Genomic DNA, 144179 nt, shown 5'->3' on the forward strand with positions numbered 1-144179 from the left:
TATTTACAGTAACAGATAAAGTTGTAATATTTCTGCATTTTGTGTAAATGGCAATTCACTCTCTGCAAGTTGGTTTGGCTAATTTGCACTCTTCATGAAAGTCGGGTTTTTGAGGCTGAAGATAATGGTTTTTATCAATTCAGCAATTGACATTATTTTCTCTGAAAGGCATGTCGGTACCCCTATGAATGTTCATGATCATAGTGAATGTACGGACATGTTTTTTTTATACTTCATTTCTATTTTTCAGAAAAACCTACGGATTCTACATCGACACCAGTACTTGTGCAGAAGAATCTATTTATATTTTAACTTATTTGATATTTATTTGTCGATTAAAGAATATACTAAGAAAATAATTCTTGACTTTTTTCTTGCATCATATAAACAGTCTTCAGTCACAGTCACCCGCCCGTGGGAAACAAATACAAAATCAATCTTGCTGCATGGATGATGTATTATCTAGTAGCAATAATCACTGTAATTCGAAAAGGACATCAGAAACAGATACTATATAATACATAAAGACCTCTACAAGTTAATATCGTACTGTAAATTCCGATATGACAGAGTGATTGTACCAAAGTTTATTCGTGATTATTTATTGGCAAAAAACACTTGTTTTGTACACAAAGTGATACAATACTATTACAACACCGATGATCTTATTAATTGTTTGGTCACTTATTTTCAGTGATCCATTCATATTATTTCCATTTTTCTTTTTACGTCCAATGGAATATGTTAAGGCAGATAGTCGAGACTGATTTATCTCTGGCGTTTTGAATTGTTAGTGTTCAACAGAAATAGTTATTTGACTACCATTTCAGTAGGTTCCTCTGCCTCTCTGCGAACATTTGATGTGACCCAGTGCGTGTGTATACATCTTCCTGCAACCTTTTGAGCGAACACGCAGTGTTATTACACATGTAGTACCAACTTTCATCGGTATACCGGTGGCAGGTGTCCGTCGGATCAAACATATGTCACAATGAGATCAATTCCATATACAGACACTTACAAATATGGAAATTCGGGATATTATGAAAAAAAGGAGGTGCTCATTTCTTGTCTCGGTGCATATGTCACAGTGAATGCAGACTGTAATTCCTCATTATTACATGTTTGAAGAGATGTTGAAACCCAAGCGATCCCACATGTGGACAATACATCGATGACACAGTTTATATGGTCCCCTCTTCAGATAATGTAACCCCACTAGATGTCAAATCGAATAGTCATAGATCTGAATGTATGCTTAGAAAGACTAATAGCTTATTTAAATACGCAATTATATAAACTGTATCAAGCGCATGAAAGTAAATAATGTAATACTATACATATTATAATTATCATCATGATTATTAATGGCACTTTAAATGACTTGTGAAAAGTGTATCACTGAGTTATTATTAAATGTCAACTGTATTGAATATAGGAAGAAAGTCAATCGAGACCCGCCTTGTAGACTTCAATCACTTTGATGAAACTCACAAGCTGATAAGGCGAGGGTGATCAAACATGGTTTTGACAATTGTATGTACATGTATGATTTCTTTATGGGATCATATTGGCCTCATGCTGGAACAATTACAGTATTTAAGAAATAAAACTATTATATACTCTTAAAAAACCCACGCAAAGCCAGATTTGTGTGATGTAGGAAAATACATTTATACGATCGCGAGGAACCGTACAAGGTATTGAGCCAAAATGTTGTTGAGAGAACACTTGGTGAATGTAGTCATCTCAGTTATCGGTACATAGCAAAAGTCCAGAGTGAAGGTCAGCAGCCATCGATAACGCGTATGCACCCCGTTGAAATCGATAGCGGCCTGACATCTCCTGCCAATGGAAGAGATGAGTATGCGAATCACATCCTGGGTAATGGTAGCCCACTCGGCCTGCAACGCAAAAGCCAACTGCTGCAACGTATTGTTGATGTCCGCGTGGCCGTCTATCCAATTCATCCCACAGCTGCTCTTTCAGGTTCAAATCCGGTGATTTGTTGTATGCGGTCGAGCGTTGTCGACCAGGAAAACACATTTGCCTTTAACTGCAAATGGGAGGGCGTGTGGTAGGAGAATTTCGTTGATCCGTAAGATTGCCCTGGATATGGACCAAACCTGTCCTCTCACGATGCGAGATATCCGCCCACATCATAACGCTACCCCCATCAAATCTGTCCACTTCCTGTACGCAGTTTCCGGCGTAACGTTCTCCCGTCTCACGTCTGTAGACCCGTGCTCTTCCATCCCCTCGACGGAGGAGAAATCTTGATTCGTCGCTGAACCAGACTTCTCTCCATCGCAGTTGAGGCCATACCCTGTGTTGACGACACCAATGCAGTCGCTGTTGAGGATGTTGTCGACTCAATGTGACGCGTCGGAAGGAGAACAGGAGACGTTGCTTGTATACCTGCTGCTCTTAAACGGTTTCGTACGGTTTGGTCGGAGTTTCTGCACAGTTCGTGTATTTGGGATGCGGTCGAGGTATCTCTGGTCATCCTTTCACGTAGGTGGCGCAGTTGAATGTAGCGATCTTGCGCGGTGGTGGTTACTCTTGGTCGTCCCGACCTTGGCCTATCACGTGTTGACCCATGCTGTTGAAACCGATCCCATAGCCTTGTGATGGTTCTGGGTGCTACATTAATTGAAAACCCTGGCTACAGCTGATCGGGATTCCCCTGCCTGCAATCGGCCAATGACGTTGTTTCTTTACACTTCTGTTTAACTTGGCATGTTGTTGAACTGTCACTGTTCGAATTATGCAGATGCCAGGCAATCACAAACCCTGCACTTTAATACCGTTCATTGTGCAGCTGCACGTGCAGTGCGTGCAGCCCCATGGCCCTTTTGTTAATGCACTGGGTGCGTTTTTCTGAATCGTACGTGTTTACAGACTAATGGTTTGCATGTCCTTGCTGGGATCATTTTGATCCGGGAAAATTATCACTGACACCATCAATACATTAAACCTCTTCATTTTGCACCTCTTGGTCCGCTAATTTTCCTTTTATGGCAAAATATATCCGTTTTGCGTTTCTTGTTTTGAAGAGTACATATCGATAAGTATACACCCATGCAGATACACAGCTTTAATCAGAGACAACATCAGTTTTCAATTCCATTCAGAAAGACTAATAATTTTAGAAGTTGTTCCAGGCTTGTAGGGGGATGAGGGGATAGTCGATTATTGTTTTTGCCTGAAATGGACAGACTTATCACAAGGAGACCCTGACGTTATCAGCAAAGCGTGAGTCACTGTTCCTTTCCACATGACATCATTTTGCCTAACGATGGAACGTTGACATATAACTTCACAAGTAATTTGCATATTACCATAAACACACAAGGTGTCTGAATCTATCGGTATGGCTTTGTCAGTTTGCGTGGTTGAGCGAGTGCCTCAAGATTCAGCTGATGTTAATTGAGTCGGTAGGGGTTCGTGTGCATATATTTGAAAGAAAGCGATTTAGATGAGCAACCGAGCTATAGATTGCAGATGAAAACTTGGTGAAGCAGTCCTTATCCTACAAATGTTTAGGCAAACATAAAACTTCCTTGTATGTCTATACCCATTGAACTCCAAAACTGACGTTTACGTCAGATCTCGGAAGTATTGCAAATGATCATGATAATGCCCTGAAAAGTAACGTCACCCTTCTACTAAATCCATTACAGACACCAAGACTACTGTCAATTCAATTATCAAAGTATATTATGTTCCTATTCCCAAAGAAAATATTTAAAGCTTCGCCTGTAAACCGTCCACTTGACGAATATGTTGCATCAGTAAGCTTTGCATGAGGACGTTTAAATGTATTCCGTCGATATGAGATGGAAAGTGATGCATTTGGCATCATATTATTCATATAAAAATGGTCGGAGGTGTTTACCCAAAAGTGGGGAGGGTTATATCATTATAATGCATTACGTATCTGTATTACATGTACATGATGCTTCAAGGTCGCAAATAGGATTTGTGTGTCCAGGGATCATTACCGATGGTTTCCTTATTAGTTCATAGACTAGTATGGAATTTAATCAATAACTTTCACGGGATATACACAACCGTGTCACCATTTGGGTTTTGCATTCCTATAGCATGAACCCATGTGATAGGAAGCAATTGCATCGATATATGCACCATAAGACAGTGTTTCATAAACACATGCTCATGATATAGATGGAATCGTACAATGGACAATGGACTTTTCACAGCTATTTACTTATGATTATCGAAAGGGTTTTAATTGATTTTATTTACTAGTCAGTGAGGATATATGCACACAAACACACATCTTATAATGAAACTTGGTAATGATTATGATACATAGGAATTTAAAACTCTGCGATTGATCATATCCGTGTACATAAAAACGTACTTTGTAAGTTTGATACAGTTTAATGCGTATAAAGGTACACGCTAAAGCACCTAATTTTTGTTGTACTTATGGAAATGAACCATGAACAATAATTTATAGAAAGAGCACAACAATTGCAGGCAGAAAATGAATTTGAAAAGTTCATTTGAAATACTCTACCTGATACTTTATGAGGCCCTGGTGTATCACCATTTAATACGACATGTATAGAATTCAATAGATCTGCAAAGGAATGATTACGTGCTTCGAATCATTCACAGTGTAATACATAAGAATATTACCTTTTTTGTACTCGTTTGATCAAGGTTGCAGCATTAAGTGCCTCAGCAAAGCGTGCAAAACGTTTTATGGTAGAAATGAGGGGAATAATTCCTAATTAGACACATCAGTGACAAAAATACGATGTCAGATGAATTTTTTTATTTTCATTTGTTCTTTATCAATATGTTCCCGCGTTCCTTCAGATAAAAACCGACTTGCTTTTGAATGCGTTTGTAACGGGTGTCGCGGGTGGGGCAGGATATGTTCACCTTTACGCGAACACGCGGTATCATGACTATTTGATAGCGATTCATAGAAACATGCTCGTACAATTGACTCTGCTTTAAGCAGAGATTTCTTATGAATATGGAAAGGGTTTTGTCGCTTTTATTTATTTACGTTAATGTGTTGACATGTCTTGAATGCTATACCTTCATAAGTAAGCAATATCTGACGACTCATACAACTTCATCCCATGATACTAAACTTCAAAATGCATGTCTGTGATTTCGTGGTCAAGTTTTTCCCAGATTTGTGCACATGGTATTAACATGTGTAACTGTCTTCGTATCAAAATATTCAATTACATGTGTCTAAATCACTGCCATGGACACACTGGACAGAGACATTCAACAGAAATGCGATCCTGAGATGTCAGACAATGCTGGTTTTGGGTTCGAATCCCTAATTCTTCCGATAATTTGACATCAGTGTGCATTGTTGATTTAGTGATTCGGGGTATCATAGGTCTGTGTACCGAGTTGAGTGTCAGTGTCCGTTTGTCAAATTCAAGATTGGCTCCCCAGTTTGTCAGTACATGTGATCCTGGGTTTCATCAAAGTGGTAAAAGTATGCAACCTGGGCTTATACACAGGCTGCATACTCATCACATCCACTCACCCTCTGACTTACGTCAAGGGGAGACACGTGAGAATGTTTCGAGTTGATTTTGTTGTCAGTTAAAAAACATTATCATAGCACTTGTGTTTTTATTAGCACGAAGGCCTACTAATTTTGTTTGGCACATTCTATTTAACAATTAACTTCTTTATCTAGTAGCCTTTAATGCATTGCCTTCATTTCGTCAAATTTGTCCTCGTAATGGTAATGGCGGTAATTCAATTTTGTGGTGTACAATTGTATCAAACTGCTAAATTAAAGTATATTAAAATAAAGAGGAAAGATTGTTTAGGTTAAGGATGTTGCACAATGCAATGAATTTTATTATTATTTGCCCTCGGCTAATATAAGATAAACGTTGACCATGTCAACTTATAATTACCCCATATTACTGCATATCCAGTCAGGGAAGAAGCAATTCTGACAAAGGTTCATTTCCTAGTATCGTTGTTTTCCTCTGTTTCCTTCGATAAGAACACAAATGTGCGAAGTATAAACGGGAGTCAGGTTAGATGTTTTTACATGTTCACGCACATTTACGTAAACAAACACCAAATAATTCCACAATTTACAAATCAAACTTACTTACAATTTACACTCAACCGTGAAAGTGACTGATGTGCTGACACATTATGCTCTAAGCAATGAGCATGTAACTTGTTGATCCCTGATTTACAATATTTCGCCTTTGGCGATTGCATAACGCCGCCCTTCATTGTTATAATATGTCTTGATCCACACTGGACGTGTGTCAGATTATGTTTACAAGCTTAAGTATGATGTATAGATGTGGTCATTACGTATATGTACTAGTATATAAAGGTTAACACATTGTTGGAGAAACATCATCATCACTTCGGTCCTACACTGAACATCCCGTGCAGCAAAGTCGAAAACGCCGTTACAAGTAAGTTTTCTCTTTTTGAAATGGCAATATATAAGTCAGGTGTGTATCAGTCGCCAAATTGATTAATATTACATTCCTATGATTGCTTTTAATCTTGTATTATACACATGCTTCGTACAAATATAAATAGCTTTATAAAAGCTAGCGGGTAAAGTCGATATACATTTAGAAGGTATACGTTTACACAACCGTGTATCCGATGGTCCAGATTTAATTACATAATTACGTGACACCCCAAACATCTTATCAGTCTGTTGCATACGTTGTAAGGATCACAATTATGTCATATTAACTGTGTTATTTTAGCGCATCACTATTTAGCCATGAAAAGATCACTTAAACAAATGGGAATCCCTTGTGTCTTAAATCTAAGTTCAAAAGTTAATAATTGTGACACGTTTTAAGCATGGGTCTGTTCAGTTATAATAATATAGTCTAGATATGGCAGTCATTGCCTTCTACGTTGTATTGAAGCACAAGAACCCAAACATATTAAATATCTAATACTTCATGGCTGCCTTCGCAAGAACAATTCAATTGCCTTTTGTGTCTTAAGTACAGTAAAGTTTATTCCTTTAGTTATTTCAAGAGAAGTTAGTTCCAAATAAAAAGGTTAAAGTCCTCTTTCTGCTATAGCAGCGTCTCCTCATATATGAAGATAGATATGTGATGAGGGTACTGTGTCTGTCCGTGATAGATATTTTGGCGTTATCCAGTTCCTCGTTGACTTTTGTCCAATATATACTGACAGGATGAATAAAGGAACAGATGTAAAGAATATTTGGGATGTTCGTTTGGCAAGATGATCGGAAGCTAATTGGCAATGTAATAACCTATCAGCCACTGTGTCTCAAATATTTTGTCAGTAAATATTCATGTTGAAAGTGGCCAATAGTGTTAATAGTTTGCCCTCATCAATATGTGAAACTAATTGATTTGGAGAATCTTTCTTCTACTTACATGTATTTATATCGGCAAACATCTGGTGATACAATACATAATAGTGCATATACTCATTCTTGGCTTCATTTTACTTCAGCCTCTTCCACAATGCAACTGAAACACGTCTTCCTCCTCCTTGTCGTCGCTGTTGCTGCCGCTAGTGCATATAGAACGGTCGGTTCCAGTAACAGATATCCATATGGTCGCTATGGTTATGGCTATGAGATTGAGTTCCCTGACTTCCCCGATTTCGAGTACCCCCTGTACATGCTGGGACGAGGTGGTCGACGTGGAGGACGTGGAGGACGCAGGTCACAAAACACTTACAACACATTCGCCAGACTCGCTACACTGGATGCTTTAGACTTAATCTAAGGTAAATCAGATATCCCTCGTGTTGATGTCATGTTATGTTGGGATCCCGTGCTAAGATCCCGAGTACATCCTACTTGTGGTGCACACTGATTAAAGTTGGAATCGATGAAGACAGAATTTACCTATTTGTTATAACGTTGATACTCCATCAATGCTACGTTTCGGCACGGTGCTAGATTCAGGCAACACCGAAACGTTGCATTTAAAGAATAATGACATTGTAATATGTAAGCGAGCTCTGTATTCATTAATACTAACTTCTAAAATACCACTTCCAGATAACGTTGGGATGGGAAGTGTGGCATTGTAAATTATATACCATCATACACGTACCTTGATTGCTTAAATCGAATAAGTATATTGCCTCATCCAGAATCGACTATTTACAGTAACAGTTTTTTGTACATGGTTATCTACTCTCTGCCTTGTTTAACGTTGCATTGATCAATTTGCACTATTCATGCAAGGTTAAATAATGCCAGATCGTTATTAAGGCTGACACACAACATCCATCATGTTTATGTTTTGTGGCCCGTGCTATTAGAGATCCCGAGTAAATCCTACTTGTGGTGCACGCTGACTAAAGTTGGGATCGATGAAGACCTATTGGTTGTAATTAAGGCCTATATTCCATCAATGATGACGTTTGGATGGGAGGTGTGGCATTGTTAATGATATACCATCGTATGCGTACCTTGACTGCCAAAGTCGTTGTTCATACCACCAATAACTGTATTGCCTCATCCAGAATCGACTATTTACAGTGACAGATAAAGTTTTGTGTAAATGGCAGTTCACTCTCGGCCTTGTTTAAAGTTGCATTGGATAATGTACACTCTTCATGGAAGCTTAAATAATGCCAAGTCATTATGTAGGCTGATGACAGTAGCTTTTATCAATTCAGCAATTTACATTATTTTCTCAGAAACGCATTAATACCCCAATAAATGTTCATGATCATAGTGAATGTACAGACATGGATTTTAACAACTTTATTTCTACTTTTTAGAGAAAACTACTGACTCTACATCGGCACCGATACTTGGAAGGAATCTATAATTTATATTTTAACTTATTTGATATTTATTTGTCGATTAAAGAATATTCTAAGAAATTAAATCTTGACTTTTTATCGCATCATTTAAACAGTATTCAGTGAGAAACAAAATCAATCTTTCTGCATGGATTGTGTTTTATCTTGTATCAATTTTCACTGTTATTCGAAAAAAACATATCCTATCCTTTAGAAACAGATAGTTACTATATAATACATATAGACCCATAAAAAGTTAATCTCGTACTATATATTTCCATAATGCATGACTGCAACATTAATTTTCTGGCGACAGACATTTGGTTTTGTACACCAAGTGATACAATCATACAAAAACACAGAAACCGATGATCATATAAAATGTTTGGTCAATAATTTTCAGCGATCCATTCATATTATTTCAATCACTTCTTTGCCTTTCACGTCCAATGGATTCTGTTAAGTCAGATAACCGAGACTGATTATTCTCTGGCGCTAGCGTTTTGAATTGTTAGTGGAATAGTAATTTGACTACCCTTTCAGTGGCTTCCTCTGCTTCTTTGCAACATTGGATGTGACCCAGTGCATGTGTATGCGTGCGACTATCTGAGCGAACACGCAGTGTTATACATGTAGTACCAACTTTCATCGGTATACCGGTGGCAGGTGTCCGTCGGATCAAATACATGTCACAATGAGATCAATTCCATATGCAGACATTTGCAAATATAGGAGATCAGGATATTATGAAAACAATGAAGGTGCTCATTTCTTGTCTTGGTGCATATCTCACAGTGAATTGTAATTCCTCATTAATTATTACATGTTTGAAGGGATGTTAAAACCCAACTCTTAATGCAACTCTATATTATAATCGACCCTACATGTGAACAATGTATCGATGACACAAAATTATAGTCCCTTCTTCAGATAATGTAACATCAATAGATTTTGAATTGAGTGGTGATAGATCTAAATGTATGCTAAGGAAACCTAATTGCTAATTTAATACACAATAATATAAACTATTAAGCGCATAAAGTACATAATTAAATCATAATTATTACTCTTGATCAGGTTGAATTAAGACAAGTGGAGCTCCCAGTTACATTGTGCCAATGCAGATTTACATGTACAATTGATATTGATGCAATAGAGAATGTTGCAACTGAAGAAGAAACGGATACAAACAGATGTATGTACACTAACAGTAACACTTGTGTCCGCTGTACGTATGTACAAACGTCAAACAGAGCTGAACATGCAGACATACATATATATGTAAAGCCGACTGGCATTCCCCACCAAGTTCGTGTAAAGTTTGCACATTCTGACGAGGCCTGGAGGCCAAATTGGTGCAGTGGAAAAAGAGTAGTGGCGGTTGCGGATTAACGTGTTTCGGACAAGTGAGGGCGAGTTTAGATAGTTCAATGGGGCCGCCAAGGAAACACTATACATAATAAATAAATCACATTAAAGAAAAGAATCGCCTGCACGGTGGAGTTTATAGAGAGCATCTGTCCGGAGAACGGACGATCGATGTTTCGATACCCTTGCCAACAGAAGTTAGAAGATGGTACGCCTTGTTTCCCTGAGTGACAAGGACTGGTCAGCTCTGAGTCAGTATACTGTGTCTGAGTGGGGTAAAAATGTTAAACTGCGTTACGGTATCCCAGTGGGTTCGCAGTTAAACCAGTATACGTCAGGACTAGTACCAGCAGCCACTTACCCACGTGCACGTATGCATGCACGTCGCTTTACAAGCGAAATAATCTTGAACGCAACAGGTTCATTCACGATGCTCACTTGAATACACAGGTAAGCTTAACAGTATTGAACATTGGAAGAAAGTCAATCAAGACGTTCATGTACATGTAGACTTCAGTCACTTTGGTGAATCTCACTAGCTGATAAGTGATCAAACATGGTATTGACCATTCTAGGTATGATTACTGTATGGGATCATGCTGGGCAGTATGCCGGAACAATTACAGTATGTATTTAATAATATATCTATAAGATACACTCATGTAGATACACGCATTTAATCAGAGGGAACAACAGTTTTCAATTTCCATTTATAAAGGATCATATTTACAGTTGTTCCAGTCTTGTAAGGAGATGAAGGGATAGTCGATTTTCACAAAAAGACACTTACGTTATCAGCATGTACTTTGAAAATGACATCATTTTGCCTAACGATTTGCCGTTATCATTCATGTTGACATATAACGTCACTGTTAATTCTCTGTCTGTTTGCGTGGTTGAGCGAGAAGCTCACGATTCAGATTATGTTATATGAGTCGGTGAAGGCTCGTGCATATATTTTGAAGAAACGATTTAGATGAGGAGACAAGCGACAGATTGGAGATGAAGACATAATGAAGCAGTCGTTATCCTTAAAACGTATAACTTCCTTGTTTGTCTATTCCAATTAAACCCCCAAAATTGACGTTTACGTCAGATCTCGGAAATATTGCAAATGGTCGGGATATTGCCCTGAAAAATAGCGTTACCATTATACTAAATCCATTGGAGTGACCAAGACTACTGTCAATTCAGTGGTCCAAGTATGTCTCTAGTCACAAAGAAGAAACGTGTCACCATTTGGGTTTTGCATTTCCAAACCATGAACCTATGTGCATCGACGCAACATGTATGTTTCGACAACAATCCTTCTGAAGCTGTAACATTGAAATTATGCTGGACATAACATTTCCGGATATAAATGTCAGAACATTAACAATCACCACCACACCTGCAGGGAAATTAACAACAACAAAGACAGCAGGAGCAGCAGCAGCAGCAGCAACAAAAACCACAACAGTGTTAGCATTAAGAAATACTTTCAAATAAAGGAAGTCACGGATGGCCTAGACGACTTATAGATCTGTTTGTCGACTAGAATAGTTGTCTTAATGTAAATTGACGTACATCTTGTGTTCTGATTTGTTTGCTGCTCTATTGATACAATGTAAAATACCCAATTATGCGACTTATGTTTTTTACGTTTAAATATGAATACAGCTTAACTAAATAATATATATACTACTCAAAAGAAGTTAAGGAACAAACGATTCTTTCATATTACTATAGTTAATCTGTCATAATCTGAGATATTAACTATAGTAATATGAAAGAATCGGGTGTTCCTTTACTTCTTTTGAGTAGTATACATAACTACACGTACATGTAAAGCCATGACACGTACATACCTTTTTGTTAAACTCGTAGAAATAACTAGCTAAATTGAGGGGCATGCGCAAAAAAACGTATACCGAGATTATTTTTTATGAAATTTAAAATTGAAAGGACTCCTGTTCACTCAATCCTGCAACAGTTTGTAAAGAGTAATCTGTACGTGACTGGGTAATTTTATGCAACAAATAAATAAGTTCATTGAAGACTGGGGTGAGAAATGATCAGCAGTTGTGTATTATGCGAAAAAACACCTATAAGTTTATAATGTTTTAAATCAAGTGATATTTTAGAAACTCCATTTAGAAGTATACTTTGTGTGCTGACTGGGCGCCATTACATTTTTGATATTATATAATATGATCTAATTATTCTTTGGATGTAATATCACTAAATTAAGATATTTTCATTCGTCAATCAAACATATATGATACAATCAGTTTATAATGTGGTCATTTCTGAAAACCGGAATACTGATTTCACGCATCTGCTGTCTGCAGATCAAATTATCCAACACATACTCAACCATTTAACTTTCTAAATCATCTGATCACTGACTAGCATGTAGTAATTGCAACCCCAATGTATATGACAACATGAGTGACAGGTTGTAAATCATGCATAAAACTAACCCTGGTTTATGGTCCATAGAGTCGACATACACACAACTAAACATGATTTAATCATAATGACATGATTTCTATGATGTATTATAATGAATATTGTGTATATATACACCACTCATTGCTTTACTTTCTATACAGTTGTTCCAGTCTTGTTCCTGACTATAGCCACACGTGCAGGTATGCTACTTATATCTTGTTTTATGTTAATTTTCATTTCACAATTGTATTTGCATACCATTGTCTGCATCGCAACCTTAGTCAAAATATATATCAACGAGTGTTTAGAGAAAACATGCAGCTTTATTGAAGTTTGGTGCAATAGTCAATGTCCACGGTACAGGTTGTGCAGACTATGTTATATATTATGTAATGATGTGATAATAACTGAACGCGTCTATACCTATTGCAGTAATCACCAAACCAAGTCATGCAGCTGAAAAACGTCTTCCTCCTCCTTGTCGTCACTGTCGCCGTCACAAATGCCTTTAGAAGGCCCAGCTTCAACAACATCTATGCCCTGTATGCATACAGCGACATGGACACCCCGGACTTCCCCGACTTCTACAACCCCTTGTACAGCTACATGATGGGAAGACTCGGCAGTCGTGCTGGTCAGAGAACAAACAACAATCTCAGGAATCTGTTCAGGATGAAAGCTCTCGACCTTATCTGAGGTAACTATAACAATGTACCCTCCCAAATGTTCTGCTTGTAACTATATCAAGCATGTTTAGAAATTATATTGTCTTGAGTAGACGGTCGACGTTGTTCAACTGATCTCATGAATAGCATTCTGACAAGGTATTCATATTAATATTGATGTTGGTACTGATTCTGAATGACAGAAGCAGCAATTCTTGACACTATTCTTTCATAATTTTTCAGATACCGTTCTACTGTAATGTGAAGACATCAACTGAGAGGTGCCAATGAAGTTCGGTTTGGAAAAAAGAAATAAAACTACTTTAGTATCTCTATATATATGTTTGATTTATCTCTTTTTGGAATGATGGGAACAATGTTTGATGACAATTATTGACTATCCAAGCTGTGATATAGCGGGAATATTGCAAGGAGGGAAAGACTATAGTGACTCACTCATATTACATGTACATGTATATCTTAATAAAACAATGGGTCCTGCCCAATATCAACGGCCGGTATTGAAGTATTTTTGAAACTGTAGTAGCTTGATGGACCTGTGGCCCTCTCATCAGTTTGTGGTCGTCATGCCCGTAACGCATGACTATATATTTGAACATCTGTCACAATCAAATTTCCTTCTCTTCTCAAACTTGAAGAATTAAATGTCTGACAAGCATTATGCAATGGGGGTGAGTGAGTGAGTTGGGTTTAACACCGCTTTTAATAGTATTCAAGTTATATCATGGCGTGTCAGATTAATTTTGGAGGAAAGCCCGAAGTGAATCAGGTCTCAGACGTTTACCACTTCGGTGAAACCCACGAGCACGGGTATGGTGCTGACAAACCTAAAACCATAATCGGGGCGAACCGGGGTTCGAACCCACAATCATAGGTTTCTGGCAATCCCAAGGGACGCAGCTCTGCTCAGCGAACCGCGGCGCCTCAGACGACTGGGCCACCCGTGCCCCCTTTATTCAATTGGAGGACACCATCAAATTGAAACCTGGAACACCAGTTAAATTCAGGCACTCCAGGATTCTTGGCAGAAGTGTGTAGAGCTTGGAGGGGATTATGTTGAAAAGTAATTGACCCGTCGTAATATGACCCAATGGATTGCTTCTTCGTTCATTATAAATCCACGATATGGTTTACATAAATGTAGTGGATTCATTATCTTCTACTACTTGTGTATAGCTACTGTAACGCAGTCAATGGCAGCGTGCTCCGAAGGGATGAAAAGCAATTACGGAAGAAATGGGATTGTGTGCTGTGGAAATCTTTCACTGCGTCTGAATACTTCCTTGATGAGTGTCTTTTTTCTCAATCTCAAATTTGAAAATCATCACGTGTGGCTGGATGAAATGATCACCACTTCAACACGCGAGTACTTAAACAAGTGTTTAAAAGTTGTGTCTTACGATTTGCGGGGTGTTTTTTAAGAGTGTTTGGTGCCGAAAATTTTCAGTTGATGTAATTGGATGTTTTGTTTGTTTGTTTGTTTTTTGTTGTTTAACACCTCACGCGGCAATATTCCAGCTACTTTAGTATGTCTTTGGATGTCAGCGTCCATGATGTTTTTAACCGAAGCAGTCTTGTCAATCCACCTGGTTGAACCGACGACATATGAATGAATGAATTAATTAATGTTCTTTATTTCCTCCAAACATCATAATAAGGTTGACACAACACATGACATGAATATACATAAACAATGAATTATTAGATTATACAGATAAGTTGGATTGAATTATTTACATTGCTGATATTCTTTCACAGGTACCGTATAGATTTTAGGTTCCATGAACTAATTTCTTTTGACACATTGCTTATGAAATGGGCCCATTGTCCAAGGTCCATATCATCTGAGACGTGTGATACCACCTATCATGTCTTCTGAACAGTCTTCAAGTCTTTATACCGGTCTAGCATTATTGACTCGAACAACTTTTCGTACATTACTTTTCTCTGTCGAAATAGTCTTTCACAGTTCAACAGTTGATGTTTCAACTATATCGTCATACTCGTCATTACATGAAAGACATAGTTCATGCATTATAGGGAGTATACCACGCTAAGAGTATACATTGGTCTACTGTATAGGTTAGACATACTCCACTGCAATGTGGCACCAATTTATTGTGGATGCAGTAGAATCGATTCAGATCTAGTTTTCTTTGATATTTGTTCAGACCATCTCAGCTTCTCTTTATCATCAATTGCTTTGATGACAAGTTATCCGAGTTATTATCCCAGTCAATGGATCATCGTATCGTATCGTATAAGTGCGTGGATCGATGCTCATGATGTCAATCACTGGACAGTCTGGTCCAGATTCGATTATCTACAGACCACAGTCATATAGCTGGAATATTGCTGAGTGCGGCGTTAAACAACAAATAAACAAACAATGGATCAGCTCCCTGGGGACTATACAGAGGCTGGACAACTTCCAACGTGAATTATATCCTGATCCTGATCATTCGGACTTACGCTCTCGTACCACGTGGCTTTTAGCATATAATTCTTCAGAGACAACAAACTTGTTTTTTCAAATGTTGATTTTATTCGTAAATTTGTAGTTAAATCTAAAACCCTTCAAATTCCGCATATGTCTGCCATTTACATGTCTTATGTCACTCGTTGTATTCTGCAAAGAAACAAATAAAACCGATATATTTATATCACCACTTGTTCTTAGTTTTCTGTAGGAAGACATTCGATGCATCTTTTCGTAATATCTACATATGACATTGATCTTATTTGTATAAATGTCTGAGACACCATTGGCCGATGCCTGCTGAAAAGTTACACGAACGATGTGTATTACTACAGATGATCGCAAGTATTAATTCATATTCTAAGATGCAAAGACACAGAGCAAGCAATTGAAAAGGTAGTCAAATATCTTTTGCCAATGAAAAGCTACAGAACCTGTCACTACACAATCGATTTCAGGTTCTGTATTTCTGAAGGCAGAAACAAATGTTACGCCCGACAATTAATACATTTTTCGTCAGACTACACACATCACATTGTGTACGCGCGCGCGCGCGTGTGTATGTGTGTGTGTGTGTAAAAGAGTGTAAATAGGAAACAACTGACTAGTTTTCACCTGCCTCAGATGAGGTCATAAGCCTCAAGTCTGGCAAGATTCCTCAAACTGTTGTAGCGATTTGTGTTTTGTCTGCTCTGTCTGCCTTGTCGACGACCGCTCGTCATCAGATATCTGTACATGTAGCTATCAAATTCGGGGAAGTCGGGAAGCTCAATGTCGTAGCCGTAGCGACCGTAACGCCCTTGGTTCCTCAGAGAGTTGTACTGACCCCTGTAGGCGGCTGTCATGGCCACAGTGGCGACCAGAAGTAGACAAACAATCTTCAATTGCATGGTTGTACTTGAAACGGCTGAAATAATAAACGTTAGTCACAAGTACTAGAATGTTGTCAGTCGTCATTACATATTACAAGAATACTTGCATATGTAAACTCTCACACATATTAACATGAACAAATATGTCTATTATCAATTGTATTGATAAACGTCGACAGCATGATTGTGGTCTGTTCTTTACAATCAGAACATGATTTACTGCCATAACATGTGCATGCATGACCATAGGAAACTGAAGCATACCTGTGTGTGGAAAGACTGATTCAAATATTCTGGGTCAATGGAGGAGAGTGTCCAGTTAAACTTTTGTCTTGTTTTATATACACTGCAAGTATTGCTCACTGAGCATTAAAGCATATATATGGCATATTTATCACTTCTGAACCGTCACTCCAATAATGACATCATATTGTGATCACCGATGCAACACCTGGTTTTCTTCAGGCGACAATAAACCACAACATTTTGTATGGTAATTGGCATATGTAAGGATCATGTTTGAACATTTAGTAAATTATTGGGAAAATCGTCAGGTGACATGCGAAACGGGTTTGACATATCACTCAGGTAAGCCAGGACAGTGCATCATGATGGAGGTAGTCTGGTAATGTTTGTACTATCTTGTTAATATTGTAAATTATTATCTGTTACTCGGCTGTCCGCCTCCTTGGTGTAGTGGACAGAGAGTCTGCCCGAGGAGCGGAAGATCGGTTGTTCGATCCCCTGATCAAACCGTAAAAGACGGTTCTTCGTTCGGCATTGAGGAGATAAAACAATGACATGTCGGCTCGGAGTCAGTTAATTGTGTCTGAGTGGGTTATTAAAGTTAAACTAAGGCATGTGGGTTAGCACAATGGGTTGGCACTTTAAACCTGAATAAATCCGGAATAGCACAAGCAGCAAAACACACACACACACACACACACACACACACACACACACACACACACACACACACACACACACACACACACACACACACACACGCACGCGCACACACACGCACGCGCACACACACACACACACACGCACACACACGCACATGCACGTCGCTATGTAAGCGTGAGCGCTGTATTAAATTTCAACCCAACCTCACCTCATGACTGATTGTGTGCCGTAAAAGGCGACAATGCTTGTCGTAAGAGGCGACTGACGGGATCGAGTGGTTAGGCTCACTGACTTGGTTAATGCATGTCCCAATTGCGTGGAACGATGCTCATGATGTAAATCACTGGATTGTCTGGTCCAGATTCGATTATTTACAGACCGCCGTCATATAGCTGGAGTGCGGCGTTCAACAAAAAAAACCTGATTGTGTGTCATTATACTCCGATTACTGGGTCATTGCTAGTGCTTTTTGCGGTCATTGGTTTCCTGGTCCAGACTTAACTGCAGGCAGATGTGATTTAGCTGGAATATTGCTGGCTGTGACACAACGCAAAGTTGACTCACTCATTCACCTACGCTTATCATTCGTTTAAATTCAACGTTTATATATTGTCACCGACCAGTTGCTGAATAATTCTAAACACATACAAGTGGGAGATAGGAAGTAGGAGGCTTAACATACTTTAACAATGTCCAACGTGTCTGTGTTTATTCAGTATAGTTATCCGTCGAAATAGTATAGTTATTAAATATATATAATGATTTTCGATGATCAAATAAATACGATTACCCCTCGTATCTTTTGATATGAAATATATCAGTACTTTTTTGTTTAACTCTTTTTGATAAATATCAGATAAAGGTTGGAGTGTTATTACTTATTTGACAAGAGCTGAGTGGGAATCTGTTTGTACTTGAGTACATGTTTGAGGGTGACTTGCAAACTGAAAATACGGTGTTATTGAAAACCATGCTTTTAAAATGAAGTATATTTGTTTGTGTATTATTAATAGAGTTGTACATCTATATGTATCATGTTAATGTCACTGGCCTGAGATCACAGAACAAAGAACGCATTAATGTGTCAGGGCTTTCTACTCTTAAATTCAACAGTACTACTCAGGACCTATATATAGCAGTTAAGGCTAATTTTATCCATCTTCATCAGTGATCACTTATTTGTATATTGTTTTTGTGAACTTGGAAAGAAACACTCTACTTTAAGATCAGTAAATTATTTATTCTTTTTTTAAATAGCTAAAGTGATAAAACAAAACTTAGGTGCACTTTACCAGCCATACAGTCATGTTTTAGGATAGGATAGGATAGGATAAGTTTTATTCCATACTGAAAGGCCTCAGGCCAATAGTACAATTCTGTTTTCGGGAGTGGTTACAGATCCGTTTAACAGGTCATATTCTAATTAACATAGCATGATAAATGAACATTGATACAATTTTTGTAGAGTGAGATGTACATAACAAGGCAGATCAATATATTTTCTTCTAAGGTGGTCGTATTTTGGACAAACTAACAGAAAATGAAACTCATCTTCAATCACATTTAAATCACATTGCTCACATATTCTCAATTCTCTGTCTATGTTTCTATGCCTGCCTACTTCGATCCTAAGTCTATGAGAGCTGCATCTAAATTGTGCTAAACTTATTCTAAACCTTTTCAAGTTGATGTCAAACAAATAGTATTCTCGGGAAATTGTTGTCTTGAAAAGCTTGTAATAATTGCATGTTTCTGAACTTAAAACATTCGATGTCCATTTTTGTAAGTATATATCCTTAAGTCTTTGGCGTAAAGATACTAAAAATGAATCTGGATTGTTTGGTACACATTGATTATGCCAAACATACCCATAACCGCAATCATTTAATAACTACTTTACATCATATACCCAATTGCGGATTCCATGTTTTTCATACAATAACATCATATTGTAACATTTTCTAGGTAATCTATCAATAGGCATTTTCAGAATCTTGAACCAATACTTGAGAATTCTAATATGTTGAAATATGTAAAGTGGTACACGTCCACATTCACCATATACCATAACACTCGATGTAGAGTTTTTTACGCCAAGGAATCGTTTACAAGCATATAGATGGACCAGTGCAATAGTTCTGTATTCAGGATGTCCCCAGACCTCTGCTCCATATAAAAGAATTGGAGTAATTTTTGTATCAAATATTTTAAAATCATGTTTTGTGAATTTGTATCCCTTAATTAATTGCGTCATTGTGAATCATACCCACCAGCCTTGCACTGAATCATTGAAGTCAATCGTAAATATTCAACCCTTAGACACTAAAATGTGCGAAAAGCAGGTGTTAGGAAAGAAACAAGTATACTTATTTCACTGTGTGGACAACATCGTAAAACATGCATGTTGAAGAAGTAAATGTTCCAGACAACTTCTAGGGAAAGGAACCATGTTTCAGGTACACAATTTAAGAATTAAAAACAAAACAACATTTGATGAATATGTACGTAATTACCACTCATGACATCGAAACCAATGATGTATGTACCTGATATAAAATCAAATTTATATGTTCACTGACGTTTCCGCTATTTCCGGTTATTTATTTGGTTTGGTCTACATATAATTACAATAGTGTAAACATTTTGAACTGAACATAACATATATTGGATAACACACTTGCGTTTACTGTCATCTAATATAAGGGTAACGCTATTTTTCAGGGTATTATCATTTGCAGAAGCCCGAGATTTAGTACAATTCATCATATTGTGAACCGCTGTCTCCTATCAAGCACAACACGTCAATATAATTTGTGAATCATTTTCTCTTATCTACATGTAGTGCAATGCATCATATTGTGAATCACTTTCTCTTATAAAGCACAACACATCAATATTGTGGATATAAATTGTCAATGCAAGAGAATAACCAGCCCAGATTTTCTGCCGAAACAGATTCCACTTGGCGTAAAGGACAAATATCTGTGGAAATTATATGAATGGACCACTGAAAATCAGTCATGACACCAGGTGTTCACGAAAAGGGTAAGCATGCCCTTCTTTCTAGTGCATACATCATATATACTGTGAATAATTCCGTCCTGACTTTTATAGTCAGTTAACTCCCTTGCATGGAGAAGGTGTTCACTGGTTCCTCGCGTATGATGCTCATATGCACATGACCTTTTACAAAACCCTTATAAATCAAATATGAGGAAAACAACATCATTAATCTTTTCTGACGCTAAACCCCCAAGCTTATGGTGTACATCTAAATTGGTGTAGGCGCCTTTTGTATTGTCTGTGTACCCATCGTCAAGAACTGCTATGAATCACTACGGGTTTGCGTTGTGAAATTCCTTATTTTCACCCATGGGTAATTTTAATTCAACACTTACACTTGGGCGACGTTCCAGACTTCCAAGACTTGAGTGAGTGAGTGAGGTGGGTTTGAAAGCCGCTTTGAACAGTAGTCAAGTTTTCTTTCAAGTTTGTTTTCACCTTTGTGTGGGAGGAAAGCGCGAAGTGATGCAGATCGCAAACGCTTACCACTACGGTCACTGGTATTATGTTGTCAAACCTAGAAATATAATCGGGGCGATCCGGGATTGGAACCCATATTCTTAGATTTCTGGCCTTCCAAGGGACGCAACTTTGCACAGCGAAATGTTTGGCCTCAGACTACTAGGCTACCCGTGCCCCTAAATGATATTGGATATGTCTGCATGCACGAATAACTTGACAGCAGACTAACTCCTGGAATGGAACGAAATGAACCTTTCCTTGACGCACACCTGTAAAGGTGTCATTTCACTGGTTCATACGTGCAAATTAGGACGCTGCTTCCAATTTCAATGGGACGTGTATTCTGTTTGACGAAAACTCCATTAACTATGTTTCACAGAAAACAAAATCAAACATTGTGGTTATTTGTCTTTATTTCAAGGATACCGATAATTTTACCAAACAATCCAACTGGACCTTCACGCAGGTCATCCTTCGTTCGGGTTATCTGCCTGAAAATAACAATCATATGTTTATCAGTTCGTTACCATGTTCTGGTAACTTGATTACTTGTGAGTGCGTGAGTGACTGGTTTTTCAGTTTTCATTTATTAACAGTATTCCACTTATATCACGGTGTGTCAGCTTAAGGAAAGCCCTCAAGTGATGCAGGTCTCAGACGTTTACCACTCTGGTGAAACCCACGAGAACGGGTATATATGGTGCTGACAAACCTAGATATATACGCGTGACGAACCGGGATTCAAACCCACAATCAGATGATCAAATGTGATTACATAAGTTGATGAAGTGTTTAGAAAATTACCGTGAAGAAATTTTGTATACATGCTTGTTCCGTGTAACAATCTGTCAAATTCAACATTTCATGGGCATCTTATTTTGTAGTATTTTACCTCAGATAAGGTCGAGAGCTTTCATCCTGAACAGATTCCTGAGATTGTTGTTTGTTCTCTGACCAGCACGACTGCCGAGTCTTCCCATCATGTAGCTGTACATGGGGTTGTAGAAGTCGGGGAAGTCCGGGGTGTCCATGTCGCTGTATGCATACAGGGCATAGATGGTGTTGAAGCTGGGCCTCCTAAAGGCGCTTGTGACGGCGACAGTGACGACAAGGAGGAGCAAGACGTTTTTCAGCTGCATGATTTGCTTTGGTGATTGCTGAAATAGAACGGTATGCACATTTTCAGTTATTATCACATCATTTCAAATTAATATACCATAGTCTGCACAACTGTACAATGAGTATTGATTATTGCACCAAAGCTCCTTTTAAGCTCCATGTTTTCTCTAGACACTCGATGATATATATTTTGATTAAGGTCGCGATGCCGAAAATCGTATGCAAATGCAATTGTGACATGAAAGTTTACATAAACCAAGTTATAAGTAGCATACCTGTACTTGTGGCTGTGGTCAGGAACACACTTGGTCCAACTGTATAGAAAGTAAAGAAATATATACGGTATATATACACACTAATCAGTATAATACATCATAGTCGCCGTGCAATTAGGGTCTTAAATCACGTTTTGTTGTGTGTATTTCGACTCTGTGAACCATAAACTTAGGTTACTATTATGCATGATTTACAACCTGTCACTCATGTTGTCACATACATTGGGGTTGCAATTACTACATGTTAGTTAGGTGATCAGATGATTTAGAAAGTTGAGATTGAGTATGTGTTGGATAAGTTTATCTACAGATAGCAGATGCATGAAATCAGTATTCCGGTGTTCAGAAATGACCATATTGCAAACTGAGGAGCAACAGAAACTATACCTCACAGTTGATTTTATCAAATATGGTTTAAAATAGAAAATATCTTAATTTATCGATTTTATATCCAAAGATATTTATACCTTATTATATAATATCACAAATGCAACATAATTTGATTTAAATTTTTCTAAAAGTATAGTTTTTTTTCGCATAGTACACAACTGCTGGTGTCATGTGGTTTCAAAATAATTTCTTACCCCAGTCTTCAATGAACCAGTGTGCTTTTTACACACAATTACCCAGCCACGAACAGATTACTCTTAACAATTTGTTGCAAGAATGAGTGAGCAGCATCTCTTTCAGGTTTCAATTACATAAAAAACAAAGCCGGTATAGCTTCTTTTGTGCATGCCCCTCAGTTTAGCTACTAGAGGTATTTCAACGAGTTTAACAAAATGGTATGTACATTTGACGGCAGTACATGTAAGTATAGTCTTTGGAAGGCATTGAGAAGTGATACACATAAGGCAGAGAATTTATGGATGTTCACTTCTTTAATATGAGAAACACAACATTTCGGAGTATATGCTTACTCCTTCATCATTCACCTGATGAAGGAGTAAGTACATACTCCGAAACGTAAAGTTATGTATATATTATGTAAGTTGAGCAATACTCATATTTAAATGTGAAAAAACATTAATGACGAAATCATAGGGTATTTTTTATGATAGTATCAATAGATCGGCAAACAAATTTACGTCAATTTACATTAAGACAAATATTCTAGAGGCACAGCAGATCTATTAGTCATCTAGGGTGATACGAGACTTCCTTTTTTAAGTGTATTTCTTAATGTACACACTGTTATACGATATGTATGTACGACATGACCCCTGGACACACAAATCTATGAACGTGAAGTATCATGTGACCCAGATACGTAATCTTTTAAAATGATATTCCCCTCTCTTCTTTCGTGTAAAAACATCCGACCATTTTTATATCAATTCGGTGATGCCCAATGCACCACTTCCTATCTTATACCGACAGATACATTCAAACGTCCCCAAGCAAAGCTTACTGATGCAACATATTCTTCAAGAGTTCACAGGCGTAGCTTTATATCTTCTCTGTGACTAGGACTTGAATGGGCGATCTTTTTGTTCCAAAGAGCCATAACTCTCCTTTTGAAATGATATAAGTGACGGTCCAAACTGTCGCTTCCGGTCTGGTTCTCGGATCAATGCGCGCTGCGACAACTACTGACATGTAGAGACGGAGCCAAGCTAAGGGTTTATCCTGTTGCACTTTCGTTTAAAAACGATCGTTTACAACTGAATATTTTTAACTAGCACATATTTTGTAGTGATTGTTAGTTTATAATATCAACATTTGTTGAGTCTTCAACTACAAGACGAATTGTCACTTTGGAATATAGCAGGAAAAACGTCATGAAAAATGGTATATTGCCACGGTATTTTCTACGTCAGAAAACAGCGAGGCATTCTGTCAGTCTGGGCTAACATATTGCATCGGTGAAATAATGCAAACTCATTTCATTTATCAGCCTTTGTGTTATTTCCCACAACAATTCAAGCATTCAAATCTCAACAAATACTACCACGGACTTCAATTTAATGAAATTAGTGATACGCCAACATTTGCAGCACACAGACATCTTTGACAGGCCTTTACCAATGATCTATATAGTAAGTATACATCCGTGCCTTTACAAATATTTTAAGAATAAATAACGTTCAAAATTATAAAACAACTGATTTTTAACGTTTCTTTTTATATCAAAATTAAAGTTGCATCTGAATATTTAAATTTATATTATTTTTTTTAGAAATAGGCCAAATGAACATCTACCATGCATCTATTAAGCACTCAGTTACTCAGTTGCAATATACATACTAGTCATCATACTTTGAAATAAGAGATTTACCCATATTATTCTGACCCTCATAACATGTGTCCCACCATTAAGTGCTCTAAGTCATCACAGGTGTTAATTCATTGATCCATCATTTCTTACAGAATTCTGATACTCATGCTCTTAAAATACTAGTTAATTACAGAGATGTGTCCCAACAAACAACAAATCATACTGACTACCCCACAAAATGTGTATGATGCATAAATATAAATCATAGTTTTATCTTCTTGTTTTAGTAACATAACATTTATTTTAATGTTGACAAATTATTTCCCATACAAACCCAAACACTATCCTGCTGTATCTAAGTATCCTGATTTTCATTCAACAGTACTTCAAGACACCTGCAGTATAAAGTATATTTTATAGATATTATTATCATAGGGCAAATATGAATTTTATATGAAAATATGAATATTAAAGTTTATCATCAATATCTTCTGATGGTTAAATAAATGCAAATTGAACCCCACAGTCAATCCATGTAGATAAATGGATATATTTATGTTATTTGTTTTTGCATATAACAGAATATACTTACATATGTTACAGTGAGTGTCTATAATCAGGCCCAATGTTTTTTACTGAAAATGTCTGTCAATATACATATTGACTGATTCACTCAGGTAAGGTATATTTTTTATTAAATTTTAATTCATTTATTATTCCCTGAAAAATAGGACCGGATTTTAGACAGCCTGCCTGAAATGACTAAAACTGCATAATTTAATCTCCTCAATTTAAATTGGATCTATTTTGATCGTATCAAGATCAAAGTAACTTATGTAAGAAATAAAACATGTTTTCACAATGAATTGATTGATTCTCCAAACCTGAAAGAATACCCAGAGTCCTTTTTTTATGTTACTTATCTTTATTTATCAGCATAATATTCAGTTCAGAAACAGATGACAGCTAAAAAGTCATGCATGTGTAATCAAATACTAGTACACATGCACAAGTGTGCCAAGATATTAAATAAACTTAAATATCTTTTAGTGTGAAGAGAAAAAAGAAAAGCATTAATAATTTGTTTATGTTGGAATTTGAAACATCAGTTTAGAACAAGGAAACATAAACAGCAAGGCCTAATGAGGTTAAGAATCAGCTTTATCTGTGTCACAATCATATGATTATTGTCATTGCAAACTGGATGTAGACACTGCCTTGTTAATACACAATGAGCATTATAGAGATTGGCAATTAGTATGAATATATTGTTTTATTTTATAAAAATTGTAGCTGGCACAAATACTCTTGTATATGTATTTTAACTAATATATAGGGTCCTCTGTGTCTGAAATTTTTTTTTTACTTTGATAAATTAAAAAAAGGACTAAATAATATATATCTTGCATTGATCATATTGAAATATAATCATGGTAGTATTTGGCAACAAACAGCTACCATAATCATATACATAAAATCCTTGTATACAACATGTACCAATTAACCCTTAAATATCAAAACAGATTTCAGTGATTTCCATTTCTTTTATTTTGAACATTGAATCATGATATCTAGTTGATGACGTAATTTTACAGTGCCTATTACTCTTACAATTTCTTGAGAACATTTCTCATTGAAATACTTGGGCCTACATGTGTTGTTGTCAATATTCACAACATTGCTCAAGGCTACGGGCAACGTTGCATGTGAGCTTCATATTTCGCGTGCCGTGTCGCCTCACCGTTGTACATACTGAAATGCATGCATATGATGTAGCCTGCTCGGCGATGCTACAACATAGATATAGGAACGTATACAAAATCTACTTAATTTTCATATTCATACATCAAGGGCAACACTTTCAGTACCGATTGCAAAACGTCAACAAAGCGACCTGGGATTGAACGATCAGCTGATCTCACCGCATCGCTTCGAACGCCTATCTTGTGAATAACTATACAATATAATCAGTCGTGGTCATCCCTGATGTATAATTAATTCAAGGAACATTTATTTCCGGACATGGCAATAGATAAATCATTGTTTAGGCGAAAAAATATGCTCTCCACACACAAGCGTGACCGTTGCCGACAGAGGTGAAGCTTATACTAGTAAACTGTCTATAGCCGTCATAGTAACATGTAGTGCTCGTATCGCGCACACCACATGCGCCGTCAGTTTAAGGGTGGACCGTCCGGGTCAGCGCACCTAGCGGGTCAGTGAAGGGAAGATAAATTGAAAAAGATCGCCCATTGACAGTAGTCTTGGTCTCTCTAATAGATTTAGCACAAGGTAAGGCTATTTTTAAGGTCATTTTCACGATCATTTGCAAAACTTCCGATATATGTATTTATTATATATTATTAAATACTGTAATTGTCCCTGCATACTGTCCAACATGGTCCGATAAAAATATCATACCTAGAAAAGTATATAACATGTTTGATCACAGCTCTTGAGTTTCACCAGGGGTTTTAAGTCTACATGTACAACGTGCATCTCGTTTGACTTTAATGCCTCCCTTTGTTCAATACTGTTGACATTTTATAATAAATCAGAGCTACACTTCTGACAACTATAAACGCGCATTTAAAGGGTCACTAGGCTCGGTTAATTGGCAATCCTAACAAAATTTATTCGCTCCCTGCAAATAACAGTTGCTTGATCTGCTAGTTCAATTGTTTGGATGTACGAGGGGTGTTCATTAAAGATTTCCCCTGACCCACTTCCGATGGACCTAGTGGAATGAAACTTGGCATAGGTATTAGTCTTTCTCCACATAGGAACCACCAAGAGTTACACACTTCTCCCATCGTTTTATGCAACTATTGAGACCTCGCTTGTAAAAGCCCTCATTGTCACAACACGGAGTAATAACACAACCCAAATATGGATTAAGAATATATTTACTAAAATAAAATTAAGAACTATGTTGGTAATGATGTATCCAACGCACTCACACCCATTCAGATACCTTCCACTATAACCCTTCACACACTGCACACTCTTCTCATCCCCACACACACTTCACATACTTCACACACTTCACACACACCCTGTGTCCCTCTAACATACACTTTCCAAATAGTTAAGGTTAACCCTACTTACACATACACTAAGTTTGTACTAATAATCTATCTCTAAATCTCTACTTATACATCAATATACCATCGCATCAATGACAGAACATCAATACATCAATACATCAATATCAGAACACATTAATACATCTCAACATCAACACCTCAATACCTTATTATAACATCTTAAGGCATTAATTCTTCCAACACTTCAAATACATGCATGTCAACAATTAATAATCTCTCATTATGTACACAATATGTACAAAGTCATTCGTCACGCCTCCTTCTACATCATTGCATTATGCATTGAACATTGTGTCGAGCCACACTCAGGTCTCCTTCTCAGGTCTCCTCTAAAGATCCTTGTGTACTTGGCCATCTGTCGCCCTGGGGTCAGGCTTCATAAAATGAAGGTCTCTGCCTCCTCATACTCCATACAGGTGCCCCTCTGGGTCCCCGGACACTATAAACAAACGTTTACACTTAAGTTTATACACAAGTGACCATTCACCTTACACCGAGTATTACATACTCGGAATGGTACACACATAGTTATTCACCATACAAATGAACGTGAGAGCATGCTCAGAATAACTGTACACGGTTATTCAACATACATCAAGCCTGTACAATACTCAGAATAACTAAGAAAAGCATAGAGTTATTCAACATACATTGAGTAAGTACAACTTAGAATAACCAATGTTTCATCCTGTGTCATAAATCTGTCAAAAAAGTTTGCCTGCTTTTTTGGCACATGTCCAAAAGATCCTTTGAGCAATTGACTCGTTCCTGCTTTTGGAAAGGTGTGAGCAACCTGGGATTCCATCGTGCAGACGCCTTTTGCGTGTTCAAATTGTCATTGATGATTTTTTCCACAGACCCTACACTGATCTTGACATCTTGTGCTAACTGGCGAACAGTTATACGTCAGTCTGCCAAAATGGCGGTCTCCACTTGATGGATAGTGTCCTCATCAATGGCTGCATGGGGGCGACCAGGAATGGCAGCTGTTTCCATGACCGACCACACTTGAACTGGCGATGCCAGTGTTTAACAACGTCATATGATGGAGCATCTTCCCCATAAGTTGCTTTCATTCCATCGAAAGTTTCTTTTGGTGTGCGACCTTTCAAATATAAAAACCTAATCACTGCTCGGTATTCTACTGGTTCCATTGTCACACCCTACTCGATCATAACACCTGTAAAAGTGGTAAGATTAATAGTTCGGTGCTGCAAATTCAGACATAACCCATAGATACATGTATCATTACACATGTGCAATTTCAACCAAATATGATAGAGCGGTTTAGGGGAAATCTTTAATGAACACCCCTCGTATTACACAGAATCATTGTCTGTGTTCACACGATCAAACAATGCATGGCAACACTAGTTACACAGAGACATTGTCTGTGTTTCATACAATCAGGCAATGCATGATAACACTAGTTACACAGAAACACTGTCTGTGTTTCACACAATCAGGCAATGCATGATAACACTAGTTACACAGAAACACTGTCTGTGTTTCACACAATCAAGCAATGCATGTTAACCATAGTTACACAGATACATTGTCTGTGTTTCACACGATCAAGCAATGCATGATAACACTAGTTACACATAGACACTGTCTTTGTTTCACACAATCAAGCAATGCATGGTAACACTAGTTACACAGAAACACTGTCCGTGTTTCACACAATCAAGCAATGTATGGTAACTCTAGTTACACGGAGACATTGTCCGTTTTCACACAATCAAGCAATGCATGATAACACTAGTTACACAGAGACATTATCTGTGTTTCATACAATCAGGCAATGCATGATAACACTAGTTACACACTAACACTGTCCGTGTTTCACCAATCAAGCAATGCATGATAACCCTAGTTACACAATACCACTGTCCGTGTTTCACACACTCAAGCAATGCATGATAACTCTAGTTCCACGGAGACATTGTCCGTTTTCACACAACCAAGCAATGCATGGTAACACTAGTTACACAGAGACATTGTCTGTGTTTCACACTATCACGCAATGCATGATAACCCTAATTACCAATTACAAGCATGCAACGTTGAGCCAGTGTTCAGTTTCGAACCAGTGTCGCGGGGCTTTCATACACATATTACCGACGTTTACAATGTCGAGTTCAAAGCACGCTACCCAAGGCATAACTAGGTATTCAAGTGAGCATCGTGAAATAAACGCGTTGCGTTCAAGAGTATTTAACTTGTAAAGCGACGCGTGCACGTGGATAGGTGGCTGCTGGTACTAGTCCTGACGTATACTGGTTTAAGTGCGAACACTGGGATACCGTAACCCAATTTAATACCCCACACATTATACTGACTCAGAGCTGACCGGTCCTTGTTTTATGTCTTAATGCCGAGCGTCAGGCAGGGAAACAACAAGTGTCACCTGCTGACGTCTATTAGAATGACCCAGCTATGGTTTTGAACAATCGATCATCCCCTCTTTGGGCAGCTGCTCTCTATGAATTACACCGTGTAGGTGAATCCAAGATCAATTGCATGGATATCAATTGTAAAATGATATATATGGTACATTGTAACTAGGAGCCAAACCTATCTTTATTCCACCTGAACAAGAGTATTAATAATGATGAAAGATATAATATCATTATACCTTCATTCAATTTAATTTAGTTTATATTATTTCGTATTGAATATCTATGACCATTCAGTTTGAGATCTTATATATCGGGGTTACATAATCTGAAAAGGGGACCATATTTTTTGTGTCATCGATGCATTGTCCATATGTGGGATCGCTGTCATGGAGTTACATGCAGTGTTTGGTTTTAACATCCCTTCAAACATGTAATAATGAGGAATTACAGTCTGCATTCACTGTGAGATATGAACCTAGACAATAAATAACACCTCCCTGTATTTTTGTCATAATATCCCGAACTCCCATATTGGCAAATGTCTACATATGGAATGAAACTCATTGTTTATACCACATACACCTGTCACCGATATACCGATGAATGTTGGTACTACACCTATAACACTGCGTGTTCGCTCAGATGGTCGCAGGCATACACATACACTAGGTCCTATCAAATTTTAGATATTAAATTTTAAAAATATTATTTACTATTACTGGTGAACACAAATTCAAAAAGCCAGCGCCAGAGAATATAATCAATCTCGATTATCTGCCGATTTTGCATTTTGTTTCTCATTGAAAACTGCTTGATATTAAGCAATAAAAAAGTCAATAATTATTTTCTTTGAATATTCTTTAATGGACAAATAAATATCAAATAAGTTAAATTATAAATAGATTCTTCTGCACGAGTACTGGTGCCGGTGTAGAGTCCGTAGTTTTTTCTGAAAAGTAAAAATTGAGTGTAAAAATACATGTCCGTACATTCACTACGATCATGAAAACATAATGTTAATTGATGGAGTGATAAAAGCCATTTTCGTCAGCCTTAATAACGATCTGGCATTATTTAACCTTGCATGAATAGTGCAAATTGATCAATGCAACGTTAAACAAGGCAGAGAGTAGATAACCATGTACAAAAAACTGTTACTGTAAATAGTCGATTCTGGATGAGGCAATATACTTATTCGATTTAAGCAATCAAGGTACGTGTATGATGGTATATAATTTACAATGCCACACTTCCCATCCCAACGTTATCTGGAAGTGGTATTTTAGAAGTTAGTATTAATGAATACAGAGCTCGCTTACATATTACAATGTCATTATTCTTTAAATGCAACGTTTCGGTGTTGGTGTTGTTGCCTGAATCTAGCACCGTGCCGAAACGTAGCATTGATGGAGTATCAACGTTATAACAAATAGGTAAATTCTGTCTTCATCGATTCCAACTTTAATCAGTGTGCACCACAAGTAGGATGTACTCGGGATCTTAGCACGGGATCCCAACATAACATGACATCAACACGAGGGATATCTGATTTACCTTAGATTAAGTCTAAAGCATCCAGTGTAGCGAGTCTGGCGAATGTGTTGTAAGTGTAAGATTTCAATATTATTTTTTACTGACAAAATAACTGAGACTGGGTGACTTGAGTGGCTGATAGGTCATTACATTGCCAATTAGCTTCCACTCATCTTGCCAAAGGAACATCCCAAATATATATTTTACATTTGTTACCATATTTCGTCCTGTCAAAATATAGAGAAGAGAGAGAGAAGAGAGAATAATGTTTATTATAGTGTCACATGTTATATACACTGGCCATATATTGGCCAAAAGTCAACGATTAAGTGGAGAACGCCAAAATAGCTGTCACGGACAGACACAGTACCCTCTTTGCATATGTATCCTCATATATGAGGTGATGCTGCAAGGTGGCTATGTTACATTGGTTATAGCAGAATGAGGACTTGAACGTTTTCATTGGGAACTTTTTTCTCTTGAAATAATTAAAGGAATAACTTTACCTATTTGTATATACTTAAGACGCGATGGTTAACTGAATTGTTCTTGCGATGGCCGACACGTAGTATTGTATATTCAGTTTGGCTTAAATAGAAGGCAATGACTGCCATGTCCAGAACATATTATTATAACTGGACAGGCCCGTGCTCAAAACGTGTCACCATTATTAACTTTTGAACTTAGATTTAACACACAGGGAATACCCATTTGTTGAAGTAATTTTTTCGTGGCTAAATTGTGATGCGCACAAATAACATAGTTAATATGACATAATCGCGATCCTTAAAACGTATACCACATACTGATAAGATGTCTTGGGTTAATTCTGTGATTAAATCTGGACTATGAGACAGACGGTTGTCACCTTCTAATCTTATACCGACTTTACCCGACTTATACAGACTTTAATAATATTTTTTTCAATGCTATTCATATTTGTACGAAGCATGTGTATAATACAATATTAAAGCAATCATAGAAATGTAATGTTAATCAATTTTGCGACTGATACACATCTGACTTAGAGTGTATGATACCATTCTCCAAAAAGAGAAAACTTACTTTTAACGGCGTATTCGGCTTTGCTGCACGGGATGTTCAGTGTAGGACCGAAGTGATGATGATGTTTCTCCAACAATGTGTTAACCTTTATATACTAGTACATATGACCACATCTATACATCATACTATACATCATACATCATACTTATAAACATATTCTGACACACGTCCAGTGTGGATCACGACACATTACAACAACGAAGGGCGGCGTTATGCAATCGCCTAAGGCGAACTATTGTAAATCAGGGATAAACAAGTAACATGCTCACTGATTCGCGCATAACGTGTAAATATATCAGTCATTTTCACGGTCACTTTTATATGTTGAGTGGTCACTGTAAGTGTAAGTTTGGACCTTCACTGTTGGCATGAAGCATGTTTTTAGTGTCCTGTCTGAAGTGAAAGCCACGTCTGTGTTGGCTGTCTTGGTGAGCAGCCTGCTGACCTGGGCCCACTTGCACAAAGCGATCTTAGCACTAAGATGATCGCAACTCCCATACTTTAACATAGGCTTACAATAGTCTTAGCGCTAAGATCGCTTTGTGCAAGTGGGCCCTGGTGACTGGAAGGGCCTGACGAGGATGAGGAGGAGGATGGGTAATGGGGTTGGTTTGGACTTGGTTGGAAACGGGATCTTTTTTGCTGTTTTTCTTGAGTTTTCTCCACCAGTGTGGAAAGTGTTTCAGATGCTGAATTTCTTTGCTGAGACTGTGCGGATTACAGTTGGTTATGGCTCGTCGAGTGAGGGTGGCAATTAAAGCTTGTTTGATTTGATACCAGGTGTTCGCATGAAGGTTAGCATATCCTGCCCCAGCGGTGGCACCCATCACAAACACATGCAAAACAAGTCAATTGTTCACCTGAAGAAAGACGTGAACATATTGATAGGGAGCAAATCAAAATAGGAAATTGCATCTGACATCATATTTTATTTTCAATAATTCATTTGCAGATCATTTGAATTCTATACATGTCGTGTTTAATCGTGATACATAAAGTATCAGGTAGACTATGTCTTAATGAACATTTCAAATTCATTTTCTGCCAACACTTTTTATGCTCGTTTCACAAGTTATTGTTTCAAATAGTGAGTGAGTATGGTTTTACGCCGCTTCCAGACATATCACGGCTGTGGACATCAGAAATGGGCTTCACATATTGTACCTTTTTGGATAATCGGAAGCGGGCCTTCGGTGTGACAAGCAAATGCTTTAACCACTAAGCTACCCTACCGCCCCCATAAATAAAGGTAACCAAGTACGAATGAATAGTATGTATTTATAGTATTATCACTTTATAATGTCTACCCTGACCAAGTCAATGTATAATAATTTATGTGGTGGGTAAGATTGCAACAAAAGAGTACGTGTAATTAATTATATTATGTTTTTGAATGAAACCGAGTGTAGTGGGCAATTGGTTTCAACTTTTCATTCTCTCATCGAAGAGGTCAGCCAGACATTTAAAAAATCAATCAACAACATAATACATGTACATGTCAATGTCACGTGAGTGGATTCACTTCGTGGGAGCACATCTTGGCTAAACAAAACCATAAACCCGCTACTGTCGACAATGGTGGGCCGATCATAATGAGTGTTTCTGACATCATATATAAGCGATTCCACAACATATTGTCACTAAACCTTTTCTCATTTCGTATTAATTATTCATTTAACATTGCCCATATTTCAGATACCTAGAGACCGCCTCCGTGGTCTAGTGGTAGAGCGCCCGCCCGGAGAGCGGAAAGTCCGGGGTTCGGTCCACGGCCGGGTCATACCAAAAGACGTTATAAAGATGGTACTTGTTGTTACCCTGTCTGGCGCTCGGCATTAAGGGGCTAAATCAAGGACTGGTCGGCTCGGGGTCAGTATACTGTGTCTGAGTGGGGCGTTCATGTAAAACTGCGGCATGGTATCTCAGTGGGCTAGCACTAATAATCGGCATCAGTCCCGACTAGTACAAGCAGCCACACACACACACGTGCATGCACGTCGCTATACAAGTGCAATAATCTTCGACGTGACGTTAAACCCTATTTCACCTCACCTCTTGTGACAATCTGATAGCCTGACAATGTAGCTTGCAATGTGCTTGATTGGCAGAATACGCTCACCTTTTAGCGAACACCTGGTATTATCATTATTCGATAGTGTTTGATTTAAACACATGCTTGTAGTCGAAATCGTTCAAAGGAATCTGCGCTAAGCAGGGATTTCTTCATGAAATTGATTTGGTTGTACAGAGTCTGATACACTGTGATCACGAAAGTACTTCAAACAAGAAGACAGCAACATGCTATTTCAAATATAACCAAGCCAAAATCGTCAGCAATATGCTTACAAAACTCAAATGACATTTATAAGTATTTGCTTAACCAGCCTGACTGTGCCTGGATAACCCAAACCCTCTTTGCGCGTGAGTGAGTATGGTTTCACGCCTCTTTTAGTAAGATTCCAGCAATATCACAGCGGGGGACTCCACAAATGGGCTTCACACATTTTACACGTGTGGGAAATCGTGACGAGAGAACGCTTTAGCCATTACACAAGGCTAACCCACTGCCCCGTCACGTTATGTGTAAATATACCACGGCATCCAGTGTGTAGATTAATACAAACGCAAATAGGAAAGATTAAACGTTTATTTTCGCCATTTGTCATTCAATTTCATTTTGGTTTGTAGCAAAAATCCATCAAGAGTACAGGAAAATGGTTTATCTGAAAACAAATGAACATAGACTGTTAATTATTATTCTAATCTCCAACACTGTTTTGTAAAATGTCATATATGACACAACTGTATATTTTATCAACTTATTCAGTGAGTTACTCCATATTGATCATACATTTGTATACATGTAGGTAAATCCTCATGATGACCAGGCGATTAAATTGAATCATCCGGTCAGATTAAGTGAGCCGTGCCCCGGCGTGCCCATTCTAACCGCATGTACGCACATGTACATGTATGTCTTAGGCAAATACCAATGGGGACCAGAATTGTCCCCAGCACCACATTGATGGTCGTCACAGGCGACTCAATTGAATCAGCTGGACAGATTCCGTAAGCCGCCCTAGCGTGCCAGTTCTAACCGCGTGTATCCACATGTACATGTATGTCTTAGGCAAATACCCATGGGGACCAGAGTTAGAATTGTCCCCAGCACCATATTGATGGTCGTCACAGGCGATTCAGTTGAAACAACTGGTCGGATTCAATGAGATGTGCACTTGCGTGGATAATTGTTTATGCTTTCTGTCACTGGTTTGCGGGACCCAGATTCGATTATTTACTGACCACAGCAGTAAAACTTGAATTTGCTTGAAGTGAATTGCGGCGCAAAGCAGCAGTTGCTTGCTGAATTACCCACTTCTATATTTGTACAAGTTACCAGAAAACATCACTTAACGAATCCATGGTGGGAAGTGACTTACCTGAATCCAAAGTCGAAGAAGGGCTCAATGTCGAATAATCCGTACATGATTCTGTTGTAGGGGTTGAAAGGGTTCAACAATTGATTGAAGAAGCCACCATTGTTTGAATTCTGCCTTGGCGTGAACATGTTGAAGAAACTGTAGGGGTTGGAAGAGTTGGTACCAATGGGGCTATTTGGCGATGGGAACGCCGTAATGACAGCAACGTTGACGAGGAGGACAATCAGCATAATTTGGGAAATCATGGTGACGATATTGACTGAAAAAGATGAAATTCCAATTGCTTAATTATATTACAGAAATAGTTATTTAAAGAAATATATTCGTAATGTGTTACCGTAAACCGTTTTTAATCTGAAGACAAATATGAGCTCATAACTATATTTTGTTTGGAACAGGTTATTATGCAGAAGCATTATATTTAAACTATACACTGTAGTTCATTTAACTCTTGTGTATACCTTTCAATAAAAAAAATATTGAGCCATATGCATATATATACAGTTTTTACTTCTGCATGTAAAAACCTATGGCATCAAAAACATCGTTTGTACTTACTGTTGAGATACCTCAAAGGTTAGCTGCTTTAGTCTGGAAAATGATTATGTTTTGAACAAACTGAATATCGAGGAGCTTATATACCTGTACCTAAGCCATAAACAAATACATATGAAAAAAGCGTGAACATAATAATTCTTTGTGCAGGATTGAAACTGACAAAAGAACAATGGCAGTTAAAGAGACCATTGTCGGGTAATATGTTGGCTCCTTGACGATACAATAAAAAAATACATTTTGCTCGTGCATGCATTCATATAGAACAAGAGACATTATACGGACAACGGCCTTTTATGTATTTCCTGTCTATCACGAATTCGTGTTGTAGTAAGTGATATCATTGAGGCCCATGACAGCTACATCCTGAGGCCGTCCAGGGTAAGTATACCTTCATGGTCAGCAGTTCAAGGTCTCTACATTTGTACGTGGATGAAAGGCATGTATGAAAGTCAACGTTCATTCCCCAATGTCCTATGCAACACTTACTTCCCGGTCCTTGAACTTTCAAAGTGTGGTCATAATGTGAAAATGTCCATTGTTTTGCTTGTTTTTGGAGACTAATTTGATTGACCTGATAAATAAATATAGTTACATACACTCTGTATTTCTTTTCATTTCTTGTTGTGATTGAATTCTCATCAACGAAAATGTCAAGCAACAGGTAATAATTGGATCTATCTGGAAGCTCAATGTTGGCAACAGGAAAGAGGCCAATCCCTGTGACTGGCGCAGTTATATTACTTAACTATTAATAACAATTTATATTTATAGGTGACATTTTCAGATGCAATGTTCACAAGTGATCATGATCCTTATAGATCTTTCAATAAAGTGGTAAAAGTTCTAGGTAAGACTTATATCTTAATTTAGGCAGGCCACCCAACCCTATTCAGCGATATCAGTGTGTCTCTTTTTGACGCAAAAAATGAGACAAGAAATATTTACAACACACACTTACTGCACATGTCTCCTGAACATGGTAATTAGTTGCATGATAGTAGCTTGGTAAAGGGAACCTCAGCTCAGCTATTCCGTAATGTTTGCCACCTATATGTTGTGTATGCGGCTCAAAACTGCATGTATATGTAATAATGTATTTTAAGTGATTATTCGTCGAAGCGTAATTGCAACCTGCTGAGGGGCGGTGGGACAGCCTAGAGCTTTAATTGATCGTTCGTCACGACAAAGGCATGGATTCGATTCCTCACATGGGTAAAATATGTGAAGATGATTTGGTGTCTCCCGACTTCTTATTGCTGTATTATTGCTGAAAGTGGCGTATAATCCAACTCATTCCCTCACTCGCCGTTGACAATTGTCGGAAAGAAATACACTGTGACACAGTTTTCAAACTTAACAAATATGAATATCACGAAGATCATCGGATCTGATGAAAGTTTTGACACCAACACAGTATTGTAACACTACCGCACTACAGTATGTCCTATTTTAGAGTTTATGCAAAATACGTAACAAGACTGTAGCCAGACGGGGTATATTTTGTCTGTTGAATAATGAGACAGTCAGAAGTTTGAAGGGTTGACATTGTAGGTGCGAAAAATGTGAATAACTGCTTAAGTCAACTGAATAAGTCGACCCTGCCTTCATTAATTAAGCAACTCGTTTCTGGTGCCCCCTGCCGTGATATTGCTGGAATATTGATAAAAGCGGCGTTAAACAATACTCACTCACTCACTCCAGCATGTTATTGTCGAGGAATGTTTTTGTGCAGATGAAGTAAAAGACAACTATAGCTATGCATATAACGAAGCACATACACCTTGGAAAACGTACGTGAAATTTTTGATTATAGACAACAGAGTTTTACAATTCCTTCTTGTAAATCTACATGCCGCCTAATGTATTCCCAGTGCAGATGGATGCTGATTCCATTAGGGCAAAGACGTACTGATTGGTGACGTTCATCTAGAATAATAAAAACGGAACAACCGTATGAAAAATAAAGTCAATGCAATCACTTTGATAATACTTATAAAAGCAATAGGGAATAAAGGAAGCCACGTTTCACGGCGTCCTTGCGCCACAACGACAAAAATCCCAAATTGAGTTAACCCAATTTATTTTGCCATTTTGGCTGGAACATTGTGAGGACCTCACATTCTTAAGATTTTAATCATAGATTGGTATAGTTCACAAATTAGCGGAAATAATGAAGCTATGATGGAAGGACGGTTTTTGATATATACCAGCTGCTGTAGAACTCGATGGGGTGATCAATGTCTAGAGCGTTGTACAAGAATGTAGTGTAGGGGTTGAAAGGGTTGTAGTGGTTCAAGAAACCTCTCCTGTATGACCTCTGTTGTGAATTGTCATAGTCATTCACACACGAGCTCATTTTTGTAATCAACAAGGCACTATCATATAGGGTTAAGTATTCTTCAAAGGGACGCGAGCCTGAGGTATTTGTTATACATGCAATACGTAATTAAAAGTGAACACAAATTCTACAGTTCATTGTGTATTTTAACTACAACGTTTAATTTATTACATTATCTCTACAGAAATCTGAATATTTATTAAGTTGAATCGTTTGTCTCTCTTGTAAAAGAACGTCAAAAGAAACATATTTTTGAGTATGTGTAATTTCCAAAATGGTTTAATTTGTTACATAACTGTGCAGGTCATGTTGGTGGTAAGTAGCACACAAGAGAAACAGAGGTAACGTGTTAATTCATATGTGGATGCCTTTTATACCACCCATATATATTTACATAGATGTCTTAAACACCAAAAGTACAGCCCCTGGAATATAGCTCGACATAAAGGGAAAGTCCTTTTTCATGCCTAAATAAATAAATGTTATCAAGAAGGAAGTCCAATATAACGTATAACTGTTTTCTCAGTAAACGTCAGATGCTATTTGGTTTTATTCATGAAAAATTGTTCTGAACCTGTGAAGAACGAGGTGTAACTATACCTAGCATGGTAACCAAGTTTTGTGACAAATGTCACATGAGTCAAGGAATGAAGTCTTTTCACAGGTTTGTCATGTAGGGAAGTTGGAATAACAGCAGGATAAACAAATAGGGGATACGATGACATACATTTAATCAGGTTAACCACACCTTCTCTAGGTGGGCTTTCTGTTACCGTGGGGCATGTAAAACTTATCCACGGTGGAAGATTCCAATTTGGCATAGGTTCGAGGTAATTAATGCTTGTCGTACGAACGGACAGCGAGGATCGGGTAGTAAGCATCCGTAACGTTGTGGGACGCTGCTCACATGATCTGCCACTGGTTTGTCCGGCACAGACTAGTATAACATCCACTACCGGCCCCCTATCATAAAGCTGGAATGTTAAATATGGCGTAAACGTGAAACAACCCCCCCAAGAAATCTATCCGGCACAGGAATCCCTATGTTAAAGCCCCGAATACTGAAAGTTTATAATGTATTGATTGGGACTTGACCTGATCTGACATTAATAATACACTATTCATTATCTACGGTCTATCACAATAACATAGTATACATATCATAGCATGATTATAGACATAGCTTACATTAGTGAAATGTAAAAGCAGTTACATTGTATCTGAGGCGGGTATATGTTGTCCTCTCACCATAAACACACAGAGTTGCACAACCATCTAAATATGGCTTGTTTCAAAGAGCGTCATACGACTCTTGCTCAGAAGTTAATTGAACAATGTTACGCACACCCAAGCCCTTAGTAAAGCTTTCAAAAGATTTTAAGGTGGACATATGGAGGACACTTTGACACACCAGTGACAAAAATGATGTCCGATGCAATTCCCTATTTTGACTTATACCATATGTTCCCATGCTTTTTTCAGGTGAACCATTGACTTGCCTTTGCATGTGTTCGTGACGATTGCCACCGATGTGGCAGGATACGCTCACCTTTTCGCGAACACCTGGTATCATTACTGTTAATAGTGATTCATAAACACATGCTGCTGATATAGTCGGAATTGTACAATCGACTCTGCTTTATGCAGAGACTTCTTTTGGATATGGAAAGGGTTTTGTCGCTTTATTAATTGAACTAGTCCACACTAGATCAGATTGTGATTAGGTATGATAAAGGAGGCACATACACATATGTCATACCCTACTTAGCTACGCCAATCTCACGATATGAATAATGGCTTTTCAACGCATTGAGTAATGAGCAAATCAATGACCCATGATTGCAAAATGCACAGTAATTGGTAAATGACCTAATCGTAACGATGATACGCTTTGTGCTCCAAGAACACTAGTAGGTGACACATTTATGATGAATTGACATGTTTCATGTATTCACATTGCACATCAACATTGTGTGTATATAAAACCCCTATTTCCTTTCAAAAGGGAACTCGACCATTGCACAAGCACCTTGGCTTTAAAAGGTAATGTAACAATAAAAACAGAGATGCATATTTGTTAAAAAATATTGACCGTCTAGGCTATTATAAAATAGTGTGTAATAAATGCACATAATATTGGAATTATTGTGGTTTTGAAACAAGAAATACGTTAAACCTTGCATTTGTAACAGAAACATTAATTTATCTGTCAACAAAAACGAGGTTCTATTACAGTACTAACGAGAAGATATCTCCTTAAGACACATAAGTATTTCTTTTCCAGCAGACTGCCATTTACCATGCATATGAAGTTCGCCTTCCTCCTTCTTGTCGTCGCTGTTGCCGTCTCTAGCGGGTACAGATCGCCCAACTACTGGAGGAACTTTGCTCAGTATAACTATATGAGTGACATGGACACTCCTGACTACATGGACGACGACTACAACTCCATGTACATGTATGGAAGAGGATGGGGCTACCGCAATACTGGGCGTGGCAACAACAACTTTTTCGGGAGATACAACAGATATTAGACTTTTAATAACCAGTTCTGAGGTGAGAAGAGAAGACATTCTTTCTGATGTCTCATCAATTATATCATTTCCTATACACAAACACTTTTATCCTGATCATGCTGTCCAAATATTGTAAATGTTTGATATCAAAGATACAGGTACCGATAAAGAATAAATAACGAGTTTGTGTATACATAGACAATCTCACAGTATAAACGTTATTGAAAACTATACTTTTTTATTTAGATAATTTTGATAAATAAATAATGTATCAAAAATTTAAAAACCACAATTTGAAGTTTAATTGACATAAGGGTGGATGAATAATCTTCTACCCATTGAAATGTGTACGCTCATGTATATTTACAAAAGTCTGTTTTATTTTTTTCAGATGGTTTCCAGGTAAACTAGGTTCTGCTTGATATACACACTGTATTACATCAGAGAAACTGAATAAACATCGAATTGAAGGGACAATGTTTCATGTTTTAGTTTGCCATTGCAATACCAGACGAACGTTTTTCTATAACGTGGATAATTGCTGATGCACATTCATGCCAATCTCTTAACATTAAAAGTTCCATGAATTACATTTCACACACATACGCATGGATGCCATCTTTCCTCTTGGACACTACGGATCCTGTAAGACTAAACTCTACCACGTGTAAAAGTTTGTCATCTGAGTTGTCGGTATGATACTAATCCTTACTATTTGAAGGCACTTGTGTTTTTGCACGCGAATGTCAATGTTTAATTAATGTCTAGGGAACACTGTTAGGGATTTTCTCGTGTTCTCTGTTCTGTGTTCTCTCGCGATCTCGACTTGTAACAACTGTAGTGTGGAACAAGAGTGTTTTAGTCGCTGTCCGCGGACATACGTAATACGATAACTCCCAATTACGCCTATGCACATGGTTCTTTCTTGATCTTCTTTTTCCACATTTACTTATTGCGAGACCACGAGAATGGCCTTTACTGTATTCCATAGATGACAAATAATCAGCAAGGTCACAGATTGTTACCACCTGATCTCTATTTTTGTCTTTGCGCGACAAGAATGGGAAATTGTGGTCCCTGCCTCGGGGTGATATCACCAATGTTTAAAAAATACGTGAAGGTTGATACCAGCACACACAAAACCGTGGATTTTGTTCAACATGTATTTACACATAAAATACATTAAAAACAATATCAGCAAGGCCACGGAAATGGGCAAATGGGACCTATTCTGACTCAGGGTGAGATCACCAATGTTAAAAAAATAATTGAACGATAATCCTAGCACAAAAAAAGCATGGATTGTTTTCAACATGTATTTCCATATAAAATACATTTGACTTTACATGTGAAGTTAATGAGTATTTGCGTTAAAACCATCATTTCATTCAGAGAATATGTGAAACAGTTAATTATATTATAATTATAACCTAAAATAATTTTTTTTATTTTTTTATGTTTAAGTGATGTAAACGGTTCATAACAACCACATGATTACTAGACCACAACAAAATGGTTTCCAAAGGTATCGGCGTAAACAACACTGTACCTTACTTCTTCCAGTTCTAGAACAATAATGTTCTCGTGATGAAGGGCCGGTCGTGGCTGTCCACTGCATATGACGATTACTACTTTTGTGGTATATTTGTATGAATACTTGCTAGCTGCTGTAAATATCGAATGGGTGATCAATGTCTAGAGTGTTGTACAAATCAGGACAAAGAGAGATATATTGTTGTGCTCGGCAAATGTACCACCAAATCCCTGTTTCAAAGGCTAAACATAATCCTAAATACAATCAAGGAAGGTCTTTCTTTATATTCACAGGACATATTTGAGACAAGAGGAGTTAATACAATGTGGGCTCTCAAAATCTCAAAGGATTCGCTTGACTATTTACAGTCTCAGAAAAGAACCAAGTTCCATTCTGTCAAAACTTGTTCTCTCCTTCATAGCATTTATTCACGTGATGAAGAAGTAAGACTTAGTATATGCTCCGAAAAGTTGTGTTCCTCAAAATAAAGAGGTTGACATTTCAAGACTTCTGGAATATTGCTCGACATGAAGGGAAAGTTGACTACTGGAAAGTTTAAATCATCCCTCTTGTCATACAGTCTGGTGGTCATGGAGAGTGTTCTGTCACTCTGAATCTTTATCCATAGGTCTAAATATGAAACAGATGCTTGGACACGTATGGTGAAAATTAATCTAACTTTTAGAAACACGTACATAACTAAAGATATATTCGTGACGATACGCGATATTGTATATCTCATACCTCCACGGTGGTAATCGGGTGCTCACAGTTCTGATATAATCCAGAATCAACCATAATGTAACACGTGACTCGATATCGACCAATCAGCTGATTTGCCTTTACTGTATACAATACCATATCGATTCGTCTTAACATTGGAAATAATAACCTGAATCAATGATAACATGCAAATGCGTTTTGAATAAATAATCAACAATGCATTTGTTGAAAGGGACGCCTTGATAGAAACCTTAAATGACACACCATTAACATATCTAGGTCTACTGAATAAATTCCCATCACATTCTGACCGAACGGATCACAGCTAAATATTATAAGGATTGATTTACGCCACCAAAATTTATGTCGTGAGAGGTCAACAAGACAGTTTCTGTATTAACTTCAAGTTGTCTGAATGAACTTAAAATTAACGGGATCCATGTTAGTATTGTAGTAGTTATTTATCAATGAATGAAGGTATATAGTCAGGAAGTATCGTCTTGATGGTGCAGGGAAGCACTTCCTTGCTTATGCATGTTGAGTGATTTTTACAGTCTCTAAGGTACAATTCTATCAATAGCATTCATTGTATTGTTTAACATAGCATCCATTGTATAATTGTTTCCCTTCCCATCTGGGGGAGGTTTTCTGATATTACTTATGCTAGGTGAGGAATCTTTGTCTCAGTTTCTATATATTCGGGTTTCAAATCTCTCCTTATTTCATGTAAATATGTAACCCGTGCTCTACTCTCAGGATACTTATAAACTGTTTCATCCAATAAATTTAAGAACATACATGTTTCGAATTATCAATATGAATATCGTACCGCGGAAACGTCAGTTAACATATTTATGTGATTTTAAATAGTACATGTATTAATGGTTTGCATGCACTGAGTGGTAATTACGTACATATTCATCAAATTGAAACGTGTTTTTTGTTATGAAATCGTGTACCTGAAATATGTTTCCTTTCCCTGGAACATTTGGAAAATTTACTTTATAAACATGTATGTTTTAAAATGCTGTCCACATAGTGAAAGTTTGATGTGTTACTGTTGAATATCTATAATTGACTTCAATGAGTCAACGTCAGGCTGGTGGGTGGTGGTGATTCACAATGACACACTTAGCCCGGGACTTCACAATAAAAGGTGTTAGTTTAGTCATTTAGAGATACAAATTCACAAAACATGATTGTATGGAATGAATGTCTTTCTTGTCAGTCTTGTCAATGATGTCTATTGATATGGTACTGTGAACCTTTTAGAATTTTGAAAGTGTTTTATCCTTAAACAAACTTTTCTCAAATTAAGTTTTGAAATCCACAAATTTGAAGAGAGGATAATATACTGAACTGTAAGCAGGGTGTTTATTATAAAGTCCACAAAAACAACGTACAAATTATTACTCACTGATGAAGATTAACAAAATTGTTTTCATTGTATGCTTTTCGATTCTACTGTCATAAATTCTTAACTACAGGAGTGGTTTGTAATTGCCAAAGAACCTTACAAAACAAGAAATTCTAAATTAGCTTTAACTCCTACATGTGAGCCCGAAAAAGCCCCGATCAACAGACAGTGAATTTAAGAGTAGAAAACCTTAACACGCGAATGATTAATGTGTTCTATGTTCTATGATCTCATGCAAATGCATAAACATGATACCTATACATGTACAACTCTATTGATAATACACGAAAAGTAATACTCCATTTTAAAATCATGGTTTTAAATAACACTGTATTTACATTTTGCAAGTCAACCTTAAACATGTATTCAAGAAAAACAGAATCCCACTCAGCTCCTGTCAATTTTGTTAAAAAAATCGACTTAAACAAAAAGTACTGATATTATTATGTCATATCAAAAGGTTCGCTCGTCACGCCGAAGACCCGGGTTCGATTCCCGACATGGGTACAATGTGTGAAGCCCATTTCTGGTGTCCCCCGCCGTGATATTGCTGGAATATTGCTAAATGCGGCGTAAAATCTCACTCACTCACTCACTGTTCAGCAAAGCTCGTCAGTGACATTATAGAAGCGTATAACTTATACGAAAGATAAGCGTGGGTGAATGAGTAAGGCAATGTTGCTAGATGTCGCAGCCAGCAATATTCCCGCTAAATCATATCTGCCTGCACGGTCCTGACTTCATGAAGTGATATGTCAAACCCGTTTCACATGTCATCTGGCGATTTACCATTAATTACTACATGTTCAAACATAATCATTACATTTGTCAAGTACCTATCGGAATTGTGGCGGTAATTGTCGCCTGAAGAACATCACGCGTTGCATGGGTGATCACAATATGATGTCATTATTAGAGTGACAGTTCAGAAGTGATGCAAATACGCCATATGTGAATTATTGCTCATTGAGTATTACTGGCACTGCATATGTATATAAGGTCAGGCTCAAGCTTTATAGGACACACTCATCCATTTACCTCGAAGATTCAAATCAGCCTTTGAATAAAGGTATGCATCATATTCCATTGTTCATGCTGCACATGCGGTCATGTGCATTCATTTAACTGAATGGCAGTAACTGATGTTGTGATTGTAAAGAAGAGATCATATGCTGTTAATTTATGTTTTGTGTTCTTTGTAATACAAATTGATAAAAGACATATATTTTCATGTCACTAACTGTGAGAGTTTACATATGCAGTAATATTGTAAAATGTAATTGCGACTGGAAACATACTACTACCTAACACTGACGTTTATTATTTCAGTATTTCAAACCAAACAATGTTACTAAGTTTATTGTGGTAACGGCTATCTACAGTTACCCCTATCGGATAATGGGTTGTATTTCATTTGGTTATAACAATAACTAATTTTTTAATGTGAAGTTTACAAGATATACGACTTGGACGCGAGGTCGGTCACATGACGTTCTTCACGTGACTGTATTATTGAAAAGGCGTAAACACTGACTACTTCCACATTCCTGGGGAAAACCCTTGGAATTCCCTGGTACGAATTCATACAGAAGCGTGGTTGAAAGCCCATTTAAGGTTACCCTCGCTACAACCCATCCCAGAGAGAAAAAACACGAAAAAAAATCCAAACGGTCGCAGTGACAATTTACAGAAATCTATGAATTTACCTTAGTATCTACTTGACACATCTTCACAATCACCTTTCAATGATCGGCCAATTGATCAGTGATGCCAAAGGCTTGAAATAGCAACAGGTTAATTAACAATTTCGAAAATATCTCCCGTCACGTTTATCGTGTCGGCCATTTTGACGTATTGTACTTGATGTAAATGTATTACGACGCTCTGTCATTGTAATTGACTTACTGAGGTAATTCTGTAAAAGATTTTCTCATCTAATGAGGATATTGTTTGGAATATATTTCTTGTAAACATACTAAAACATATGTTCCTCGCTTTGGGGGGAACTATTTTATTTCGGGGTGGCCCATTAAATCTAGTAGTAAGTCAAGGCACCATGCGTGATCTGTTATTTTATGTGTTTATATTACGATTTGGGGCGTTAATAAAATACACTGACGCAAGTATATTCTATTCAAATCAATTGGATAATTGAATATGCTTTCTTTTACATATAACATAACATCACTGCACAAAATATGAACAGTTGCAGTAACACACTACGGTAATCGCATTAAACATCATTTTCAACTGTACAGTATTTCAGTATTTCAGTTATATCATGGTGTATCAGACTGATGTGGGATAAAAATCCGAAGTGGTTCAGGTCATCCAATGGGTGTTCGGGAAAAGGTGAGCGTATCCTGCCACACAAGTGGCACCCGTCACAAACACATGCAAGGACAAGTCAATTGTTCACCTGAACAAAGCACGGAAACACACAATAATGCCCGTCCTCAGTTTTACCGAGCATGTAAATTATTTTGTCCGTCAAAAACATGGACGAGTATAAACAATATGTTCATTCACGTAATACATGTCATACATTTGACAAAGTGTATTGACTCGGAGCATTATTGTTAATCACAGCGTATGCAGTTGAACTCATCACCCATCCCATTATTGAATACCCTTTTTGAAGATCTATGAAATCAGAAGCTGCAACACTCTATCTTTTAACTGGCATGTCAGACTTCTATTTCATTACTCAGTTTTATTTGCACGGATTACTATGGAAGGGACATTGTCTCGTTGTCGCATTGTCGCATTGACGCCTTCACAAAAACAAGCAAAACGTGTCAAAATTAACAAAAGCGCGACAATTGGCCATTTGTCGCATTGTCGCGTGTTCGCATTGTCGCTCTTTGATAATCCTTTTCTTTATTTTACAAAAGGGCGACGATGCCGTAACGCGACATTTTCAAGGTCAAAATATGTCTCGTTGTCGCAGTGTCGCCCCATCACAAATGTGTATAAAAGGCGTAAAGTTCAGTTATTGTTACAGTTAGGAAGTTCAACCTGATAAATGTACGTCTTGAAATGAAAACACAAGTCCGTCCGCGAGTCCATAACGTTTTATTGTGAGCTCTTCCCTGAAAGTGCTTAGTGTTCAACTCCCAGTTCCAAACACGTAGTACCTCCCCAATAATCCACATACCTCCAGTGCAGTGGTCTTCCGGAAGATCTTACTCTTGACCGTATTAGACAACTGACGAGTGCACGCCTGACCTGTGACCTCGTTGCAACCCTCGTGATGTGTTTGCCGAAGGGAGAGGTGTAGGAAATGTGTGCTCCAGCCCAGCGCAGGGCTCGCGACACACTGTATACTGATGTATACAGTATATTGCAGTTGATATACTGTATACTGCATGTGATACTTATTTGCAGAAATGTTACAACTTTCAAGATTCAAGATTCAATTGGCATATATTTCATATACAACAGACCGCCGTCATATATCACTGGAATACTGCTGAGAGCGGCGTTAAAACAAATTGTTTTCATAATGGAGCGCTGCAGTCATTTAAAATAGAACCGTATACATATGTACATGTAATACCAACTCACTCTGTTTGTTTCGAATATTCAGCAGAAAATATATTATTAACCAGGTCTTTGGGAAAAGATATCAGATTTTTATAAGCAGCCACATAGGGATGATAAAGGACCACTCGCTGATTAGGTTCTTGTTTACTTAAGAGCAGAGTTGGCCATGTTAGATGATATAACCAAAATCCAGGCGCTCCGGCGGGGGGCAAGCTGGTCTTGTTAGTGTATGGTATGAGCTGTGACGTTGACCCAAGAGAATAATGTAAAACATGAGACCATCTCAAGTCTATAATGATTGGGAAAGTCTAGATTTCGACAGCTCTAGCCTGAAATTAAGAATTGTTCTATACTCCATTTTAATTGTATAATTTTCATTTTGTAGACATGGATGGACCAACAAGAAAAGAAATTGATGGAATATTAATATCACATGTTACCACTGATCCAGTTAAATTCATCACACAATAATAAATTAGTATTTGACATTACGCATATATTGCGTCATATGGAGCCGAGGTATGGGGCTGCAGCCTTCTAAGACCCTCACATGAAATGTATCATAACTGGTCAAAACAACTATGTAATGAGATCACTATCAAAATAGCAAAACAGATTCTAGGAGTACCAAAAAAGTCGAGTAATATTGGATGCCTCAGTGAATTAGGAATGTACCCTCTTACTTTACAAATATATATGTCCATGTTTAGATATTACCAGCGCCTGAGAGGCTTGGAAGGTGACAGGCTCTTATTCGATGCATACCAGGAGGATATTCTCTTGGCCTCACAAAAAATATCCTGGACATCCTCGATCAAATATATGATGGCACACCTACTTCCCAAATCCAACAGTGAAAATGCCCCTTGCTCAAAATTCTATGAAGCTCTTCAAACAAAATTTAGAAATATATTTCTCATTGAAAGTGACCAAGTAAACACTGATAACTCCCACAAACTTAGGCATCTAGGACTTATTAAAGATAAATTTGAACTTAAGAAGTATGTTTCAGCTGTAAAATGTAAAGATCATAGATTAGCTTTAACCAAATTAAGACTCAGTTGCCATAATCTGGAGATTGAAAGAGGCCGATACACTAACACGCCTGTCGACCAGAGAATATGTAAATTATGTAAGCTAAATAAGATAGAAGATGAGAAAAACTTCCTTTTGTACTGTCCAAATTATCAGAACGAAAGGCAGATACTTCTTCGAACACTAGACCTCCAAACGTGCAAAAATGATAATAAAATCCTAGCAAATATCCTGAACCCCTGTCCTGAAAGTGCAAAATATGTTTCACAAACTATCTCCGACATGTTTATTAAAAGAACCTCTCTTATAGACAACATCAAGATATGACCTTATGACTATTATTATGTCTTATCTGTACAGTATCAGCATCATTAAAGTACACGCTGCCAACCACCTCATGATATATATATATATAAATGTTTATACACTATGAATGAAATAATATGTAATATTTATATATATAATGTACATTATGTATATATACCTCTCATGTTGATAGTTATATTTATTCCATATGTAGTTAGTTTGTACCCTGCCCTACGAGGGTGTTCCGTACAATAAAAAATTCTTGATTCTTGATTCTTGATTCTTGATTACGGCATTTGATTATTAGGGCATGATCATGTACATATTCACTGTAGTAATGTACACACCAGTCAACTTGATTATATTTTTTATCAAAGTGTAGCGCGGCATCAACGATTACTTTATGATATCCTCACTTGTCATCGATGTATTGACATCGAACAATGGACGGCAATTCGAAATTCTTATGGATAGCTTCAATAGGGACAGCGCCGGTGTCAGTACAATTTTCCTAGTTAAAATAAGTATCTACAAAATATAATCTGAAGCAGACAAGAACAAATATTTTTTTGTTAATGCTTACTTTCATGGATAGAATTAAGGCAATCTAGGCTTGCCAAATCGTTCTAGACTTGAGCTGGATTCCTTTTAAATTTATTCTGTATGGTCTGGGAGACGAACGGGCGTCAGTATCGCATGGAGAACTGGGACAGCCTTAATCAGTGTAATCGGATATGTTGTGGATTTTCGGTTTGGGGCTGTTTGCTGAATATATAGAATTGCGAGTTATGTATACTCTGTATTCTTTCGTCATGGTAGCATATATATTTTCTATGTTGCTTTTTGAATTATCCACAAATAATGAGAACTACTATGTAAACCTCTCTCTGGAGATATGAAATAATACTACTGAAGGGCATATCTGAAAAATGGGACTTCTCGACAAATATTTCTTTCTTAAATACTACCCGTTACAGGCATTCCGATCATTATATCATACTTTGTACAGTTTAAAAGTCAAATAATGGCAAATTGTGTATCTTTCTACATTTTGAATTAATTATATTTTCTGAAATAAAACCTTAGCATCAGATAGTGATATACACGAATATGATCTATACTATTATAAATGAATCAACAATTTCGTATTATGAATTAGATAAACAGAAATATGATAGTAAAACAAATTATTTTAATCTATTCTTGTGAGTAGGTAACAAGAGATCTAGGCAACGCACTAACGTAGCCATTTATGAAAAATGAAATATTAAAAGTTTAGGGGTTTGAACATGCACATTGAATGACAGGGAAGAAAGCAACGCAATAATTAAATTATGAATCAAATTATTCTATAAATATAACAGAATATTTAGAAAATATAAGTTTAATTTCTCATTGTTGGAAGGTGTTTAATAATTATATAGATTTTGTTTGATTGTTTGTTGTTTAACGCCGCACTCAGCAATATACCAGCTATATGACGGTGGTTCGTAAATAATCCAGTCTGGACCAAACAATTTAGTCATTATCATCAAGAGCACCGATCTACGCATTTGGGATACGATGACATGCATCAACCAAGTCAGCGAGCCAAGTCGCCTTCGTAGAAGCATAGGTTGTTGAATGCCTATTCTAACCCGGATCTTCACGGGTATTTTTTTAAATAATAAGGTACAATGAAATTCTGTATATGTCCATAATAAGTGTGTATAAGTAGATGGATAATATGTCCATACACGCCAAGTAAATGGTATATGCATTAATTTAAATGCAAATGATTCAATGATGAGTTCTTTCACAAGTCCATATTTCAAGGCATGTATTTGATATTCATAATAACTCCACAAAAGCTACACAATGGCAACAAAACGGTACCAGCATCACAGATACCAATAATACATGAGATACATATAATTACTTTAAAGTTAAAACATGTATCTAAATAGAAAATTAGAAGGATACACTTCCGACATTTTTCGTATTTTGTTTTCGTTTGGAGAGAGAAGTTGTGATTGGTATCTGATGGGTGCAAACAGGTGTTCCCTTCCGCCCAGGCCTTGCGGCAATGCTATAGCCCAAAATGAAACAAGCCTTGTTCAACAGGTTCAGACTCAAATTTCTATCCAACTTGGGCTCCTTTTAAATTTAAATATAATTTCTCGTGTCGATATGTGTCAGAAGAAATGAAATATTACAGCACTGGTGAATAGGTTATATGCGCATGTCAGCGTCGATCCTATAATATCCTTTTATGCAAAATACATATATACTGATGAATTAAGGTAGTAATACTACGCAAATATATGTCCAGATGCATACATCAGTACCATCTCGTGATCTTAATTCGTGCTTTGAGCCCTTTTTCTACCGGAGATTCTGGGGTGTTACATCACACCAGAAAGTCAGGTCCAAATTCAAGTCATAATTTCATGGTCCGTCTTGTATGTTGGAAACCAATATCGCAATATGGCTAAATATTGCTGAACGTGGTATTAACCCGATTACTCACATAATTATTCCATTTTCTACAGTCATCTACGAACACTATCTTTAAGGAGGTATATCTGTATCATCCAAATGTCCATACATATATGTCCACATTTATATGTATAAAGCAAGTCGTTAAAACAAGTTAAAAGATAAATGTTAAGCATTTCCTCTGTATGGATTTATATAATGTAATATCGTTTTAATGTAATGCTGATGCAGTAAACGTACCACAGACCTAATGCTAGAATAACATATAATTTCTGAAATGAACATATTTTACAGAAAAAAACAGTTGTTTAAACAATACTTATAAAATATAAGAACAAGGAGCCAAGAGCCAAATATTGGGCTGTGTTGGACATATTTGTTTCGGGGTCTTATGACAGACAAACCTGATGCCTTTAAGTAATACTATAAAGATAAGTAAGTATAGATGTTGTACATATTCAAATATGTTCGTGATTAACCCAACCTTGAAAAATATTGAAAGATGAGTGGTAACTATTTATGCCATTATTTCAAATTAGAATGAGAGCACATCAGGAAAGCATGGTACTTTAATATACGTATCTTGTTAACCCAATATTCTTTTTAAAGTAAGAGCAGCATGTATATCGAGAGTATAGGTTTGGTGCGTGACTTATCACACAGTACTTTCAGAAAGTGTGCATATTCTGTTTATCGGCAATAAATAACATAAGACGATTCATACGGTAAATACGATTTACTTCAGAACTAGTATAGATTATTTAAGGTTAGGGGGAAATGTATTTAATTAACAGAACTTTGGCCGAGTTTGAAGGATTTGGGTCCTGGCTTGGGCTTTGTGTTGGACGTGTAGACGGCATTTCCAGGTTTGACGTATCAATGACAAAAATGATGTCAGATGCAATTCTCTGCCTTTTCGGGTGAACAATTGGCTTGCCTTGCATGTGTTTGTGGCGGGTGCCACTAGTGGATCGGAATGAGCTCGCGTTTTTGCGAGCATCCAATGTCATCATTTATTATGATGAATCATGAAACGTGCTCCTGATGTTGTCGCAATGGTGCAGTTGGCGCTACTTTTGGCAAGGGTTTCTCATGAAAATGGAAATGCTTATGTCGCTTTTGTTGACCGATAAACATGAAAAGATATAATGTTAGTGTATATGGTCATGTAATTAAGAAACAAACGACGAGTGGGAGTTGTTTATTGTACGATAAACAACGACCGAGACTCGTTTATTTCTATATGAGATATCAACATTACGTACAGCCTCTTTTAGGGTGTTAAATTAGGAAAAAATACACGCTTTACAATATTTACCCGTACTTAAATAATGATGATTCCTTGAATAGAATCCGACAGCGGCCATGTTAGATAAATCCATTTTAGGATTTGAGTTTGGTCCCGCAATAATGGCAATACTATCAAAGTAATCATCATTATTTATGTTACATATCCTCAAGTGAAGTAGTCCTCCACACTATACATTCAGTGAAGAAGCCCATGAACATATGAACTATGTAACATACATTCATGGAAATTAGATGAACAGTTGAAGTTAGCAAATGATATTATTCGGTCGAACGTCTATCAGCCATCTATTCTATTCATGAAGAACATTTCACGTGGGACCAACAGAGGGAATTATGACTATCGACTTGCTAATTATTTTTTATATTCATGCCAGCTCAAACGATCTATTGGCTTGATTTATTGTTATGGTATCCACAAAATAAGTAGGATCCGATTTTTTCCGTTTTTGTTGAAATAAAACTGAATAATATTTGCTGTTTACATATCAAAGTTTGCCAAATTGTTACAAAATATTTTCCCACAGCAAGGCTACGTATCCCCAACATATTGTGCTAGGCACAGTATCACTGGACTGAGGGAGGGCGGTATTCCTCCTTGTGGGTCACCTGCTTGGCAATATGGGACGGGAAAACTGCAGGGGGTGAGGGCAGTTAAGTTGATGGTACAGACAGATAAGAGAGATAATTTTACAAATGTGAAACCTCAGTCCACAAAGGAAGAGGCGAAAGCTGAAACTTGGTGAGGTTTACAGAACAAAGGCAGTTATTTCTAGTTTCTTACTGACTCTCGAAGATACATTTAATAAAACAATTAATGCGTGTGCGTGCGTGCGTGCGTGCGTGCGTGCGTGCGTGCGTGCGTGCGTGCGTGCGTGTGTGTGTGTGTGTGTGTGTGTGTGTGTGTGTGTGTGTGAGGTAGAAGAAGAATTGTACACCATAAAAATGGCTACTTATGTAGTTTGGGTAGATATGTTGAATGCCCGGCCAGTATGACCTTTGAGTCACTACAGTTTCAGTCATTCAAATGCGTAAATCAGTATTTGAGTAAAAGAAAACACTATAAGTGAGTGAAACAAAAGACCTCAGTACAGGCACAACCAGTCCCCCAACCCCAAGTCAATACTCATACCTGCCACATCCTCAACCACTTAACTTACTCACACAATCATCTGACAACATGTTCGCCAACCCTCGTTTCACAACGCATGCACGCATGCACGCATGCACGCACGCACGCACACACACACACACACACACACACACACACACACACACACACACACACACACACACACACACACACACACACACACACACACACACACACACACACACACACACACACACACAAACACACACACACACACACACACACAAACACACACACACAAACACACATACATCACATTCTTCTTTCCCCACCATTATGTCTACGTCAGCCATCATGGATCCATGCGTATGCTTTTATACATAATCCATCCTCCCACCATTCCCCAACATCCATCGAACTATAACTATATCCGCCCTCATGTATCGGTATTCGTGCTTTCATACATACATACACCCTCCTACCATTCCCCTACATCCATCGCAGTATAACTATGACTATAACCGCCTTCGTGCATCCGCACTTATGTTCACATTGCATTGCATATGTATCGAATTACACGTTTAAAATATCGTAAATATTTACAACATGTACATTATTATATATCAGCAAACAGAGATTATTATAACGCAATAGATTTCATCCGTCAAAACATCACAGAAAGAGGGGCAGCCTGGAATTTTACAATGGCATCTGAATGCACTAAGACGTTCAACTGGTCAGGAGGTGAGAGTTGCGGAAGATTACGATAAACTTTAGTTACAGATCTCCATTACGAATATCTAAAGTATGAATAAAGATCACAGCTTGCTATGACGTGTACTTCATGCCTGCAGAATTAGCAATGTCCTTAGCTCTAAATTGTATGTCTAAATGCTTATGTAGACAAAGACCCAAATGTATATAGGCATGACCATATTATATTCTACGCACATATCACCACATTTAAAAACAAAGCTAGATTGAGTATTTGAAGGGCATTAAGAACTGATACACACAAGGAAAAATATTTATGGATGTCAACGGAGGAACACTGCGTTTCGGAATATATACTTTCTCCTTCATCAGGTGCATATTATTAAATGCTATGAGGCAGAGAACATATATTTGTACCTGTAAGAACAATAAAAGTAAAAAGATAGCAAAGAAGGGAACGCAACAAGGGAAGCCAACAGATAACTGGCATGGCGCTGATTACCCCGCCTCCCGTTTGCCCATTGTCCATTTCCCATTACCAATCATTCATAAGTTAAGTTTTGGCTTTAATTTGTCCATTGATAATCAACCATCAACGTCTATTATCTCCACCCTAAAAATATGTAGTTTACTGAGAAAGTGGTATCCAAATATAATGTGTGTTACTGTTGACCACTTTCTTAAAGGCATTGTTGGTTCAAAGCTTTCGGTCATAGAAGCCGTGCCATTTTTCTCTTGTCAGAGGAGTACACAAAGTATACGTCATCTGGACTAACATTTTTAGTTCGGTGGCTGGGTTAGATCGCCAACTTTGTGTTCTGGCGATTGGGTGCCTCACTCACAGTGTGGGTTCAAATCCCGGACGGGACTCAAACCAAGAAAGTATGAGAATCTGTACTTTACTCAGAAAGTGTTATCCCAATTATAACATTTGTTGTCAAGAAAACACAATAAATGTATATTCGGCTTTGGATGGGTAATGATATCACAGACATATACGGATATTGATGATGACTTGGAGGAGCTTCGTAACGCACGTCTTCTCAATTCAGGGATTGGTAAATCCAAATATGTGTGTGCGCGTGCGTGCTTGCGTGCGTGCGTGCGTGCGTAAATGTGGGCCTGTTGGATGTTACATAAAACATTCATCTTGAGCGGGATGGTAGTTCGAGTTGGATTAGCATGTTAACTATATGATCTTCTTTAGGCAGAGAATGCCGCGCATGAATGTATTTTGTTATTGTTGAACATGTAATATATTTTTAAAGAAATAAAACAGTGACATAATAACTACAACTTTATGTGAGCGCGAGTAGCCTTTTTGGAATGAGATGAATAAGTCTTATAAAGTTGTAAGCTTCTTCACAACCGTGTAACTATGAATTGACTTTATTGGGTAATCAAAAAAGAGATAGGACCTAAAATAGCCAAATTTCATACGATTTCACTTGTCCACCATCTTGGATGCAAGGCGAAAACATTTCAGCGCGTTTGAAGCCACTGAGAATACCCCCTGCAGAGTTGGACGAACATTCTGCGGTGGCGCGGCTGAGTTGAACAGAGGCTATCAGCAGTATTTCCTGTCCAGGTTATTTAGGTCAGTTGTTTGTGTGTGTGTGTGTGTGTGTGTGTGTGTGTGTGTGTGTGTGTGTGTGTGTGTGTGCGTGTGCGTGCGTGTGCGTGTGTGTGTGTGCGTGCGTATTTGCGTGCGTGCGTGCGTGCGTGCGTGTTGGGGGTGGGGGCGGGGGTGAGATTGGGGGGATAGATGATAGATTTAGCAACAAGTAAGGTCATCTTGAGTGGGAGGGTATTCGCAGATGGATTAGCATATGAACTATGATTCTCTTTAGGCAGAAAATGAGGATCCACGGTGTTCTACCTGGTAGAAGTGTGTTATCAAACCTCACAGCATTGGTTTTTTGACTGACTGTAGCGTCAAAACAAACTCATTCATTTACTTGAACTGAATGTTCATCTTAATTGTTATGGATAGTCACGGAGCCATGATCCAGAGAACAGGGTGTCATTAGATAGAAATAAACTAGGTAATAATAGGATTACCAGAAAAACGGGGTTTTACACACAAGCCAATAAACTTCGCTCATTAACACCAGGGTAAGTCAGTACAAGATTGAAAACTGCCCCATAATTATGTATGACATGCTTGTTGGGTATTGCTAAATATATATGTGAAAACAAAGTTATTAAAATGAAGAGCAAAACTGATGAAACTTAACAATAAACGTGTATACGTGTTATATCGTCACTGCAAAAATAATGATTGTTTGTCTTTAGTATTAACATTCAAATACGTTATACCTTTATTAGCGATATTGTCTTTGTTCCACCGGTGAGTCAGCGTTAGCCGTACTATCTCGTAGTATAATTGAATTTCTGAAGACATCACGATACAGTTTTTACGATGCATCACGTCTGCACTAGCGCTTGATAACAGCCTTGTGTTTGGGTGTTTCAGTGGTTTAAATCGCTGCTCTTGATATTGTTGATTAAACTTTGATACTATGAACAATAGAATGTTATGTGAGAGGTTGACTTTAGAACGGTAACATACTAATAGTATATAGGATGACATAAACAGAACAAGTTCGTCCAGATTAGTGTATAGGCAACATTTAATAATTAAAATAATTACATTCAACAACTCCCCTTTTAAGTCCATTTTCCTGACTTATAAGTAAATGCAAGAACAATCGGCCGGAATACAATGTATAGTTCTTGTCCACTTCCATATGACTATATAGCATACAATAAGCTGTCGGGTCCCGTTTAGATCGGTTTGGGTGGCAGCCTAGATAGCCATAGAATAGTTTCATCTTGGAATCTCCCATATCACTGGGGATCCTCTTCAATTTAAATGGAGTTACTCATTACGATTCCGAACATTCACGTGACTGTGTTTATGAACCATTGTCAAATAGTGGTGACATTAAATCTAGGAAACAATACGCGAAATCGCACATGCACAGAACGGAAAATTTGGTCAAGGCATTAAGTAATCCGCATGCGCAGAACGATTGATTTCAGTACTTCCGCTAAGCGCTTCGAGTGCAGCGTCAAACGCGCGCCTGTAATCTAACACGCGGGGACTGACCAATGAAATCTGAGAAGTAGCTATAGAAATACCGGTAGACGCTGTTGCTTGATTGACAATGTCAATCAAGAAAGGGAGGAGCTTAACGCTATCGTTCTCTCCCATTAAATTCCGATGTCAAATAACGATGTTATTTGGACGGATAAACGATGGTTTGAAAACGTCCAAATAACGTCGTTTTTCCGTCCAATGACCATATACGGGAAAAAACGACGTTTTCGTATTTGCAGTGTTAATTTAGTTTATATTATTTCGTATTGAATATCTATGACCATTCAGTTTGAGATCTTATATATCGGGGTTACATAATCTGAAAAGGGGACCATATTTTTTGTGTCATCGATGCATTGTCCATATGTGGGATCGCTGTCATGATGTTACATGCAGTGTTTGGTTTTAACATCCCTTCAAACATGTAATAATGAGGAATTACAGTCTGCATTCACTGTGAGATATGAACCTAGACAATAAATAACACCTCCCTGTATTTTTGTCATAATATCCCGAACTCCCATATTGGCAAATGTCTACATATGGAATGAAACTCATTGTTTATACCACATACACCTGTCACCGATATACCGATGAATGTTGGTACTACACCTATAACACTGCGTGTTCGCTCAGATGGTCGCAGGCATACACATACACTAGGTCCTATCAAATTTTAGATATTAAATTTTAAAAATATTATTTACTATTACTGGTGAACACAAATTCAAAAAGCCAGCGCCAGAGAATATAATCAATCTCGATTATCTGCCGATTTTGCATTTTGTTTCTCATTGAAAACTGCTTGATATTAAGCAATAAAAAAGTCAATAATTATTTTCTTTGAATATTCTTTAATGGACAAATAAATATCAAATAAGTTAAATTATAAATAGATTCTTCTGCACGAGTACTGGTGCCGGTGTAGAGTCCGTAGTTTTTTCTGAAAAGTAAAAATTGAGTGTAAAAATACATGTCCGTACATTCACTACGATCATGAAAACATAATGTTAATTGATGGAGTGATAAAAGCCATTTTCGTCAGCCTTAATAACGATCTGGCATTATTTAACCTTGCATGAATAGTGCAAATTGATCAATGCAACGTTAAACAAGGCAGAGAGTAGATAACCATGTACAAAAAACTGTTACTGTAAATAGTCGATTCTGGATGAGGCAATATACTTATTCGATTTAAGCAATCAAGGTACATGTATGATGGTATATAATTTACAATGCCACACTTCCCATCCCAACGTTATCTGGAAGTGGTATTTTAGAAGTTAGTATTAATGAATACAGAGCTCGCTTACATATTACAATGTCATTATTCTTTAAATGCAACGTTTCGGTGTTGGTGTTGTTGCCTGAATCTAGCACCGTGCCGAAACGTAGCATTGATGGAGTATCAACGTTATAACAAATAGGTAAATTCTGTCTTCATCGATTCCAACTTTAATCAGTGTGCACCACAAGTAGGATGTACTCGGGATCTTAGCACGGGATCCCAACATAACATGACATCAACACGAGGGATATCTGATTTACCTTAGATTAAGTCTAAAGCATCCAGTGTAGCGAGTCTGGCGAATGTGTTGTAAGTGTTTTGTGACCTGCGTCCTCCACGTCCTCCACGTCGACCACCTCGTCCCAGCATGTACAGGGGGAACTCGAAGTCGGGGAAGTCGGGGAAGTCAGGGAACTCAATCTCATAGCCATAACCATAGCGACCATATGGATATCTGTTCCTAGAACCAACCGTTCTATATGCACTAGCGGCAGCAACAGCGACGACAAGGAGAAGGAAGACGTGTTTCAGTTGCATTGTGGAAGAGGCTGAAGTAAAATAAAGCCAAGAATGAGTATATGCACTATTATGTATTGTGAGACCAGATGGTTGCCGATATCAATACATGCAAGAAGAAAAAAAGATTCTCAGAATTAATGTGTTTCATATTTTGATATGGGAAAACTATTCACACTATTGGGCGATTTCAATATTACTTTTTACTGACAAAATAACTGAGACTGGGTGACTTGAGTGGCTGATAGGTCATTACATTGCCAATTAGCTTCCACTCATCTTGCCAAAGGAACATCCCAAATATATATTTTACATTTGTTACCATATTTCGTCCTGTCAAAATATAGAGAAGAGAGAGAGAAGAGAGAATAATGTTTATTATAGTGTCACATGTTATATACACTGGCCATATATTGGCCAAAAGTCAACGATTAAGTGGAGAACGCCAAAATAGCTGTCACGGACAGACACAGTACCCTCTTTGCATATGTATCCTCATATATGAGGTGATGCTGCAAGGTGGCTATGTTACATTGGTTATAGCAGAATGAGGACTTGAACGTTTTCATTGGGAACTTTTTTCTCTTGAAATAATTAAAGGAATAACTTTACCTATTTGTATATACTTAAGACGCGATGGTTAACTGAATTGTTCTTGCGATGGCCGACACGTAGTATTGTATATTCAGTTTGGCTTAAATAGAAGGCAATGACTGCCATGTCCAGAACATATTATTATAACTGGACAGGCCCGTGCTCAAAACGTGTCACCATTATTAACTTTTGAACTTAGATTTAACACACAGGGAATACCCATTTGTTGAAGTAATTTTTTCGTGGCTAAATTGTGATGCGCACAAATAACATAGTTAATATGACATAATCGCGATCCTTAAAACGTATACCACATACTGATAAGATGTCTTGGGTTAATTCTGTGATTAAATCTGGACTATGAGACAGACGGTTGTCACCTTCTAATCTTATACCGACTTTACCCGACTTATACAGACTTTAATAATATTTTTTTCAATGCTATTCATATTTGTACGAAGCATGTGTATAATACAATATTAAAGCAATCATAGAAATGTAATGTTAATCAATTTTGCGACTGATACACATCTGACTAAGAGTGTATGATGCCATTCTCCAAAAAGAGAAAACTTACTTTTAACGGCGTATTCGGCTTTGCTGCACGGGATGTTCAGTGTAGGACCGAAGTGATGATGATGTTTCTCCAACAATGTGTTAACCTTTATATACTAGTACATATGACCACATCTATACATCATACTATACATCATACATCATACTTATAAACATATTCTGACACACGTCCAGTGTGGATCACGACACATTACAACAACGAAGGGCGGCGTTATGCAATCGCCTAAGGCGAACTATTGTAAATCAGGGATAAACAAGTAACATGCTCACTGATTCGCGCATAACGTGTAAATATATCAGTCATTTTCACGGTCACTTTTATATGTTGAGTGGTCACTGTAAGTGTAAGTTTGGACCTTCACTGTTGGCATGAAGCATGTTTTTAGTGTCCTGTCTGAAGTGAAAGCCACGTCTGTGTTGGCTGTCTTGGTGAGCAGCCTGCTGACCTGGTGACTGGAAGGGCCTGACGAGGATGAGGAGGAGGATGGGTAATGGGGTTGGTTTGGACTTGGTTGGAAACGGGATCTTTTTTGCTGTTTTTCTTGAGTTTTCTCCACCAGTGTGGAAAGTGTTTCAGATGCTGAATTTCTTTGCTGAGACTGTGCGGATTACAGTTGGTTATGGCTCGTCGAGTGAGGGTGGCAATTAAAGCTTGTTTGATTTGATACCAGGTGTTCGCATGAAGGTTAGCATATCCTGCCCCAGCGGTGGCACCCATCACAAACCCCTGCAAAACAAGTCAATTGTTCACCTGAAGAAAGACGTGAACATATTGATAGGGAGCAAATCAAAATAGGAAATTGCATCTGACATCATATTTTATTTTCAATAATTCATTTGCAGATCATTTGAATTCTATACATGTCGTGTTTAATCGTGATACATAAAGTATCAGGTAGACTATGTCTTAATGAACATTTCAAATTCATTTTCTGCCAACACTTTTTATGCTCGTTTCACAAGTTATTGTTTCAAATAGTGAGTGAGTATGGTTTTACGCCGCTTTAGCAGTATTCCAGACATATCACGGCTGTGGACATCAGAAATGGGCTTCACACATTGTACCTTTTTGGATAATCGGAAGCGGGCCTTCGGTGTGACAAGCAAATGCTTTAACCACTAAGCTACCCTACCGCCCCCATAAATAAAGGTAACCAAGTACGAATGAATAGTATGTATTTATAGTATTATCACTTTATAATGTCTACCCTGACCAAGTCAATGTATAATAATTTATGTGGTGGGTAAGATTGCAACAAAAGAGTACGTGTAATTAATTATATTATGTTTTTGAATGAAACCGAGTGTAGTGGGCAATTGGTTACAACTTTTCATTCTCTCATCGAAGAGGTCAGCCAGACATTTAAAAAATCAATCAACAACATAATACATGTCAATGTCACGTGAGTGGATTCACTTCGTGGGAGCACATCTTGGCTAAACAAAACCATAAACCCGCTACTGTCGACAATGGTGGGCCGATCATAATGAGTGTTTCTGACATCATATATAAGCGATTCCACAACATATTGTCACTAAACCTTTTCTCATTTCGTATTAATTATTCATTTAACATTGCCCATATTTCAGATATCTAGAGACCGCCTCCGTGGTCTAGTGGTAGAGCGCCCGCCCGGAGAGCGGAAAGTCCGGGGTTCGGTCCACGGCCGGGTCATACCAAAAGACGTTATAAAGATGGTACTTGTTGTTACCCTGTCTGGCGCTCGGCATTAAGGGGCTAAATCAAGGACTGGTCGGCTCGGGGTCAGTATACTGTGTCTGAGTGGGGCGTTCATGTAAAACTGCGGCATGGTATCTCAGTGGGCTAGCACTAATAATCGGCATCAGTCCCGACTAGTACAAGCAGCCACACACACACACGTGCATGCACGTCGCTATACAAGTGCAATAATCTTCGACGTGACGTTAAACCCTATTTCACCTCACCTCTTGTGACAATCTGATAGCCTGATAATGTAGCTTGCAATGTGCTTGATTGGCAGAATACGCTCACCTTTTAGCGAACACCTGGTATTATCATTATTCGATAGTGTTTGATTTAAACACATGCTTGTAGTCGAAATCGTTCAAAGGAATCTGCGCTAAGCAGGGATTTCTTCATGAAACTGATTTGGTTGTACAGGGTCTGATACACTGTGATCACGAAAGTACTTCAAACAAGAAGACAGCAACATGCTATTTCAAATATAACCCAGCCAAAATCGTCAGCAATATGCTTACAAAACTCAAATGACATTTATAAGTATTTGCTTAACCAGCCTGACTGTGCCTGGATAACCCAAACCCTCTTTGCGCGTGAGTGAGTATGGTTTCACGCCTCTTTTAGTAAGATTCCAGCAATATCACAGCGGGGGACTCCACAAATGGGCTTCACACATTTTACACGTGTGGGAAATCGTGACGAGAGAACGCTTTAGTCAATGCACAAGGCTAACCCACTGCCCCGTCACGTTATGTGTAAATATACCACGGCATCCAGTGTGTAGATTAATACAAACGCAAATAGGAAAGATTAAACGTTTATTTTCGCCATTTGTCATTCAATTTCATTTTGGTTTGTAGCAAAAATCCATCAAGAGTACAGGAAAATGGTTTATCTGAAAACAAATGAACATAGACTGTTAATTATTATTTTAATCTCCAACACTGTTTTGTAAAATGTCATCTATGACACAACTGTATATTTTATCAACTTATTTAGTGAGTTACTCCATATTGATCATACATTTGTATACATGTAGGTAAATCCTCATGATGACCAGGCGACTAAATTGAATCATCCGGTCAGATTATGTGAGCCGTGCCCCGGCGTGCCCATTCTAACCGCATGTATGCACATGTACATGTATGTCTTAGGCAAATACCCATGGGGACCAGAATTGTCCCCAGCACCACATTGATGGTCGTCACAGGCGACTCAATTGAATCAGCTGGTCAGATTCCGTGAGCCGCCCTAGCGTGCCAGTTCTAACCGCATGTATCCACATGTACATGTATGTCTTAGGCAAATACCCATGGGGACCAGAGTTAGAATTGTCCCCAGCACCATATTGATGGTCGTCACAGGCGATTCAGTTGAAACAACTGGTCGGATTCAATGAGATGTGCACTTGCGTGGATAATTGTTTGTGCTTTCTGTCACTGGTTTGCGGGACCCAGATGCGATTATTTACTGACCACAGCAGTAAAACTTGAATTTGCTTGAAGTGAATTGCGGCGCAAAGCAGCAGTTACTTGCTGAATTACCCACTTCTATATTTGTACAAGTTACCAGAAAACATCACTTAACGAATCCATGGTGGGAAGTGACTTACCTGAATCCAAAGTCGAAGAAGGGCTCAATGTCGAATAATCCGTACATGATTCTGTTGTAGGGGTTGAAAGGGTTCAACAATTGATTGAAGAAGCCACCAATGTTTGAATTCTGCCTTGGCGTGAACATGTTGAAGAAACTGTAGGGGTTGGAAGAGTTGGTACCAATGGGGCTATTTGGCGATGGGAACGCCGTAATGACAGCAACGTTGACGAGGAGGACAATCAGCATAATTTTGGAAATCATGGTGACGATATTGACTGAAAAAGATGAAATTCCAATTGCTTAATTATATTACAGAAATAGTTATTTAAAGAAATATATTCGTAATGTGTTACCGTAAACCGTTTTTAATCTGAAGACAAATATGAGCTCATAACTGTATTTTGTTTGGAACAGGTTATTATGCAGAAGCATTATATTTAAACTATACACTGTAGTACATTTAACTCTTGTGTATACCTTTCAATAAAAAAAATATTGAGCCATATGCATATATATACAGTTTTTACTTCTGCATGTAAAAACCTATGGCATCAAAAACATCGTTTGTACTTACTGTTGAGATACCTCAAAGGTTAGCTGCTTTAGTCTGGAAAATGATTATGTTTTGAACAAACTGAATATCGAGGAGCTTATATACCTGTACCTAAGCCATAAACAAATACATATGAAAAAAGCGTGAACATAATAATTCTTTGTGCAGGATTGAAACTGACAAAAGAACAATGGCAGTTAAAGAGACCATTGTCGGGTAATATGTTGGCTCCTTGACGATACAATAAAAAAATACATTTTGCTCGTGCATGCATTCATATAGAACAAGAGGCATTATACGGACAACGGCCTTTTATGTATTTCCTGTCTATCACGAATTCGTGTTGTAGTAAGTGATATCATTGAGGCCCATGACAGCTACATCCTGAGGCCGTCCAGGGTACGTATACCTTCATGGTCAGCAGTTCAAGGTCTCTACATTTGTACGTGGATGAAAGGCATGTATGAAAGTCAACGTTCATTCCCCAATGTCCTATGCAACACTTACTTCCGGTCCTTGAACTTTCAAAGTGTGGTCATAATGTGAAAATGTCCATTGTTTTGCTTGTTTTTGGAGACTAATTTGATTGACCTGATAAATAAATATAGTTACATACACTCTGTATTTCTTTTCATTTCTTGTTGTGATTGAATTCTCATCAACGAAAATGTCAAGCAACAGGTATATATTGGATCTATCTGGAAGCTCAATGTTGGCAACAGGAAAGAGGCCAATCCCTGTGACTGGCGCAGTTATATTACTTAACTATTAATAACAATTTATATTTATAGGTGTTCTATGTTAGCATGTAAACAACTTCTAGTTATCCATATGTACAATGTAAGGTGACATTTTCAGATGCAATGTTCACAAGTGATCATGATCCTTATAGATCTTTCAATAAAGTGGTAAAAGTTCTAGATAAGGCTTATATCTTAATTTAGGCAGGCCACCCAACCCTATTCAGCGATATCAGTCTGTCTATTTTTGACGCAAAAAATGAGACAAGAAATATTTACAACACACACTTACTGCACATGTCTCCTGAACATGGTAATAAGTTGCATGATAGTAGCTTGGTAAAGGGAACCTCAGCTCAGCTATTCCGTAATGTTTGCCACCTATATGTTGTGTATGCGGCTCAAAACTGCATGTATATGTAATAATGTATTTTAAGTGATTATTCGTCGAAGCGTAATTGCAACCTGCTGAGGGGCGGTGGGACAGCCTAGAGCTTTAATTGATCGTTCGTCACGACAAAGGCATGGATTCGATTCCCCACATGGGTAAAATATGTGAAGATGATTTGGTGTCTCCCGACTTCTTATTGCTGTAATATTGCTGAAAGTGGCGTATAATCCAACTCATTCCCTCACTCGCCGTTGACAATTGTCGGAAAGAAATACACTGTGACACAGTTTTCAAACTTAACAAATATGAATATCACGAAGATCATCGGATCTGATGAAAGTTTTGGCACCAAAACAGTTTTGTAACACTACCGCACTACAGTATGTCCTATTTTAGAGTTTATGCAAAATACGTAACAAGACTGTAGCAAGACGGGGTATATTTTGTCTGTTGAATAATGAGACAGTCAGAAGTTTGAAGGGTTGACATTGTAGCTGCGACAAATGTGAATAACTGCTTAAGTCAACTGAATAAGTCGACCCTGCCTTCATTAATTAAGCAACTCGTTTCTGGTGCCCCCTGCCGTGATATTGCTGGAATATTGATAAAAGCGGCGTTAAACAACTCACTCACTCACTCCAGCATGTTATTGTCGAGGAATGTTTTTGTGCAGATGAAGTAAAAGACAACTATAGCTATGTATATAACGAAGCACATTCACCTTGGAAAACGTACGTGAAATTTTGATTATAGACAACAGAGTTTTACAATTCCTTCTTGCAAATCTACATGCCGCCTAATGTATTCCCAGTGCAGATGGATGCTGATTCCATTAGGGCAAAGACGTACTGATTGGTGACGTTCATCTAGAATAATAAAAACGGAACAACCGTATGAAAAATAAAGTCAATGCAATCACTTTGATAATACTTATAAAAGCAATAGGGAATAAAGGAAGCCACGTTTCACGGCGCCCTTGCGCCACAACGACAAAAATCCCAAATTGAGTTAACCCAATTTATTTTGCCATTTTGGCTGGAACATTGTGAGGACCTCACATTCTTACGTTTTTAATCATAGATTGGTATAGTTTACAAATTAGCGGAAATAATGAAGCTATGATGGAAGGACGGTTTTTGATATATACCAGCTGCTGTAGAACTCGATGGGGTGATCAATGTCTAGAGCGTTGTACAAGAATGTAGAGTAGGGGTTGAAAGGGTTGTAGTGGTTCAAGAAACCTCTCCTGTATGACCTCTGTTGTGAATTGTCATAGTCATTCACACACGAGCTCATTTTTGTAATCAACAAGGCACTATCATATAGGTTTAAGTATTCTTCAAAGGGACGCGAGCCTGAGGTATTTTTTATACATGCAATACGTAATTAAAAGTGAACACAAATTCTACAGTTCATTGTGTATTTTAACTACAACGTTTAATTTATTACATTATCTCTACAAAAATCTGAATATTTATTAAGTTGAATCGTTTGTCTCTCTTGTAAAAGAACGTCAAAAGAAACATATTTTTGAGTATGTGTAATTTCCAAAATGGTTTAATTTGTTACATAACTGTGCAGGTCATGTTGGTGGTAAGTAGCACACAAGAGAAACAGAGGTAACGTGTTAATTCATATGTGGATGCCTTTTACACCACCCATATATATTTACATAGATGTCTTAAACACCAAAAGTACAGCCGCTGGAATATAGCTCGACATAAAGGGAAAGTCCTATTTCATGCCTAAATAAATAAATGTTATCAAGTAGGAAGTCCAACATAACGTATATCTGTTTTCTCAGTAAACGTCAGATGCTATTTGGTTTTATTCTTGAAAAAACTGTTCTGAACTTGTGAAGAACGAGGTGTAACTATACCTAGCATGGTAACCACGTTTTGTGACAAATGTCTCATGAGTCAAGGAATGAAGTCTTTTCACAGGTTTGTCATGTAGGGAAGTTGGAATAACAGCAGGATAAACAAATAGGGGATACGATGACATACATATAATCAGGTCAACCACACCTTCTCTAGATGGGCTTTCTGTTACCGTGGGGCATGTGAAACCTATCCACGGTGGAAGATTCCAGTTTGGCATAGGTTCGAGGTAATTAATGCTTGTCGTACGAACCGACAGCGAGGATCGGGTAGTAAGCATCCGTAACGTTGTGGGACGCTGCTCACATGATCTGCCACTGGTTTGTCCGGCACAGACTAGTATTACATCCACCTACCGGCCTGTCATAACGCTGGAATGTTGCTAAATATGGCGTAAACGTCAAACAAACTCCCAAGAAATCTATCCGGCACAGGTGTACCTATGTTAAAGCCCCGAATACTGAAAGTTTATAATGTATTTGTTGGGACTTGACATGATCTGACATTAATAATACACTATTCATTATCTACGGTCTATCACAATAACATAGTATACATATCATAGCATGATTTAAGACTTAGCTTACATTATTGAAATGTAAAAGCAGTTACATTGTATCTGAGGCGGGTTTCTGTTGTCCTCTCACCATAAACACACACAGAGTTGCACAACCATCCAAATATGGCTTGTTTCAAAGAGCGTCATACGACTCTTGCTCAGAAGTTAATTGAACAAGGTTACAACATCCAAGCCCTCAGTAAAGCTTTCAAAAGATTTTAAGGTGGACATATGGAGGACACTTTGACACATCAGTGACAAAAATGATGTCCGATGCAATTCCCTATTTTGACTTGTACCATATGTTCCCATGTTTTTTTTCAGGTGAACAATTGACTTGCCTTTGCATGTGTTCGTGACGGGTACCACCGATGTGGCAGGATACGCTCACCTTTTCGCGAACACCTGTTATCATTACTGTTAATAGTGATTCATAAACACATGCTCATGATATAGTCGGAATTGTACAATCGACTCTGTTTTATGCAGGGACTTCTTTTGGATATGGAAAGGGTTTTGTCGCTTTATTAATTGAACTATTCCACACTAGATCAGATTGTGATTAGGTATGATAAAGGAGGCACATACACATATGTCATACCCTACTTAGCTACGCCAATTTCACGATATGAATAATGGCTTTCCAACGCATTGAGTGATGAGCATATCAATGACCCATGATTGCAAAATGCACAGTAATTTGGTAAATGACCTAATCGTAACGATGATATGCTTTGTGCTCCAAGAACACTAGTAGGTGACACATTTATAATGAATTGACATGTTCCACGTATTCACATTGCACATCAACATTGTGTGTATATAAACCCCTATTTCCTTTCAAAAGGGAACTCGACCACTGCCCAAGCACCTAGGCTTTGAAAGGTAATGTTACAATAAAAAATAGAGATTCATATTTGTTAAAGAATATTGACCGTCTAGGCTATCATAAAATAGTGTGTAATAAATGCACATAATATTGGAATCATTGTGGTTTTGAAACAAGAAATACGTTAAAGCTTGCATGTGTAACAGAAACATTAGCTGTCAACAAAAACGAGGTTCTATTACAGTACTAATGAGAAGATATCTCCTTAAGACACATAAGTATTTCTTTTCCAGCAGACTGCCATTTACCATGCATTTGAAGTTCGTCTTCCTCCTTCTTGTCGTCGCTGTTGCCGCCTCTAGCGGGTACAGATCGCCCAACTACTGGAGGAACTTTGCTCAGTATAACTATATGAGTGACATGGACACTCCTGACTACATGGACGACGACTACAACTCCATGTACATGTATGGAAGAGGATGGGGCTACCGCAATACTGGGCGTGGCAACAACAACTTTTTCGGGAGATACAACAGATATTAGACTTTTAATAACCAGTTCTGAGGTGAGAAGAGAAGACATTCTTTCTGATGTCTCATCAATTATATCATTTCCTATACACCAACACTTTTATCCTGATCATGCTGTCCAAATATTGTAAATGTTTGATATCAAAGATACAGGTACCGATAAAGAATAAATAATGAGTTTGTGTATACATAGATAATCTCACAGTATAAACGTTATTGAAAACTATACTTTTTTATTTAGATAATTTTGATAAATAAATAATGTATCAAAAATTTAAAAACAACAATCTGAAGTTAAATTGACATAAGGGTGGATGAATAATTTTCTACCCATTGAAATGTGTACGCTCATGTATATTTACAAAAGTCTTTTTTAATTTTTTCAGATGGTTTCCAAGGTAAACTAGGTTCTGCTTGATATACACACTGTATTACATCAGAGAAACTGAATAAACATCGAATTGAAGGGACAATGTTTCATGTTTTAGTTTGCCATTGCAATACCAGACGAACGTTTTTCTATAACGTGGATAATTGCTGATGCACATTCATGCCAATCTCTTAACATTAAAAGTTCCATGAATTACATTTCACACACACACATGGATGCCATATTTCCTCTTGGACACTACGGATCCTGTAAGACTGAACTCTACCACGTGTAAAAGTTTGTCATCTGAGTTGTTGGTATGATACTAATCCTTACTATTTGAAGGCACTTGTGTTTTTGCCCGCGAAAGTCAATGTTTAATTAATGTCTAGGGAACACTGTTAGGGATTTTCTCGTGTTCTCTGTAATCTCGCGATCTCGACTTGTAACAACTGTAGTGTGGAACAAGAGTGTTTTAGTCGCTGTCCGCGGACATACGTAATACGATAACTCCCAATTACGCCTATGCACATGGTTCTTTCTTGATCTTCTTTTTCCACATTTACATATTACGAGACCACGAGACTGGACATTACTTTATTCCATAGATGACACACAATCAGCAAGGTTACAGATTGTTACCACCTGATCTTTATTTTTGTCTTTGTGCGACAAGAATGGGAAATTGTGGTCCCTGCCTCGGGGTGATATCACCAATGTTTAAAAAATACGTGAAGGTTGATACCAGCACACAAAACTTGGGTTTTGTTCAACATGTATTTACACATAAAATACATTAAAAACGATATCAGCAAGGCCACGGGAATGGGCAAATGGGACCTATTCTGACTCAGATCTGAGATCACCGCACAAAAAAAGCATGGATTGTTTTCAACATGTATTTCCATATAAAATACATTTGACTTTACATTTGAAGTTAATGAGTATTTGCGTTAAAACCATCATTTTCATCCAGAGAAGAACTTCAAGATAAATGTAGACAAATATGTGAAACAGTTAATTATATTATAATTATAGCCTAAAATATTTATTTTTTTATGTTTACGTGATGTAAACGGTTCACAACAACCACATGATTACTAGACCACAACAAAATGGTTTCCAAAGGTATCGGCGTAAACAACACTGTACCTTACTTCTTCCAGATCTAGAACAATAATGCCCTCTTGATGAAGAGCCGGTCGTGGATGTCCACTGCATATGACGATTATTACTTTTTGTGGAAAATTTGTATGAATACTTGCTAGCTGCTGTAAATATCGAATGGGTAATAAATGTCTAGAGTGTTGTACAAATCCGTACAAAGAGAGATATATTGTTGTGTCCGGCAAATGTACCACCAAATCCCTGTCTCAAAGGCTAAACATAATCCTAAATACAATCAAGGAAGGTCTTTCTTTATATTCACAGGACATATTTGAGACAAGTGGAGTTAATACAATGTGGGCTCTCAAAATCTCAAAGGATTCGCTTGACTATTTACAGTCTCAGAAAAGAACCAAGTTCCAACTGTGTACACTACTTTCCCACATGACAATCTTAAGGATAAACTCCTTGATCCATGGGGATTTTGGTACACTTCTCCACTGCTAATTACCCCCGACTATATATATATATATATATATGTTCTCTGCTTCATAGCATTTATTCACGTGATGAAGGAGTAAGACTTAGTATATGCTCCGAAAAGTTGTGTTCCTCAAAATAAAGAGGTTGACATCCATAAATTCTCTTCCTTATGTGTATCACTTCTAAATGCCATTTCAAGACTTCTGGAATATTGCTCGACATGAAGGGAAAGTTGACTACTGGAAAGTTTAAATCATCCCTCTTGTCATACAGTCTGGTGGCCATGGAGAGTGTTCTGTCACTCTGAATCTTTATCCATAGGTCTAAATATGAAACAGATGCTTGGACACGTATGGTGAAAATTAATCTAACTTTTAGAAACACGTACATAACTAAAGATATATTCGTGACGATACGCGATATTGTATATCTCATACCTCCACGGTGGTAATCGGGTGCTCACAGTTCTGATATAATCCAGAATCAACCATAATGTAACACGTGACTCGATATCGACCAATCAGCTGATTTGCCTTTACTGTATACAATACCATATCGATTCGTCTTAACATTGGAAATAATAACCTGAATCAATGATAACATGCAAATGCGTTTTGAATAAATAATCAACAATGCATTTGTTGAAAGGGACGCCTTGATAGAAACCTTAAATGACACACCATTAACATATCTAGGTCTACTGAATAAATTCCCATCACATTCTGACCGAACGGATCACAGCTAAATATTATAAGGATTGATTTACGCCACCAAAATTTATGTCGTGAGAGGTCAACAAGACAGTTTCTGTATTAACTTCAAGTTGTCTGAATGAACTTAAAATTAACGGGATCCATGTTAGTATTGTAGTAGTTATTTATCAATGAATTTAGGTATATAGTCAGGAAGTATCGTCTTGATGGTGCAGGGAAGCACTTCCTTGCTTATGCATGTTGAGTGATTTTTACAGTCTCTAAGGTACAATTCTATCAATAGCATTCATTGTATTGTTTTAACATAGCATCCATTGTATAATTGTTTCCCTTCCCATCTGGGGGAGGTTTTCTGATATTACTTATGCTAGGTGAGGAATCTTTGTCTCAGTTTCTATATATTCGGGTTTCAAATCTCTCCTTATTTCATGTAAATATGTAACCCGTGCTCTACTCTCAGGATACTTATAAACTGTTTCATCCAATAAATTTAAGAACATACATGTTTCGAATTATCAATATGAATATCGTACCGCGGGAACGACAGTTAACATATTTATGTGATTTTAAATAGTACATGTATTAATGGTTTGCATGCACTGAGTGGTAATTACGTACATATTCATCAAATTGAAACGTGTTTTTTGTTATGAAATCGTGTACCTGAAATATGTTTCCTTTCCCTGGAACATTTGGAAAATTTACTTTATAAACATGTATGTTTTAAAATGCTGTCCACATAGTGAAAGTTTGATGTGTTACTGTTGAATATCTATAATTGACTTCAATGAGTCAACGTCAGGCTGGTGGGTGGTGGTGATTCACAATGACACACTTAGCCCGGGACTTCACAATAAAAGGTGTTAGTTTAGTCATTTAGAGATACAAATTCACAAAACATGATTGTATGGAATGAATGTCATTCTTGTCAGTCTTGTCAATGATGTCTATTGATATGGTACTGTGAACCTTTTAGAATTTTGAAAGTGTTTTATCCTTAAACAAACTTTTCTCAAATTAAGTTTTGAAATCCACAAATTTGAAGAGAGGATAATATACTGAACTGTAAGCAGGGTGTTTATTATAAAGTCCACAAAAACAACGTACAAATTATTACTCACTGATGAAGATTAACAAAATTGTTTTCATTGTATGCTTTTCGATTCTACTGTCATAAATTCTTAACTACAGGAGTGGTTTGTAATTGCCAAAGAACCTTACAAAACAAGAAATTCTAAATTAGCTTTAACTCCTACATGTGAGCCCGAAAAAGCCCCGATCAACAGACAGTGAATTTAAGAGTAGAAAACCTTAACACGCGAATGATTAATGTGTTCTATGTTCTATGATCTCATGCAAATGCATAAACATGATACCTATACATGTACAACTCTATTGATAATACACGAAAAGTAATACTCCATTTTAAAATCATGGTTTTAAATAACACTGTATTTACATTTTGCAAGTCAACCTTAAACATGTATTCAAGAAAAACAGAATCCCACTCAGCTCCTGTCAATTTTGTTAAAAAAATCGACTTAAACAAAAAGTACTGATATTATTATGTCATATCAAAAGGTTCGCTCGTCACGCCGAAGACCCGGGTTCGATTCCCGACATGGGTACAATGTGTGAAGCCCATTTCTGGTGTCCCCCGCCGTGATATTGCTGGAATATTGCTAAATGCGGCGTAAAATCTCACTCACTCACTCACTGTTCAGCAAAGCTCGTCAGTGACATTATAGAAGCGTATAACTTATACGAAAGATAAGCGTGGGTGAATGAGTAAGGCAATGTTGCTAGATGTCGCAGCCAGCAATATTCCCGCTAAATCATATCTGCCTGCACGGTCCTGACTTCATGAAGTGATATGTCAAACCCGTTTCACATGTCATCTGGCGATTTACCATTAATTACTACATGTTCAAACATAATCATTACATTTGTCAAGTACCTATCGGAATTGTGGCGGTAATTGTCGCCTGAAGAACATCACGCGTTGCATCGGTGATCACAATATGATGTCATTATTAGAGTGACAGTTCAGAAGTGATGCAAATACGCCATATGTGAATTATTGCTCATTGAGTATTACTGGCACTGCATATGTATATAAGGTCAGGCTCAAGCTTTATAGGACACACTCATCCATTTACCTCGAAGATTCAAATCAGCCTTTGAATAAAGGTATGCATCATATTCCATTGTTCATGCTGCACATGCGGTCATGTGCATTCATTTAACTGAATGGCAGTAACTGATGTTGTGATTGTAAAGAAGAGATCATATGCTGTTAATTTATGTTTTGTGTTCTTTGTAATACAAATTGATAAAAGACATATATTTTCATGTTACTAACTGTGAGAGTTTACATATGCAGTAATATTGTAAAATGTAATTGCGACTGGAAACATACTACTACCTAACACTGACGTTTATTATTTCAGCCGTTTCAAATACAACCATGCAACTGAAGATTGTTTGTCTACTTCTGGTCGCCACTGTGGCCATGACAGCCGCCTACAGGGGTCAGTACAACTCTCTGAGGAACCAAGGGCGTTACGGTCGCTACGGCTACGACATTGAGGTTCCTGACTTCCCCGACTTTGACAGCTACATGTTCAGATATCTGATGGCGAGAGGTCGAGAAATAGTCAGTTGTTTCCCATTTACACCATTTTACACACACAAGCGCGCGTACACATTGTGGTGTGTGTAGTCGGACGAAAAATATATTAACTGTCTGGCGAAACATATTTGTTTCTGTCTTCAGAAATACAGAACCTGAAATCGATTATGTAATGATATGTTTTGTAATTTTTCGCTGGCAAGAGATATTTGACTACCATTTCAATTGCTTCCTCTCATTACTTGCGCCCATCTGCAGAAATTCACATCGTTCTTGTTCCAATTTTTCAGCAGGCATCGATCAGTGAATCTTATCAATTAATCCATCACTAAGAAAACGTCGTTTTTTTCCGTATATGGTCATTGGACGGAAAAACGACTAAAAATTCATTAAAATTGATTAATTGGTCAGCGTCTTGAAAGTGTCCAGAAAAGGGTCGAGTTTTTCAAGCGTAAAATGGACGGAAAAACGATGCTTTTTGCTCCGCCTTGTACAACTGTTAACGGCCAATCAGATGGCGCTGGTCCCCCGACGCACGTGATGTCCAAGGCTTCCTTTCGGAAGCTTTAGGTTTCGTATTTCTGGCATGCCTTGCTCTAGTATCTGTCGCGCGCAGTGCAGCGAGATTTGCTGATAAGCTAGTTTTAGGATATGTTACATGTTAATGGAATTCAGACACGCGCCAAGAAGTCAAACCAAACAATGTTACTAAGTTTATTGTGGTAACGGCTATCTACAGTTACCCCTATCGGATAATGGGTTGTATTTCATTTGGTTATAACAATAACTATTTTTTTAATGTGAAGTTTACAAGATATACGACTTGGACGCGTGGTCGGTCACATGACGTTCTTCACGTGACTGTATTATTGAAAAGGCGTAAACACTGACTACTTCCACATTCCTGGGGAAAACCCTTGGAATTCCCTGGTACGAATTCATACAGAAGCGTGGTTGAAAGCCCATTTAAGGTTACCCTCGCTACAACCCATCCCAGAGAGAAAAAACACGAAAAAAAATCCAAACGGTCGCAGTGACAATTTACAGAAATCTATGAATTTACCTTAGTATCTACTTGACACATCTTCACAATCACCTTTCAATGATCGGCCAATTGATCAGTGATGCCAAAGGCTTGAAATAGCAACAGGTTAATTAACAATTTCGAAAATATCTCCCGTCACGTTTATCGTGTCGGCCATTTTGACGTATTGTACTTGATGTAAATGTATTACGACGCTCTGTCATTGTAATTGACTTACTGAGGTAATTCTGTAAAAGATTTTCTCATCTAATGAGGATATTGTTTGGAATATATTTCTTGTAAACATACTAAAACATATGTTCCTCGCTTTGGGGGGAACTATTTTATTCCGGGGTGGCCCATTAAATCTAGTAGTAAGTCAAGGCACCATGCGTGATCTGTTATTTTATGTGTTTATATTACGATTTGGGGCGTTAATAAAATACACTGACGCAAGTATATTCTATTCAAATCAATTGGATAATTGAATATGCTTTCTTTTACATATAACATAACATCACTGCACAAAATATGAACAGTTGCAGTAACACACTACGGTAATCGCATTAAACATCATTTTCAACTGTACAGTATTTCAGTATTTCAGTTATATCATGGTGTATCAGACTGATGTGGGATAAAAATCCGAAGTGGTTCAGGTCATCCAATGGGTGTTCGGGAAAAGGTGAGCGTATCCTGCCACACAAGTGGCACCCGTCACAAACACATGCAAGGACAAGTCAATTGTTCACCTGAACAAAGCACGGAAACACACAATAATGCCCGTCCTCAGTTTTACCGAGCATGTAAATTATTTTGTCCGTCAAAAACATGGACGAGTATAAACAATATGTTCATTCACGTAATACATGTCATACATTTGACAAAGTGTATTGACTCGGAGCATTATTGTTAATCACAGCGTATGCAGTTGAACTCATCACCCATCCCATTATTGAATACCCTTTTTGAAGATCTATGAAATCAGAAGCTGCAACACTCTATCTTTTAACTGGCATGTCAGACTTCTATTTCATTACTCAGTTTTATTTGCACGGATTACTATGGAAGGGACATTGTCTCGTTGTCGCATTGTCGCATTGACGCCTTCACAAAAACAAGCAAAACGTGTCAAAATTAACAAAAGCGCGACAATTGGCCATTTGTCGCATTGTCGCGTGTTCGCATTGTCGCTCTTTGATAATCCTTTTCTTTATTTTACAAAAGGGCGACGATGCCGTAACGCGACATTTTCAAGGTCAAAATATGTCTCGTTGTCGCATTGTCGCCCCATCACAAATGTGTATAAAAGGCGTAAAGTTCAGTTATTGTTACAGTTAGGAAGTTCAACCTGATAAATGTACGTCTTGAAATGAAAACACAAGTCCGTCCGCGAGTCCATAACGTTTTATTGTGAGCTCTTCTCTGAAAGTGCTTAGTGTTCAACTCCCAGTTCCAAACACGTAGTACCTCCCCAATAATCCACATACCTCCAGTGCAGTGGTCTTCCGGAAGATCTTACTCTTGACCGTATTAGACAACTGACGAGTGCACGCCTGACCTGTGACCTCGTTGCAACCCTCGTGATGTGTTTGCCGAAGGGAGAGGTGTAGGAAATGTGTGCTCCAGCCCAGCGCAGGGCTCGCGACACACTGTATACTGATGTATACAGTATATTGCAGTTGATATACTGTATACTGCATGTGATACTTATTTGCAGAAATGTTACAACTTTCAAGATTCAAGATTCAATTGGCATATATTTCATATACAACAGACCGCCGTCATATATCACTGGAATACTGCTGAGAGCGGCGTTAAAACAAATTGTTTTCATAATGGAGCGCTGCAGTCATTTAAAATAGAACCGTATACATATGTACATGTAATACCAACTCACTCTATTTGTTTCGAATATTCAGCAGAAAATATATTATTAACCAGGTCTTTGGGAAAAGATATCAGATTTTTATAAGCAGCCACATAGGGATGATAAAGGACCACTCGCTGATTAGGTTCTTGTTTACTTAAGAGCAGAGTTGGCCATGTTAGATGATATAACCAAAATCCAGGCGCTCCGGCGGGGGGCAAGCTGGTCTTGTTAGTGTATGGTATGAGCTGTGACGTTGACCCAAGAGAATAATGTAAAACATGAGACCATCTCAAGTCTATAATGATTGGGAAAGTCTAGATTTCGACAGCTCTAGCCTGAAATTAAGAATTGTTCTATACTCCATTTTAATTGTATAATTTTCATTTTGTAGACATGGATGGACCAACAAGAAAAGAAATTGATGGAATATTAATATCACATGTTACCACTGATCCAGTTAAATTCATCACACAATAATAAATTAGTATTTGACATTACGGCATTTGATTATTAGGGCATGATCATGTACATATTCACTGTAGTAATGTACACACCAGTCAACTTGATTATATTTTTTATCAAAGTGTAGCGCGGCATCAACGATTACTTTATGATATCCTCACTTGTCATCGATGTATTGACATCGAACAATGGACGGCAATTCGAAATTCTTATGGATAGCTTCAATAGGGACAGCGCCGGTGTCAGTACAATTTTCCTAGTTAAAATAAGTATCTACAAAATATAATCTGAAGCAGACAAGAACAAATATTTTTTTATTAATGCTTACTTTCATGGATAGAATTAAGGCAATCTAGGCTTGCCAAATCGTTCTAGACTTGAGCTGGATTCCTTTTAAATTTATTCTGTATGGTCTGGGAGACGAACGGGCGTCAGTATCGCATGGAGAACTGGGACAGCCTTAATCAGTGTAATCGGATATGTTGTGGAGTTTCGGTTTGGGGCTGTTTGCTGAATATATAGAATTGCGAGTTATGTATACTCTGTATTCTTTCGTCATGGTAGCATATATATTTTCTATGTTGCTTTTTGAATTATCCACAAATAATGAGAACTACAATGTAAACCTCTCTCTGGAGATATGAAATAATACTACTGAAGGGCATATCTGAAAAATGGGACTTCTCGACAAATATTTCTTTCTTAAATACTACCCGTTACAGGCATTCCGATCATTATATCATACTTTGTACAGTTTAAAAGTCAAATAATGGCAAATTGTGTATCTTTCTACATTTTGAATTAATTATATTTTCTGAAATAAAACCTTAGCATCAGATAGTGATATACACGAATATGATCTATACTATTATAAATGAATTAACAATTTCGTATTATGAATTAGATAAACAGAAATATGATAGTAAAACAAATTATTTTAATCTATTCTTGTGAGTAGGTAACAAGAGATCTAGGCAACGCACTAACGTAGCCATTTATGAAAAATGAAATATTAAAAGTTTAGGGGTTTGAACATGCACATTGAATGACAGGGAAGAAAGCAACGCAATAATTAAATTATGAATCAAATTATTCTATAAATATAACAGAATATTTAGAAAATATAAGTTTAATTTCTCATTGTTGGAAGGTGTTTAATAATTATATAGATTTTGTTTGATTGTTTGTTGTTTAACGCCGCACTCAGCAATATACCAGCTATATGACGGTGGTTCGTAAATAATCCAGTCTGGACCAAACAATTTAGTCATTATCATCAAGAGCACCGATCTACGCATTTGGGATACGATGACATGCATCAACCAAGTCAGCGAGCCAAGTCGCCTTCGTAGAAGCATAGGTTGTTGAATGCCTATTCTAACCCGGATCTTCACGGGTATTTTTTTAAATAATAAGGTACAATGAAATTCTGCATATGTCCATAATAAGTGTGTATAAGTAGATGGATAATATGTCCATACACGCCAAGTAAATGGTATATGCATTAATTTAAATGCAAATGATTCAATGATGAGTTCTTTCACAAGTCCATATTTCAAGGCATGTATTTGATATTCATAATAACTCCACAAAAGCTACACAATGGCAACAAAACGGTACCAGCATCACAGATACCAATAATACATGAGATACATATAATTACTTTAAAGTTAAAACATGTATCTAAATAGAAAATTAGAAGGATACACTTCCGACATTTTTCGTATTTTGTTTTCGTTTGGAGAGAGAAGTTGTGATTGGTATCTGATGGGTGCAAACAGGTGTTCCCTTCCGCCCAGGCCTTGCGGCAATGCTATAGCCCAAAATGAAACAAGCCTTGTTCAACAGGTTCAGACTCAAATTTCTATCCAACTTGGGCTCCTTTTAAATTTAAATATAATTTCTCGTGTCGATATGTGTCAGAAGAAATGAAATATTACAGCACTGGTGAATAGGTTATATGCGCATGTCAGCGTCGATCCTATAATATCCTTTTATGCAAAATACATATATACTGATGAATTAAGGTAGTAATACTACGCAAATATATGTCCAGATGCATACATCAGTACCATCTCGTGATCTTAATTCGTGCTTTGAGCCCTTTTTCTACCGGAGATTCTGGGGTGTTACATCACACCAGAAAGTCAGGTCCAAATTCAAGTCATAATTTCATGGTCCGTCTTGTATGTTGGAAACCAATATCGCAATATGGCTAAATATTGCTGAACGTGGTATTAACCCGATTACTCACATAATTATTCCATTTTCTACAGTCATCTACGAACACTATCTTTAAGGAGGTATATCTGTATCATCCAAATGTCCATACATATATGTCCACATTTATATGTATAAAGCAAGTCGTTAAAACAAGTTAAAAGATAAATGTTAAGCATTTCCTCTGTATGGATTTATATAATGTAATATCGTTTTAATGTAATGCTGATGCAGTAAACGTACCACAGACCTAATGCTAGAATAACATATAATTTCTGAAATGAACATATTTTACAGAAAAAAACAGTTGTTTAAACAATACTTATAAAATATAAGAACAAGGAGCCAAGAGCCAAATATTGGGCTGTGTTGGACATATTTGTTTCGGGGTCTTATGACAGACAAACCTGATGCCTTTAAGTATAAAGATAAGTAAGTATAGATGTTGTACATATTCAAATATGTTCGTGATTAATCCAACCTTGAAAAATATTGAAAGATGAGTGGTAACTATTTATGCCATTATTTCAAATTAGAATGAGAGCACATCAGGAAAGCATGGTACTTTAATATACGTATCTTGTTAACCCAATATTCTTTTTAAAGTAAGAGCAGCATGTATATCGAGAGTATAGGTTTGGTGCGTGACTTATCACACAGTACTTTCAGAAAGTGTGCCTATTCTGTTTATCGGCAATAAATAACATAAGACGATTCATACGGTAAATACGATTTACTTCAGAACTAGTATAGATTATTTAAGGTTAGGGGGAAATGTATTTAATTAACAGAACTTTGGCCGAGTTTGAAGGATTTGGGTCCTGGCTTGGGCTTTGTGTTGGACGTGTAGACGGCATTTCCAGGTTTGACGTATCAATGACAAAAATGATGTCAGATGCAATTCTCTGCCTTTTCGGGTGAACAATTGGCTTGCCTTGCATGTGTTTGTGGCGGGTGCCACTAGTGGATCGGAATGAGCTCGCGTTTTTGCGAGCATCCAATGTCATCATTTATTATGATGAATCATGAAACGTGCTCCTGATGTTGTCGCAATGGTGCAGTTGGCGCTACTTTTGGCAAGGGTTTCTCATGAAAATGGAAATGCTTATGTCGCTTTTGTTGACCGATAAACATGAAAAGATATAATGTCAGTGTATATGGTCATGTAATTAAGAAACAAACGACGAGTGGGAGTTGTTTATTGTACGATAAACAACGACCGAGACTCGTTTATTTCTATATGAGATATCAACATTACGTACAGCCTCTTTTAGGGTGTTAAATTAGGAAAAAATACACGCTTTACAATATTTACCCGTACTTAAATAATGATGATTCCTTGAATAGAATCCGACAGCGGCCATGTTAGATAAATCCATTTTAGGATTTGAGTTTGGTCCCGCAATAATGGCAATACTATCATAGTAATCATCATTATTTATGTTACTTATCCTCAAGTGAAGTAGTCCTCCACACTATACATTCAGTGAAGAAGCCCATGAACATATGAACTATGTAACATACATTCATGGAAATTAGATGAACAGTTGAAGTTAGCAAATGATATTATTCGGTCGAACGTCTATCAGCCATCTATTCTATTCATGAAGAACATTTCACGTGGGACCAACAGAGGGAATTATGACTATCGACTTGCTAATTATTTTTTATATTCATGCCAGCTCAAACGATCTATTGGCTTGATTTATTGTTATGGTATCCACAAAATAAGTAGGATCCGATTTTTTCCGTTTTTGTTGAAATAAAACTGAATAATATTTGCTGTTTACATATCAAAGTTTGCCAAATTGTTACAAAATGTTTTCCCACAGCAAGGCTACGTATCCCCAACATATTGTGCTAGGCACAGTATCACTGGACTGAGGGAGGGCGGTATTCCTCCTTGTGGGTCACCTGCTTGGCAATATGGGACGGGAAAACTGCAGGGGGTGAGGGCAGTTAAGTTGATGGTACAGACAGATAAGAGAGATAATTTTACAAATGTGAAACCTCAGTCCACAAAGGAAGAGGCGAAAGCTGAAACTTGGTGAGGTTTACAGAACAAAGGCAGTTATTTCTAGTTTCTTACTGACTCTCGAAGATACATTTAATAAAACAATTAATGCGTGTGCGTGCGTGCGTGCGTGCGTGCGTGCGTGCGTGTGTGTGTGTGTGTGTGTGTGTGTGTGTGTGTGTGTGTGTGTGTGTGTGTGTGTGTGTGTGAGGTAGAAGAAGAATTGTACACCATAAAAATGGCTACTTATGTAGTTGGGGTAGATATGTTGAATGCCCGGCCAGTATGACCTTTGAGTCACTACAGTTTCAGTCATTCAAATGCGTAAATCAGTATTTGAGTAAAAGAAAACACTATAAGTGAGTGAAACAAAAGACCTCAGTACAGGCACAACCAGTCCCCCAACCCCAAGTCAATACTCATACCTGCCACATCCTCAACCACTTAACTTACTCACACAATCATCTGACAACATGTTCGCCAACCCTCGTTTCACAACGCATGCACGCATGCACGCATGCACGCATGCACGCACGCACGCACGCACACACACACACACACACACACACACACACACACACACACACACACACACACACACACACACAAACACACACACACACACACACACACACACACACACACACACATACATCACATTCTTCTTTCCCCACCATTATGTCTACGTCAGCCATCATGGATCCATGCGTATGCTTTTATACATAATCCATCCTCCCACCATTCCCCAACATCCATCGAACTATAACTATATCCGCCCTCATGTATCGGTATTCGTGCTTTCATACATACATACACCCTCCTACCATTCCCCTACATCCATCGCAGTATAACTATGACTATAACCGCCTTCGTGCATCCGCACTTATGTTCACATTGCATTGCATATGTATCGAATTACACGTTTAAAATATCGTAAATATTTACAACATGTACATTATTATATATCAGCAAACAGAGATTATTATAACGCAATAGATTTCATCCGTCAAAACATCACAGAAAGAGGGGCAGCCTGGAATTTTACAATGGCATCTGAATGCACTAAGACGTTCAACTGGTCAGGAGGTGAGAGTTGCGGAAGATTACGATAAACTTTAGTTACAGATCTCCATTACGAATATCTAAAGTATGAATAAAGATCACAGCTTGCTATGACGTGTACTTCATGCCTGCAGAATTAGCAATGTCCTTAGCTCTAAATTGTATGTCTAAATGCTTATGTAGACAAAGACCCAAATGTATATAGGCATGACCATATTATATTCTACGCACATATCACCACATTTAAAAACAAAGCTAGATTGAGTATTTGAAGGGCATTAAGAACTGATACACACAAGGAAAAATATTTATGGATGTCAACGGAGGAACACTGCGTTTCGGAATATATACTTTCTCCTTCATCAGGTGCATATTATTAAATGCTATGAGGCAGAGAACATATATTTGTACCTGTAAGAACAATAAAAGTAAAAAGATAGCAAAGAAGGGAACGCAACAAGGGAAGCCAACAGATAACTGGCATGGCGCTGATTACCCCGCCTCCCGTTTGCCCATTGTCCATTTCCCATTACCAATCATTCATAAGTTAAGTTTTGGCTTTAATTTGTCCATTGATAATCAACCATCAACGTCTATTATCTCCACCCTAAAAATATGTAGTTTACTGAGAAAGTGGTATCCAAATATAATGTGTGTTACTGTTGACCACTTTCTTAAAGGCATTGTTGGTTCAAAGCTTTCGGTCATAGAAGCCGTGCCATTTTTCTCTTGTCAGAGGAGTACACAAAGTATACGTCATCTGGACTAACATTTTTAGTTCGGTGGCTGGGTTAGATCGCCAACTTTGTGTTCTGGCGATTGGGTGCCTCACTCACAGTGTGGGTTCAAATCCCGGACGGGACTCAAACCAAGAAAGTATGAGAATCTGTACTTTACTCAGAAAGTGTTATCCCAATTATAACATTTGTTGTCAAGAAAACACAATAAATGTATATTCGGCTTTGGATGGGTAATGATATCACAGACATATACGGATATTGATGATGACTTGGAGGAGCTTCGTAACGCACGTCTTCTCAATTCAGGGATTGGTAAATCCAAATATGTGTGTGCGCGTGCGTGCTTGCGTGCGTGCGTGCGTGCGTAAATGTGGGCCTGTTGGATGTTACATAAAACATTCATCTTGAGCGGGATGGTAGTTCGAGTTGGATTAGCATGTTAACTATATGATCTTCTTTAGGCAGAGAATGCCGCGCATGAATGTATTTTGTTATTGTTGAACATGTAATATATTTTTAAAGAAATAAAACAGTGACATAATAACTACAACTTTATGTGAGCGCGAGTAGCCTTTTTGGAATGAGATGAATAAGTCTTATAAAGTTGTAAGCTTCTTCACAACCGTGTAACTATGAATTGACTTTATTGGGTAATCAAAAAAGAGATAGGACCTAAAATAGCCAAATTTCATACGATTTCACTTGTCCACCATCTTGGATGCAAGGCGAAAACATTTCAGCGCGTTTGAAGCCACTGAGAATACCCCCTGCAGAGTTGGACGAACATTCTGCGGTGGCGCGGCTGAGTTGAACAGAGGCTATCAGCAGTATTTCCTGTCCAGGTTATTTAGGTCAGTTGTTTGTGTGTGTGTGTGTGTGTGTGTGTGTGTGTGTGTGTGTGTGTGTGTGTGTGTGTGTGTGTGTGTGTGTGTGTGTGTGTGTGTGTGTGTGTGTGCGCGTGTGCGTGTGTGTGTGTTTGTGCGTATTTGCGTGCGTGCGTGCGTGTTGGGGGTGGGGGCGGGGGTGAGATTGGGGGGATAGATGATAGATTTAGCAACAAGTAAGGTCATCTTGAGTGGGAGGGTATTCGCAGATGGATTAGCATATGAACTATGATTCTCTTTAGGCAGAAAATGAGGATCCACGGTGTTCTACCTGGTAGAAGTGTGTTATCAAACCTCACAGCATTGGTTTTTTGACTGACTGTAGCGTCAAAACAAACTCATTCATTTACTTGAACTGAATGTTCATCTTAATTGTTATGGATAGTCACGGAGCCATGATCCAGAGAACAGGGTGTCATTAGATAGAAATAAACTAGGTAATAATAGGATTACCAGAAAAACGGGGTTTTACACACAAGCCAATAAACTTCGCTCATTAACACCAGGGTAAGTCAGTACAAGATTGAAAACTGCCCCATAATTATGTATGACATGCTTGTTGGGTATTGCTAAATATATATGTGAAAACAAAGTTATTAAAATGAAGAGCAAAACTGATGAAACTTAACAATAAACGTGTATACGTGTTATATCGTCACTGCAAAAATAATGATTGTTTGTCTTTAGTATTAACATTCAAATACGTTATACCTTTATTAGCGATATTGTCTTTGTTCCACCGGTGAGTCAGCGTTAGCCGTACTATCTCGTAGTATAATTGAATTTCTGAAGACATCACGATACAGTTTTTACGATGCATCACGTCTGCACTAGCGCTTGATAACAGCCTTGTGTTTGGGTGTTTCAGTGGTTTAAATCGCTGCTCTTGATATTGTTGATTAAACTTTGATACTATGAACAATATAATGTTATGTGAGAGGTTGACTTTAGAACGGTAACATACTAATAGTATATAGGATGACATAAACAGAACAAGTTCGTCCAGATTAGTGTATAGGCAACATTTATTAATTAAAATAATTACATTCAACAACTCCCCTTTTAAGTCCATTTTCCTGACTTATAAGTAAATGCAAGAACAATCGGCCGGAATACAATGTATAGTTCTTGTCCACTTCCATATGACTATATAGCATACAATAAGCTGTCGGGTCCCGTTTAGATCGGTTTGGGTGGCAGCCTAGATAGCCATAGAATAGTTTCATCTTGGAATCTCCCATATCACTGGGGATCCTCTTCAATTTAAATGGAGTTACTCATTACGATTCCGAACATTCACGTGACTGTGTTTATGAACCATTGTCAAATAGTGGTGACATTAAATCTAGGAAACAATACGCGAAATCGCACATGCACAGAACGGAAAATTTGGTCAAGGCATTAAGTAATCCGCATGCGCAGAACGATTGATTTCAGTACTTCCGCTAAGCGCTTCGAGTGCAGCGTCAAACGCGCGCCTGTAATCTAACACGCGTGGACTGACCAATGAAATCTGAGAAGTAGAAATACCGGTAGACGCTGTTGCTTGATTGACAATGTCAATCAAGAAAGGGAGGAGCTTAACGCTATCGTTCTCTCCCATTAAATTCCGATGTCAAATAACGACGTTATTTGGACGGAAAAACGATGGTTTGAAAACGTCCAAATAACGTCGTTTTTCCGTCCAATGACCATATACGGGAAAAAACGACGTTTTCGTATTTGCAGTGTTAATTTAGTTTATATTATTTCGTATTGAATATCTATGACCATTCAGTTTGAGATCTTATATATCGGGGTTACATAATCTGAAAAGGGGACCATATTTTTTGTGTCATCGATGCATTGTCCATATGTGGGATCGCTGTCATGGAGTTACATGCAGTGTTTGGTTTTAACATCCCTTCAAACATGTAATAATGAGGAATTACAGTCTGCATTCACTGTGAGATATGAACCTAGACAATAAATAACACCTCCCTGTATTTTTGTCATAATATCCCGAACTCCCATATTGGCAAATGTCTACATATGGAATGAAACTCATTGTTTATACCACATACACCTGTCACCGATATACCGATGAATGTTGGTACTACACCTATAACACTGCGTGTTCGCTCAGATGGTCGCAGGCATACACATACACTAGGTCCTATCAAATTTTAGATATTAAATTTTAAAAATATTATTTACTATTACTGGTGAACACAAATTCAAAAAGCCAGCGCCAGAGAATATAATCAATCTCGATTATCTGCCGATTTTGCATTTTGTTTCTCATTGAAAACTGCTTGATATTAAGCAATAAAAAAGTCAATAATTATTTTCTTTGAATATTCTTTAATGGACAAATAAATATCAAATAAGTTAAATTATAAATAGATTCTTCTGCACGAGTACTGGTGCCGGTGTAGAGTCCGTAGTTTTTTCTGAAAAGTAAAAATTGAGTGTAAAAATACATGTCCGTACATTCACTACGATCATGAAAACATAATGTTAATTGATGGAGTGATAAAAGCCATTTTCGTCAGCCTTAATAACGATCTGGCATTATTTAACCTTGCATGAATAGTGCAAATTGATCAATGCAACGTTAAACAAGGCAGAGAGTAGATAACCATGTACAAAAAACTGTTACTGTAAATAGTCGATTCTGGATGAGGCAATATACTTATTCGATTTAAGCAATCAAGGTACATGTATGATGGTATATAATTTACAATGCCACACTTCCCATCCCAACGTTATCTGGAAGTGGTATTTTAGAAGTTAGTATTAATGAATACAGAGCTCGCTTACATATTACAATGTCATTATTCTTTAAATGCAACGTTTCGGTGTTGGTGTTGTTGCCTGAATCTAGCACCGTGCCGAAACGTAGCATTGATGGAGTATCAACGTTATAACAAATAGGTAAATTCTGTCTTCATCGATTCCAACTTTAATCAGTGTGCACCACAAGTAGGATGTACTCGGGATCTTAGCACGGGATCCCAACATAACATGACATCAACACGAGGGATATCTGATTTACCTTAGATTAAGTCTAAAGCATCCAGTGTAGCGAGTCTGGCGAATGTGTTGTAAGTGTTTTGTGACCTGCGTCCTCCACGTCCTCCACGTCGACCACCTCGTCCCAGCATGTACAGGGGGAACTCGAAGTCGGGGAAGTCGGGGAAGTCAGGGAACTCAATCTCATAGCCATAACCATAGCGACCATATGGATATCTGTTCCTAGAACCAACCGTTCTATATGCACTAGCGGCAGCAACAGCGACGACAAGGAGAAGGAAGACGTGTTTCAGTTGCATTGTGGAAGAGGCTGAAGTAAAATAAAGCCAAGAATGAGTATATGCACTATTATGTATTGTGAGACAAGATGGTTGCCGATATCAATACATGCAAGAAGAAAAAAAGATTCTCAGAATTAATGTGTTTCATATTTTGATATGGGAAAACTATTCACACTATTGGGCGATTTCAATATTACTTTTTACTGACAAAATAACTGAGACTGGGTGACTTGAGTGGCTGATAGGTCATTACATTGCCAATTAGCTTCCACTCATCTTGCCAAAGGAACATCCCAAATATATATTTTACATTTGTTACCATATTTCGTCCTGTCAAAATATAGAGAAGAGAGAGAGAAGAGAGAATAATGTTTATTATAGTGTCACATGTTATATACACTGGCCATATATTGGCCAAAAGTCAACGATTAAGTGGAGAACGCCAAAATAGCTGTCACGGACAGACACAGTACCCTCTTTGCATATGTATCCTCATATATGAGGTGATGCTGCAAGGTGGCTATGTTACATTGGTTATAGCAGAATGAGGACTTGAACGTTTTCATTGGGAACTTTTTTCTCTTGAAATAATTAAAGGAATAACTTTACCTATTTGTATATACTTAAGACGCGATGGTTAACTGAATTGTTCTTGCGATGGCCGACACGTAGTATTGTATATTCAGTTTGGCTTAAATAGAAGGCAATGACTGCCATGTCCAGAACATATTATTATAACTGGACAGGCCCGTGCTCAAAACGTGTCACCATTATTAACTTTTGAACTTAGATTTAACACACAGGGAATACCCATTTGTTGAAGTAATTTTTTCGTGGCTAAATTGTGATGCGCACAAATAACATAGTTAATATGACATAATCGCGATCCTTAAAACGTATACCACATACTGATAAGATGTCTTGGGTTAATTCTGTGATTAAATCTGGACTATGAGACAGACGGTTGTCACCTTCTAATCTTATACCGACTTTACCCGACTTATACAGACTTTAATAATATGTTTTTCAATGCTATTCATATTTGTACGAAGCATGTGTATAATACAATATTAAAGCAATCATAGAAATGTAATGTTAATCAATTTTGCGACTGATACACATCTGACTAAGAGTGTATGATGCCATTCTCCAAAAAGAGAAAACTTACTTTTAACGGCGTATTCGGCTTTGCTGCACGGGATGTTCAGTGTAGGACCGAAGTGATGATGATGTTTCTCCAACAATGTGTTAACCTTTATATACTAGTACATATGACCACATCTATACATCATACTATACATCATACATCATACTTATAAACATATTCTGACACACGTCCAGTGTGGATCACGACACATTACAACAACGAAGGGCGGCGTTATGCAATCGCCTAAGGCGAACTATTGTAAATCAGGGATAAACAAGTAACATGCTCACTGATTCGCGCATAACGTGTAAATATATCAGTCATTTTCACGGTCACTTTTATATGTTGAGTGGTCACTGTAAGTGTAAGTTTGGACCTTCACTGTTGGCATGAAGCATGTTTTTAGTGTCCTGTCTGAAGTGAAAGCCACGTCTGTGTTGGCTGTCTTGGTGAGCAGCCTGCTGACCTGGTGACTGGAAGGGCCTGACGAGGATGAGGAGGAGGATGGGTAATGGGGTTGGTTTGGACTTGGTTGGAAACGGGATCTTTTTTGCTGTTTTTCTTGAGTTTTCTCCACCAGTGTGGAAAGTGTTTCAGATGCTGAATTTCTTTGCTGAGACTGTGCGGATTACAGTTGGTTATGGCTCGTCGAGTGAGGGTGGCAATTAAAGCTTGTTTGATTTGATACCAGGTGTTCGCATGAAGGTTAGCATATCCTGCCCCAGCGGTGGCACCCATCACAAACCCCTGCAAAACAAGTCAATTGTTCACCTGAAGAAAGACGTGAACATATTGATAGGGAGCAAATCAAAATAGGAAATTGCATCTGACATCATATTTTATTTTCAATAATTCATTTGCAGATCATTTGAATTCTATACATGTCGTGTTTAATCGTGATACATAAAGTATCAGGTAGACTATGTCTTAATGAACATTTCAAATTCATTTTCTGCCAACACTTTTTATGCTCGTTTCACAAGTTATTGTTTCAAATAGTAAGTGAGTATGGTTTTACGCCGCTTTCAGACATATCACGGCTGTGGACATCAGAAATGGGCTTCACACATTGTACCTTTTTGGATAATCGGAAGCGGGCCTTCGGTGTGACAAGCAAATGCTTTAACCACTAAGCTACCCTACCGCCCCCATAAATAAAGGTAACCAAGTACGAATGAAAAGTATGTATTTATAGTATTATCACTTTATAATGTCTACCCTGACCAAGTCAATGTATAATAATTTATGTGGTGGGTAAGATTGCAACAAAAGAGTACGTGTAATTAATTATATTATGTTTTTGAATGAAACCGAGTGTAGTGGGCAATTGGTTACAACTTTTCATTCTCTCATCGAAGAGGTCAGCCAGACATTTAAAAAATCAATCAACAACATAATACATGTCAATGTCACGTGAGTGGATTCACTTCGTGAGCACATCTGGGCTAAACAAAACCATAAACCCGCTACTGTCGACAATGGTGGGCCCATCATAATGAGTGTTTCTGACATCATATATAAGCGATTCCACAACATATTGTCACTAAACCTTTTCTTATTTCGTATTAATTATTCATTTAACATTGCCCATATTTCAGATATCTAGAGACCGCCTCCGTGGTCTAGTGGTAGAGCGCCCGCCCGGAGAGCGGAAAGTCCGGGGTTCGGTCCACGGCCGGGTCATACCAAAAGACGTTATAAAGATGGTACTTGTTGTTACCCTGTCTGGCGCTCGGCATTAAGGGGCTAAATCAAGGACTGGTCGGCTCGGGGTCAGTATACTGTGTCTGAGTGGGGCGTTCATGTAAAACTGCGGCATGGTATCTCAGTGGGCTAGCACTAATAATCGGCATCAGTCCCGACTAGTACAAGCAGCCACACACACACACGTGCATGCACGTCGCTATACAAGTGCAATAATCTTCGACGTGACGTTAAACCCTATTTCACCTCACCTCTTGTGACAATCTGATAGCCTGACAATGTAGCTTGCAATGTGCTTGATTGGCAGAATACGCTCACCTTTTAGCGAACACCTGGTATTATCATTATTCGATAGTGTTTGATTTAAACACATGCTTGTAGTCGAAATCGTTCAAAGGAATCTGCGCTAAGCAGGGATTTCTTCATGAAATTGATTTGGTTGTACAGGGTCTGATACACTGTGATCACGAAAGTACTTCAAACAAGAAGACAGCAACATGCTATTTCAAATATAACCCAGTCAAAATCGTCAGCAATATGCTTACAAAACTCAAATGACATTTATAAGTATTTGCTTAACCAGCCTGACTGTGCCTGGATAACCCAAACCCTCTTTGCGCGTGAGTGAGTATGGTTTCACGCCTCTTTTAGTAAGATTCCAGCAATATCACAGCGGGGGACTCCACAAATGGGCTTCACACATTTTACACGTGTGGGAAATCGTGACGAGAGAACGCTTTAGCCATTACACAAGGCTAACCCACTGCCCCGTCACGTTATGTGTTAATATACCACGGCATCCAGTGTGTAGATTAATACAAACGCAAATAGGAAAGATTAAACGTTTATTTTCGCCATTTGTCATTCAATTTCATTTTGGTTTGTAGCAAAAATCCATCAAGAGTACAGGAAAATGGTTTATCTGAAAACAAATGAACATAGACTGTTAATTATTATTTTAATCTCCAACACTGTTGTGTAAAATGTCATCTATGACACAACTGTATATTTTATCAACTTATTTAGTGAGTTACTCCATATTGATCATACATTTGTATACATGTAGGTAAATCCTCATGATGACCAGGCGACTAAATTGAATCATCCGGTCAGATTATGTGAGCCGTGCCCCGGCGTGCCCATTCTAACCGCATGTACGCACATGTACATGTATGTCTTAGGCAAATACCCATGGGGACCAGAATTGTCCCCAGCACCACATTGATGGTCGTCACAGGCGACTCAATTGAATCAGCTGGTCAGATTCCGTGAGCCGCCCTAGCGTGCCAGTTCTAACCGCATGTATCCACATGTACATGTATGTCTTAGGCAAATACCCATGGGGACCAGAGTTAGAATTGTCCCCAGCACCATATTGATGGTCGTCACAGGCGATTCAGTTGAAACAACTGGTCGGATTCAATGAGATGTGCACTTGCGTGGATAATTGTTTGTGCTTTCTGTCACTGGTTTGCGGGACCCAGATGCGATTATTTACTGACCACAGCAGTAAAACTTGAATTTGCTTGAAGTGAATTGCGGCGCAAAGCAGCAGTTACTTGCTGAATTACCCACTTCTATATTTGTACAAGTTACCAGAAAACATCACTTAACGAATCCATGGTGGGAAGTGACTTACCTGAATCCAAAGTCGAAGAAGGGCTCAATGTCGAATAATCCGTACATGATTCTGTTGTAGGGGTTGAAAGGGTTCAACAATTGATTGAAGAAGCCACCAATGTTTGAATTCTGCCTTGGCGTGAACATGTTGAAGAAACTGTAGGGGTTGGAAGAGTTGGTACCAATGGGGCTATTTGGCGATGGGAACGCCGTAATGACAGCAACGTTGACGAGGAGGACAATCAGCATAATTTTGGAAATCATGGTGACGATATTGACTGAAAAAGATGAAATTCCAATTGCTTAATTATATTACAGAAATAGTTATTTAAAGAAATATATTCGTAATGTGTTACCGTAAACCGTTTTTAATCTGAAGACAAATATGAGCTCATAACTGTATTTTGTTTGGAACAGGTTATTATGCAGAAGCATTATATTTAAACTATACACTGTAGTACATTTAACTCTTGTGTATACCTTTCAATAAAAAAAATATTGAGCCATATGCATATATATACAGTTTTTACTTCTGCATGTAAAAACCTATGGCATCAAAAACATCGTTTGTACTTACTGTTGAGATACCTCAAAGGTTAGCTGCTTTAGTCTGGAAAATGATTATGTTTTGAACAAACTGAATATCGAGGAGCTTATATACCTGTACCTAAGCCATAAACAAATACATATGAAAAAAGCGTGAACATAATAATTCTTTGTGCAGGATTGAAACTGACAAAAGAACAATGGCAGTTAAAGAGACCATTGTCGGGTAATATGTTGGCTCCTTGACGATACAATAAAAAAATACATTTTGCTCGTGCATGCATTCATATAGAACAAGAGGCATTATACGGACAACGGCCTTTTATGTATTTCCTGTCTATCACGAATTCGTGTTGTAGTAAGTGATATCATTGAGGCCCATGACAGCTACATCCTGAGGCCGTCCAGGGTAAGTATACCTTCATGGTCAGCAGTTCAAGGTCTCTACATTTGTACGTGGATGAAAGGCATGTATGAAAGTCAACGTTCATTCCCCAATGTCCTATGCAACACTTACTTCCCGGTCCTTGAACTTTCAAAGTGTGGTCATAATGTGAAAATGTCCATTGTTTTGCTTGTTTTTGGAGACTAATTTGATTGACCTGATAAATAAATATAGTTACATACACTCTGTATTTCTTTTCATTTCTTGTTGTGATTGAATTCTCATCAACGAAAATGTCAAGCAACAGGTATATATTGGATCTATCTGGAAGCTCAATGTTGGCAACAGGAAAGAGGCCAATCCCTGTGACTGGCGCAGTTATATTACTTAACTATTAATAACAATTTATATTTATAGGTGTTCTATGTTAGCATGTAAACAACTTCTAGTTATCCATATGTACAATGTAAGGTGACATTTTCAGATGCAATGTTCACAAGTGATCATGATCCTTATAGATCTTTCAATAAAGTGGTAAAAGTTCTAGATAAGGCTTATATCTTAATTTAGGCAGGCCACCCAACCCTATTCAGCGATATCAGTCTGTCTATTTTTGACGCAAAAAATGAGACAAGAAATATTTACAACACACACTTACTGCACATGTCTCCTGAACATGGTAATAAGTTGCATGATAGTAGCTTGGTAAAGGGAACCTCAGCTCACCTATTCCGTAATGTTTGCCACCTATATGTTGTGTATGCGGCTCAAAACTGCATGTATATGTAATAATGTATTTTAAGTGATTATTCGTCGAAGCGTAATTGCAACCTGCTGAGGGGCGGTGGGACAGCCTAGAGCTTTAATTGATCGTTCGTCACGACAAAGGCATGGATTCGATTCCCCACATGGGTAAAATATGTGAAGATGATTTGGTGTCTCCCGACTTCTTATTGCTGTAATATTGCTGAAAGTGGCATATAATCCAACTCATTCCCTCACTCGCCGTTGACAATTGTCGGAAAGAAATACACTGTGACACAGTTTTCAAACTTAACAAATATGAATATCACGAAGATCATCGGATCTGATGAAAGTTTTGGCTCCAAAACAGTTTTGTAACACTACCGCACTACAGTATGTCCTATTTTAGAGTTTATGCAAAATACGTAACAAGACTGTAGCAAGACGGGGTATATTTTGTCTGTTGAATAATGAGACAGTCAGAAGTTTGAAGGGTTGACATTGTAGCTGCGACAAATGTGAATAACTGCTTAAGTCAACTGAATAAGTCGACCCTGCCTTCATTAATTAAGCAACTCGTTTCTGGTGCCCCCTGCCGTGATATTGCTGGAATATTGATAAAAGCGGCGTTAAACAACTCACTCACTCACTCCAGCATGTTATTGTCGAGGAATGTTTTTGTGCAGATGAAGTAAAAGACAACTATAGCTATGTATATAACGAAGCACATTCACCTTGGAAAACGTACGTGAAATTTTGATTATAGACAACAGAGTTTTACAATTCCTTCTTGCAAATCTACATGCCGCCTAATGTATTCCCAGTGCAGATGGATGCTGATTCCATTAGGGCAAAGACGTACTGATTGGTGACGTTCATCTAGAATAATAAAAACGGAACAACCGTATGAAAAATAAAGTCAATGCAATCACTTTGATAATACTTATAAAAGCAATAGGGAATAAAGGAAGCCACGTTTCACGGCGCCCTTGCGCCACAACGACAAAAATCCCAAATTGAGTTAACCCAATTTATTTTGCCATTTTGGCTGGAACATTGTGAGGACCTCACATTCTTACGTTTTTAATCATAGATTGGTATAGTTTACAAATTAGCGGAAATAATGAAGCTATGATGGAAGGACGGTTTTTGATATATACCAGCTGCTGTAGAACTCGATGGGGTGATCAATGTCTAGAGCGTTGTACAAGAATGTAGAGTAGGGGTTGAAAGGGTTGTAGTGGTTCAAGAAACCTCTCCTGTATGACCTCTGTTGTGAATTGTCATAGTCATTCACACACGAGCTCATTTTTGTAATCAACAAGGCACTATCATATAGGTTTAAGTATTCTTCAAAGGGACGCGAGCCTGAGGTATTTTTTATACATGCAATACGTAATTAAAAGTGAACACAAATTCTACAGTTCATTGTGTATTTTAACTACAACGTTTAATTTATTACATTATCTCTACAAAAATCTGAATATTTATTAAGTTGAATCGTTTGTCTCTCTTGTAAAAGAACGTCAAAAGAAACATATTTTTGAGTATGTGTAATTTCCAAAATGGTTTAATTTGTTACATAACTGTGCAGGTCATGTTGGTGGTAAGTAGCACACAAGAGAAACAGAGGTAACGTGTTAATTCATATGTGGATGCCTTTTACACCACCCATATATATTTACATAGATGTCTTAAACACCAAAAGTACAGCCGCTGGAATATAGCTCGACATAAAGGGAAAGTCCTATTTCATGCCTAAATAAATAAATGTTATCAAGTAGGAAGTCCAACATAACGTATATCTGTTTTCTCAGTAAACGTCAGATGCTATTTGGTTTTATTCTTGAAAAAACTGTTCTGAACCTGTGAAGAACGAGGTGTAACTATACCTAGCATGGTAACCACGTTTTGTGACAAATGTCTCATGAGTCAAGGAATGAAGTCTTTTCACAGGTTTGTCATGTAGGGAAGTTGGAATAACAGCAGGATAAACAAATAGGGGATACGATGACATACATATAATCAGGTCAACCACACCTTCTCTAGATGGGCTTTCTGTTACCGTGGGGCATGTGAAACCTATCCACGGTGGAAGATTCCAGTTTGGCATAGGTTCGAGGTAATTAATGCTTGTCGTACGAACCGACAGCGAGGATCGGGTAGTAAGCATCCGTAACGTTGTGGGACGCTGCTCACATGATCTGCCACTGGTTTGTCCGGCACAGACTAGTATTACATCCACCTACCGGCCTGTCATAACGCTGGAATGTTGCTAAATATGGCGTAAACGTCAAACAAACTCCCAAGAAATCTATCCGGCACAGGTGTACCTATGTTAAAGCCCCGAATACTGAAAGTTTATAATGTATTTGTTGGGACTTGACATGATCTGACATTAATAATACACTATTCATTATCTACGGTCTATCACAATAACATAGTATACATATCATAGCATGATTTAAGACTTAGCTTACATTATTGAAATGTAAAAGCAGTTACATTGTATCTGAGGCGGGTTTCTGTTGTCCTCTCACCATAAACACACACAGTTGCACAACCATCCAAATATGGCTTGTTTCAAAGAGCGTCATACGACTCTTGCTCAGAAGTTAATTGAACAAGGTTACAACATCCAAGCCCTCAGTAAAGCTTTCAAAAGATTTTAAGGTGGACATATGGAGGACACTTTGACACATCAGTGACAAAAATGATGTCCGATGCAATTCCCTATTTTGACTTGTACCATATGTTCCCATGTTTTTTTTCAGGTGAACAATTGACTTGCCTTTGCATGTGTTCGTGACGGGTACCACCGATGTGGCAGGATACGCTCACCTTTTCGCGAACACCTGTTATCATTACTGTTAATAGTGATTCATAAACACATGCTCATGATATAGTCGGAATTGTACAATCGACTCTGTTTTATGCAGGGACTTCTTTTGGATATGGAAAGGGTTTTGTCGCTTTATTAATTGAACTATTCCACACTAGATCAGATTGTGATTAGGTATGATAAAGGAGGCACATACACATATGTCATACCCTACTTAGCTACGCCAATTTCACGATATGAATAATGGCTTTCCAACGCATTGAGTGATGAGCATATCAATGACCCATGATTGCAAAATGCACAGTAATTTGGTAAATGACCTAATCGTAACGATGATATGCTTTGTGCTCCAAGAACACTAGTAGGTGACACATTTATAATGAATTGACATGTTCCACGTATTCACATTGCACATCAACATTGTGTGTATATAAACCCCTATTTCCTTTCAAAAGGGAACTCGACCACTGCCCAAGCACCTAGGCTTTGAAAGGTAATGTTACAATAAAAAACAGAGATTCATATTTGTTAACGAATATTGACCGTCTAGGCTATCATAAAATAGTGTGTAATAAATGCACATAATATTGGAATCATTGTGGTTTTGAAACAAGAAATACGTTAAAGCTTGCATGTGTAACAGAAACATTAGCTGTCAACAAAAACGAGGTTCTATTACAGTACTAATGAGAAGATATCTCCTTAAGACACATAAGTATTTCTTTTCCAGCAGACTGCCATTTACCATGCATTTGAAGTTCGTCTTCCTCCTTCTTGTCGTCGCTGTTGCCGCCTCTAGCGGGTACAGATCGCCCAACTACTGGAGGAACTTTGCTCAGTATAACTATATGAGTGACATGGACACTCCTGACTACATGGACGACGACTACAACTCCATGTACATGTATGGAAGAGGATGGGGCTACCGCAATACTGGGCGTGGCAACAACAACTTTTTCGGGAGATACAACAGATATTAGACTTTTAATAACCAGTTCTGAGGTGAGAAGAGAAGACATTCTTTCTGATGTCTCATCAATTATATCATTTCCTATACACCAACACTTTTATCCTGATCATGCTGTCCAAATATTGTAAATGTTTGATATCAAAGATACAGGTACCGATAAAGAATAAATAATGAGTTTGTGTATACATAGATAATCTCACAGTATAAACGTTATTGAAAACTATACTTTTTTATTTAGATAATTTTGATAAATAAATAATGTATCAAAAATTTAAAAACAACAATCTGAAGTTAAATTGACATAAGGGTGGATGAATAATTTTCTACCCATTGAAATGTGTACGCTCATGTATATTTACAAAAGTCTGTTTTAATTTTTTCAGATGGTTTCCAAGGTAAACTAGGTTCTGCTTGATATACACACTGTATTACATCAGAGAAACTGAATAAACATCGAATTGAAGGGACAATGTTTCATGTTTTAGTTTGCCATTGCAATACCAGACGAACGTTTTTCTATAACGTGGATAATTGCTGATGCACATTCATGCCAATCTCTTAACATTAAAAGTTCCATGAATTACATTTCACACACACACATGGATGCCATATTTCCTCTTGGACACTACGGATCCTGTAAGACTGAACTCTACCACGTGTAAAAGTTTGTCATCTGAGTTGTCGGTATGATACTAATCCTTACTATTTGAAGGCACTTGTGTTTTTGCCCGCGAAAGTCAATGTTTAATTAATGTCTAGGGAACACTGTTAGGGATTTTCTCGTGTTCTCTGTAATCTCGCGATCTCGACTTGTAACAACTGTAGTGTGGAACAAGAGTGTTTTAGTCGCTGTCCGCGGACATACGTAATACGATAACTCCCAATTACGCCTATGCACATGGTTCTTTCTTGATCTTCTTTTTCCACATTTACATATTACGAGACCACGAGACTGGACATTACTTTATTCCATAGATGACACACAATCAGCAAGGTTACAGATTGTTACCACCTGATCTTTATTTTTGTCTTTGTGCGACAAGAATGGGAAATTGTGGTCCCTGCCTCGGGGTGATATCACCAATGTTTAAAAAATACGTGAAGGTTGATACCAGCACACAAAACTTGGGTTTTGTTCAACATGTATTTACACATAAAATACATTAAAAACGATATCAGCAAGGCCACGGGAATGGGCAAATGGGACCTATTCTGACTCAGGGCGAGATCACCGCACAAAAAAAGCATGGATTGTTTTCAACATGTATTTCCATATAAAATACATTTGACTTTACATTTGAAGTTAATGAGTATTTGCGTTAAAACCATCATTTTCATCCAGAGAAGAACTTCAAGATAAATGTAGACAAATATGTGAAACAGTTAATTATATTATAATTATAGCCTAAAATATTTATTTTTTTATGTTTACGTGATGTAAACGGTTCATAACAACCACATGATTACTAGACCACAACAAAATGGTTTCCAAAGGCATCGGCGTAAACAACACTGTACCTTACTTCTTCCAGATCTAGAACAATAATGCCCTCTTGATGAAGAGCCGGTCGTGGATGTCCACTGCATATGACGATTATTACTTTTTGTGGAAAATTTGTATGAATACTTGCTAGCTGCTGTAAATATCGAATGGGTAATAAATGTCTAGAGTGATGTACAAATCCGTACAAAGAGAGATATATTGTTGTGTCCGGCAAATGTACCACCAAATCCCTGTCTCAAAGGCTAAACATAATCCTAAATACAATCAAGGAAGGTCTTTCTTTATATTCACAGGACATATTTGAGACAAGTGGAGTTAATACAATGTGGGCTCTCAAAATCTCAAAGGATTCGCTTGACTATTTACAGTCTCAGAAAAGAACCAAGTTCCAACTGTGTACACTACTTTCCCACATGACAATCTTAAGGATAAACTCCTTGATCCATGGGGATTTTGGTACACTTCTCCACTGCTAATTCCCCCCGACTATATATATATATATATATGTTCTCTGCTTCATAGCATTTATTCACGTGATGAAGGAGTAAGACTTAGTATATGCTCCGAAAAGTTGTGTTCCTCAAAATAAAGAGGTTGACATCCATAAATTCTCTTCCTTATGTGTCTCACTTCTAAATGCCATTTCAAGACTTCTGGAATATTGCTCGACATGAAGGGAAAGTTGACTACTGGAAAGTTTAAATCATCCCTCTTGTCATACAGTCTGGTGGCCATGGAGAGTGTTCTGTCACTCTGAATCTTTATCCATAGGTCTAAATATGAAACAGATGCTTGGACACGTATGGTGAAAATTAATCTAACTTTTAGAAACACGTACATAACTAAAGATATATTCGTGACGATACGCGATATTGTATATCTCATACCTCCACGGTGGTAATCGGGTGCTCACAGTTCTGATATAATCCAGAATCAACCATAATGTAACACGTGACTCGATATCGACCAATCAGCTGATTTGCCTTTACTGTATACAATACCATATCGATTCGTCTTAACATTGGAAATAATAACCTGAATCAATGATAACATGCAAATGCGTTTTGAATAAATAATCAACAATGCATTTGTTGAAAGGGACGCCTTGATAGAAACCTTAAATGACACACCATTAACATATCTAGGTCTACTGAATAAATTCCCATCACATTCTGAACGAACGGATCACAGCTAAATATTATAAGGATTGATTTACGCCACCAAAATTTATGTCGTGAGAGGTCAACAAGACAGTTTCTGTATTAACTTCAAGTTGTCTGAATGAACTTAAAATTAACGGGATCCATGTTAGTATTGTAGTAGTTATTTATCAATGAATTTAGGTATATAGTCAGGAAGTATCGTCTTGATGGTGCAGGGAAGCACTTCCTTGCTTATGCATGTTGAGTGATTTTTACAGTCTCTAAGGTACAATTCTATCAATAGCATTCATTGTATTGTTTTAACATAGCATCCATTGTATAATTGTTTCCCTTCCCATCTGGGGGAGGTTTTCTGATATTACTTATGCTAGGTGAGGAATCTTTGTCTCAGTTTCTATATATTCGGGTTTCAAATCTCTCCTTATTTCATGTAAATATGTAACCCGTGCTCTACTCTCAGGATACTTATAAACTGTTTCATCCAATAAATTTAAGAACATACATGTTTCGAATTATCAATATGAATATCGTACCGCGGAAACGTCAGTTAACATATTTATGTGATTTTAAATAGTACATGTATTAATGGTTTGCATGCACTGAGTGGTAATTACGTACATATTCATCAAATTGAAACGTGTTTTTTGTTATGAAATCGTGTACCTGAAATATGTTTCCTTTCCCTGGAACATTTGGAAAATTTACTTTATAAACATGTATGTTTTAAAATGCTGTCCACATAGTGAAAGTTTGATGTGTTACTGTTGAATATCTATAATTGACTTCAATGAGTCAACGTCAGGCTGGTGGGTGGTGGTGATTCACAGTGACACACTTAGCCCGGGACTTCACAATAAAAGGTGTTAGTTTAGTAAGTTAGAGATACAAATTCACAAAACATGATTGTATGGAATGAATGTCATTCTTGTCAGTCTTGTCAATGATGTCTATTGATATGGTACTGTGAACCTTTTAGAATTTTGAAAGTGTTTTATCCTTAAACAAACTTTTCTCAAATTAAGTTTTGAAATCCACAAATTTGAAGAGAGGATAATATACTGAACTGTAAGCAGGGTGTTTATTATAAAGTCCACAAAAACAACGTACAAATTATTACTCACTGATGAAGATTAACAAAATTGTTTTCATTGTATGCTTTTCGATTCTACTGTCATAAATTCTTAACTACAGGAGTGGTTTGTAATTGCCAAAGAACCTTACAAAACAAGAAATTCTAAATTAGCTTTAACTCCTACATGTGAGCCCGAAAAAGCCCCGATCAACAGACAGTGAATTTAAGAGTAGAAAACCTTAACACGCGAATGATTAATGTGTTCTATGTTCTATGATCTCATGCAAATGCATAAACATGATACCTATACATGTACAACTCTATTGATAATACACGAAAAGTAATACTCCATTTTAAAATCATGGTTTTAAATAACACTGTATTTACATTTTGCAAGTCAACCTTAAACATGTATTCAAGAAAAACAGAATCCCACTCAGCTCCTGTCAATTTTGTTAAAAAAATCGACTTAAACAAAAAGTACTGATATTATTATGTCATATCAAAAGGTTCGCTCGTCACGCCGAAGACCCGGGTTCGATTCCCGACATGGGTACAATGTGTGAAGCCCATTTCTGGTGTCCCCCGCCGTGATATTGCTGGAATATTGCTAAATGCGGCGTAAAATCTCACTCACTCACTCACTGTTCAGCAAAGCTCGTCAGTGACATTATAGAAGCGTATAACTTATACGAAAGATAAGCGTGGGTGAATGAGTAAGGCAATGTTGCTAGATGTCGCAGCCAGCAATATTCCCGCTAAATCATATCTGCCTGCACGGTCCTGACTTCATGAAGTGATATGTCAAACCCGTTTCACATGTCATCTGGCGATTTACCATTAATTACTACATGTTCAAACATAATCATTACATTTGTCAAGTACCTATCGGAATTGTGGCGGTAATTGTCGCCTGAAGAACATCACGCGTTGCATCGGTGATCACAATATGATGTCATTATTAGAGTGACAGTTCAGAAGTGATGCAAATACGCCATATGTGAATTATTGCTCATTGAGTATTACTGGCACTGCATATGTATATAAGGTCAGGCTCAAGCTTTATAGGACACACTCATCCATTTACCTCGAAGATTCAAATCAGCCTTTGAATAAAGATATGCATCATATTCCATTGTTCATGCTGCACATGCGGTCATGTGCATTCATTTAACTGAATGGCAGTAACTGATGTTGTGATTGTAAAGAAGAGATCATATGCTGTTAATTTATGTTTTGTGTTCTTTGTAATACAAATTGATAAAAGACATATATTTTCATGTTACTAACTGTGAGAGTTTACATATGCAGTAATATTGTAAAATGTAATTGCGACTGGAAACATACTACTACCTAACACTGACGTTTATTATTTCAGCCGTTTCAAATACAACCATGCAACTGAAGATTGTTTGTCTACTTCTGGTCGCCACTGTGGCCATGACAGCCGCCTACAGGGGTCAGTACAACTCTCTGAGGAACCAAGGGCGTTACGGTCGCTACGGCTACGACATTGAGGTTCCTGACTTCCCCGACTTTGACAGCTACATGTTCAGATATCTGATGGCGAGAGGTCGTCAACAAGGCAGACAGAGCAGACAGAACACGAACCGCTACAACAGATTGAGGAACCTTGCCAGACTTGAGGCTTATGACCTTATCTGAGGTAGGTGAGAAATAGTCAGTTGTTTCCCATTTACACCATTTTACACACACAAGCGCGCGTACACATTGTGGTGTGTGTAGTCGGACGAAAAATATATTAACTGTCTGGCGAAACATATTTGTTTCTGTCTTCAGAAATACAGAACCTGAAATCGATTATGTAATGATATGTTTTGTAATTTTTCGCTGGCAAGAGATATTTGACTACCATTTCAATTGCTTCCTCTCATTACTTGCGCCCATCTGCAGAAATTCACATCGTTCTTGTTCCAATTTTTCAGCAGGCATCGATCAGTGAATCTTATCAATTAATCCATCACTAAGAAAACGTCGTTTTTTTCCGTATATGGTCATTGGACGGAAAAACGACTAAAAATTCATTAAAATTGATTAATTGGTCAGCGTCTTGAAAGTGTCCAGAAAAGGGTCGAGTTTTTCAAGCGTAAAATGGACGGAAAAACGATGCTTTTTGCTCCGCCTTGTACAACTGTTAACGGCCAATCAGATGGCGCTGGTCCCCCGACGCACGTGATGTCCAAGGCTTCCTTTCGGAAGCTTTAGGTTTCGTATTTCTGGCATGCCTTGCTCTAGTATCTGTCGCGCGCAGTGCAGCGAGATTTGCTGATAAGCTAGTTTTAGGATATGTTACATGTTAATGGAATTCAGACACGCGCCAAGAAGTCAAACCAAACAATGTTACTAAGTTTATTGTGGTAACGGCTATCTACAGTTACCCCTATCGGATAATGGGTTGTATTTCATTTGGTTATAACAATAACTAATTTTTTAATGTGAAGTTTACAAGATATACGACTTGGACGCGAGGTCGGTCACATGACGTTCTTCACGTGACTGTATTATTGAAAAGGCGTAAACACTGACTACTTCCACATTCCTGGGGAAAACCCTTGGAATTCCCTGGTACGAATTCATACAGAAGCGTGGTTGAAAGCCCATTTAAGGTTACCCTCGCTACAACCCATCCCAGAGAGAAAAAAACACGAAAAAAAATCCAAACGGTCGCAGTGACAATTTACAGAAATCTATGAATTTACCTTAGTATCTACTTGACACATCTTCACAATCACCTTTCAATGATCGGCCAATTGATCAGTGATGCCAAAGGCTTGAAATAGCAACAGGTTAATTAACAATTTCGAAAATATCTCCCGTCACGTTTATCGTGTCGGCCATTTTGACGTATTGTACTTGATGTAAATGTATTACGACGCTCTGTCATTGTAATTGACTTACTGAGGTAATTCTGTAAAAGATTTTCTCATCTAATGAGGATATTGTTTGGAATATATTTCTTGTAAACATACTAAAACATATGTTCCTCGCTTTGGGGGGAACTATTTTATTCCGGGGTGGCCCATTAAATCTAGTAGTAAGTCAAGGCACCATGCGTGATCTGTTATTTTATGTGTTTATATTACGATTTGGGGCGTTAATAAAATACACTGACGCAAGTATATTCTATTCAAATCAATTGGATAATTGAATATGCTTTCTTTTACATATAACATAACATCACTGCACAAAATATGAACAGTTGCAGTAACACACTACGGTAATCGCATTAAACATCATTTTCAACTGTACAGTATTTCAGTATTTCAGTTATATCATGGTGTATCAGACTGATGTGGGATAAAAATCCGAAGTGGTTCAGGTCATCCAATGGGTGTTCGGGAAAAGGTGAGCGTATCCTGCCACACAAGTGGCACCCGTCACAAACACATGCAAGGACAAGTCAATTGTTCACCTGAACAAAGCACGGAAACACACAACAATGCCCGTCCTCAGTTTTACCGAGCATGTAAATTATTTTGTCCGTCAAAAACATGGACGAGTATAAACAATATGTTCATTCACGTAATACATGTCATACATTTGACAAAGTGTATTGACTCGGAGCATTATTGTTAATCACAGCGTATGCAGTTGAACTCATCACCCATCCCATTATTGAATACCCTTTTTGAAGATCTATGAAATCAGAAGCTGCAACACTCTATCTTTTAACTGGCATGTCAGACTTCTATTTCATTACTCAGTTTTATTTGCACGGATTACTATGGAAGGGACATTGTCTCGTTGTCGCATTGTCGCATTGACGCCTTCACAAAAACAAGCAAAACGTGTCAAAATTAACAAAAGCGCGACAATTGGCCATTTGTCGCATTGTCGCGTGTTCGCATTGTCGCTCTTTGATAATCCTTTTCTTTATTTTACAAAAGGGCGACGATGCCGTAACGCGACATTTTCAAGGTCAAAATATGTCTCGTTGTCGCATTGTCGCCCCATCACAAATGTGTATAAAAGGCGTAAAGTTCAGTTATTGTTACAGTTAGGAAGTTCAACCTGATAAATGTACGTCTTGAAATGAAAACACAAGTCCGTCCGCGAGTCCATAACGTTTTATTGTGAGCTCTTCTCTGAAAGTGCTTAGTGTTCAACTCCCAGTTCCAAACACGTAGTACCTCCCCAATAATCCACATACCTCCAGTGCAGTGGTCTTCCGGAAGATCTTACTCTTGACCGTATTAGACAACTGACGAGTGCACGCCTGACCTGTGACCTCGTTGCAACCCTCGTGATGTGTTTGCCGAAGGGAGAGGTGTAGGAAATGTGTGCTCCAGCCCAGCGCAGGGCTCGCGACACACTGTATACTGATGTATACAGTATATTGCAGTTGATATACTGTATACTGCATGTGATACTTATTTGCAGAAATGTTACAACTTTCAAGATTCAAGATTCAATTGGCATATATTTCATATACAACAGACCGCCGTCATATATCACTGGAATACTGCTGAGAGCGGCGTTAAAACAAATTGTTTTCATAATGGAGCGCTGCAGTCATTTAAAATAGAACCGTATACATATGTACATGTAATACCAACTCACTCTATTTGTTTCGAATATTCAGCAGAAAATATATTATTAACCAGGTCTTTGGGAAAAGATATCAGATTTTTATAAGCAGCCACATAGGGATGATAAAGGACCACTCGCTGATTAGGTTCTTGTTTACTTAAGAGCAGAGTTGGCCATGTTAGATGATATAACCAAAATCCAGGCGCTCCGGCGGGGGGCAAGCTGGTCTTGTTAGTGTATGGTATGAGCTGTGACGTTGACCCAAGAGAATAATGTAAAACATGAGACCATCTCAAGTCTATAATGATTGGGAAAGTCTAGATTTCGACAGCTCTAGCCTGAAATTAAGAATTGTTCTATACTCCATTTTAATTGTATAATTTTCATTTTGTAGACATGGATGGACCAACAAGAAAAGAAATTGATGGAATATTAATATCACATGTTACCACTGATCCAGTTAAATTCATCACACAATAATAAATTAGTATTTGACATTACGGCATTTGATTATTAGGGCATGATCATGTACATATTCACTGTAGTAATGTACACACCAGTCAACTTGATTATATTTTTTATCAAAGTGTAGCGCGGCATCAACGATTACTTTATGATATCCTCACTTGTCATCGATGTATTGACATCGAACAATGGACGGCAATTCGAAATTCTTATGGATAGCTTCAATAGGGACAGCGCCGGTGTCAGTACAATTTTCCTAGTTAAAATAAGTATCTACAAAATATAATCTGAAGCAGACAAGAACAAATATTTTTTTATTAATGCTTACTTTCATGGATAGAATTAAGGCAATCTAGGCTTGCCAAATCGTTCTAGACTTGAGCTGGATTCCTTTTAAATTTATTCTGTATGGTCTGGGAGACGAACGGGCGTCAGTATCGCATGGAGAACTGGGACAGCCTTAATCAGTGTAATCGGATATGTTGTGGAGTTTCGGTTTGGGGCTGTTTGCTGAATATATAGAATTGCGAGTTATGTATACTCTGTATTCTTTCGTCATGGTAGCATATATATTTTCTATGTTGCTTTTTGAATTATCCACAAATAATGAGAACTACAATGTAAACCTCTCTCTGGAGATATGAAATAATACTACTGAAGGGCATATCTGAAAAATGGGACTTCTCGACAAATATTTCTTTCTTAAATACTACCCGTTACAGGCATTCCGATCATTATATCATACTTTGTACAGTTTAAAAGTCAAATAATGGCAAATTGTGTATCTTTCTACATTTTGAATTAATTATATTTTCTGAAATAAAACCTTAGCATCAGATAGTGATATACACGAATATGATCTATACTATTATAAATGAATCAACAATTTCGTATTATGAATTAGATAAACAGAAATATGATAGTAAAACAAATTATTTTAATCTATTCTTGTGAGTAGGTAACAAGAGATCTAGGCAACGCACTAACGTAGCCATTTATGAAAAATGAAATATTAAAAGTTTAGGGGTTTGAACATGCACATTGAATGACAGGGAAGAAAGCAACGCAATAATTAAATTATGAATCAAATTATTCTATAAATATAACAGAATATTTAGAAAATATAAGTTTAATTTCTCATTGTTGGAAGGTGTTTAATAATTATATAGATTTTGTTTGATTGTTTGTTGTTTAACGCCGCACTCAGCAATATACCAGCTATATGACGGTGGTTCGTAAATAATCCAGTCTGGACCAAACAATTTAGTCATTATCATCAAGAGCACCGATCTACGCATTTGGGATACGATGACATGCATCAACCAAGTCAGCGAGCCAAGTCGCCTTCGTAGAAGCATAGGTTGTTGAATTCCTATTCTAACCCGGATCTTCACGGGTAGTTTTTTAAATAATAAGGTACAATGAAATTCTGTATATGTCCATAATAAGTGTGTATAAGTAGATGGATAATATGTCCATACACGCCAAGTAAATGGTATATGCATTAATTTAAATGCAAATGATTCAATGATGAGTTCTTTCACAAGTCCATATTTCAAGGCATGTATTTGATATTCATAATAACTCCACAAAAGCTACACAATGGCAACAAAACGGTACCAGCATCACAGATACCAATAATACATGAGATACATATAATTACTTTAAAGTTAAAACATGTATCTAAATAGAAAATTAGAAGGATACACTTCCGACATTTTTCGTATTTTGTTTTCGTTTGGAGAGAGAAGTTGTGATTGGTATCTGATGGGTGCAAACAGGTGTTCCCTTCCGCCCAGGCCTTGCGGCAATGCTATAGCCCAAAATGAAACAAGCCTTGTTCAACAGGTTCAGACTCAAATTTCTATCCAACTTGGGCTCCTTTTAAATTTAAATATAATTTCTCGTGTCGATATGTGTCAGAAGAAATGAAATATTACAGCACTGGTGAATAGGTTATATGCGCATGTCAGCGTCGATCCTATAATATCCTTTTATGCAAAATACATATATACTGATGAATTAAGGTAGTAATACTACGCAAATATATGTCCAGATGCATACATCAGTACCATCTCGTGATCTTAATTCGTGCTTTGAGCCCTTTTTCTACCGGAGATTCTGGGGTGTTACATCACACCAGAAAGTCAGGTCCAAATTCAAGTCATAATTTCATGGTCCGTCTTGTATGTTGGAAACCAATATCGCAATATGGCTAAATATTGCTGAACGTGGTATTAACCCGATTACTCACATAATTATTCCATTTTCTACAGTCATCTACGAACACTATCTTTAAGGAGGTATATCTGTATCATCCAAATGTCCATACATATATGTCCACATTTATATGTATAAAGCAAGTCGTTAAAACAAGTTAAAAGATAAATGTTAAGCATTTCCTCTGTATGGATTTATATAATGTAATATCGTTTTAATGTAATGCTGATGCAGTAAACGTACCACAGACCTAATGCTAGAATAACATATAATTTCTGAAATGAACATATTTTACAGAAAAAAACAGTTGTTTAAACAATACTTATAAAATATAAGAACAAGGAGCCAAGAGCCAAATATTGGGCTGTGTTGGACATATTTGTTTCGGGGTCTTATGACAGACAAACCTGATGCCTTTAAGTATAAAGATAAGTAAGTATAGATGTTGTACATATTCAAATATGTTCGTGATTAACCCAACCTTGAAAAATATTGAAAGATGAGTGGTAACTATTTATGCCATTATTTCAAATTAGAATGAGAGCACATCAGGAAAGCATGGTACTTTAATATACGTATCTTGTTAACCCAATATTCTTTTTAAAGTAAGAGCAGCATGTATATCGAGAGTATAGGTTTGGTGCGTGACTTATCACACAGTACTTTCAGAAAGTGTGCCTATTCTGTTTATCGGCAATAAATAACATAAGACGATTCATACGGTAAATACGATTTACTTCAGAACTAGTATAGATTATTTAAGGTTAGGGGGAAATGTATTTAATTAACAGAACTTTGGCCGAGTTTGAAGGATTTGGGTCCTGGCTTGGGCTTTGTGTTGGACGTGTAGACGGCATTTCCAGGTTTGACGTATCAATGACAAAAATGATGTCAGATGCAATTCTCTGCCTTTTCGGGTGAACAATTGGCTTGCCTTGCATGTGTTTGTGGCGGGTGCCACTAGTGGATCGGAATGAGCTCGCGTTTTTGCGAGCATCCAATGTCATCATTTATTATGATGAATCATGAAACGTGCTCCTGATGTTGTCGCAATGGTGCAGTTGGCGCTACTTTTGGCAAGGGTTTCTCATGAAAATGGAAATGCTTATGTCGCTTTTGTTGACCGATAAACATGAAAAGATATAATGTTAGTGTATATGGTCATGTAATTAAGAAACAAACGACGAGTGGGAGTTGTTTATTGTACGATAAACAACGACCGAGACTCGTTTATTTCTATATGAGATATCAACATTACGTACAGCCTCTTTTAGGGTGTTAAATTAGGAAAAAATACACGCTTTACAATATTTACCCGTACTTAAATAAGGATGATTCCTTGAATAGAATCCGACAGCGGCCATGTTAGATAAATCCATTTTAGGATTTGAGTTTGGTCCCGCAATAATGGCAATACTATCATAGTAATCATCATTATTTATGTTACTTATCCTCAAGTGAAGTAGTCCTCCACACTATACATTCAGTGAAGAAGCCCATGAACATATGAACTATGTAACATACATTCATGGAAATTAGATGAACAGTTGAAGTTAGCAAATGATATTATTCGGTCGAACGTCTATCAGCCATCTATTCTATTCATGAAGAACATTTCACGTGGGACCAACAGAGGGAATTATGACTATCGACTTGCTAATTATTTTTTATATTCATGCCAGCTCAAACGATCTATTGGCTTGATTTATTGTTATGGTATCCACAAAATAAGTAGGATCCGATTTTTTCCGTTTTTGTTGAAATAAAACTGAATAATATTTGCTGTTTACATATCAAAGTTTGCCAAATTGTTACAAAATGTTTGCCCACAGCAAGGCTACGTATCCCCAACATATTGTGCTAGGCACAGTATCACTGGACTGAGGGAGGGCGGTATTCCTCCTTGTGGGTCACCTGCTTGGCAATATGGGACGGGAAAACTGCAGGGGGTGAGGGCAGTTAAGTTGATGGTACAGACAGATAAGAGAGATAATTTTACAAATGTGAAACCTCAGTCCACAAAGGAAGAGGCGAAAGCTGAAACTTGGTGAGGTTTACAGAACAAAGGCAGTTATTTCTAGTTTCTTACTGACTCTCGAAGATACATTTAATAAAACAATTAATGCGTGTGCGTGCGTGCGTGCGTGCGTGCGTGCGTGCGTGCGTGCGTGCGTGCGTGCGTGCGTGCGTGCGTGCGTGTGTGTGTGTGTGTGTGTGTGTGTGTGTGTGTGTGTGTGTGTGTGTGTGTGTGTGTGTGTGTGTGAGGTAGAAGAAGAATTGTACACCATAAAAATGGCTACTTATGTAGTTGGGGTAGATATGTTGAATGCCCGGCCAGTATGACCTTTGAGTCACTACAGTTTCAGTCATTAAAATGCGTAAATCAGTATTTGAGTAAAAGAAAACACTATAAGTGAGTGAAACAAAAGACCTCAGTACAGGCACAACCAGTCCCCCAACCCCAAGTCAATACTCATACCTGCCACATCCTCAACCACTTAACTTACTCACACAATCATCTGACAACATGTTCGCCAACCCTCGTTTCACAACGCATGCACGCACGCACGCATGCACGCATGCACGCACGCACGCACGCACACACACACACACACATACACACACACACACACACACACACAAACACACACACACACACATACATCACATTCTTCTTTCCCCACCATTATGTCTACGTCAGCCATCATGGATCCATGCGTATGCTTTTATACATAATCCATCCTCCCACCATTCCCCAACATCCATCGAACTATAACTATATCCGCCCTCATGTATCGGTATTCGTGCTTTCATACATACATACACCCTCCTACCATTCCCCTACATCCATCGCAGTATAACTATGACTATAACCGCCTTCGTGCATCCGCACTTATGTTCACATTGCATTGCATATGTATCGAATTACACGTTTAAAATATCGTAAATATTTACAACATGTACATTATTATATATCAGCAAACAGAGATTATTATAACGCAATAGATTTCATCCGTCAAAACATCACAGAAAGAGGGGCAGCCTGGAATTTTACAATGGCATCTGAATGCACTAAGACGTTCAACTGGTCAGGAGGTGAGAGTTGCGGAAGATTACGATAAACTTTAGTTACAGATCTCCATTACGAATATCTAAAGTATGAATAAAGATCACAGCTTGCTATGACGTGTACTTCATGCCTGCAGAATTAGCAATGTCCTTAGCTCTAAATTGTATGTCTAAATGCTTATGTAGACAAAGACCCAAATGTATATAGGCATGACCATATTATATTCTACGCACATATCACCACATTTAAAAACAAAGCTAGATTGAGTATTTGAAGGGCATTAAGAACTGATACACACAAGGAAAAATATTTATGGATGTCAACGGAGGAACACTGCGTTTCGGAATATATACTTTCTCCTTCATCAGGTGCATATTATTAAATGCTATGAGGCAGAGAACATATATTTGTACCTGTAAGAACAATAAAAGTAAAAAGATAGCAAAGAAGGGAACGCAACAAGGGAAGCCAACAGATAACTGGCATGGCGCTGATTACCCCGCCTCCCGTTTGCCCATTGTCCATTTCCCATTACCAATCATTCATAAGTTAAGTTTTGGCTTTAATTTGTCCATTGATAATCAACCATCAACGTCTATTATCTCCACCCTAAAAATATGTAGTTTACTGAGAAAGTGGTATCCAAATATAATGTGTGTTACTGTTGACCACTTTCTTAAAGGCATTGTTGGTTCAAAGCTTTCGGTCATAGAAGCCGTGCCATTTTTCTCTTGTCAGAGGAGTACACAAAGTATACGTCATCTGGACTAACATTTTTAGTTCGGTGGCTGGGTTAGATCGCCAACTTTGTGTTCTGGCGATTGGGTGCCTCACTCACAGTGTGGGTTCAAATCCCGGACGGGACTCAAACCAAGAAAGTATGAGAATCTGTACTTTACTCAGAAAGTGTTATCCCAATTATAACATTTGTTGTCAAGAAAACACAATAAATGTATATTCGGCTTTGGATGGGTAATGATATCACAGACATATACGGATATTGATGATGACTTGGAGGAGCTTCGTAACGCACGTCTTCTCAATTCAGGGATTGGTAAATCCAAATATGTGTGTGCGCGTGCGTGCTTGCGTGCGTGCGTGCGTGCGTAAATGTGGGCCTGTTGGATGTTACATAAAACATTCATCTTGAGCGGGATGGTAGTTCGAGTTGGATTAGCATGTTAACTATATGATCTTCTTTAGGCAGAGAATGCCGCGCATGAATGTATTTTGTTATTGTTGAACATGTAATATATTTTTAAAGAAATAAAACAGTGACATAATAACTACAACTTTATGTGAGCGCGAGTAGCCTTTTTGGAATGAGATGAATAAGTCTTATAAAGTTGTAAGCTTCTTCACAACCGTGTAACTATGAATTGACTTTATTGGGTAATCAAAAAAGAGATAGGACCTAAAATAGCCAAATTTCATACGATTTCACTTGTCCACCATCTTGGATGCAAGGCGAAAACATTTCAGCGCGTTTGAAGCCACTGAGAATACCCCCTGCAGAGTTGGACGAACATTCTGCGGTGGCGCGGCTGAGTTGAACAGAGGCTATCAGCAGTATTTCCTGTCCAGGTTATTTAGGTCAGTTGTTTGTGTGTGTGTGTGTGTGTGTGTGTGTGTGTGTGTGTGTGTGTGTGTGTGTGTGCGTGTGCGCGCGTGTGCGTGTGTGTGTGTGCGTGCGTATTTGCGTGCGTGCGTGCGTGCGTGATGGGGGTGGGGGCGGGGGTGAGATTGGGGGGATAGATGATAGATTTAGCAACAAGTAAGGTCATCTTGAGTGGGAGGGTATTCGCAGATGGATTAGCATATGAACTATGATTCTCTTTAGGCAGAAAATGAGGATCCACGGTGTTCTACCTGGTAGAAGTGTGTTATCAAACCTCACAGCATTGGTTTTTTGACTGACTGTAGCGTCAAAACAAACTCATTCATTTACCTGAACTGAATGTTCATCTTAATTGTTATGGATAGTCACGGAGCCATGATCCAGAGAACAGGGTGTCATTAGATAGAAATAAACTAGGTAATAATAGGATTACCAGAAAAACGGGGTTTTACACACAAGCCAATAAACTTCGCTCATTAACACCAGGGTAAGTCAGTACAAGATTGAAAACTGCCCCATAATTATGTATGACATGCTTGTTGGGTATTGCTAAATATATATGTGAAAACAAAGTTATTAAAATGAAGAGCAAAACTGATGAAACTTAACAATAAACGTGTATACGTGTTATATCGTCACTGCAAAAATAATGATTGTTTGTCTTTAGTATTAACATTCAAATACGTTATACCTTTATTAGCGATATTGTCTTTGTTCCACCGGTGAGTCAGCGTTAGCCGTACTATCTCGTAGTATAATTGAATTTCTGAAGACATCACGATACAGTTTTTACGATGCATCACGTCTGCACTAGCGCTTGATAACAGCCTTGTGTTTGGGTGTTTCAGTGGTTTAAATCGCTGCTCTTGATATTGTTGATTAAACTTTGATACTATGAACAATATAATGTTATGTGAGAGGTTGACTTTAGAACGGTAACATACTAATAGTATATAGGATGACATAAACAGAACAAGTTCGTCCAGATTAGTGTATAGGCAACATTTAATAATTAAAATAATTACATTCAACAACTCCCCTTTTAAGTCCATTTTCCTGACTTATAAGTAAATGCAAGAACAATCGGCCGGAATACAATGTATAGTTCTTGTCCACTTCCATATGACTATATAGCATACAATAAGCTGTCGGGTCCCATTTAGATCGGTTTGGGTGGCAGCCTAGATAGCCATAGAATAGTTTCATCTTGGAATCTCCCATATCACTGGGGATCCTCTTCAATTTAAATGGAGTTACTCATTACGATTCCGAACATTCACGTGACTGTGTTTATGAACCATTGTCAAATAGTGGTGACATTAAATCTAGGAAACAATACGCGAAATCGCACATGCACAGAACGGAAAATTTGGTCAAGGCATTAAGTAATCCGCATGCGCAGAACGATTGATTTCAGTACTTCCGCTAAGCGCTTCGAGTGCAGCGTCAAACGCGCGCCTGTAATCTAACACGCGGGGACTGACCAATGAAATCTGAGAAGTAGAAATACCGGTAGACGCTGTTGCTTGATTGACAATGTCAATCAAGAAAGGGAGGAGCTTAACGCTATCGTTCTCTCCCATTAAATTCCGATGTCAAATAACGACGTTATTTGGACGGAAAAACGATGGTTTGAAAACGTCCAAATAACGTCGTTTTTCCGTCCAATGACCATATACGGGAAAAAACGACGTTTTCGTATTTGCAGTGTTAATTTAGTTTATATTATTTCGTATTGAATATCTTTGACCATTCAGTTTGAGATCTTATATATCGGGGTTACATAATCTGAAAAGGGGACCATATTTTTTGTGTCATCGATGCATTGTCCATATGTGGGATCGCTGTCATGGAGTTACATGCAGTGTTTGGTTTTAACATCCCTTCAAACATGTAATAATGAGGAATTACAGTCTGCATTCACTGTGAGATATGAACCTAGACAATAAATAACACCTCCCTGTATTTTTGTCATAATATCCCGAACTCCCATATTGGCAAATGTCTACATATGGAATGAAACTCATTGTTTATACCACATACACCTGTCACCGATATACCGATGAATGTTGGTACTACACCTATAACACTGCGTGTTCGCTCAGATGGTCGCAGGCATACACATACACTAGGTCCTATCAAATTTTAGATATTAAATTTTAAAAATATTATTTACTATTACTGGTGAACACAAATTCAAAAAGCCAGCGCCAGAGAATATAATCAATCTCGATTATCTGCCGATTTTGCATTTTGTTTCTCATTGAAAACTGCTTGATATTAAGCAATAAAAAAGTCAATAATTATTTTCTTTGAATATTCTTTAATGGACAAATAAATATCAAATAAGTTAAATTATAAATAGATTCTTCTGCACGAGTACTGGTGCCGGTGTAGAGTCCGTAGTTTTTTCTGAAAAGTAAAAATTGAGTGTAAAAATACATGTCCGTACATTCACTACGATCATGAAAACATAATGTTAATTGATGGAGTGATAAAAGCCATTTTCGTCAGCCTTAATAACGATCTGGCATTATTTAACCTTGCATGAATAGTGCAAATTGATCAATGCAACGTTTAACAAGGCAGAGAGTAGATAACCATGTACAAAAAAACTGTTACTGTAAATAGTCGATTCTGGATGAGGCAATATACTTATTCGATTTAAGCAATCAAGGTACATGTATGATGGTATATAATTTACAATGCCACACTTCCCATCCCAACGTTATCTGGAAGTGGTATTTTAGAAGTTAGTATTAATGAATACAGAGCTCGCTTACATATTACAATGTCATTATTCTTTAAATGCAACGTTTCGGTGTTGGTGTTGTTGCCTGAATCTAGCACCGTGCCGAAACGTAGCATTGATGGAGTATCAACGTTATAACAAATAGGTACATTCTGTCTTCATCGATTCCAACTTTAATCAGTGTGCACCACAAGTAGGATGTACTCGGGATCTTAGCACGGGATCCCAACATAACAGGACATCAACACGAGGGATATCTGATTTACCTTAGATTAAGTCTAAAGCATCCAGTGTAGCGAGTCTGGCGAATGTGTTGTAAGTGTTTTGTGACCTGCGTCCTCCACGTCCTCCACGTCGACCACCTCGTCCCAGCATGTACAGGGGGAACTCGAAGTCGGGGAAGTCAGGGAACTCAATCTCATAGCCATAACCATAGCGACCATATGGATATCTGTTCCTAGAACCAACCGTTCTATATGCACTAGCGGCAGCAACAGCGACGACAAGGAGAAGGAAGACGTGTTTCAGTTGCATTGTGGAAGAGGCTGAAGTAAAATAAAGCCAAGAATGAGTATATGCACTATTATGTATTGTGAGACCAGATGGTTGCCGATATCAATACATGCAAGAAGAAAAAAAGATTCTCAGAATTAATGTGTTTCATATTTTGATATGGGAAAACTATTCACACTATTGGGCGATTTCAATATTACTTTTTACTGACAAAATAACTGAGACTGTGTGACTTGAGTGGTTGATAGGTCATTACATTGCCAATTAGCTTCCACTCATCTTGCCAAAGGAACATCCCAAATATATATTTTACATTTGTTACCATATTTCGTCCTGTCAAAATATAGAGAAGAGAGAGAGAAGAGAGAATAATGTTTATTATAGTGTCACATGTTATATACACTGGCCATATATTGGCCAAAAGTCAACGATTAAGTGGAGAACGCCAAAATAGCTGTCACGGACAGACACAGTACCCTCTTTGCATATGTATCCTCATATATGAGGTGATGCAAGGTGGCTATGTTACATTGGTTATAGCAGAATGAGGACTTGAACGTTTTCATTGGGAACTTTTTTCTCTTGAAATAATTAAAGGAATAACTTTACCTATTTGTATATACTTAAGACGCGATGGTTAACTGAATTGTTCTTGCGATGGCCGACACGTAGTATTGTATATTCAGTTTGGCTTAAATAGAAGGCAATGACTGCCATGTCCAGAACATATTATTATAACTGGACAGGCCCGTGCTCAAAACGTGTCACCATTATTAACTTTTGAACTTAGATTTAACACACAGGGAATACCCATTTGTTGAAGTAATTTTTTCGTGGCTAAATTGTGATGCGCACAAATAACATAGTTAATATGACATAATCGCGATCCTTAAAACGTATACCACATACTGATAAGATGTCTTGGGTTAATTCTGTGATTAAATCTGGACTATGAGACAGACGGTTGTCACCTTCTAATCTTATACCGACTTTACCCGACTTATACAGACTTTAATAATATTTTTTTCAATGCTATTCATATTTGTACGAAGCATGTGTATAATACAATATTAAAGCAATCATAGAAATGTAATGTTAATCAATTTTGCGACTGATACACATCTGACTAAGAGTGTATGATGCCATTCTCCAAAAAGAGAAAACTTACTTTTAACGGCGTATTCGGCTTTGCTGCACGGGATGTTCAGTGTAGGACCGAAGTGATGATGATGTTTCTCCAACAATGTGTTAACCTTTATATACTAGTACATATGACCACATCTATACATCATACTATACATCATACATCATACTTATAAACATATTCTGACACACGTCCAGTGTGGATCACGACACATTACAACAACGAAGGGCGGCGTTATGCAATCGCCTAAGGCGAACTATTGTAAATCAGGGATAAACAAGTAACATGCTCACTGATTCGCGCATAACGTGTAAATATATCAGTCATTTTCACGGTCACTTTTATATGTTGAGTGGTCACTGTAAGTGTAAGTTTGGACCTTCACTGTTGGCATGAAGCATGTTTTTAGTGTCCTGTCTGAAGTGAAAGCCACGTCTGTGTTGGCTGTCTTGGTGAGCAGCCTGCTGACCTGGTGACTGGAAGGGCCTGACGAGGATGAGGAGGAGGATGGGTAATGGGGTTGGTTTGGACTTGGTTGGAAACGGGATCTTTTTTGCTGTTTTTCTTGAGTTTTCTCCACCAGTGTGGAAAGTGTTTCAGATGCTGAATTTCTTTGCTGAGACTGTGCGGATTACAGTTGGTTATGGCTCGTCGAGTGAGGGTGGCAATTAAAGCTTGTTTGATTTGATACCAGGTGTTCGCATGAAGGTTAGCATATCCTGCCCCAGCGGTGGCACCCATCACAAACACATGCAAAACAAGTCAATTGTTCACCTGAAGAAAGACGTGAACATATTGATAGGGAGCAAATCAAAATAGGAAATTGCATCTGACATCATATTTTATTTTCAATAATTCATTTGCAGATCATTTGAATTCTATACATGTCGTGTTTAATCGTGATACATAAAGTATCAGGTAGACTATGTCTTAATGAACATTTCAAATTCATTTTCTGCCAAAACTTTTTATGCTCGTTTCACAAGTTATTGTTTCAAATAGTGAGTGAGTATGGTTTTACGCCGCTTCCAGACATATCACGGCTGTGGACATCAGAAATGGGCTTCACACATTGTACCTTTTTGGATAATCGGAAGCGGGCCTTCGGTGTGACAAGCAAATGCTTTAACCACTAAGCTACCCTACCGCCCCCATAAATAAAGGTAACCAAGTACGAATGAACAGTATGTATTTATAGTATTATCACTTTATAATGTCTACCCTGACCAAGTCAATGTATAATAATTTATGTGGTGGGTAAGATTGCAACAAAAGAGTACGTGTAATTAATTATATTATGTTTTTGAATGAAACCGAGTGTAGTGGGCAATTGGTTACAACTTTTCATTCTCTCATCGAAGAGGTCAGCCAGACATTTAAAAAATCAATCAACAACATAATACATGTCAATGTCACGTGAGTGGATTCACTTCGTGGGAGCACATCTTGGCTAAACAAAACCATAAACCCGCTACTGTCGACAATGGTGGGCCCATCATAATGAGTGTTTCTGAGATCATATATAAGCGATTCCACAACATATTGTCACTAAACCTTTTCTCATTTCGTATTAATTATTCATTTAACATTGCCCATATTTCAGATATCTAGAGACCGCCTCCGTGGTCTAGTGGTAGAGCGCCCGCCCGGAGAGCGGAAAGTCCGGGGTTCGGTCCACGGCCGGGTCATACCAAAAGACGTTATAAAGATGGTACTTGTTGTTACCCTGTCTGGCGCTCGGCATTAAGGGGCTAAATCAAGGACTGGTCGGCTCGGGGTCAGTATACTGTGTCTGAGTGGGGCGTTCATGTAAAACTGCGGCATGGTATCTCAGTGGGCTAGCACTAATAATCGGCATCAGTCCCGACTAGTACAAGCAGCCACACACACACACGTGCATGCACGTCGCTATACAAGTGCAATAATCTTCGACGTGACGTTAAACCCTATTTCACCTCACCTCTTGTGACAATCTGATAGCCTGATAATGTAGCTTGCAATGTGCTTGATTGGCAGAATACGCTCACCTTTTAGCGAACACCTGGTATTATCATTATTCGATAGTGTTTGATTTAAACACATGCTTGTAGTCGAAATCGTTCAAAGGAATCTGCGCTAAGCAGGGATTTCTTCATGAAATTGATTTGGTTGTACAGGGTCTGATACACTGTGATCACGAAAGAAGTACTTCAAACAAGAAGACAGCAACATGCTATTTCAAATATAACCCAGCCAAAATCGTCAGCAATATGCTTACAAAACTCAAATGACATTTATAAGTATTTGCTTAACCAGCCTGACTGTGCCTGGATAACCCAAACCCTCTTTGCGCGTGAGTGAGTATGGTTTCACGCCTCTTTTAGTAAGATTCCAGCAATATCACAGCGGGGGACTCCACAAATGGGCTTCACACATTTTACACGTGTGGGAAATCGTGACGAGAGAACGCTTTAGCCATTACACAAGGCTAACCCACTGCCCCGTCACGTTATGTGTAAATATACCACGGCATCCAGTGTGTAGATTAATACAAACGCAAATAGGAAAGATTAAACGTTTATTTTCGCCATTTGTCATTCAATTTCATTTTGGTTTGTAGCAAAAATCCATCAAGAGTAGAGGAAAATGGTTTATCTGAAAACAAATGAACATAGACTGTTAATTATTATTCTAATCTCCGACACTGTTGTGTAAAATGTCATATATGACACAACTGTATATCTTATCAACTTATTTAGTGAGTTACTCCATATTGATCATACATTTGTATACATGTAGGTAAATCCTCATGATGACCAGGCGACTAAATTGAATCATCCGGTCAGATTATGTGAGCCGTGCCCCGGCGTGCCCATTCTAACCGCATGTACGCACATGTACATGTATGTCTTAGGCAAATACCAATGGGGACCAGAATTGTCCCCAGCACCACATTGATGGTCGTCACAGGAGACTAAATTGAATCATCCGGTCAGATTCCGTGAGCCGCCCTAGCGTGCCAGTTCTAACCGCATGTATCCACATGTACATGTATGTCTTAGGCAAATACCCATGGGAACCAGAGTTAGAATTGTCCCCAGCACCACATTGATGGTCGTCACAGGCGACTAAATTGAATCATCCGGTCAGATTCCGTGAGCCGCCCTAGCGTGCCAGTTCTAACCGCATGTATCCACATGTACATGTATGTCTTAGGCAAATACCCATGGGGACCAGAGTTAGAATTGTCCCCAGCACCATATTGATGGTCGTCACAGGCGATTCAGTTGAAACAACTGGTCGGATTCAATGAGATGTGCACTTGCGTGGATAATTGTTTGTGCTTTCTGTCACTGGTTTGCGGGACCCAGATGCGATTATTTACTGACCACAGCAGTAAAACTTGAATTTGCTTGAAGTGAATTGCGGCGCAAAGCAGCAGTTACTTGCTGAATTACCCACTTCTATATTTGTACAAGTTACTTCTATATTTGTACAAGTTACCAGAAAACATCACTTAACGAATCCATGGTGGGAAGTGACTTACCTGAATCCAAAGTCGAAGAAGGGCTCAATGTCGAATAATCCGTACATGATTCTGTTGTAGGGGTTGAAAGGGTTCAACAATTGATTGAAGAAGCCACCATTGTTTGAATTCTGCCTTGGCGTGAACATGTTGAAGAAACTGTAGGGGTTGGAAGAGTTGGTACCAATGGGGCTATTTGGCGATGGGAACGCCGTAATGACAGCAACGTTGACGAGGAGGACAATCAGCATAATTTTGGAAATCATGGTGACGATATTGACTGAAAAAGATGAAATTCCAATTGCTTAATTATATTACAGAAATAGTTATTTAAAGAAATATATTCGTAATGTGTTACCGTGAACCGTTTTTAATCTGAAGACAAATATGAGCTCATAACTGTATTTTGTTTGGAACAGGTTATTATGCAGAAGCATTATATTTAAACTATACACTGTAGTACATTTAACTCTTGTGTATACCTTTCAATAAAAAAAATATTGAGCCATATGCATATATATACAGTTTTTACTTCTGCATGTAAAAACCTATGGCATCAAAAACATCGTTTGTACTTACTGTTGAGATACCTCAAAGGTTAGCTGCTTTAGTCTGGAAAATGATTATGTTTTGAACAAACTGAATATCGAGGAGTTTATATACCTGTACCTAAGCCATAAACAAATACATATGAAAAAAGCGTGAACATAATAATTCTTTGTGCAGGATTGAAACTGACAAAAGAACAATGGCAGTTAAAGAGACCATTGTCGGGTAATATGTTGGCTCCTTGACGATACAATAAAAAAATACATTTTGCTCGTGCATGCATTCATATAGAACAAGAGGCATTATACGGACAACGGCCTTTTATGTATTTCCTGTCTATCACGAATTCGTGTTGTAGTAAGTGATATCATTGAGGCCCATGACAGCTACATCCTGAGGCCGTCCAGGGTAAGTATACCTTCATGGTCAGCAGTTCAAGGTCTCTACATTTGTACGTGGATGAAAGGCATGTATGAAAGTCAACGTTCATTCCCCAATGTCCTATGCAACACTTACTTCCCGGTCCTTGAACTTTCAAAGTGTGGTCATAATGTGAAAATGTCCATTGTTTTGCTTGTTTTTGGAGACTAATTTGATTGACCTGATAAATAAATATAGTTACATACACTCTGTATTTCTTTTCATTTCTTGTTGTGATTGAATTCTCATCAACGAAAATGTCAAGCAACAGGTAATAATTGGATCTATCTGGAAGCTCAATGTTGGCAACAGGAAAGAGGCCAATCCCTGTGACTGGCGCAGTTATATTACTTAACTATTAATAACAATTTATATTTATAGGTGTTCTATGTTAGCATGTAAACAACTTCTAGTTATCCATATGTACAATGTAAGGTGACATTTTCAGATGCAATGTTCACAAGTGATCATGATCCTTACAGATCTTTCAATAAAGTGGTAAAAGTTCTAGATAAGACTTATATCTTAATTTAGGCAGGCCACCCAACCCTATTCAGCGATATCAGTGTGTCTCTTTTTGACGCAAAAAATGAGACAAGAAATATTTACAACACACACTTACTGCACATGTCTCCTGAACATGGTAATAAGTTGCATGATAGTAGCTTGGTAAAGGGAACCTCAGCTCACCTATTCCGTAATGTTTGCCACCTATATGTTGTGTATGCGGCTCAAAACTGCATGTATATGTAATAATGTATTTTAAGTGATTATTCGTCGAAGCGTAATTGCAACCTGCTGAGGGGCGGTGGGACAGCCTAGAGCTTTAATTGATCGTTCGTCACGACAAAGGCATGGATTCGATTCCCCACATGGGTAAAATATGTGAAGATGATTTGGTGTCTCCCGACTTCTTATTGCTGTATTATTGCTGAAAGTGGCGTATAATCCAACTCATTCCCTCACTCGCCGTTGACAATTGTCGGAAAGAAATACACTGTGACACAGTTTTCAAACTTAACAAATATGAATATCACGAAGATCATCGGATCTGATGAAAGTTTTGACACCAACACAGTATTGTAACACTACCGCACTACAGTATGTCCTATTTTAGAGTTTATGCAAAATACGTAACAAGACTGTAGCAAGACGGGGTATATTTTGTCTGTTGAATAATGAGACAGTCAGAAGTTTGAAGGGTTGACATTGTAGCTGCGACAAATGTGAATAACTGCTATACTGAATAAGTCGACCCTGCCTTCATTAATTAAGCAACTCGTTTCTGGTGCCCCCTGCCGTGATATTGCTGGAATATTGATAAAAGCGGCGTTAAACAACTCACTCACTCACTCCAGCATGTTATTGTCGAGGAATGTTTTTGTGCAGATGAAGTAAAAGACAACTATAGCTATGTATATAACGAAGCACATTCACCTTGGAAAACGTACGTGAAATTTTGATTATAGACAACAGAGTTTTACAATTCCTTCTTGCAAATCTACATGCCGCCTAATGTATTCCCAGTGCAGATGGATGCTGATTCCATTAGGGCAAAGACGTACTGATTGGTGACGTTCATCTAGAATAATAAAAACGGAACAACCGTATGAAAAATAAAGTCAATGCAATCACTTTGATAATACTTATAAAAGCAATAGGGAATAAAGGAAGCGGCGTTTCACGGCGCCCTTGCGCCACAACGACAAAAATCCCAAATTGAGTTAACCCAATTTATTTTGCCATTTTGGCTGGAACATTGTGAGGACCTCACATTCTTACGTTTTTAATCATAGATTGGTATAGTTTACAAATTAGCGGAAATAATGAAGCTATGATGGAAGGACGGTTTTTGATATATACCAGCTGCTGTAGAACTCGATGGGGTGATCAATGTCTAGAGCGTTGTACAAGAATGTAGAGTAGGGGTTGAAAGGGTTGTAGTGGTTCAAGAAACCTCTCCTGTATGACCTCTGTTGTGAATTGTCATAGTCATTCACACACGAGCTCATTTTTGTAATCAACAAGGCACTATCATATAGGTTTAAGTATTCTTCAAAGGGACGCGAGCCTGAGGTATTTTTTATACATGCAATACGTAATTAAAAGTGAACACAAATTCTACAGTTCATTGTGTATTTTAACTACAACGTTTAATTTATTACATTATCTCTACAAAAATCTGAATATTTATTAAGTTGAATCGTTTGTCTCTCTTGTAAAAGAACGTCAAAAGAAACATATTTTTGAGTATGTGTAATTTCCAAAATGGTTTAATTTGTTACATAACTGTGCAGGTCATGTTGGTGGTAAGTAGCACACAAGAGAAACAGAGGTAACGTGTTAATTCATATGTGGATGCCTTTTACACCACCCATATATATTTACATAGATGTCTTAAACACCAAAAGTACAGCCGCTGGAATATAGCTCGACATAAAGGGAAAGTCCTATTTCATGCCTAAATAAATAAATGTTATCAAGTAGGAAGTCCAACATAACGTATATCTGTTTTCTCAGTAAACGTCAGATGCTATTTGGTTTTATTCTTGAAAAATTGTTCTGAACCTGTGAAGAACGAGGTGTAACTATACCTAGCATGGTAACCACGTTTTGTGACAAATGTCTCATGAGTCAAGGAATGAAGTCTTTTCACAGGTTTGTCATGTAGGGAAGTTGGAATAACAGCAGGATAAACAAATAGGGGATACGATGACATACATATAATCAGGTCAACCACACCTTCTCTAGATGGGCTTTCTGTTACCGTGGGGCATGTGAAACCTATCCACGGTGGAAGATTCCAGTTTGGCATAGGTTCGAGGTAATTAATGCTTGTCGTACGAACCGACAGCGAGGATCGGGTAGTAAGCATCCGTAACGTTGTGGGACGCTGCTCACATGATCTGCCACTGGTTTGTCCGGCACAGACTAGTATCTCATCCACCTACCGGCCTGTCATAACGCTGGAATGTTGCTAAATATGGCGTAAACGTCAAACAAACTCCCAAGAAATCTATCCGGCACAGGTGTACCTATGTTAAAGCCCCGAATACTGAAAGTTTATAATGTATTTGTTGGGACTTGACATGATCTGACATTAATAATACACTATTCATTATCTACGGTCTATCACAATAACATAGTATACATATCATAGCATGATTTAAGACTTAGCTTACATTATTGAAATGTAAAAGCAGTTACATTGTATCTGAGGCGGGTTTCTGTTGTCCTCTCACCATAAACACACACAGTTGCACGACCATCCAAATATGGCTTGTTTCAAAGAGCGTCATACGACTCTTGCTCAGAAGTTAATTGAACAAGGTTACAACATCCAAGCCCTCAGTAAAGCTTTCAAAAGATTTTAAGGTGGACATATGGAGGACACTTTGACACATCAGTGACAAAAATGATGTCCGATGCAATTCCCTATTTTGACTTGTACCATATGTTCCCATGTTTTTTTTCAGGTGAACAATTGACTTGCCTTTGCATGTGTTCGTGACGGGTACCACCGATGTGGCAGGATACGCTCACCTTTTCGCGAACACCTGGTATCATTACTGTTAATAGTGATTCATAAACACATGCTCATGATATAGTCGGAATTGTACAATCGACTCTGTTTTATGCAGGGACTTCTTTTGGATATGGAAAGGGTTTTGTCGCTTTATTAATTGAACTATTCCACATTAGATCAGATTGTGATTAGGTATTATAAAGGAGGCACATACACATATGTCATACCCTACTTAGCTACGCCAATCTCACGATATGAATAATGGCTTTCAAACGCATTGAGTGATGAGCATATCAATGACCCATGATTGCAAAATGCACAGTAATTTGGTAAATGACCTAATCGTAACGATGATATGCTTTGTGCTCCAAGAACACTAGTAGGTGACACATTTATGATGAATTGACATGTTCCACGTATTCACATAGCACATCAACATTGTGTGTATATAAACCCCTATTTCCTTTCAAAAGGGAACTCGACCACTGCCCAAGCACCTAGGCTTTGAAAGGTAATGTTACAATAAAAAACAGAGATTCATATTTGTTAACGAATATTGACCGTCTAGGCTATCATAAAATAGTGTGTAATAAATGCACATAATATTGGAATCATTGTGGTTTTGAAACAAGAAATACGTTAAAGCTTGCATGTGTAACAGAAACATTAGCTGTCAACAAAAACGAGGTTCTATTACAGTACTAATGAGAAGATATCTCCTTAAGACACATAAGTATTTCTTTTCCAGCAGACTGCCATTTACCATGCATTTGAAGTTCGTCTTCCTCCTTCTTGTCGTCGCTGTTGCCGCCTCTAGCGGGTACAGATCGCCCAACTACTGGAGGAACTTTGCTCAGTATAACTATATGAGTGACATGGACACTCCTGACTACATGGACGACGACTACAACTCCATGTACATGTATGGAAGAGGATGGGGCTACCGCAATACTGGGCGTGGCAACAACAACTTTTTCGGGAGATACAACAGATATTAGACTTTTAATAACCAGTTCTGAGGTGAGAAGAGAAGACATTCTTTCTGATGTCTCATCAATTATATCATTTCCTATACACCAACACTTTTATCCTGATCATGCTGTCCAAATATTGTAAATGTTTGATATCAAAGATACAGGTACCGATAAAGAATAAATAATGAGTTTGTGTATACATAGATAATCTCACAGTATAAACGTTATTGAAAACTATACTTTTTTATTTAGATAATTTTGATAAATAAATAATGTATCAAAAATTTAAAAACAACAATCTGAAGTTAAATTGACATAAGGGTGGATGAATAATTTTCTACCCATTGAAATGTGTACGCTCATGTATATTTACAAAAGTCTGTTTTAATTTTTTCAGATGGTTTCCAAGGTAAACTAGGTTCTGCTTGATATACACACTGTATTACATCAGAGAAACTGAATAAACATCGAATTGAAGGGACAATGTTTCATGTTTTAGTTTGCCATTGCAATACCAGACGAACGTTTTTCTATAATTGCTGATGCACATTCATGCCAATCTCTTAACATTAAAAGTTCCATGAATTACATTTCACACACACACATGGATGCCATATTTCCTCTTGGACACTACGGATCCTGTAAGACTGAACTCTACCACGTGTAAAAGTTTGTCATCTGAGTTGTCGGTATGATACTAATCCTTACTATTTGAAGGCACTTGTGTTTTTGCACGCGAAAGTCAATGTTTAATTAATGTCTAGGGAACACTGTTAGGGATTTTCTCGTGTTCTCTGTAATCTCGCGATCTCGACTTGTAACAACTGTAGTGTGGAACAAGAGTGTTATAGTCGCTGTCCGCGGACATACGTAATACGATAACTCCCAATTACGCCTATGCACATGGTTCTTTCTTGATCTTCTTTTTCCACATTTACATATTACGAGACCACGAGACTGGACATTACTTTATTCCATAGATGACACACAATCAGCAAGGTCACAGATTGTTACCACCTGATCTTTATTTTTGTCTTTGTGCGACAAGAATGGGAAATTGTGGTCCCTGCCTCGGGGTGATATCCCCAATGTTTAAAAAATACGTGAAGGTTGATACCAGCACACAAAACTTGGGTTTTGTTCAACATGTATTTACACATAAAATACATTAAAAACGATATCAGCAAGGCCACGGGAATGGGCAAATGGGACCTATTCTGACTCAGGGTGAGATCACCGCACAAAAAAAGCATGGATTGTTTTCAACATGTATTTCCATATAAAATACATTTGACTTTACATTTGAAGTTAATGAGTATTTGCGTTAAAACCATCATTTTCATCCAGAGAAGAACTTCAAGATAAATGTAGACAAATATGTGAAACAGTTAATTATATTATAATTATAGCCTAAAATATTTATTTTTTTATGTTTACGTGATGTAAACGGTTCATAACAACCACATGATTACTAGACCACAACAAAATGGTTTCCAAAAGTATCGGCGTAAACAACACTGTACCTTACTTCTTCCAGATCTAGAACAATAATGCCCTCTTGATGAAGAGCCGGTCGTCGATGTCCACTGCATATGACGATTATTACTTTTTGTGGAAAATTTGTATGAATACTTGCTAGCTGCTGTAAATATCGAATGGGTGATAAATGTCTAGAGTGTTGTACAAATCCGTACAAAGAGAGATATATTGTTGTGTCCGGCAAATGTACCACCAAATCCCTGTCTCAAAGGCTAAACATAATCCTAAATACAATCAAGGAAGGTCTTTCTTTATATTCACAGGACATATTTGAGACAAGTGGAGTTAATACAATGTGGGCTCTCAAAATCTCAAAGGATTCGCTTGACTATTTACAGTCTCAGAAAAGAACCAAGTTCCAACTGTGTACACTACTTTCCCACATGACAATCTTAAGGATAAACTCCTTGATCCATGGGGATTTTGGTACACTTCTCCACTGCTAATTACCCCCGACTATATATATATATATATATATATATATATATATATATATATATATATATATATATATATATATATATATATATATATATATATGTCCTCTGCTTCATAGCATTTATTCACGTGATGAAGGAGTAAGACTTAGTATATGCTCCGAAAAGTTGTGTTCCTCAAAATAAAGAGGTTGACATCCATAAATTCTCTTCCTTATGTGTATCACTTCTAAATGCCATTTCAAGACTTCTGGAATATTGCTCGACATGAAGGGAAAGTTGACTACTGGAAAGTTTAAATCATCCCTCTTGTCATACAGTCTGGTGGCCATGGAGAGTGTTCTGTCACTCTGAATCTTTATCCATAGGTCTAAATATGAAACAGATGCTTGGACACGTATGGTGAAAATTAATCTAACTTTTAGAAACACGTACATAACTAAAGATATATTCGTGACGATACGCGATATTGTATATCACATACCTCCACGGTGGTAATCGGGTGCTCACAGTTCTGATATAATCCAGAATCAACCATGATGTAACACGTGACTCGATATCGACCAATCAGCTGATTTGCCTTTACTGTATACAATACCATATCGATTCGTCTTAACATTGGAAATAATAACCTGAATCAATGATAACATGCAAATGCGTTTTGAATAAATAATCAACAATGCATTTGTTGAAAGGGACGCCTTGATAGAAACCTTAAATGACACACCATTAACATATCTAGGTCTACTGAATAAATTCCCATCACATTCTGAACGAACGGATCACAGCTAAATATTATAAGGATTGATTTACGCCACCAAAATTTATGTCGTGAGAGGTCAACAAGACAGTTTCTGTATTAACTTCAAGTTGTCTGAATGAACTTAAAATTAACGGGATCCATGTTAGTATTGTAGTAGTTATTTATCAATGAATTTAGGTATATAGTCAGGAAGTATCGTCTTGATGGTGCAGGGAAGCACTTCCTTGCTTATGCATGTTGAGTGATTTTTACAGTCTCTAAGGTACAATTCTATCAATAGCATTCATTGTATTGTTTTAACATAGCATCCATTGTATAATTGTTTCCCTTCCCATCTGGGGGAGGTTTTCTGATATTACTTATGCTAGGTGAGGAATCTTTGTCTCAGTTTCTATATAATCGGGTTTCAAATCTCTCCTTATTTCATGTAAATATGTAACCCGTACCCTACTCTCAGGATACTTATAAACTGTTTCATCCAATAAATTTAAGAACATACATGTTTCGAATTATCAATATGAATATCGTACCGCGGAAACGTCAGTTAACATATTTATGTGATTTTAAATAGTACATGTATTAATGGTTTGCATGCACTGAGTGGTAATTACGTACATATTCATCAAATTGAAACGTGTTTTTTGTTATGAAATCGTGTACCTGAAATATGTTTCCTTTCCCTGGAACATTTGGAAAATTTACTTTATAAACATGTATGTTTTAAAATGCTGTCCACATAGTGAAAGTTTGATGTGTTACTGTTGAATATCTATAATTGACTTCAATGAGTCAACGTCAGGCTGGTGGGTGGTGGTGATTCACAATGACACACTTAGCCCGGGACTTCACAATAAAAGGTGTTAGTTTAGTAATTTAGAGATACAAATTCACAAAACATGATTGTATGGAATGAATGTCATTCTTGTCAGTCTTGTCAATGATGTCTATTGATATGGTACTGTGAACCTTTTAGAATTTTGAAAGTGTTTTATCCTTAAACAAACTTTTCTCAAATTAAGTTTTGAAATCCACAAATTTGAAGAGAGGATAATATACTGAACTGTAAGCAGGGTGTTTATTATAAAGTCCACAAAAACAACGTACAAATTATTACTCACTGATGAAGATTAACAAAATTGTTTTCATTGTATGCTTTTCGATTCTACTGTCATAAATTCTTAACTACAGGAGTGGTTTGTAATTGCCAAAGAACCTTACAAAACAAGAAATTCTAAATTAGCTTTAACTCCTACATGTGAGCCCGAAAAAGCCCCGATCAACAGACAGTGAATTTAAGAGTAGAAAACCTTAACACGCGAATGATTAATGTGTTCTATGTTCTATGATCTCATGCAAATGCATAAACATGATACCTATACATGTACAACTCTATTGATAATACACGAAAAGTAATACTCCATTTTAAAATCATGGTTTTAAATAACACTGTATTTACATTTTGCAAGTCAACCTTAAACATGTATTCAAGAAAAACAGAATCCCACTCAGCTCCTGTCAATTTTGTTAAAAAAATCGACTTAAACAAAAAGTACTGATATTATTATGTCATATCAAAAGGTTCGCTCGTCACGCCGAAGACCCGGGTTCGATTCCCGACATGGGTACAATGTGTGAAGCCCTTTCTGGTGTCCCCCGCCGTGATATTGCTGGAATATTGCTAAATGCGGCGTAAAATCTCACTCACTCACTCACTGTTCAGCAAAGCTCGTCAGTGACATTATAGAAGCGTATAACTTCTACGAAAGATAAGCGTGGGTGAATGAGTAAGGCAATGTTGCTAGATGTCGCAGCCAGCAATATTCCCGCTAAATCATATCTGCCTGCACGGTCCTGACTTCATGAAGTGATATGTCAAACCCGTTTCACATGTCATCTGGCGATTTACCATTAATTACTACATGTTCAAACATAATCATTACATTTGTCAAGTACCTATCGGAATTGTGGCGGTAATTGTCGCCTGAAGAACATCACGCGTTGCATCGGTGATCACAATATGATGTCATTATTAGAGTGACAGTTCAGAAGTGATGCAAATACGCCATATGTGAATTATTGCTCATTGAGTATTACTGGCACTGCATATGTATATAAGGTCAGGCTCAAGCTTTATAGGACACACTCATCCATTTACCTCGAAGATTCAAATCAGCCTTTGAATAAAGGTATGCATCATATTCCATTGTTCATGCTGCACATGCGGTCATGTGCATTCATTTAACTGAATGGCAGTAACTGATGTTGTGATTGTAAAGAAGAGATCATATGCTGTTAATTTATGTTTTGTGTTCTTTGTAATACAAATTGATAAAAGACATATATTTTCATGTTACTAACTGTGAGAGTTTACATATGCAGTAATATTGTAAAATGTAATTGCGACTGGAAACATACTACTACCTAACACTGACGTTTATTATTTCAGCCGTTTCAAATACAACCATGCAACTGAAGATTGTTTGTCTACTTCTGGTCGCCACTGTGGCCATGACAGCCGCCTACAGGGGTCAGTACAACTCTCTGAGGAACCAAGGGCGTTACGGTCGCTACGGCTACGACATTGAGGTTCCTGACTTCCCCGACTTTGACAGCTACATGTTCAGATATCTGATGGCGAGAGGTCGTCAACAAGGCAGACAGAGCAGACAGAACACGAACCGCTACAACAGATTGAGGAACCTTGCCAGACTTGAGGCTTATGACCTTATCTGAGGTAGGTGAGAAATAGTCAGTTGTTTCCCATTTACACCATTTTACACACACAAGCGCGCGTACACATTGTGGTGTGTGTAGTCGGACGAAAAATATATTAACTGTCTGGCGAAACATATTTGTTTCTGTCTTCAGAAATACAGAACCTGAAATCGATTATGTAATGATATGTTTTGTAATTTTTCGCTGGCAAGAGATATTTGACTACCATTTCAATTGCTTCCTCTCATTACTTGCGCCCATCTGCAGAAATTCACATCGTTCTTGTTCCAATTTTTCAGCAGGCATCGATCAGTGAATCTTATCAATTAATCCATCACTAAGAAAACGTCGTTTTTTTCCGTATATGGTCATTGGACGGAAAAACGACTAAAAATTCATTAAAATTGATTAATTGGTCAGCGTCTTGAAAGTGTCCAGAAAAGGGTCGAGTTTTTCAAGCGTAAAATGGACGGAAAAACGATGCTTTTTGCTCCGCCTTGTACAACTGTTAACGGCCAATCAGATGGCGCTGGTCCCCCGACGCACGTGATGTCCAAGGCTTCCTTTCGGAAGCTTTAGGTTTCGTATTTCTGGCATGCCTTGCTCTAGTATCTGTCGCGCGCAGTGCAGCGAGATTTGCTGATAAGCTAGTTTTAGGATATGTTACATGTTAATGGAATTCAGACACGCGCCAAGAAGTCAAACCAAACAATGTTACTAAGTTTATTGTGGTAACGGCTATCTACAGTTACCCCTATCGGATAATGGGTTGTATTTCATTTGGTTATAACAATAACTAATTTTTTAATGTGAAGTTTACAAGATATACGACTTGGACGCGAGGTCGGTCACATGACGTTCTTCACGTGACTGTATTATTGAAAAGGCGTAAACACTGACTACTTCCACATTCCTGGGGAAAACCCTTGGAATTCCCTGGTACGAATTCATACAGAAGCGTGGTTGAAAGCCCATTTAAGGTTACCCTCGCTACAACCCATCCCAGAGAGAAAAAAACACGAAAAAAAATCCAAACGGTCGCAGTGACAATTTACAGAAATCTATGAATTTACCTTAGTATCTACTTGACACATCTTCACAATCACCTTTCAATGATCGGCCAATTGATCAGTGATGCCAAAGGCTTGAAATAGCAACAGGTTAATTAACAATTTCGAAAATATCTCCCGTCACGTTTATCGTGTCGGCCATTTTGACGTATTGTACTTGATGTAAATGTATTACGACGCTCTGTCATTGTAATTGACTTACTGAGGTAATTCTGTAAAAGATTTTCTCATCTAATGAGGATATTGTTTGGAATATATTTCTTGTAAACATACTAAAACATATGTTCCTCGCTTTGGGGGGAACTATTTTATTCCGGGGTGGCCCATTAAATCTAGTAGTAAGTCAAGGCACCATGCGTGATCTGTTATTTTATGTGTTTATATTACGATTTGGGGCGTTAATAAAATACACTGACGCAAGTATATTCTATTCAAATCAATTGGATAATTGAATATGCTTTCTTTTACATATAACATAACATCACTGCACAAAATATGAACAGTTGCAGTAACACACTACGGTAATCGCATTAAACATCATTTTCAACTGTACAGTATTTCAGTATTTCAGTTATATCATGGTGTATCAGACTGATGTGGGATAAAAATCCGAAGTGGTTCAGGTCATCCAATGGGTGTTCGGGAAAAGGTGAGCGTATCCTGCCACACAAGTGGCACCCGTCACAAACACATGCAAGGACAAGTCAATTGTTCACCTGAACAAAGCACGGAAACACACAACAATGCCCGTCCTCAGTTTTACCGAGCATGTAAATTATTTTGTCCGTCAAAAACATGGACGAGTATAAACAATATGTTCATTCACGTAATACATGTCATACATTTGACAAAGTGTATTGACTCGGAGCATTATTGTTAATCACAGCGTATGCAGTTGAACTCATCACCCATCCCATTATTGAATACCCTTTTTGAAGATCTATGAAATCAGAAGCTGCAACACTCTATCTTTTAACTGGCATGTCAGACTTCTATTTCATTACTCAGTTTTATTTGCACGGATTACTATGGAAGGGACATTGTCTCGTTGTCGCATTGTCGCATTGACGCCTTCACAAAAACAAGCAAAACGTGTCAAAATTAACAAAAGCGCGACAATTGGCCATTTGTCGCATTGTCGCGTGTTCGCATTGTCGCTCTTTGATAATCCTTTTCTTTATTTTACAAAAGGGCGACGATGCCGTAACGCGACATTTTCAAGGTCAAAATATGTCTCGTTGTCGCAGTGTCGCCCCATCACAAATGTGTATAAAAGGCGTAAAGTTCAGTTATTGTTACAGTTAGGAAGTTCAACCTGATAAATGTACGTCTTGAAATGAAAACACAAGTCCGTCCGCGAGTCCATAACGTTTTATTGTGAGCTCTTCTCTGAAAGTGCTTAGTGTTCAACTCCCAGTTCCAAACACGTAGTACCTCCCCAATAATCCACATACCTCCAGTGCAGTGGTCTTCCGGAAGATCTTACTCTTGACCGTATTAGACAACTGACGAGTGCACGCCTGACCTGTGACCTCGTTGCAACCCTCGTGATGTGTTTGCCGAAGGGAGAGGTGTAGGAAATGTGTGCTCCAGCCCAGCGCAGGGCTCGCGACACACTGTATACTGATGTATACAGTATATTGCAGTTGATATACTGTATACTGCATGTGATACTTATTTGCAGAAATGTTACAACTTTCAAGATTCAAGATTCAATTGGCATATATTTCATATACAACAGACCGCCGTCATATATCACTGGAATACTGCTGAGAGCGGCGTTAAAAACAAATTGTTTTCATAATGGAGCGCTGCAGTCATTTAAAATAGAACCGTATACATATGTACATGTAATACAACTCACTCTATTTGTTTCGAATATTCAGCAGAAAATATATTATTAACCAGGTCTTTGGGAAAAGATATCAGATTTTTATAAGCAGCCACATAGGGATGATAAAGGACCACTCGCTGATTAGGTTCTTGTTTACTTAAGAGCAGAGTTGGCCATGTTAGATGATATAACCAAAATCCAGGCGCTCCGGCGGGGGGCAAGCTGGTCTTGTTAGTGTATGGTATGAGCTGTGACGTTGACCCAAGAGAATAATGTAAAACATGAGACCATCTCAAGTCTATAATGATTGGGAAAGTCTAGATTTCGACAGCTCTAGCCTGAAATTAAGAATTGTTCTATACTCCATTTTAATTGTATAATTTTCATTTTGTAGACATGGATGGACCAACAAGAAAAGAAATTGATGGAATATTAATATCACATGTTACCACTGATCCAGTTAAATTCATCACACAATAATAAATTAGTATTTGACATTACGGCATTTGATTATTAGGGCATGATCATGTACATATTCACTGTAGTAATGTACACACCAGTCAACTTGATTATATTTTTTATCAAAGTGTAGCGCGGCATCAACGATTACTTTATGATATCCTCACTTGTCATCGATGTATTGACATCGAACAATGGACGGCAATTCGAAATTCTTATGGATAGCTTCAATAGGGACAGCGCCGGTGTCAGTACAATTTTCCTAGTTAAAATAAGTATCTACAAAATATAATCTGAAGCAGACAAGAACAAATATTTTTTTATTAATGCTTACTTTCATGGATAGAATTAAGGCAATCTAGGCTTGCCAAATCGTTCTAGACTTGAGCTGGATTCCTTTTAAATTTATTCTGTATGGTCTGGGAGACGAACGGGCGTCAGTATCGCATGGAGAACTGGGACAGCCTTAATCAGTGTAATCGGATATGTTGTGGAGTTTCGGTTTGGGGCTGTTTGCTGAATATATAGAATTGCGAGTTATGTATACTCTGTATTCTTTCGTCATGGTAGCATATATATTTTCTATGTTGCTTTTTGAATTATCCACAAATAATGAGAACTACAATGTAAACCTCTCTCTGGAGATATGAAATAATACTACTGAAGGGCATATCTGAAAAATGGGACTTCTCGACAAATATTTCTTTCTTAAATACTACCCGTTACAGGCATTCCGATCATTATATCATACTTTGTACAGTTTAAAAGTCAAATAATGGCAAATTGTGTATCTTTCTACATTTTGAATTAATTATATTTTCTGAAATAAAACCTTAGCATCAGATAGTGATATACACGAATATGATCTATACTATTATAAATGAATCAACAATTTCGTATTATGAATTAGATAAACAGAAATATGATAGTAAAACAAATTATTTTAATCTATTCTTTTGAGTAGGTAACAAGAGATCTAGGCAACGCACTAACGTAGCCATTTATGAAAAATGAAATATTAAAAGTTTAGGGGTTTGAACATGCACATTGAATGACAGGGAAGAAAGCAACGCAATAATTAAATTATGAATCAAATTATTCTATAAATATAACAGAATATTTAGAAAATATAAGTTTAATTTCTCATTGTTGGAAGGTGTTTAATAATTATATAGATTTTGTTTGATTGTTTGTTGTTTAACGCCGCACTCAGCAATATACCAGCTATATGACGTTGGTTCGTAAATAATCCAGTCTGGACCAAACAATTTAGTCATTATCATCAAGAGCACCGATCTACGCATTTGGGATACGATGACATGCATCAACCAAGTCAGCGAGCCAAGTCGCCTTCGTAGAAGCATAGGTTGTTGAATGCCTATTCTAACCCGGATCTTCACGGGTATTTTTTTAAATAATAAGGTACAATGAAATTCTGTATATGTCCATAATAAGTGTGTATAAGTAGATGGATAATATGTCCATACACGCCAAGTAAATGGTATATGCATTAATTTAAATGCAAATGATTCAATGATGAGTTCTTTCACAAGTCCATATTTCAAGGCATGTATTTGATATTCATAATAACTCCACAAAAGCTACACAATGGCAACAAAACGGTACCAGCATCACAGATACCAATAATACATGAGATACATATAATTACTTTAAAGTTAAAACATGTATCTAAATAGAAAATAAGAAGGATACACTTCCGACATTTTTCGTATTTTGTTTTCGTTTGGAGAGAGAAGTTGTGATTGGTATCTGATGGGTGCAAACAGGTGTTCCCTTCCGCCCAGGCCTTGCGGCAATGCTATAGCCCAAAATGAAACAAGCCTTGTTCAACAGGTTCAGACTCAAATTTCTATCCAACTTGGGCTCCTTTTAAATTTAAATATAATTTCTCGTGTCGATATGTGTCAGAAGAAATGAAATATTACAGCACTGGTGAATAGGTTATATGCGCATGTCAGCGTCGATCCTATAATATCCTTTTATGCAAAATACATATATACTGATGAATTAAGGTAGTAATACTACGCAAATATATGTCCAGATGCATACATCAGTACCATCTCGTGATCTTAATTCGTGCTTTGAGCCCTTTTTCTACCGGAGATTCTGGGGTGTTACATAACACCAGAAAGTCAGGTCCAAATTCAAGTCATAATTTCATGGTCCGTCTTGTATGTTGGAAACCAATATCGCAATATGGCTAAATATTGCTGAACGTGGTATTAACCCGATTACTCACATAATTATTCCATTTTCTACAGTCATCTACGAACACTATCTTTAAGGAGGTATATCTGTATCATCCAAATGTCCATACATATATGTCCACATTTATATGTATAAAGCAAGTCGTTAAAACAAGTTAAAAGATAAATGTTAAGCATTTCCTCTGTATGGATTTATATAATGTAATATCGTTTTAATGTAATGCTGATGCAGTAAACGTACCACAGACCTAATGCTAGAATAACATATAATTTCTGAAATGAACATATTTTACAGAAAAAAACAGTTGTTTAAACAATACTTATAAAATATAAGAACAAGGAGCCAAGAGCCAAATATTGGGCTGTGTTGGACATATTTGTTTCGGGGTCTTATGACAGACAAACCTGATGCCTTTAAGTATAAAGATAAGTAAGTATAGATGTTGTACATATTCAAATATGTTCGTGATTAACCCAACCTTGAAAAATATTGAAAGATGAGTGGTAACTATTTATGCCATTATTTCAAATTAGAATGAGAGCACATCAGGAAAGCATGGTACTTTAATATACGTATCTTGTTAACCCAATATTCTTTTTAAAGTAAGAGCAGCATGTATATCGAGAGTATAGGTTTGGTGCGTGACTTATCACACAGTACTTTCAGAAAGTGTGCCTATTCTGTTTATCGGCAATAAATAACATAAGACGATTCATACGGTAAATACGATTTACTTCAGAACTAGTATAGATTATTTAAGGTTAGGGGGAAATGTATTTAATTAACAGAACTTTGGCCGAGTTTGAAGGATTTGGGTCCTGGCTTGGGCTTTGTGTTGGACGTGTAGACGGCATTTCCAGGTTTGACGTATCAATGACAAAAATGATGTCAGATGCAATTCTCTGCCTTTTCGGGTGAACAATTGGCTTGCCTTGCATGTGTTTGTGGCGGGTGCCACTAGTGGATCGGAATGAGCTCGCGTTTTTGCGAGCATCCAATGTCATCATTTATTATGATGAATCATGAAACGTGCTCCTGATGTTGTCGCAATGGTGCAGTTGGCGCTACTTTTGGCAAGGGTTTCTCATGAAAATGGAAATGCTTATGTCGCTTTTGTTGACCGATAAACATGAAAAGATATAATGTTAGTGTATATGGTCATGTAATTAAGAAACAAACGACGAGTGGGAGTTGTTTATTGTACGATAAACAACGACCGAGACTCGTTTATTTCTATATGAGATATCAACATTACGTACAGCCTCTTTTAGGGTGTTAAATTAGGAAAAAATACACGCTTTACAATATTTTACAACCATGTTAGATAAATCCATTTTAGGATTTGAGTTTGGTCCCGCAATAATGGCAATACTATCATAGTAATCATCATTATTTATGTTACTTATCCTCAAGTGAAGTAGTCCTCCACACTATACATTCAGTGAAGAAGCCCATGAACATATGAACTATGTAACATACATTCATGGAAATTAGATGAACAGTTGAAGTTAGCAAATGATATTATTCGGTCGAACGTCTATCAGCCATCTATTCTATTCATGAAGAACATTTCACGTGGGACCAACAGAGGGAATTATGACTATCGACTTGCTAATTATTTTTTATATTCATGCCAGCTCAAACGATCTATTGGCTTGATTTATTGTTATGGTATCCACAAAATAAGTAGGATCCGATTTTTTCCGTTTTTGTTGAAATAAAACTGAATAATATTTGCTGTTTACATATCAAAGTTTGCCAAATTGTTACAAAATGTTTTCCCACAGCAAGGCTACGTATCCCCAACATATTGTGCTAGGCACAGTATCACTGGACTGAGGGAGGGCGGTATTCCTCCTTGTGGATCACCTGCTTGGCAATATGGGACGGGAAAACTGCAGGGGGTGAGGGCAGTTAAGTTGATGGTACAGACAGATAAGAGAGATAATTTTACAAATGTGAAACCTCAGTCCACAAAGGAAGAGGCGAAAGCTGAAACTTGGTGAGGTTTACAGAACAAAGGCAGTTATTTCTAGTTTCTTACTGACTCTCGAAGATACATTAAATAAAATAATTAATGCGTGTGCGTGCGTGCGTGCGTGCGTGCGTGCGTGCGTGCGTGCGCGCGCGCGTGTGTGTGTGTGTGTGTGTGTGTGTGTGTGTGTGTGTGTGTGTGTGTGTGTGAGGTAGAAGAAGAATTGTACACCATAAAAATGGCTACTTATGTAGTTGGGGTAGATATGTTGAATGCCCGGCCAGTATGACCTTTGAGTCACTACAGTTTCAGTCATTAAAATGCGTAAATCAGTATTTGAGTAAAAGAAAACACTATAAGTGAGTGAAACAAAAGACCTCAGTACAGGCACAACCAGTCCCCCAACCCCAAGTCAATACTCATACCTGCCACATCCTCAACCACTTAACTTACTCACACAATCATCTGACAACATGTTCGCCAACCCTCGTTTCACAACGCATGCACGCATGCACGCATGCACGCATGCACGCACGCACGCACGCACACACACACACACACACACACACACACACACACACACACACACACACACACAAACACACACACACACACACACACATACATCACATTCTTCTTTCCCCACCATTATGTCTACGTCAGCCATCATGGATCCATGCGTATGCTTTTATACATAATCCATCCTCCCACCATTCCCCAACATCCATCGAACTATAACTATATCCGCCCTCATGTATCGGTATTCGTGCTTTCATACATACATACACCCTCCTACCATTCCCCTACATCCATCGCAGTATAACTATGACTATAACCGCCTTCGTGCATCCGCACTTATGTTCACATTGCATTGCATATGTATCGAATTACACGTTTAAAATATCGTAAATATTTACAACATGTACATTATTATATATCAGCAAACAGAGATTATTATAACGCAATAGATTTCATCCGTCAAAACATCACAGAAAGAGGGGCAGCCTGGAATTTTACAATGGCATCTGAATGCACTAAGACGTTCAACTGGTCAGGAGGTGAGAGTTGCGGAAGATTACGATAAACTTTAGTTACAGATCTCCATTACGAATATCTAAAGTATGAATAAAGATCACAGCTTGCTATGACGTGTACTTCATGCCTGCAGAATTAGCAATGTCCTTAGCTCTAAATTGTATGTCTAAATGCTTATGTAGACAAAGACCCAAATGTATATAGGCATGACCATATTATATTCTACGCACATATCACCACATTTAAAAACAAAGCTAGATTGAGTATTTGAAGGGCATTAAGAACTGATACACACAAGGAAAAATATTTATGGATGTCAACGGAGGAACACTGCGTTTCGGAATATATACTTTCTCCTTCATCAGGTGCATATTATTAAATGCTATGAGGCAGAGAACATATATTTGTACCTGTAAGAACAATAAAAGTAAAAAGATAGCAAAGAAGGGAACGCAACAAGGGAAGCCAACAGATAACTGGCATGGCGCTGATTACCCCGCCTCCCGTTTGCCCATTGTCCATTTCCCATTACCAATCATTCATAAGTTAAGTTTTGGCTTTAATTTGTCCATTGATAATCAACCATCAACGTCTATTATCTCCACCCTAAAAATATGTAGTTTACTGAGAAAGTGGTATCCAAATATAATGTGTGTTACTGTTGACCACTTTCTTAAAGGCATTGTTGGTTCAAAGCTTTCGGTCATAGAAGCCGTGCCATTTTTCTCTTGTCAGAGGAGTACACAAAGTATACGTCATCTGGACTAACATTTTTAGTTCGGTGGCTGGGTTAGATCGCCAACTTTGTGTTCTGGCGATTGGGTGCCTCACTCACAGTGTGGGTTCAAATCCCGGACGGGACTCAAACCAAGAAAGTATGAGAATCTGTACTTTACTCAGAAAGTGTTATCCCAATTATAACATTTGTTGTCAAGAAAACACAATAAATGTATATTCGGCTTTGGATGGGTAATGATATCACAGACATATACGGATATTGATGATGACTTGGAGGAGCTTCGCAACGCACGTCTTCTCAATTCAGGGATTGGTAAATCCAAATATGTGTGTGCGCGTGCGTGCTTGCGTGCGTGCGTGCGTGCGTGCGTGCGTGCGTAAATGTGGGCCTGTTGGATGTTACATAAAACATTCATCTTGAGCGGGATGGTAGTTCGAGTTGGATTAGCATGTTAACTATATGATCTTCTTTAGGCAGAGAATGCCGCGCATGAATGTATTTTGTTATTGTTGAACATGTAATATATTTTTAAAGAAATAAAACAGTGACATAATAACTACAACTTTATGTGAGCGCGAGTAGCCTTTTTGGAATGAGATGAATAAGTCTTATAAAGTTGTAAGCTTCTTCACAACCGTGTAACTATGAATTGACTTTATTGGGTAATCAAAAAAGAGATAGGACCTAAAATAGCCAAATTTCATACGATTTCACTTGTCCACCATCTTGGATGCAAGGCGAAAACATTTCAGCGCGTTTGAAGCCACTGAGAATACCCCCTGCAGAGTTGGACGAACATTCTGCGGTGGCGCGGCTGAGT

The 144179-nt window shown here is 37.7% G+C and overlaps 11 long non-coding RNA genes across 11 annotated transcripts; 5 read left to right on the top strand and 6 right to left on the bottom strand.

The window, feature by feature from the left end:
• The first annotated feature begins 6402 nt into the window (after positions 1 to 6402).
• On the top strand, positions 6403 to 8888 carry LOC124143920. Its single transcript, XR_006862346.2, has 3 exons — positions 6403 to 6455; positions 7495 to 7773; positions 8782 to 8888. It is a non-coding gene; the product is annotated as an uncharacterized LOC124143920 (long non-coding RNA).
• Positions 8889 to 15888: 7000 nt separating this feature from the next.
• On the bottom strand, positions 15889 to 16940 carry LOC125378349. The gene is made up of 3 exons (XR_007220214.1): positions 16908 to 16940; positions 16387 to 16678; positions 15889 to 15921 (listed from the first exon to the last, which is right to left on the bottom strand). It is a non-coding gene; the product is annotated as an uncharacterized LOC125378349 (long non-coding RNA).
• A 4532-nt stretch (positions 16941 to 21472) lies between these two features.
• LOC124143919 lies at positions 21473 to 22507 on the bottom strand. The gene is made up of 3 exons (XR_006862345.2): positions 22472 to 22507; positions 21970 to 22234; positions 21473 to 21568 (listed from the first exon to the last, which is right to left on the bottom strand). It is a non-coding gene; the product is annotated as an uncharacterized LOC124143919 (long non-coding RNA).
• An 8534-nt stretch (positions 22508 to 31041) lies between these two features.
• Positions 31042 to 31808, bottom strand: LOC124143914. The gene is made up of 2 exons (XR_006862341.1): positions 31753 to 31808; positions 31042 to 31147 (listed from the first exon to the last, which is right to left on the bottom strand). It is a non-coding gene; the product is annotated as an uncharacterized LOC124143914 (long non-coding RNA).
• A 9288-nt stretch (positions 31809 to 41096) lies between these two features.
• Positions 41097 to 42122, top strand: LOC124143913. The gene is made up of 3 exons (XR_006862340.2): positions 41097 to 41175; positions 41417 to 41688; positions 42040 to 42122. It is a non-coding gene; the product is annotated as an uncharacterized LOC124143913 (long non-coding RNA).
• Positions 42123 to 59742: 17620 nt separating this feature from the next.
• Positions 59743 to 61987, bottom strand: LOC124143917. Its single transcript, XR_006862343.1, has 3 exons — positions 61881 to 61987; positions 60454 to 60741; positions 59743 to 59848 (listed from the first exon to the last, which is right to left on the bottom strand). It is a non-coding gene; the product is annotated as an uncharacterized LOC124143917 (long non-coding RNA).
• Positions 61988 to 70174: 8187 nt separating this feature from the next.
• LOC124143916 lies at positions 70175 to 71150 on the top strand. Its single transcript, XR_006862342.1, has 3 exons — positions 70175 to 70206; positions 70444 to 70715; positions 71067 to 71150. It is a non-coding gene; the product is annotated as an uncharacterized LOC124143916 (long non-coding RNA).
• A 17440-nt stretch (positions 71151 to 88590) lies between these two features.
• LOC125378350 lies at positions 88591 to 90835 on the bottom strand. The gene is made up of 3 exons (XR_007220215.1): positions 90729 to 90835; positions 89302 to 89589; positions 88591 to 88696 (listed from the first exon to the last, which is right to left on the bottom strand). It is a non-coding gene; the product is annotated as an uncharacterized LOC125378350 (long non-coding RNA).
• An 8174-nt stretch (positions 90836 to 99009) lies between these two features.
• LOC125378351 lies at positions 99010 to 99985 on the top strand. Its single transcript, XR_007220216.1, has 3 exons — positions 99010 to 99041; positions 99279 to 99550; positions 99902 to 99985. It is a non-coding gene; the product is annotated as an uncharacterized LOC125378351 (long non-coding RNA).
• A 17502-nt stretch (positions 99986 to 117487) lies between these two features.
• Positions 117488 to 119721, bottom strand: LOC124143918. Its single transcript, XR_006862344.2, has 3 exons — positions 119615 to 119721; positions 118200 to 118478; positions 117488 to 117593 (listed from the first exon to the last, which is right to left on the bottom strand). It is a non-coding gene; the product is annotated as an uncharacterized LOC124143918 (long non-coding RNA).
• An 8348-nt stretch (positions 119722 to 128069) lies between these two features.
• On the top strand, positions 128070 to 129045 carry LOC125378352. Its single transcript, XR_007220217.1, has 3 exons — positions 128070 to 128101; positions 128339 to 128610; positions 128962 to 129045. It is a non-coding gene; the product is annotated as an uncharacterized LOC125378352 (long non-coding RNA).
• The last annotated feature ends 15134 nt before the right edge of the window (positions 129046 to 144179 follow it).

Source organism: Haliotis rufescens, unplaced genomic scaffold (genome assembly GCF_023055435.1).
Source record: "Haliotis rufescens isolate VD_foot unplaced genomic scaffold, xgHalRufe1.0.p SCAF_12, whole genome shotgun sequence".
Classification (NCBI taxonomy): domain Eukaryota; kingdom Metazoa; phylum Mollusca; class Gastropoda; order Lepetellida; family Haliotidae; genus Haliotis; species Haliotis rufescens.